General features: G+C 39.0%; 4 protein-coding genes and 1 long non-coding RNA gene across 8 annotated transcripts in view; 3 read left to right on the top strand and 2 right to left on the bottom strand.

The window, feature by feature from the left end:
- The window catches only part of ARSB (arylsulfatase B), a 68,999-nt gene extending 13,252 nt beyond the window's left edge, over positions 1-55,747 (bottom strand). Inside the window, exons 1-7 of one of the 4 annotated variants that reach the window (XM_021379671.1) lie at positions 54,337-55,747; positions 50,852-51,038; positions 48,152-48,342; positions 46,997-47,204; positions 20,652-20,895; positions 8,571-8,641; positions 4,996-6,005 (exon numbers count right to left, since the gene is read on the bottom strand). In XM_021379671.1, the coding sequence (XP_021235346.1) occupies positions 5,770-6,005; positions 8,571-8,641; positions 20,652-20,895; positions 46,997-47,204; positions 48,152-48,342; positions 50,852-51,038; positions 54,337-54,840 (1,641 nt within the window). In that variant the 5' untranslated portion in view covers positions 54,841-55,747 and the 3' untranslated portion in view covers positions 4,996-5,769. Of the gene's footprint in view, positions 1-4,995; positions 6,006-8,452; positions 8,482-8,570; positions 8,642-20,651; positions 20,896-46,996; positions 47,205-48,151; positions 48,343-50,851; positions 51,039-54,336 lie in introns of those variants that run through there. The other 3 variants (XM_021379673.1, XM_021379672.1, XM_021379670.1) reach the window with 3 other exon arrangements.
- Positions 54,377-59,157, top strand: LOC110389383. The gene is made up of 3 exons (XR_002433184.1): positions 54,377-54,510; positions 55,761-56,109; positions 57,013-59,157. It is a non-coding gene; the product is annotated as an uncharacterized LOC110389383 (long non-coding RNA).
- Positions 61,152-109,754, bottom strand: DMGDH (dimethylglycine dehydrogenase; the record flags this gene model as incomplete). Its single annotated transcript, XM_021379669.1, has 15 exons — positions 61,152-61,921; positions 63,148-63,282; positions 80,728-80,787; positions 81,866-82,023; positions 82,885-83,102; positions 85,655-85,785; positions 87,929-88,094; positions 88,531-88,684; positions 88,819-88,988; positions 93,436-93,634; positions 94,814-95,062; positions 101,276-101,480; positions 101,882-102,046; positions 103,265-103,363; positions 109,569-109,754. Coding segments are annotated over 15 exons (2,511 nt in total), but the record flags the coding sequence as incomplete, so codon positions are not given.
- Positions 110,064-113,220, top strand: LOC110389737 (translation initiation factor IF-2-like). The gene is made up of 2 exons (XM_021380609.1): positions 110,064-110,174; positions 112,480-113,220. Exons 1-2 carry the CDS (start codon positions 110,064-110,066, stop codon positions 113,218-113,220), a joined length of 852 nt encoding a protein of 283 aa, XP_021236284.1.
- LOC110389382 (betaine--homocysteine S-methyltransferase 1) lies at positions 113,061-129,363 on the top strand. Its single transcript, XM_021379674.1, has 8 exons — positions 113,061-113,333; positions 116,249-116,381; positions 119,681-119,799; positions 122,319-122,510; positions 123,068-123,215; positions 124,073-124,255; positions 128,304-128,532; positions 129,005-129,363. Exons 1-8 carry the CDS (start codon positions 113,295-113,297, stop codon positions 129,177-129,179), a joined length of 1,218 nt encoding a protein of 405 aa, XP_021235349.1. The 5' UTR covers positions 113,061-113,294; the 3' UTR covers positions 129,180-129,363.

Below are 144,179 nucleotides of genomic sequence, written 5' to 3'. Positions count from 1 at the left end.
ATTTCAGTTCTCATGGCAATTTTTTATTCCAAAAAAAGATTTATATGAGAATACCAAGTTCAGACTCTTAGCTTGTAAACTGTACACCCTTCTAAAATTAATTTCAACAATAGTAAGCATATTAAAATACTGTTGTTCTTGTTTCAAAGTACTCTTCACCTCTATTTTTACAACAGGTTAAGACAGTATCTTAAAAAAACATACAACACAAACAACTGAGTAAAATCCAGATCTAGTAACAGCAGTAAAAAAATTGCCAAGAAAATCAACAGTGTGAAGCACTTATCTACATTATTACATTCTTACACAATTAGAGAATAAAAACATGAAAGTTATTCTAAATAAGAGCAAACTGATTAATAGAGCCCACAGGATCATACATCAAAAAGTGAGAGAGAGCAAAATGAAGTGCTTGACTTTCACTTTTCCTGAAAAAAAATATGAAAAAGATACTATTTTTTGAAAATGTGTATTTTTTTTTCTCCAGGAAACAGTTTGAAACTCAATGGAATAGTATTATGAAGTATGGAAGACATCTTGCTGAGACAGCCTTCTCTGTGAAATACACAAATCCCACTTGTGTTACTGTAAGACAGCACTTCTAATAACAAAAAACTGAACAGTCCATAATCTGATGTTAATATTGTGTGCACAATTAAACTTCAGATTTCCAGCTCAGAGATATTTCATTTGAAAAATGTAACCTACTTATGTCAAGAGCAACATAAATATAAAAAGTTAGTGTTACGCTCAAGAAGATATTGGATATAATGAAGCATAAAAAAGCAGCAGTAACAAATTTCTGAATCCCAGCCATGATATTGACATTGGACACTTTATCAAATGACCCACCAATTCTAAATTCTAAAAGTGATTACCTACATCCCAGAGGAAACGTGGGAATATACTTAGGCATGCTTAGTATAGAATACTATAACGATGGATGGTTTACATTCAGATGCAGTAATGTTAAGAGCCAAGGCAATGTACAACCAAAGGCCAAACTTCCCAAGCTACACCTCCGCAAGAGCTACACCACAGAAACTACATATAAACAGCAGACAAAGAGGAAACACACTACACGTCTCTGATCTGAAGAGCAGTGAGCTGGCTGGAACTATGGCCTCCCATCAGCAAGTGGAGTTGACTTCTACCCAAAATGGCCAGATCAACATGAAAGCACCAAGTGAAGTTGTTGAATGCCATACACAGCTTCAGGATCACACGCTGGCAACTCCTGCTTCATGCAAACACATGGAATCATTTGAATGTGTGATTTACTTGTAATGAAAAGATGACAGGTTCCAGATGGTCAGCATGTGGACTGTTTAATTTTGCAGAGAGATGGAAATGCAGAGAAGCAGTGTATCTTTTCCCCATTCTGGATCACCTTCCCATTCCAGCTGTCACAACGTAAGCCCAGTCATCTAAAGATAACAGTTGCTTATTCATATCCTGATTCTCCAAGAATGATTTCTGGGTCTTAGCCTAGTACAGACTTGGGAGAACTTTTATCCTATTCAAAGCCAAGTGAGCGTATTCATGCTTGCATACCTACGTCTGTTGTACACTTCTGCTGCTGCTGAATAACTCCATTACCAGGGATTCTTTTTTCTTTTCCCTTCTTTTCATAGTTCTAAGGAAGCTAGATCATCAGTAATAAAATTGGAGAAGAAACCACTTCTGACCAGCGAAGTCTTAGGAATCATCTTTCACTTGGATGCTATATGTAATAAATGGGGCCTAAAGGAGCCTAGAATGTCTACTTCTTAATTGAGATTAATCATTTTGGTATATGTATAGACATAATATATAATGTTGTAGCCATTATAATGCAATTTTAATGCCCATGAATGATATATCAGTCCCAGAAACAAAATGGTTTCTCTATTGTAATATATCATACGTTCATTCTGCACAGAGCAGACTTAGCTCTTTATAAGCAATCATTTATTTTGGCAATTAATAGTGCAATATTTGAGGTAATGCCTTTCTTCAAATGTCAAGGAGAGCAATGTAAAGTTTTATTTGTACTGAGAAAATGAATCAAAGCTTAGAGAAAAGTCACGGAATGTTTTTACAAGTTTTCTGTCTTGGATGTTTGCCCCTATGAATAGATATCTTCAAAATAAATTGTCTACAATTAGTAGCCTACAGTTTTATTATGCCTTTGATGTTCTACTTTATTGTTAGGTCTGGAATTTTAAAGGAAGGTAGAACTTTTTTCAGCCTGAAACAGCCCCACCCAACAACATATTTATTTTGAATACATCATCGTGATTTAAAGATATAAATTATTTTTTTTGAAGAGAAAGTGATTCTACATAAATAGTCCAAGATTTTGTAAAATCCACTAAGTTCATTAATAAGTTTAGCAAGTCAGATTAAAAAATAGTGCAGTATGTACTGACAGATTCTTATTAACAACTCTGAAATAAAGGGTGCATTTTGTTTCACCAGGTCATTTAGTTCTGATTCTCAAAATAAAATTGCTTTCTGTGGGACATGAAGTTTCAAAACTGCTTCAAGATAGACCTACCAGCAATGATGGCACAGTCAGAAATATGTTTGGTTTAGCAGTTAGGGGAATTTAGATTTAAATCCAGTTGGTTTTTAATTCAGCTGAATCACCAGAACTTGAAATGCCATAATACTATCTAAAAGAAAGCATATATGTCACAATGGAAGAGCTCACGTCATCCTTACAGCTGCCAAATCAAGTTGGCTTTTTTTTTTTTTAAAAGATAACATTACAAAAATGTGGCAAAACAATTTTCTTTCTTCCAACAAATGTAAATTTTGATTTATGAAACTTTTCAGTTACTTACATATTTTATTTGAGATCTCTTAACCTATTTATTACAGAGAAAGTGATACTGTTTGAACATAATTCTAGCTTTCTGGTTTTAATTTTCTTAATTTCCTACCAAAGTCTTAACAGAAAATGTGACTGTTTCAGACAGAAACCTGGAACATTATAAGTCTTTCATACCTATGGCCTACTTTTATGGAATTGCAAACTCTAATAAATTATCAAGTGATTTATGTATTCATTTATAATTTTTTTTAATAAAATGAACTGAATGATGAAGAAGGAAAAAAAAATTATGGCTTTTAGCAAGGAGTGAAAGGAGCAACTGCTCCAAGAAGACAGGGTCATCTCTGTATGCAGAGTTCAGACGACTGGTTTAACACAGCAACGTCCAACAAAAGGGTGCAGCCCACACAGTTTTCCCTGAGGCTCTGGTGCCAGGAACAGCCAGCTGGCGCTAGGAGCATTGGCTCTAGCTCTCCACTTTGAACTGCACAGCTCTCCTCACCCCACCTTCCTCTGGCACCTGTCAGGCCCTTCAACAAACCAGCCAGTTCAACCCAAGTGAAGAGGAAAACAATGTGTTTCCCACTCTAGGTACACAGATCGAATCAGCCTGTGGAAGCACTTTACTAGTACTAGAACAGATGCAAAACAAGCATCACGACCAAATGGCTGTGAATGGGGAAGAGCCCAAGTGAAGGATTTTCCAACAGAAACCTGCTGAATCACTTTTCCCCCATATTATGAAATAGAAACCTCAAGGTTTAGCTTCAGAGCTATCAACAGAATCAGTCTCATCTGTCCTTAGAAATTTTTCTCTCTCCCTTCCTTTGTGCCAAAATGAGCACTAGGTTAAATATCCAAAGTGTAAGCCAAGAAAAAAATAGCTATTAAAATTTGAATCAATATCTGATTTTATTCACAGCCTGGCTATATGAGTGATACTGGTGACTCTAAATAGAGAGGGTGACTTGAGCTGATCTAGTGGCCATGTTCTGTGGCCATTCCCTCTGCCTGCTACCAACCACACAATCCCATCTGCTCCCAGTCATATAGCTACTGAGTAAGTAAGCGATGCAGACAGCTGCTTTAGTGGAAAACTCCTCCTCTTCCACCCCATCCATGCCTCAGGTTAAACGTCAATCCAGCAGAAGACTCATCCTGCCGCCATGTGATTTCCAGATTCAGCTCAGGGGAAGAGGAAGAATGGGAGAAAAAGAAAGACAGGCTGACCATTTTGTCAATACATCACCACCACGCTGGCCTCACTACGAAGACCTCAAAACCCCCATACCCTATTCAACACTAGTTTTTGGGGATTTCACTCCCAGCTGTTCACTCTGTTAAAACATCACAATTTTTGTGATCTGCAAACCAGATCAGTTCGGAGAGAAAAGATTACTTTTAACCTGATGATTCCACTGGGCTGCCACAGGTAAGACATACCCTGAGAGAAAATGTGCAGCCAAGAATAGGAACTCCTTTTTAACACTGAAAGACAAAGGAGAAATTACAGTTTAAAACACTGCAATATGTTTTAGACCACTCCGAGGTTTTACATTTAAATGAAGAAAGTCTGCTCTCAGAGACAGAAGGTAATAACTTGAAACAGACAGTAATATAAGACCTACCAGCACTGTACTGTAAAATGAAACTGCAGATGAACTAGTTTACAGTGTTTTGCCTGTTATATTGCTTAGTATTAATAGGAGCGAAGTACAGTACTTTGATACAAGAGTACCATAGGGCTATTGTATTTGCCACTGGATACAAGTTCCAGAACACAGACAAGTGGCTGCTGATCATTAGATTCACCAGACCTGTTACAGTAGTGATGGCTGATGCCCAGATGTTGGGTAACAGTGCCCAGCCTAAGAATTTGAGAAGCTGTACAACGTTACTCCACAAGTGGTAAACTCACAGGTCAAGGTTAGTTCTAACAGACCACAACAGCAAAGATGTAGCTACCTCTGTAATCAAGATAGTAGACCCAGCCTTAAATTTAATATTCTGTTGAAAACCCTGTTGTAACTATTCACACTAAATTAATTGTCTTTTGCACAAATTCTTCCCTGAAAAAATATCTGTCATTAAAAATCTGAATAGTCAAAATTCAGTTCCTATTTCAGTCAAAAAATCTATGAATTACTTGGGACATCCCCTGAGTCATTCTACTAAAATACATATACTATCAGTTTATTTAGAGATGAAGAGAGATGCACTCATTAAGTAACATATATAGAAAATGCATACACTGTATACAAAATCACTCAAGAGTTCAGACTTAAGAATGACATGCATTTTATCACCTTGATGGTAAGAAGACTATGTACAGGCATTTTAAAATGCTTTTTTAAAACATGAAGAGTCATATTGCCAAAACTATGAAAGGGCTATACGTTCCAAACTGTGTCCCCTTAATTTATCCCTAATACAAATGCCAATATCATTACCATGGATCTTGATTCTAAACTTGTTATTCAATTATAAATAAAAACTAAACACTTGAAGAAGAAATTGGCTGTTAATTACATTTTGTTACTCCTAGTAACACAGATTTCTAAACAGAAATTTTAAATCTTGTATACCAAAGCAAATTTTCACTATACTCGTGAAAAAAACAGAATCACAAATAGCATGACTCATCCTACAAAACATAAAACTATTTCAACTTCCAGTTAAGAAACTGTCTACATTCTAACAGTTCAAGTACAAGGAAAGAAGGATTCTTGTCCCCAGCACCAGACTACTAATTCATAAGTTCTGTTGCAACAGAAACAGTATGTTAATAAAAAGAAAATGGTGACTTGAAAAAGTACAGTTTTATGTATGTTCTATCATGTATAACAGGGAAATACCTTATAAAACCTAACAGTAACACAATTACTTACAGGCAAATCTTTTAGGAATGGTATCATAAAATCAGAATTAGAAAAAATGTAATACATTCTAATTTAGAGGTCACTCTGCCTCTTCTTGACCAAAAGTGCTATTAAGGGAGAAAGCAAAATGAGTGGCACAAAGCAACTTGCCAAAGTTATAGGCCTTGGCTCAGAAGAGACAGGGAAACCATACACCAGGCATGTCCAACCTGCAGCCAGCCCCTTGCCCCATGCTATAGAGGATGTGAAGAATACACAGCCATGCTTTCTGTTTTGATAAAGGAGTTTGAAAATATGCTTCAAGATTGCTAAAAAAAAAAAAAAAAGAATCATGAACTTACATTTGCAAGACCATTTTCAGTTGATATAATACATTACCTGCAAATTTTCAAATGAACTGAAAATGAAATGAATAGAACTGCAGTCAGATATTCAACTCAAAAATCTGATCATGTCTCCTTACCAAACTTTCATAAGACCTCTCTTACCAGAGAAAAACACCCTTTGCTTCACAGTCACACCTTACTCATGGCATTGCTTTTTGGTAGCACACACATTTGTGAACAGTTGTCAAAGATAAAGTACAGGACAAGTAAAATTTCATCAAAAATCTAATGAATACCTTGAGAGTTCAATAAGAATTGCAATCACTGCCATTGAACCAGAGTGATGCATTAGTTTCACAAAAACAAGGCCAAATATCCCACTGGTTTTATGTTTTTTGTTGCTCTCTTTTTTAAGAAAAATATTAAAAATTAAAATCTTTTGTTACTTATATATTAATAGTACTGCATATTTTATGAGGGTTGCTCTGAAATTACTTTCTCCTATGTTACTATGTTGGCCCATGACGTCAGGGGCAGATTTTGGCAGTATGGCAGTAAAGGTTGAATCTTCCCACCAACATTCCATTACATGTTGTTGCCGTGTGACAGCTGGCAGCAGAGGGGCAGTCTGACAGAATGGTGTCTGGTATGGAAGCACATATGAAGCAACGGTCTGTACTGAACTCCTCCATGCACAAAAGATGGCATCCACTGACTTTCATCAACGCTTGCTTAATGTTATGGAGACCAAACAGCGCACTGAGGCAGTGAGTGGTGCATTTCAGCAGCGGCAAGAGCAACAGCAGGTCACGAGCGCTGGTGCAGATTTTTACGGTGCACCATGCAGGCTCTTGTTCATTGTTGATGAAAGCGCACACGTAATGGTGGTAACAACACTGAAAAACAGTGTTTTGCAGCTGAAAATTTGCTCTATCAAACAACTTTATTGTGCTCTTCGTATTGGTTGTGTTTTCCATAGAAATAAATAGGAGGCATTACTTCCAGAGCAACCCGTGTATATGCAGGCTAAGACAATTCCTCTTTACTCAGTGAGGCCCAGGCAAGCCAAAAGATTGGACACCCATACCATACAGGATGCATAAGGACTTGCAGGTGAAGATTTACATCTTGTTCCTCATTACTCCAGTTTTTAAACAGTATATAAAATATTATGAATGTACAGGTACATACTCCCCTCCCTCCATCCATGACAGTTCAAAGTCACATCTTATTCAGAATAAAGTTCAACTTACTACACCTTCTGCCCAGCTGCCTTGTTCCTCTGCCCAAATCTCACACAACAAACACACACATAAAGTAAAGGTACGCTGGATGTTGTGTACAGTAAAGAATCATCAGAGTACAGCCTCATGGAAACAGTCTGTGGGAGTATTTCCTGAGCTCAGGCTTCTGAAAACTTCCTCTTCTCATCCCCTTTATATTTAAACCAGGAAGCTGGCTATTTAAACACCTCAGCTGTGCTCAATAACAGCAGCTCCCACATGGAAATGACTGTCTCTGAAGTATACCTCAGAACACCACATCATGGCATAGCACTTTACAGGAATGCTACAACTCACTGAGGATTCTTTGAAGGGAAATTGGAGTAGCTATGCCTTAATTCCATCAGTATGTAGGAATTATCTGCAGGCAATATCATGCAGCCAACATTAGATGTGCACAATGTTTCTCCTTCTCAGAAAAGCATCATAGAACCAGATGTGCATTGCAGGCCACCTTGCCGCTTTCCTTCCTGTTACCACAGCAAAACTTGTATCTATCATGCAAGTAACAGATCACAGTTCCCACTGTACTACTATTTCTACGCCTGGATTTACTTCTTCATTTAATGAAATACAGAAATACTATAAAAACAGTGGGAAGGACCTGTTCCAGTGTTATGTATGAAAAAAAAATCTCTGCTTGAAAAGTTTGTAGTCTTCAGTAAACCAACAGTGTTAAATCATAAAACAACGTTCAAAGAGCTATGGAATTGGCAAAGTTGAGTTCCAATTCATGTGACTATAGCATTAAATATTCAACTCATGTGATTATGGAACAAAAGCAATTACAAAGCTTGGAACCTAAGCTTCTTGCAAACTCAAGTTTTCCATTTGCAAGGTCAACAATACAATCACATTAAATAAACACATCATGAGATGCCTGGCTGAGCGTTTCAATGGGAGCTACCTGCCAGATTGTAGCACTGAGGACAGGATTTGGTGGTTTGTTTTGGCTGTCTGCCTTGCTGTGCACCTCACGCACATGGCTGCTCCTGAAGAACTCCACATCACAAAGTACTTTATTTGTTATTCAGCAGTGCTTCAGAGCTCTGCGAAACAGGAAGTGTGTACTGGTCATGGTTCAGCAAGGATTTACCTAGGGTATGATGTTTCTGTACTTTAAAACTAAATTCTTTACCAAAAAGCAGATGGCATCCTCCATTATATTATTTCACCTAGAAAAAAATACTTTACTTAAGGAAAACAGGGAGTGTTATGGAGATAATCTGTATGTTTTATGAGACTTTACCAGTAGCATACTCACATGGGTAATTATCCACAAACATGGGATCTATGTTATGAAGCAGTTCCACTCTGGGGGAAGGTCTTCCTTCACTAGAAGAGAAAGAAAATATTAACTTCCTCCTACAGCTCATTAGGATTCTGCAATGTTCTATTTCAGTGCCCTTTGTCATCCTAACACAGAATTAATTCATACTGATGAACTGATTAATGTGAATGTTCTCTTCCAGACCAGTAGCAGTAGCTTTTGCCCCTATTTTCCTTGACTTCAGTGGTCTGGGATTATCCACAAGATTTAAAAGTATAGAACTAGCCTTACCAAAGGAGGATTTTCACTATTACCAACTTTAAAAATTAAATTTAGCAGCATAAACTGGTATCCTAGACTTCCTCTACTCCCTGTGTACCTGAACACGAATCACCACCCTAGAGTGCTGAAAGCATTTTGGCCATCTGCTTCAAAAAACACCAGAGGCATTGGTTAACCCTTAAAAAAAAAAAAAACCACCAAAAAAACAGCCTCTTTCTTTTGTAGAGAGTTCACAAAGATTAGTTAGATAATCTGAACCTTACTCTGCATTAAAAAAAAAAAAAAAGAATCTTTCTCCAGCTATTAGCTACTTCGTATGAAAAGCTAAATTATCAAGAAACTCTCTGAATTAAAGAAAACCCAGTGCTGAAAGAAACTCAATAAATGAAATTCATTCCTTATAAGGGGCAACATGGGCAGGAATTAATAATTAGAAAGAACCTCATCTACATCATGATAAAACATTATTGTATTATCTGACTGAGAATGTAAACATAAGTTTTTAGAAACTTCCAAATAACTTAAACTGCTCTCATTTATTGTAAGTCTCAAAAAAGTCAGCGTAGGCCGCTAAAGCTCTTGATATTAAAATAAAAAATGAAGTAATAAACTTAGTGGAAATCTAGTAGAAACCAAAAATGGCTGTTAGTTTAACATATATTTCTGTAAGAAGCATTTTATAATTGAATAATATTTACACAATTTAAAACTTTCAATATCAACTCATTAAAATTAATATTCTTCCACTTCACTTCTAAAATCATTTCTGGATGCTACACATTTTGAGTAAATAAAAAATTAAGGAGGATCAGATGAAAGACTGAAGTTATTCAGATGATACAACCTCGCAATTAATACAGAGGAAATACAACAATTAACCTACAGGCTAATTGGTGGTCACACTACTGAGTGATCTGGAAGTCACTACCGAGTGCCTGTCCATACTTAACAAAACTTGATCTTACATTTAAGAAAACTTTATTGCCTCTAGATGCTCCATTTACAGCTATTGATAACTGTGCCTTTTCCCAGTTGTTAATAAGTTAATACTACCATGCAGTAATTAGTGCAAGTTAAATTAGGATGTGAATTTGGAGTTTGCAAGTGATTTTATAGAAGCTGCTTGGGAGATACTGTCATTTTCATATGTGAATCTTCAGTATTCTTTCAAAAATGGTGGTTTATAACCACTATATATTACTCATAAAACCACAGCCAGAGAAAAGAAGGCAGCACTGAAAGTTAAAGGTGTCTGGCTGACAGAGGAGGACATCAGGAAGGAAGAAACAACGTCCTTGTGAAAATAAGTACAGAACTCAAACTCACAGCAAAGTTCCCTTTCCCTCTGCCTAAACTCATTCCTCTTTCCACTTTGCAGAGGGCCGCAGCTGACCTTAGTCCCTCCAGATGCCCTGCATTAGGAATGTATACAGCTAAAGAAGAGAGCTGTAAAATTCTCTATGATATCTTACTTTTGCAATTTTTCAGGATTCATTGTAACCACATCTTAAAATTCTCTTCTTTCAGAACATTTATTTTTAGAGTATAGTCTAATACATTGCTTCCTCACCCTAAAAATAAGGAAGATTTTCCTTTGTCTGGAAGTTATTTTACCATGTCAACTGAGAATTCAATTAAGCAGTTAAAAGGAATTTTTTTTTTCCAAAAATAAAAAAAAGCTCTAAGAACACCTGGACTGAAACATATTCAACAAACTTCAGAGTTAGTAGAAGAATTTGCAAGTTTACGCTGAGAATATCAGTCTATCTTCTCCTTTTTAAAAACATATAGAGGATGTATTGGTCTCTAGTGAATTTTAACAAACATCAACATGTGATCATTCACTTTAATTGCTGTAAAACAGGCAGAAGGTGTCCTTGGGAGGAAATCAAGGTTTTTCAGAGTAAACATGTTCATCTTTCATGAAAACATCCTGAGTATCACTTGCAAAAGCACTTGCATTATCTTGCATTTCTCTGGGTCATAACCATATACACTTTTCTAAAATAATTTTATTCCACATGTTCTGGAAATAAACATTACTCTCAGCTTTCAATTACTGTGGTTGTAAGCAGTTATTTATACCACAAATAGCTATGAATGAACATTTTCCATCATCACTATGTAGTACAAATGAATTTAAGTTGATTTTGCTTCCTATTTCACCCACTCAATTCTGATCTTTCTAGCATCACAAAAATACAAAACTGCAACATGCCAGGCAAAAGTCTGCTTTTGCTCCCCAAAATCTGCTAAGAAGCTTCAGAGAAATAGTAATTATTCTAACCACATTTTATTCTGAATCTTTTCGTGTCTATCACAATGCTTCATGCACTTGACAACAATCAGTACTACCGTTTTCCTTTAAGGAATGTAAAACAAAATCCTTCTGAGCACAGACACAGTAGATATTCAGTACTGAAAAACAAAATATATCAAAACAATGCATCAACCACAGCAGAGTTCTACATCATTATTTTGCCTCACCTCTCTATTTCAATAAATTAGAAAGCATCTGGAAAACAGATGTTTCTTAGAAATGCAAGTGTCTTTTGAGAAACACGCAGTACAGTTCAGATTCCTTGACTAGCTGCATTTTAGTATTGTTTTCCATTAACTGTTTTTGTTATTCTCAACTACTATTTTTGTAAAACAGAAAGTGATGTTTCTACTGGATTTTAGATATAATTTCTAATATGTACATGATTTTAAAGGTTCCAGCTACAATGCAGTGTTACTTGTGATGATATAAGGTACTAGATAAGTGGAATATGCTGGGATTTACACAGATTTATGCTCGAGATCTGAATTTTACAGTAGCGAGTTAAAACAAAAGGATACTGCCCATGCTACAGCACCCTATGCTATAGTGAGAGTAGGAATGGGAGGGCACCAGGGGCTGAGTGGGAGAAAAGCTGAGAACAGTGGTAGACACTGAAGTGACATGAAGAATCACTCTCTGCTGCTCTCTGGGAATTTCAGAATGATCTGATGGATATCCAAAAACGGGTGGTTACAGTGATGCCATTCTAAAATCATTTTCAAAAAGCAGCTGGAGACATTAAAAGGAAATTTAAACTTATTTCCAAAGAAACTTGGAGGAAATCAAGTTTAGGAATTACTGGTCCAAACATATGTTTGAACAGTTTTGCATGGAAAAGCTTCTTTGATGTCCCATCGTCTTTTACTGTGGAGAACTGTAAAGGCCATAGTATGAATGGAAAGACTCAGAATATCTGTGTGGGGGGACAATAGCAGCAACACACATCAGGGAAAGGTGTCTCACAATGGCTTGCATTGATGATACACAGTTTAGAAGGTGAACAAGACTGCAACATGCAGGTCACTTTGACAGGATGTAGATACCTGGAGATAAAGAACAGTGAAGACTTGTGATGCCTCAACAGAAGCAGAACAGGAAAAACAGCATCAGTAAAGGTACAAAAAGGCAAGCAAAAAACTGAGCATAGCCACCAGTGTAAGAAGAACACAGATATGTCCCTTGAGCTATGCACCACCGCAGCTGAGCCTGGTCACAAGTGCTGTGGGGCTCAGCTGCCAATGGGTTGCCACAGAACACCTGCCCTGGTGCCTGGATGCTGGGCGGAGTTCTTAAGATACCCACCTTTTGGTGACTGCGTGTCAGACTGTGACTGCGGATGAAACCTGTTTTACTTCAGTTTCTGTTTAAATAAAATTATATTTTACTGCCATTACATCTCCTACTGATACAGTCTGAAATACTATTTCCTACAGTACTAGGTCAGTAGATGAATTTGGAAAGAGCAAACAAGGTTTAAGTTCAAAGGCTCTGTCAAACAGCTTCTAAGTAGCATACAAATTTTAATCAAAGAAAAGAAGTTCAAACAAGGAGAACAAAAATACTGTATTTCTGCAGTTTCACACATTGTATGAAAGGAACTTTAACTTGGTAAAAAGCAAGGCAGAAGAGGATATATTCTTTTTGTCTACAAGAATCATGTGTTTATGAACTTAAGGTTTTCATGTCCCATTTGCTCCCAGCCATTTACACTTCTTCTGGTTCTTCAATCAAAATTCAGCAGAGGAAGTGGAAAATGAACAGCTGTGGACACATGTGGTTTTCAGCTCTATTTACCACAAGAACTTAATATTAATCAATGTCATGTTAATACAGTTCCTAATTTGGACTGCCAATCAACCTAAAATAAAGTTTGTTTTAGAATTTCAGAATTTATATTTATTCTCCGTATTTTTATATCATTATCTAAACATGCCATATATTGTTGAATAATTGTTTTCTTAATTGTATTTACTCATAAATACCATGTTAAGAAAAGGTCCTTTAAAAACTATCAATTATCTATAGACAAAGATCAAACAGATTTGGGAATGGATCCAATACTTTTGTGACTTCTGAGATTACCTGGGTTGTTTTATACATCCCTTTAAAAGGATGCTAAATCAATATTTCAAATTTGAAAACTTCCCCTTTGATTACACATACATTAACTAGCAGACTTAGGAACAAAGATCAACAAAAAAATCCTCAAACAAAACAAGAACTCACAGAATCATATGCAGCTACTCACGTTGCATCAGGTAAGAAAAAAATACAGATGTAATGTTGTGATAGGCTATTAATTTCCGTTTTTCAAATGAGGCAGAATCTCAGCAAATTTCGCTCATTATGAACTACCTGGTCCTAGAAAAGCAACATATTTGAACTTTCCATCAGATGTCACCAAAAGGGCATTATTCCTTCATTGTTTGCTACCCAATTGTCAAGCGACCTTTTGAGTTATGAATATGAAATTTAATATACTCATTTCTCCTGATTACATGGGAAAATCATGTGAAATCTGACATTTATGCTGCAAGTCAGACAAACAGCAGCCTGACAATCCACAAAAAATGGCTTTTCCCCCCTTTGGACAAAGGCTCTCCAGCTGGCACAACTGCAAACATATGAGGTCAACTATTTCCTGGCAGTACTAGTAAACATAATACTCAGTAAGAGATGAGATTCAAGTGACATGCGCATGCAGGGGATGCAGAGCTGTACCTATTATTCCCAACATACAGTTTTAATAATGAAGTAAACTGATCTAAGAAGAACAGTCCATAACAAAGAACGCTTGGTTGAAAGGGAATCCAGAGTAAACAGGAATTCTGCTGGTAGTTGGAAGAAAGGTTAGCCCATGATTTATCAGTACCCCAGGATCTTGCTGATGCTGTTTTCTCACAGTAATGTCAGCATGTGAAATATTTTGCTGTGTCTGGCTCAACAAAAGTTTCAGTTTCTGCCTGGAAGTTAATGGCCCCCTGCCCTCAGGTATACACATCCTTATCCGCTTGGAAGAGAGCCATGCAGTGTACCCATGCACAGCATCACACACTCTCTGCAAAATCCAGCTGGGGTAGAACACTACCACAGAGCTCCTCAGAAAAAGAGACACCACTAAGAAAGAAATCAAGCTAGGTATATTCAAAACAGATAATCCTGCTATTAAACAAAATAAATCTGAAGATGTACTTTAACTCCTGTGATTTGAAGTTCATAACGCTAAGATATGTAAAATCCATGTTAATTTATGTTAATGAACTATATAGGTTACTATAAAAGTGATGCCTCCTATTTATTTCCATGGATAATACAACAGATAAAGAGCACAATAACACTCCTTGATAGAGCAAATTCTCAGCTATAGAAGATCTTCTTACAACATAGTCACCACCACTAGCTGTGCATTTTCACCAGTAATGAGCAAGAGCCTTCACACCACACTCAAAAGTCTGCACCAGTGGAGACAACCCACTGTCTCACAGGTGCTATGATGGCATCATCAGCCCAAACAGTTGGAAGTCAAAAGGCACCAAATCTGATCTATATGGGGAGTGTCCGTAAGACAGTCCAAGACTGGCAATGTGTTCCATGCTCTTCAAAGTGCAATGGGGCCTGGCATTACTGTGCTGCAAGAGAAAGGCTGTCTTCTTCTCAGACGTTATTCCAGAAGCTCGAGCCTTTAGCTAGGTCAGCATAGTGGATTAATGGTCAGAGTTGATAGTTTTTCCAGGTTTCCAGAAATCCAGAAGAATCATTCTTTTCCTATCCCAAATGGCAGTACCCATCACCTTACCTACTGAGAGCTGAGACTTTAACTTTTTTTTTTTTTAATTTTTTTTTAAATGGTGAATTCACATGTTGCCACTCCATGAACTGCTGTTTTGACTCTAGCTAGTACAGCATGTCTTGTCACCACAAGACACAACCCAGGAAAAATGTCACCTTCATCCTTGTATTTGTTCAATAGAATCCGACAAACTTGCCTATGATGTCACTTCTGTTCCTTTGAGAGCATTCGTGAGACCCACCTGGTGTAAATTTTGAGATGTTCCAATGCTGCCACCACCATTTCCGGTGCATTGAAGTCAATATTCAGCTCCATACACAGTTCCATGGTTGCAGTCTGCTGATTCACATGGATGACCTAATTGAGGCACTCTTCATTTTGTGGTGCGACAGCTGTGATGGCTGTCCAGAACATGGTTTGTCTTTCATCTCAGTGTTACCACTGCTGAAATGCACCACTCACCACCTCACTCTGTTCACAGCCACTATTTGGTCTCCAGAAGCATCCATGAATGTCAGCGGGTGCCATTTCTTCTGCATGAAGTAATTCAATGACACACACTTGATTCATACATACTTCCATGTCAGATGCCATTTTGCCAGGCTGCCACTCTGCTGCCATCTGTCACACAGCAGCAAAATGCAATGGAATATTGTCAGGAAAGTTCAACCTCTACTACCGTAACACCAGCATCCGCCTCTGATTTCATGGGCCAACATCATAAAATAGGATGTATTAATTTCAGAGCAGCCCTCATATAGTATTATATATACACTACATTTGTGGATATACACACACAAAACAAGTGATGCACAATGCAACTGCTCACCCTCCACTGACTAATGCCTAGCCGGTCATCCAGCAGCAGCCATTCCCCTGGCACACCCCACCTAGTTTTATTGGTGAGCATAAAGCCACAGGGCATGGAATATTCCTCTAGCCAGACTGGGTCACCCACCCTGGCTGTGCCCCCTCCCAGCTTTTTGTGCATCCCCAGATTCCTTGCTGACAGGGTAGCACATAAAGCCGAAAAGTCTACGGATCCATGTAAGCACTGCTCTGCCTGCAGGCCAGCCTATGATCTCTTCCAAGATTCCTGTGTTTACGCCATATAGCCTCAGATACACCACGTGTGGAGGGGACCCTCCCTTTGAATGTGCAGCCCAGCACAGGCCTTTGGAGTACCAAGAGCTGTTCTTCAGAACTAATTGCTTTCAAAGCAGCTCAAACCCCCTCATAGGCTGCCAAAAGCTTTTTCATTTGGAACATAGCAGATACTCTGTATCACCTGACTCCAAAATGCTAGGGGTCAGCCTCAAGTCTCCTGTGGTATTTTCTGCCACAGGCTCCAGGTGAGGCCATTCACCCCAGCTGCAGTATAAAGCACTTTTTTTTTTTTTTTTAAACATCTTGTCCTGTCCAGACTGGCCCAAAGGCTACTGCATGAAATCTTGTTCAATTTGTTCAAAGGCTTGTTGTTGCTCAGGACCCTATGTGAAATTGTTCTTCCAGGTCACTTGATAGAGAGGGTTTATCATCAGACTGTAATCCAGAATATTCATTTTCCATAAACCCACAACACCTAAGAAAACTTGTTTCTTATTTGCTAGTTGGTAGAGACACCGCAGCTATTTTATCCATCACATCCCCCGGGATCTGACATTGTCCATCTTCCCATTTTAGTCCTAAGGACCAGATCTCCTGTGCAAGTCCCTTGAACTTACTCTGCTTTCTGGCAAAACTGGCTTTCAGAAGGACTTAAGAGTACAGTCTCTCTAAAATTTCCTCTGCTGTGTCGTCCCACACAACGATGTTATCAATGTACTGCAAGTGTTCAGGAGCTTCCCCCTGTTCCAGTGCAAACTGGATCAGCCCATGGAAAACAGTAGGGTCCAGGTGCACCTTCCAAGTGAAAGCAAACTGTGGTGTAGCCCACCCTCTACTGCCAGAACAACTGAGAAAAACACACTGGTGATATCAATTGTGGTACACGACTTTGCTGTCTTTGATTCCAGTTTGTATTGAAATTCTAGTACGTCTGTCACAACAGCACTCAGCAGTTGTATGACTTCATTCAGGCCCATGATAGTCCACTGTTAGCTTCCACCCTCCACTGGACTTCCACACTGGCCATATAGGACTATTAAAAAGTGAGTGAGTCTTGCTGATCGCTCCTTGGCTCTCCAGTCAGCGAACCAGCCTTGTCTGGTGTGATGTTGCCAGTGGTATTCCATTCTGGTAGGAATCAGCACCTGTTGTTCTCCTCTTAGCAACCCCACAATATAAGGTTCATCTGAGAGACTGCACAAGGTAGACAGCTGTTTAATTTCTTCCGTCTCCAAGGCAGCCAGAGCTGGCTAGTCAATTCATCCAAATGGCATTTGGCTGTACCCTTCTAAGTCCTTGAAGTACCCTCTATTGAGGTAGTCTATAACAAGGATCTACAAAGTATTCAAGACAGACACAACAGGATGTTTCTCCACTCATTTCCAGTGAGGCTCACTTCAGCCTCCAGTTAGCCTACAGTTAGCTCTTGGGATCACCCTTTCACTCCAGAAATACAAATAGGTTCTGTTTCTTTACAGTTTGATGGCATTAGGGTACACTGAAAACACACACACACGTTCCCGGGTTTCGGCACCACTTGAAAACACACACACACGTTCCCGGGTTTCGGCACCACTTGAAAGCACACTCACACACACACACAGACACACACACAATAGCAGCAAGAAAAGCTTTTTTTTATTCAAAGGTATAGCACTACTTTTATAATACTTGTTATCCACTATTGCCATCTAAAGCTTACTCCCTTAATGCTGATTGGATATTTTTGCTGAGGCATGTAGCAGTGAAGCATGAAGCAGTATTTTCCATTTACTGACATATCAAAAGGTAGCTTATCGGATCATCTTAGTTTGCCATTTTCCCTGCGTCACGGGTACATTCTTTGCTCAACTTGTCCCTATTCCTTCGGGGAGGGGGCCTTTCTCGTTACACCTCGTATCCTCGCAACCGCCTATTACAACAGTACACTGTGCATTTGTGTCCAATAGGGCTTTATAATCCTGTGGTTCTGACATGCCAGGCCATTGGATCCACACAGTCCAATAAACTTAGCTGTCCCTTTCTTCTACCTGCATGGTCTAATATTGGTCACAGTATTCACTAATTACTTCTTGTAAATGCAGATCAGGAGTCCCTTCATTGTGATTAGAAGTAACAGACAAGTCTGTCTTTCTGTCTGGAGAACTGTCACTGGAAACTGAAGCAACCTTTTACCTGAAGACCTCCCTTTAACATACCCATGCCTCTAGGGTCAAAGTACATTTTTCACCCCACTTCCTCACATCCTCTCCACAGTCATACAGGAAAGAACAGGAGTAGAACGTGGTGTGTACCCACTAGGTCCCCTCTTGAGCACAAGAGCGCTTACTCCTAAAAGTTGAGATATTGGTCTATGCAGGTGAGGGAGAAAACTCATTCCCTCTGTTTAAACTGCTTAACCAGTTTCTCCATACTGGAGATTCAGGCCCATAGGGAGGGAGAGACTTTCTTCATATTGCTGGAGTTGGCCAGCAAATTTATCAACCATTTTTCCCTTTCCATCTTTCCAAGTCAATACTGCCAGTGACTTAGCACACACTTCTGCAACATGGATCATATGCCCTTGACTTCATTTGGATCTTCGGACAACCGATCATTGGCCAGGTCAAGATAAATTCCCTTAAGCATGGCTAATTCTCTCAAATATTAGATGCTTCTTCTCTATGGTGATTCACTTGCAGGGATTACATACATCTTCCTTGAAGAGATACCTTTCCTTCACACACAACAGAGGTTACCTCCAGAGGGAGAGGGGTTGTCCTCCTTTTCCAATTGCTTTGTCAACACACCTTTCCCTGAAGAGGGATCCCAGCTGCTTGACTTCTCCGCCCTGGTTTGACTTTCTGGTTCAACTGCAGGGCCTGACATAAGGTTGGAGCAAATCCAGAGGCATTTTCTTCCTCTTAAGGGTTCTGAATAGCGTTGACTACTGCTTGATAGGCACAGGAGAAAATCCAGCACAGTGAAGTGAGCTGTAATCTCTGACATCAGAATCAGGGCACACCTTTTAAAAATGTATCAGTTAGTGTTCCACACTTGTTTAGGGATGATGTCTGAAACTATCAGAGGTGACAATCATGACAGATACCTGACTATATCCTCCCACACGCTTTGCCACCACTAACAACCCTGCCTCAGGCCAGATCTTTGTTTGATATTTTCAGGTAGTAGTTGAATCTTAGAAAAAACTGGAGACATAGCAATAGGATCATCCTAGCTTGAACATCTCAAGAATATTCAGAATTTTAAAACTATTTTAACTCAGATGCGGTGAAGAGCACACTTATTAATAGTTTTCATGGTAAGATTCCTGAAATTCAAGAATGATGGCAGTTCTGAGTATGAATACCAGATTAAGTTCATGATCCATGTAATTTGAGCAACCAGCAAAACCATAAACAAACTTAAGCCAGCCCCTAGAGACAATAAACAATAAGAAAGGAATTAAGAAAGACAACCTTGAAAGCAAATAAAGCAACATTATGAATGAATAAATCAACATTGTGACCAGCAACTATCAATCTAATATAATGGTTATAAGAAGTTCATGTGTTATCTCAGCCCTTTGAGCCCCATGTTGGGTGCCAAAATGACTTTTGTGGTTTAACCCAGATGACTATTCAGTAATTCAGTCACCCCCATCCATCTTTATTGGGACAGGGGAGAGAAAAGGAAAAAGATAAAGCTTGCGGGCTGAGATAAATACAGTTTAATGGGACAGAAAAAAAAAACCATAATAAATCAGATAAAAATGTACAAGCAAGTGATGCACAGCAGTTCCTAACTGACGCTCAGCTAGTCACCAAGCAGTGGCAGCACCCAAGGCCAACTCCCACCATTTTTTTTGTTCATTATACGGCATGAAATAGCCCTTTGGTTAATTTAAGTCAGTGCCCTGGTCCCCTCCCAGCTCCTTATGTGTCTCCAGCCCCCTCAGTGGCAGGGCAGTGTGAGAAGTTGAGAATTCCTTGGTCTACTGTAATCACTTGTTCAACAACAACTCAAACATTGGTGTACTATCAACATTTTTCTTTTCCTAAATTCAAAACACAGCACCATACCAATCACTATGAAGAAAATCATCTCTGTTTCAGTTGAAACCAGGACAGGGCTCTATAATCCATTTCAGTAGGATAAAACACAATGTTACAACACAAGAACAGCTTTGAAAGACAAAGGACTAATTGAATCTAAGTTTTAACTGAATATACCACAGAGGAACAACACTAGAGTTCCTTTTGATAGTTTGTTCCAGTGACTAATCATCTTTATCAGTTAATGACCTTTTCATTTATTCTTTTACATTCAACTTACTCTGCTGAGCCCGCTGCACCAGTAACAAGCACATATTCAGATGTACCCAGAGCCCCAAGTCCAATATCCAATATTTGTGATACCATTTTTATTATGCTTCTCCTGAGGAATAATTTTCTTATGTACAAGCATCCACATCTTACCATCAACTAGGGAAACAAATAAGTAACATTTTTAATTCGATTCAGCTCTGTTCTGTAGGTTAAATAAATTCTTCCCATACCAGAATTCTGACTCAGTGATTTGACATGCAGGTTACCTGATAGTTTTCCAAACATCAAAGCCATCCAAAGGCTTAGTGCCATTGGTATGTCCTCCAGCAAGGTGCACCAGTGTCGGTAGCCAGTCAGAGATATGGATAAGTTCGTGACTTTCTACACCTTTTTGCTTCAGTAAGGGACTTGCAACAAAGCCTACTCCTCTAACTCCTCCTTCCCAGAGGGTCCATTTTCTTCCCCTCAGCGGCCAGTTATTTCCACCTGCCATAGTTTGTCCTCCATTATCTGAAAAAAGTAATCAAATAGAATCAGTGGTAAGAAAGAAACAGAACAATCCTCCCTACAACATTCATTCATCCATTTGAAAAATATTTACATATTTATTACAATCTAGGCATGACATGGAAGTTCATACAATGTACTGAATATATTCAGAGTGTATTAAAAATTAAGTTAATTCTTGCAGAAGTCTTAGAAATTACTACAATATAAAATTATCACTGGCCAAAAACAATACCATATTGCAAGGTGATGATTTAGAAAGTAATGTTTAAAAATGTCCTCTGATCAATAAACAGCTAAAGCTTCTGGGATCAAGAACTTAATTTTAATTCCAACTACATTCAAGACCACAGGAAGAGTTGCTATCAAAACCATCACCAGTACTCTAATTACACTATCATTCAATTTTCCAAAGCAGTTATATTTTAAATTGAAAACTGTTACTCCGGTGTCAGGACACCATACTGCTCATTCACAAATTTTTTTTTTTTTTCCAGTTTTTTGTAAGCCGCCAAAGTCAGTGATTTGTGATATCAAACAAAACAATTGGCTTCTCAATCAAAAGCAGAAAGCTTGAGTTGAAACTACTTGAAGTAGTCGAACAACCTGGAAATACGCTGAATCAATTTTGGTTGATAAGATCAGGCAAGATGGTTACAGGAAAAGCTGAACTTTGACTACAGTAACACAGAAATACCTACATGAATCAAAGATAGCTCATGTAACTTTTTAACCAATCTTCTACATTTAGAAAAACACTTGGATTTCTAGAAGTGGCAGAATTAATGATCTGAGGTGACTTTAGTTACTATTGTACATTTGTTCTTGTTTATACCTGTTTTAATGATTTCTGAACAGTAACTGATGACAATCCTTCTCAGCATGATTTTTTCTGTATTTTAGTATGCTTAAAATTACTTTCAAAGTAGTCATTGAACTAACCTTCAGTAAAATTTGTCAAGTTTCTATTTTCTGATTAAAAAGCTGAAATTTGAGGTAAGAAACAGGAAATTCATGTTCAGTCCATTACAGAGGGACTCCACTGTAACTGCCAAATAATCTCCCTTCTGTTTCATTAATTAAGGATCAGTGTAAAATGCTACTATGAATACCTTTCTACTGAAAGACTCTTTTTGTTCTACTAAGGGATATTCTAATATAAGATTTTCAAAGGTGTAAGCCTTAACTAAACACTCAAAAAAAAAACCTCAGAATGATCTGAAAAGTACAAAGTGTTCTGTGGCCCAATTAGCTTCCAGGAAGGCTGCTTGCACATACAGCACACTTGGGTTAAAGAAAAAGAATAACATATCAAGAGCTTTACAGTTTTCACTACAAAATACAAGCAACCAAATACTAGTTACCAATATTTCTCACATAAAGATCTTGAGTACTGAGACATAAGAACTTAAGCAGTTGTCTGTGACAAAATAAGAAGACATTGGTTCAACAGTTCCTTCTGATGTGTGAACAGGAATTCCTGACAGGAATAATAATTGGACATTGTTCTCAGTAGCTTTTAACCTTTGGAGAACTACAGTGTAGATGAGATGCCCTTTACTACGTTAGAACTTGTTAAGATTTGATTCTACAATTTGTCCTAACTATGCTAAGTATTTTATTCATGACAAGCTACTTACCTTCCGCATCAGTTTAACACTAGTATTCAGAAACTAACATACCAGCAAACAGCAAGAAATTAGAGAAGTAGAGTGAGCTACAGAAGAATGAAGTGTACATTTATTGGGCCACAGTCAGATCTTTACTATAGTTTTTTTTCCTGAGACTTCACTATCTGTAGCTTAGTTAAGACACTCAACGCTGTGCCAGTTTCATTATGCAATAAACTCCCTGAGACAAGGATTCTATCCAGCATAAATCTGCAAGTAAGGACTTGTGCGTGATGTCATATGTAGTACATGATTAAAAGAAATGGGAGGAGAACAACAACATTTTCTTGTTTTGCTAACTTATCTGATATGCAAATGAAAAAAAAACATATAAAAAAAGCTTAATCCCACTCACTTTCAGGTTGCAAACTTACTATTTCCTTCTCCCTACGGAATTTGTATACAAGGATTACTTTCTGCTTCAGTTCTTTACTGAGCAACCAAGAAAGTTTTGAAGTAGGGAAAATGGTGGTTTCTGTTTTGATTCTTGAAGTTTTCACTCTAGTGAATCAGAACAGAGTTGATGATGCCAGTATAAACTGGCAGTTTATACCATTTTTAAAAGTTATATTCATGTATTTTTGAATATTTACAGTATTATCTGAGATTTCAAATATCAAGAAAAAAAATTAAAGAGGAGAAAGTTTCATAACATTAAAAGATCATAATGGTGTCTAGATTGATGAAATATTAAGGAATGAACAAGTCACAGACTGTATGAGATGTAGACTTCGGAGAAAGAAAAGCATGGAAAACCACTAGAGAACTGCAACTGATTTCTAGGTGGTCTAGTGTATGTCTAGACAATAGGACATAACACAGACAGCTTCTGTATATGCACACCTTTCCCCTAAGATAATACCTGTGGAAGTTCTCTTACTGAAATTTAATCTATTTATGCTAAAAGTCTGCATGGATTCAGAAAGCCATTGAAGAAGTTAGAAGTTAAACTATCATTGATAGCTCTTAAGTGAAAAGATAATTACTCTGTCTCAGGAATTTCTTCAGCTACGTCTGCTGAAGATTTGAAATTTTTCACAAAATTTCAAGTGAAAGGCACCAATGATGAGTTCTAACACTTTCTCAATCACATGCTGCCAGATACCACTATGGAGAGAGGATACATACTCAGGTGGATCCCTTGTCCATAGAAGTACAGGCATACTCACACTCTCCTAAACAAGCTACGTCTTCATGCTATTTCTCACTAAAAATTCATGTCATTTTAGCAAAGTATTTTGAATGTGGAACACACTCCACAGTACATATGGAAAATTCCAGTAGTTTAAAACACACACTTAACATCCACTTAGGTAAGAGATAAATAGGATCATTGTTGCTTCATGTTCAATGCCAACTTCATATCCAATTCCAAATCCACTTCAAAACAATATTTCCTCAATGATTTATCATCCATTTTTGCAACTATTTCTCTCCATGACTCATCCTAATACATTATCTCAGTAAACAGTCTCCAGAGCAAAGCTTTTGTAATCAAGGTACCTACGGCTAGAGGCTCTGATTTATAACACTTCTTACGAAAGCCTCAGCCCTGCTACTTCAGCTGAAAGCACAAGTCATCCCCCCCCAAGCATGATATTTCAATTGTCTCTTTGCTGGAGACAAACATCAAGTATGATTTTCATTAAAAATAAGAGCAGAATAGTCTGGAAAACTAAGTGAGTATGTTTTTCCTATCAGTAAGAATAATTTTTGCAATTACTTCAGTACAATTTAGACTTCAATAATACCCACAACATATTATATGCATTAGAAAAATTATAAAACAAATCAGCTCTTGTTCATAAAGAAAGGATGAAAATGAGGCTATAATTAGAAATGATACTTGGCATAAATATAACCTAGCTAATTTATTCAGAACTGTTTGTTTTCTTAAATGGAAGAATCATGCATTTATAATGAGCTTTGTTGTTGCCTCAGTTTGCTCTGTTAGATGTTTAGCTATCTCTATGTTCCTTTGGTATTCCTATCAAATCCATCATTTTGTGCTATTTTAAGATCGGAGCACCTGAAATGTTCTTTATCATTCCAACAGGATTTTCTTCTAATGATATTTGATGCATGTGTAGAGTAAACATGGCAAAACATGGACAGAAGAAACAAGAGGCAGAAAAACAGAAGCATCCTGACAACTTTAGAAGTTTGGTTTGAGCAAAGTAGTACACCTTCAAATTAACATAAGCTTTGTTGACTACACAGAAACCTATATAATATAGCAATTATAAAAAAACACAAATTATATGTGCATTGATTTGGGAAAGAGTGTCATTCCTGCTATGTAAGTGAAAGCAACAACCCTAACAAGAAAATTAAACATATTGGCAGTTCTAAGTACCGTGGAAAGATTCTACAACTGTTAGATTTGAGGGAAGCAAGCAGTCACAGGTAGAATAGTATTTAAAGGACAGTAGATATTTCTGAGAATCGGGAATTGGACAAAAATCGCTGGGTATAAAAGTCAAATTCATCTCTAATATTATCATCCCCTGCCAAATCATGTCTATTTTAAGTAGTATAATTGTCTTTTAATTTTGTGATGGCCCTCAGTATCCAAAACATAGGAATCCTCTTCGAAAAGAATTGCCACACTGAGTAACTTCTATGGAACCGACACTAACAAAATTAGCAGATCTGAAATCCCTAAACCAATATAATGCCTCCATACTGTAAACAACAATGCAGTTTATGTCAGATTTTCCATATAAATGTATTTGTGGGAAACACATTCTTGATAAAACAGATTGATATAAAGCTTTCCAGATGAAATATTCTTTGCTTTAGTAATAACAATACACGATACCCTAGTCCTCTGAAGACATCTAATGTACTGGAGAAATTTTGCCATTGTCATGGTTTTGTGATTTTCGGTTATTGGTATTCCACATCATAACATCATGTAGTGGACATACCTAGTTCTCAGAAGAGAAGGACTACTACAGTCCCCACGGTACTTTGCTCCTTTGTTACCATTTTCCAGCCGGAGGGAAAAGATAGAAGCTCGCAGTATAAAAACTTGCAGATCACGAGACCTTGTCCCTTTTTCCGCCGTCTCTNTCCAGCCGTCTTATCGTCGGTAGTAGAGTAAGGCCTACCTTGATTTTGGGACATTCTCTCTCTCTGTATTGGATTTATCAGCTTAAATTGTAACTATATTGTATTATAGCGTGTTGTTTTGCATTCCGATATCTTATTTAGTAAATTAGTTTGTCTCTCCTCAGATTGTTGCCGCTGTTCTTTGCTCTCAGGGCCATCTCCTTACCCTTTTCCCCTTTTCCCTTTTCCCGGAGCGTGGACCCGTGGATCCCCTGTCCCCTTCGTCACGGAACCGGGCCTAACGCCCATAAACCGTTGACAGCCATACATTTTGATGATAACTTCTGCCAGTAAACAAACAAACATATACATATATATAATTCTCTTAACCATAGCAACTATTCAATATGCCTTCAAGAGCAGAATCTTTTCACATAGGACAATTTTTATATCCTTTCAGTCATTAACCTATTTACATTCAATCACTTTCTCCCCCCAATCTCAGTACAATGCTGTTCATATTAAGACACTTTAATGGTCTAAATTGAAACAAGAAAAATAGCACTTTCCTACCAAAAGATTCTGGATGAAAATCAGATAATATAAACCTTATTCCAAAAAAACTTTGTATAACAGGATGTTTGTCTTTCAAAATATTGTGGGTTTTGGTAAAGGTAATGAATTTTTATTATTTTTTTTTTAATAAAAACCTTTCAACATAAGCAAAATAAAAGCACAGTAAGCATCTTATCTGTACCTTTAAAAATTAAGGACAAAGTTTTTTTCCTCATATACTTTTTTTTTTTAATTAATATTCACCATCGTATACACAAGAAAGAATTTAATTTGCTACATCTGTAATCTGTAAACTGTCAAAGATGTTTTACAAGAGTTTTTAAAGAACTCAGTAAACAAAACTAAACAGATAGACCATTCTGTTTCTCCCAAACTCTTCTCTGAAGTCTTGCCAGCTGCCTAACGTTTTGATGAGTGCACTATATATATGCAGTGGTGTGGGACATATGCAAGTAGTAAACAGTTTAATGAATATAACTTCTTTAACAGTCTGATAATAAAGAACAGGAATAAAGCAATTCTGAGAGCAATAACTAATTAAGTATGTATAAATTCCAGCTCGACAAACTTTTTAATTGAATGACACTGCAACAGAAGCAAGTCTACTTCATAATACAAACCACACAGGCAATAGATAGTAAAAATTATGGGAAAAGCTTCATTTGGCATTTATACCTCTCTAGACAACAGAAAAATCAAATACGGTGTAAGTAAAGGCCTCTGAATGAACTGACTAATGATATTCCCAAGATCATGAATTTAAGTCTCCTGTGCACATTCCTTGTGAAGATAATTTACAGGTAGTTACCGAATTCAGAGGCAATATTAGTTGCATTAATAGATTTATCAAAATTCCGCATCAATGGGTTCAAAAGTTATCGCTGAGAAAGCACGTCAAACGAAAACAGTACTATAACAATATATAAAGCCAGTTTAAATGTTCTGTTTTGTTTCAAGAAAATAAACCTCCCCCAGTCAAGTGCACAAAAATCCTTATTGTCAATATAGTGAAATTATAAACTATATAAAAATGATAAAAAGACCTTTATGTCTTACTTTTGGATTGTAGGAAAACATTATAAGAGTATCTAAAGTACACTTAAGCATAGTATGATCAACACAGTAACTTTCCTCACCATGTGGCCCAATAGCCCAAGCAACCGCTTATCTGTGACTTCTACTATCAGCAAACATCATCTTACCAGCTTCTGCAAATGGCATGCCTCAAATTAATGCTCTAGAATAGAGGTACTGTTGTGCAAATAGGGTAGGAAACTGTCTTCACTTTAAAGATTTACAGTTCTTATTCTGTGGGACTTAAATGGCTATTAAAAGATTTCTAAATAACACCCTCCACACTTTGTTTTCTTCCATGCATTATTTAAAAGCAACAACATAACTTGTTGTATAGTAACTGCGCAGCAAAAGAAGATGATAGAACCTTCTATTGGGATACAAATACTATAGAGCAATAGCAGAAAACAAAAAAAGAAAAAAAATCTGCTCACCCCTTTCAACAACCAGCAACAGCTCAAGAGGAGTGCAATCTTTATCCAGAAGGATACTGGTCCCTTAGCTGCTAACCCTTAAATGAGGGTAAGGAAGGGTGGATCTAGGCTCCACTCCTTCTGGTTGCTCAGATGGATTACTTGCACCTGAGCTCCCTGGGTTAGCCATGCCTTCTCAGCTGGTGCTCAACCATTGGCTCAGGCTGTGACCTGGCAATTCCACTGTAGCAATCTATTTAATCTACTTTTTCTCCAATATGCTAGACCTTGTTTCTACTACTGAAAAGTAACTTACTATTTTTCCTGTTTCTTCTCTCTCTCTCTCTCTTTTTTTTTTTTAAATATAGCACCCTTTTCTGTCTCGTGATTGTATTCTTCTCATGACCACAACTGAGCTAAACCTCACCCCACCATGCTGTTGACATGACTGGCAAATTGCTCTGGATGAGCTCATTGCAGAAGATTTCCTGAGAATTCCCCACAGATCCATCCAGGATTGTATTAGATGCTGTTATTAAGCAGTTTTAATTCCAGTATTTCTTTTCAAGATTTGCTCTCTTCTTACTCCAAGTAAGGAGCTACTCACAAGCCTCCTTACAGAAACCGTCTTTAACTTGTACATGTTCTAAACCTTCCACTCTCTTAAAATGATAAAATCAGAGGCTTTAAATTTGTAATATATATTATACAACCTTGCAATAGCAGAACTGTAATGCTAAGTTTGTATGTTAGTAATCCTAATTATCATAACAAGTTTAACAACTGGTTTTGGCATTTGCAGAATAAAAAATGCTCCAACAATGTGGAAAATTTAATTTAATTCTTAAAAAAAAAAAAAACAGCATATAATGAATTATTTCCTTTAAGAAAAGTAACAGTCTTAAACAGACTCCTCTCCTCTTCCCCGCCAAAAACCACCCAAAACAAACAAGCAAAAAAACAATTTAAAAAAACAACAAAAAACAAACAACCTTCAGTACAACAGTCCACTAGGACAAACTATTCGGGACCATTCAGATGTCTCTGTGGAACAAAGCCTGCTTAAATAAATTTTAGGAATAAGTAACAAAAGTATAAAACAGTTTATATCTAAAAGCATCAACATGCATCATATTTCATCATAAAAATGTTAAATTTAAATTGACACTTAGACACCTACATTCACTTTCTAAAGTAGCCATCCAAAAGCTTAACACATCTGTATGCATATATGTTCATATATACACAGAGCAAGAAATAACCAACTAATATTTAAATGAAGTATTCAATAAGGAGTTGATAAAAAAAAAAAGTGATGTCTGTGAATAACTTTTTTGACTATGTAACCACTTTATTATCCTATTCAGATCCCACCAAAAAAAAAAAAACAAAAACATTTTAAGTAATATATATATAAGCACAAAGCAAGGGAAAGTTTAAGCACAGAGGGTATTATACATGCAATTAGGTATCACATATCTATTCACCTCCAATTGCTTATCATGTACAGGTGCCATTACAGATTGTAAAGAGCAGATTCATTCTAACAATCCTAGCTCTCTGCAAAAGATACCTTATTTCCTAAATGCTGTTACAAAATATCTGCCAAATACTCTAGCTGTACAGACAGTACTTTTCAAAGCCAGCATTTACAGGCTGCAGCTTTTTTTCAGTTTTTCACCTGTGCCTTACCTACAACATTTTTCAACTGCTGAATTTTTCTGAAGCTGTAAAAGAAAACTCCCATACTCCAAAAGTTCTCCTTGTGGGCCCCTGCAGTAAGTTGATCTAGCAAACATCTGTCTGATACATAAACCATGCTAAGTTCTGTTTGAAAGGTTTGTGTAAAGCCATGCAGTATTTTAAAAGTGAGGACAAGGGAAAAAAAAACCTAAACCATAATTGTTTAATTTTATAATGCAGATCTGGACATTTCAATATATTTAATCAAATTGAAGTATCTTCAAAGTAAAAGGAAAAAGGAATATTTCAAGCTCCTGATACTCCTGCAGCTAAAGGCTACATCACCTGCATATAATCTAGCATGAAACATTCACAAAATGTTTGAAGGGCAAATATGGTCAATAATAATTTATAGTACTCATTCCAGTTTCTTATTTTTGAGTAACTGATTAAATCCTTTGTCAAGATGAGAGGAGAAGGAAAGCTATTTCTTTGCTAAAGGGAACAATGGAGTACCTCCCATATGCTCCCTCTTTTCATTTAAAATCAGGGCTGCACATTAAATTTAGAAGACTGTTTAAATTCACAATTCATTTTCAAGTACACTCACTGTCCTCCTACCAAGCAGGAGAGAGAGGTTTATGTGGTAGACAGAGACTCCTCCATAAGCAGAGGAGTGGATAGGACTGATAAATGACTGAGTATGGTAGGAAGCACCAAACTTCAAGCATAAAGCTTGTAAGAGCCAGAAACTGTCCAACAGTTGGCAGCATCTAGGTGTATTCATTCAGTAAGAACATCATAAGTTTATTTTGAATATATTTGGGTTGCTTCCTCTGCTTCTGGAAGCAGTGTGAACTCACTTAGGACAAGTGTAGTGCTGTTATCCAAAAAAAATGTAATGGATCTAATTAGGCCACATTTATAGCAGCTTTTTGAGGAAAAAAGCAGGAAGTCAGGGAACTGTTACCGTACTACAGGCACTCTGTATAAGCACCAATTAGCCAAAACTAACGTACCTATACTTCCAAACATATGGAAAAAGCCTGACTCAAGGCCTGCTGGTTTTGTGTTCAAGTTGCAGCTGGAAGGTAAGAGAAGATGAACAAATTCTAACATGTGAGAACAGGATCCAGCCTAAAACTAGCTTTGTATCTATTGCTGATTGCAGTCCAGTACAGAGATTTCCCTGAATTCAGATGCAGCAAAAGTTTTAAGGTGTGCACGGACTGCAGAGAAGGCTGCAAACATTAGAGGATCATTGTTTCAGGAAGAGTATTTTGACCTAACACTTTTTTTTTCCTTTAAAGGGGGGGGGGGGGGGAACAAACAAACAAACAAAAAAACAAAAACCAAACAAAAAAAACTGACAGGCTTGTGAAGCTGCCAAAATTTAGAATTACATGCAAACAGCTGAGACAAATGATCCAATTTACATGCATTAAAGCCTCCTGCTTATGTCTAGAATCTGCATCTTCCATCATAATATCCTGTACCCCCTCTTCCTCTGTGTTTATTTGAGGAGGACTGTTAGGATTGCACTCTGTCACTTATCTTACCCAAAATAAACAGCGCAATCTGCAGCTAATTTAAGTGGTTTAGCATATTAGGATACAGCTGGGAAAGATTTTAAGAGAAAGGCTCCAGATGAACAATAGCAGTGTGCAGCCGAGCAGCAGTGAGCACAGGAAGGCTGTGCAGACAGGCTGGCAGACAGCTGTCAGCCATTCCAACAACAATTCCTGCAGCCAGTGTTAACTAATCAGCATTGAAACTCTCCAGCCAGCTCAGGAACAGCCACAAACAAAACAGAGACTTAAAAAGTTCACTTGAAATGACGAGAGTGTCAGGGCCACAATTTAGTGTCATGAGCATTTCAGTTGTTAGTTGCTCATCTAGCAACAGCATAACTCCTGTGTGACTGTGATTTTTATAGTTCATCTGCAGGGTCCAGATGTCTTTCTTTTCCCCTTGTTAATATTAAGTGGGCATATGTACTGCCTTAACACTATGACTTGATTCAGGCAATTGGACAAATTTATACATCTGTTTTTCACATCACTTTTCCCTGACAGGAGTTTCTTGAGCTCTTACCCACGTGGGGCCCTACCTATACCCAGGAAATCCTGGCACAATTCATAACCAGAAAGAAACACACATCTGCTGGCATAAAAACATTAAAATAAAACAGATCTCTTTCATTATTACTTGCCATACTGGACATTTGAAAAAAAGGGCAGCAAGTACCTTAACAAATGTATCTTTCCTAAGGCAATTCTCAAAAAAAGCATATACACCACAGAAATGGAAGTTGCACTTGACAATTCTCCCAAACAAATAAAAGAAGAAAATTTAAAGAGAACAAAAATCTTTGTCATACTAGTCCTAAACTTCAAGGGGGAAAAAAAAAAGAAAAAAGAAAAGAGGTTAATTACTTTGCAATCTGTTGTAATCATTCTGCCTACTGTAGTCTATTTCTTTTTCCTCAAGACGACAATGAAATGAAACAGATATGTTTATTCAATATACCCTGACAAGATGGAAAATGCATCAGTCTTGTATTTGTACATTCAGCATTGTTCAAGCCTATGGTAGCCCTAAAACTACTCTGGCTTTGGCTAAATGCAAACAAGCTTATAGAGGAGGAAGGGTATTATATGATAAGATAATATGGTGACAAGCAAACACAGATAATGAAGAGAAAATGAAGTTTATATAAAGAATGTTCTTTCCCTTCAATGATCCAAGTAACACTTTTAATCAGTTTCCATAAATTTAAGATTTTCTGCACTGGATTATGTCTTTAGGACAGGGAAATGGCAGAGAACATTCTTGCTGAATTAATATTTCAAAGTCATTTTCTACTTGATACTTACTTCTTTAACATCTTTGATGATGAGAGGGCTGGAGCACCTCCCCTACGAAGATAGGCTGAGGGAGTTGGGCTTGTTCAGCCTGGAGAAGTGAAGGCTGTGACGAGACCTCACTGCAGCCTTCCAGTATTTAAAAGGGGATTATAAACAGGAGGGGACTCAACTTTTTACAAGGGTAGACAGTGACAGCACAAGAGGGAATGGTTTTAAGCTCAAGGAGGTAAAGTTTAGGTTATATGTCAGGGGGAAGTTCTTCACAGAGAGAGTGGGGAGGTACTGGAATAGGCTGCCCAGAGAGGTTGTGGATGCTCTATCCCTGGAGGTGTTCAAGACCAGGTTGGATGGGGCCCTGGGAAACCTGGTCGAGTACCAGATCTGGCAGCTGGTGGCCCTGCCTGTGGTAAAAGGGGTTGGAACTTGATGATCCTTGGTTGATTCCAACCCAAGCCATTCTATGATTCCATGGTGACAGTAACAATGGCTGAGTAATGTATTGTCAAATCTAAGAAAAAAGACATAAGCTGGCTATAACTGAACACATTTCCTTGAAATAATAATAAAAGAATACTAGGGTGTTTTTCAGAAGTACTTGTAATATTCTTCTCCTTCTTAATGTTGCCCCATTAATGTAACATTCAAGAGGGTAACAAGAAGAAGCACTTAAAATTTGTTGTGTAATAGAAATTATTTTATTCAAAATTTATGACATCTTTTCCCAACCACATGCCAAAATAAGCCCTTTTCTAACTGATCTCATTATCTTAATCACTGCAATATACCTTTGAGACACCATGGCAGTTCAGTAAGATTGCCAGCAATTTCCTCTTGGAAAGATTCAACCTTTCTCCAACACCATCATCCTTATCCTTGAACTTTCTGATACTTTTGATTATATTTCCTGAATCGTGAAGTCATGAAATCTCTCCTCTTGCAACGCTCTGCCATTACTGACCACATTCAGTCCCCAAATGCATATTCTCAGTTCTTTCAATAGGTAGCTGCCCACATTCACAGCATAAAAAACTTAAGACTTAAAGGGAACAGTCAAATTGCATATCTTGCTCTTGGTGGGCATTTTAGTCTAATGTTTTCATGCCTATATGTAAGTAACAGTCATTTCTTAGAAAGTTTATCCTACAAAATGTATCCTTTTCATGTTAACTGGTTTCCTATTCCATTCCTGATAGTGGTAAAGAAGAAAAATTCATAAAGATCTGACAGATTCCTTGGCTCAAATTCAGTATTTCACCATAAACAGAGCTTTAGCCTTGGATTGCCCACTGTTTCCCAGTATAGGCATACCTAAGAGGGGATGATAGGATCTTGTGACATGAGCTCCCCAAGCACCACACATAAAACTGTAGTTTTATCTTCCTCATAAATACTTCTGCTCTTCTGAGCAACTACTACATGACCCACATATGTGAGTTGAGAACTCCCATCTTTTCTTTACCTCCAGTTTCACAAGGGAGTTAGTAATTCTTCAAAAATTCAACTTCAAGTCTTTCTCAGCATTATGGAACCACTAAATTATTGAAGCTCTTCAGGTCCTAGTTCAGCCAATGGCTGCCATCTCATTTGCTGTAAGTTGCAGTAAGATGCCCTCTTTTGGTTCTGACCAAATTAATTTAAAGAGTTAAGATAATTAAAAGCTCTCAGATTGTGCAAGATGCCGAAAGTCTTTCAACAAAGGCTGGTACAATTGCATCTGAGCTTACTCTCAACATAATTCTGTCAAAATCATCTTGATTAATAAACCAAACTCACTGTAGCTACTAAGAATGTTCAAGCTACTCAAGGTCACTTGAAGAGAATCACAGGAAACCACATGTAGTCCCTGTATGCAGCTGAGAGACCCCAGGGGCAATCACCTGTGAAGAGAGGTACAGAGGGCAGAAAAAAACACTGGTGGAAAGAAGCCCCTAACTTCACAGTTCCACTCATCAGCATCACTGTCCACACAGACATTTCTGAGACATGCATTTTCTTTTTCTTTCTTCCCTTTCGACGTGTTGCTCTTTCTGTTGTCTCTGACTTCCTGTAACTGTAGCTGTTGACTGGCAGTAGTTTACATGTCCTAGTTAATGTGAATCACTTGTGGTCAGTAATCTGTAATTATTAAACTTTCTTAAACATAGGCTTCACTTCCTCAGTCAATCAGAAGCACTAACATAAAGCCTGAAGGCAGATTTATGCAGCATAACATGTAGTAAGTTCAAGAAGAAAGATATGATTTTGTATATTTGAAGCCTCAGCTTTCTACGTACAGCTTTCATGAGAACAATAATGGAAGCCACATTTTTTTTTCCATGTGAACAGTAATAAAAGAATACTACTGTAAGAATTTGGATTTGACAGAAAAGCAAGCATAGGATGTCATTCTTAAGATCCACTTATAACAAAGGCTTATTTGATTTCAAAATGTGTTACAGTGCTGTAGTGCAAACAAAAGCAGACTGAACAATTATTAAAACTATCATTAAATTTTGCAGATGTCAAGATATTTAAATTCTTTCACTGCTTATTTGTTAAAATATTCCCTTGCAACTTATTAGCAGCAGTGCAGTGCTCTGGTACATGCAGCACTCTGCATGTGATCAGTAATAATCTTTTCAGTAGCTTAAATATGTAGATTGCATTTAATGTAAGAGGTTTATAAGTAAAAGCACATACTGCAGTTGCTGCATTATTACTTTTGCTTGAAGTCATTTGCTTTAAAACACAAGTGAAATTTCTGCTGCTGCTGCTTCTCAGCTAAGTTCAAGCAACTCTGGAATCTCAGTGAGAATTCAGGGTCAGTTCATTTCAATGTACACAAAGAACTGGCTATATTTTAACACAATTAGATATCAAATCTTAGAACAGGCACAGGCAACATTCTACATGGCTGCAGTGCTGAAAGTTCAGATAGTAAGTGTGGGTGTTTCTTCCTGCTTAAAGAGAGATTTGAAGATGAAGACATACTATGTAGTAGGAGACATATTTCAGTCATATGAGACATTTGAAGATATGTAGAGATGCAAAAAATTGCAAATGGTATGAAGAACATTAGTAGGATTAAGACTGAGCTGAAGAAACTGAAATACAAAGAAAAGTCCTTGTGAAAGGAGGGAAAGATGAGCTTATTAGTTCAAACTTTAGCGTGACTAGCTAAGAACCTGCAACAGACATTGCAGTAAGCAGTCTCCAAGCCAGTTTTACATCAGATGCATCCATGGCCTAATCTTAACATCCAGGACTAATGTTCAGAGCTACTTCAAAACTCTCCCTTTGTTCAACTTTATTAGCAATGAAGGACAGACAGTTTCCATGTGCTAGCCTTCACTATCTTAGAGATTTTTTTTCCCAATATTAAACATGTCCCTTACGTTCCCAACACTGTTTCATTAAAAACAAGCAAACAATCAAACAGCAAAAAAACCTTCCCTTCTGCATGCACAGGAGACGAACAACACTATGATCTACCTATACAACATCTTCTTGTGATAATCTGTTTTTATCTGTCTAAACCCTACAGGTTGCCAGGAGATGCTGGAAGCACTGTTTTTCATTCAGCACTGCAGCTGTTTAATTCAGCTACTTTTCCTTACCCTTTTCCATGAAAATAGACACTACAAGTTTCCCTTAGTGTTTATAGGTGGTTTTTTTTTCTGCATAACCTCAGACAGAGTCCACTTAGTCTTCAACTCTATCCAACAGTTGTGAGGGTTAATGTTCTGCTTTTGACACTGATCTCCCATCATTTCGCAGTCACAAAGATTTTGTCTCCTTATATCAGATTATTTCACCATGGTCCAAGATGACTCCATCATCTGTGCCACAACATCCTCTCTGCCCCTGCTCATCACTGCTGCTATATTCAGTGCCATTCTGTCAATAATCTAGATCAGTATCTTGGGTGATGTCTTTAGTCTCTGCTACTTCTGCTTGAGCATCCAGGTACGTTCTAAGGCTTGCTTCCCCCAGCGTTTTGAAGAGGTGATAGAGAGTGAGTCAGTGAGTGAGTGTGGAGTGTATGTTTCCTGCCTTATTTTTTCTTTTTTCCTTTTTTAATCATCCTTAGAAACTCCTACTATTACCTAGCTTCTTTTATTGTTCTTCACCTCAGGGTGCATTCACTAGATCACATTTTCATAAATACATCCATGATCTCTTTTACAGCTCTTAAAACTAAAGCTCATCTTCTGCACATTAATGTTTTCTGCTATCTATACAACCTGATTTCTTTCATTAGTTTCAAGACAGACGACGTCAAAGTACCAGCTTTTCTTCCATAGCCTACTGTGCATTTTACCTATGTGACCATTCTTAAGCTTGCAACAGTGTTCCCAGATTGCAGAAGCCAGTCTCGAATTATTGAATTACTTACTCAAGGCAATCAAAGACACAAAACAGAGTAGAGATTTGCACACTCAAAAAATTCTTATCCTATCCTGCTAGATAAACACAATAATTTATTTTTGTTATTTCACAATACAACCTACATTTTTTGGCAGGACAGAAGTCATAGTTTCACTGTATTTTGCATATCACATATTGATAATCAGTGACCAGAATCAAACCTTCTCTTCCATCCAATTGAGTAATCAGTCTGAAATGTAATTGAGATGAAACCACTTAGCCCAGAAAAAAAAATTTCCAAGGGGAGAGTCTTTACAAAGTCCCCTAAGAAAACAATTTGTATTTCACCGTATGAAAAGCTTAAATTCCTTCTAAACATCTATTAGAGAAATGGATGACGAAAAAAATCAAAAGGAAAGAGCACAAAACTAGGACACTAAACTTTTTCTCCATTTTTGAAGTCAAACAATTTCAACTGATACAATGTCTGATTATAGAGCAGGTGTGATTTGGAGAAACTACTATTTATGCCCTTTATTTTTTTCAACTTGAAATCTGTAAAATGTACAAATTCCTCTACATTCAAATGTTGAAAGTAAATTCTGCTGGTTATACTTACTTCTGAATTAAAGCAGAGAGGACAAATCTTACTGCTTTAACACATGCTAAAGTGAAATCTTCCCCAAATATAGATCTATTATGTTAGATGCACAGGAATAACATAGAATCATAGAATCCTTAGAGTTGGAAGGGACCTTTAAAGGTCATCTAGTCCAAATCCCCTGCAGTGAACAGGGACAACAAAGAATAATGGAAAGTGAAAGCAAGAAAAGAATACAAAAGACAGTTGCGCTGAGCTTTTATATGGAAGGTCTAATTTTTTCTATAGAGTTTAGCCTTCACACATTTCTTTGGAGTATACTTCAATTCTGAAATATTCGGAAGTATAAAAAACAGATGTACTAGCCAAGCCATAGCACGCTTGTGAGCATAAAGGTACAAAAAAAAAAAAAAAAAAAGAAAATGCAAAGAAAGAACACAGATTCAGAACAACTCAGCATAGATTCAAGAAATTTTTTTCTAGTACTTGACTAGGGCCAGCTTATAACATCTGCAGCTTCTTCCAAATGCTTAACCCAGACTAGACAATATTATATGCTGCTTTCGTAAATCAGTGATAGATTTTCCTTATGTTCCTGTATTAGTCTAGAAAAGCAAGAGCTTGCTATGGTCCATCACAATAAAATAGGCGGCAGTACTCTCAAAGCAGCCCTCATAAATAAGAGGCATTACATTCGGAATGATCTACATAGTTAAGAGACTAGGTTGATTTGAAAATGGCATACATTTGGCTATATTTTATATTTAGTATCTTTAATAGTATCTGATTTCATAGTACCTAATGCATTTGTAAATTCATAGCCATAGTATAAAACAACTTAGAGGACAAGGAAGAAATACATAAGATTATGATAGGAAAAGTCATGAGGAAAAACAGAGAAAGCTTACTTACCTAAATTTTTTCTAGGATATAGTCACTACACAAAGTGAAAGACCTTTCACCACTTGCTTACCCAAGACAGGCAGAGCAATCAGAGACTGCCATATTCACCAGATCTTAGCAAAATAAGTACAGAGTAAATTCCTTCCCTCTCAAATTTCTGATGCATTCCCACTGCACAAAAAACAAGCTCAGAATGAGGAAAGCTTGAAAAGGAATACAAACTGGCACATTTTGGAAGCCTTTTTTCCTTTTCTTGTTGCAATTCTGCCTTAGCAGACTTAACAAGGAATCACAAACAGCAAAAACCGACATCTCTTCTAATCCTGCATCACACAGCATCTAGTATGATCCTATCACTTTGCTGTCACCAGCCAGGCAGCAAAATCATCTTAACAGAGCACAAACTACATAGGAAAATGGTCTGGGGACATCATTAACTATCAAAACATTAACAGAACATATCAGAACATATCAGAACATTAACATCACCATTAACTATCCAAAACAACCACCAAATTGGATTACTGAAGATGTTGCTTCGTCTTCTCCTTTGTGTAATTCTATACTGTTTTGCAATACTGAGTTGCTGATCTTTCTATCTGATAGTATTGCATTCTAAAAGTCAGACGCAATTCAACCTTGAATACTAGAGACTATATAGGTTCTTTTAATCCACAACAATTAGATATTAATGGAAGTAACAAGTACAGAAAAAGATGGCAGGAATAATATGGCATATCTCATTCATCCACAGTTTAGTTCTGTATGCATTTGTTACAAGCTATATATCTTGTGCTCCTTTGTAGGACTGGGGCTCTATGAGCAATCATGCTCTTATACTTAATCACTACCATATGCAGGCCAGTGTAAGGGTCCATCCACAATGAAGTAGAACTGGAAAGTCTATTAAAAGTTAACTGTGAAGTTATTTTATACGTAACTTACAAAGTTTAAGAAGCCAGTCTAACCATGTTTGTCTCAATACTGTTGAAAACAGTGTCTGTCAAGGGAGTGCCCCACACTACACACAGTATTTCTACAAAGCTACTTTCTGAAGTTCGCAATTAAAAACAAGTAAAATGAGAAACATACAACATGCACACAAGCTTAGACAAAAATAAACAAAACACAGACATTGGGATAAAAACAGAGGATGGGAAGAAGTCAGCTTTCCCGTAACTTTCTTGCTTTTGTCCATTTGTGTACAGAATTCTTGTACACAAATTTTGGATGAAACACTTCCATCAACAACACAAGCAGACACTTAGTTGTTGTTGTAGGGTTTTGGTCTGTTTTTTTTTTTCTTCTCAATTCTGATAGTGAATTTGGTATAGACAAAAGGGAATTAAATAGCGTTTACTAGTGCCAGAGACAGTATGAGCAAGCACAAGACAGCTTCAATGCACAGCTCTGTAAATGCATCTTATTTTTGACCTCCAACATTCTTACTGAAGGTCTAGGTCACAGAACAGGACTTCAGAGCCTTTCCTTTGTATGACTGAAGCTTGTGATTGTGACTCAGAGTTAAACAGAGAAGACTGTCAATAGCAGTGGTAAAAGATCACATTTGGAGAAAATTTCTCCCCTCTGATCTTCACAGCATGAATGCTGCTTATTCTGTACATGTTCCAAGTATGGAACTCCCATTGAGGCTTTGTTTAAAAAAAAAAAAAAAAAAGGGGGAGAGACAGTACAGCATACAGAGCAGAGATCTACACTGTGGATAAGCTACTCACAGCATGAATTAGAGAATAACTTTGCCCTTAATTTGAACTCAAGTTCTTTCTTATTTCTCCATTGCATTTGAAAGATCCATTCGTTACTGCATTTTTGAGTTGTGCTAAAAGTGTGACAAAAATGTAAACACTCCTCTGATGGCTAGCACAAAACATGTATTTTCAATGAAGCAAACAACTCATTTAGTTAAGGTTTGCTGATGAAAATACACCCCTTGTATACTTCATTAGGATGCTGTATACACTCAATGGAAAGAGTAGCCTTAAAGGTTCAATACAAGCAGGATAAAAGCAATTCAAAAAAGAGTCTTCCGACAGCTGGTCCAATACTATACTTGTAGTATTTAATACAGATTTTTGTGTATCATAGAACTACTGAAAGCCTTTCTGTTAGAGGCACAGAGGAAACAGAAAACCACACCTTCTCCTATAAAATTTTGCTCATGTAATTTTCATCAAGATTTAAATGCACCCATAGGGCTTTCATTTTCCATCAAGAGAACATAATACTTCTGCTGCATCAGAGTACCATGTTTTCACAGAGTGCTGTTCAGATAAATCAACACTTCTGGGTTTTTTTTTTTTGCAGCTTAACAGAATTGTTTGTTTATTCTCCTGACTGTTCTAACACACAGAAAGAAAAAAAAAAAGGGAAATTGATCTCATGGAAAAAATCAATTTTATACAAAGATTCCAAAAGTTACAAACACAGCTTTCCAACAACAGCTTTTCCAACAGCTGCATATACAATGTCCTTTTTCATTCTATTTTTTTTTTTTTTTTAAATTCTCCCCTCCTCCCCAGTACAGTTTTAGCAATAGGAATAATCCGAGTGCAGATAATTTCAGGCCATCACTTTACTGCAAGCAGCTTCAGTAACTAAATAGGTCTCAGAGTTACAGACCCTGCTCTGTCAGGTCAACATTAGTGTACACCATCATTAAACACAACAGAAATACAAAGGCACATTTTAACCTAAAGCCAATGTGAATAATCTGAAAAACTTCTCACATGTCTGCAATAAGCAACTTAAATGAAACATAATTAAGAAAAAAATTGACTTCTCCCACTGACAGAGCACTGAATCAGGCCACTGAATTGAGTATAGAAGATTCTGATACACAATATAATGAATTTTTTTTAACACTATTGTGGAGAGCAAACCAGTATAGTTGTACAGGAATTATACTTTAACACAAACTTTTAACAGTGGCGTGAAATTCTTAAATGTTATTAACAAGCAAAATTAGCTGTTTTCAGCATTCATCCTTACCCTCAGCCTCAGAAAAAAAATTCTAGGATAACTATTAGCATGCTTAAATTAAAGCCTTAACCAAAAATGGACAGCTATCAACACTGGGCAAAGTAAATTTCTGAGTTTTATTTACAAGTGAACTTCACTTTAAGTACTGGCATTTCATTAAAGCAAGAAGAAAAGTACCAGATTCTCACTGTATAGGAATTTTAAATATAGCCTAATAAGAAGTGAGTATCTCTGCCACAAGGCTACCCTCTGTTCTGGAATTCAATTTCAGAATGCTAAGTTTTGCAAGAGAAAATGTAGGGAAGGGTGATGGGATTTAATGCTACAGGAAAGCAAAAACAAATAAACATTTCCTAGAAAACATTTCAGGTTTTCACAGAATTTTGCAACAGGAAAAAAGAAAGGCAGTATACTTCTTGAGTATCAATATTTTTTCAGCTTTCATTTTTAAATTAATTTCCTTCATGAGATAACATTTCTACTTTTCTTAACGTTCTTACAAGATAGTCCAGATGTTTCATTACAACTATCTGCATCTTGTGGCATTAGTTTAGATGTCACCCATAGTTTATTGTGGAAAACTGAAAAAAAAAATAGAATGAAAGCCAATACTAGAATATGAAACACCAAACGTATGCCAGAAACAAGCACTTGCAGCCCAGAAGGCCAACCGTATCCTGGACTGCATTAAGAGAAGCATGACTAGCAGGTCAAGGCAGGTGATTCTGACCCTCTACTCTGCTCTTGTGAGATCCCACCTGGAGAACTGCGTCCAGTCCTAAGGCCCTCAACACAAAAAGAACATGGAGTTGTTGGAGCAGGTCCAGAGGAGAGCCGTGAAGATGATCAGAGGGCTGGAGCACCTCCCCTAAGAGGACAGGCTGAGAGAACAGGGGCTCTTCAGCCCAGAGAAGAGAAGGCTCTGGGGGGACCATAAGGTGCTATAAGGACCTGCTATAAAGCAGCCTTCCAGTACCTGAAGGGGGCCTACAGGAAAGCTGGGGAGGGACTTTTTAGAAGGATATGTAGTGATAGGACAAGGAGAAATGGCTTTAAACTGGAAGAGGGTAGATTTAGACTAGATATTAGGAAGAAATTCTTTACTGTGAGGGTGGTGAGACACTGGAACAGGTTGCCCAGAGAGGTTGTGGATGGCCCCTCCCTGGAAGCATTTAAGGCCAGGCTGGATGGGGCTTTGAGCAACCTGGTCTAGAAGAGGTGTCCTGGCCTATAGCAGGGGGGTTGGAATGACGATCTTAAAGGTCCCTTCCAACGAAAAACATGCTATGATTCTATGATTATATGCACCTTCCATTATTTTTCACTCACAGGTAATACCTGTGACCAGTGCAAGTGCAGTGGTAAGGTACATCTTTTGCTTGTAGAATAACAAGCTCAAACAGTCAAGACATAAAGGTAGTAATTTCAAATATACAAACACAAATGTCTTCATTGAAAGTGCTTGCAACTTAGATATTTACTTAAATAATGCTCTGGCACTTTCTTTGATGACAGTGCACTGAGCCTTACAGAATTTCCTGGCAGGACTGATTCATTAAACCAGTTCTTCAGTAGACCTACTATAATTGAGGAAATACACTAAAAATTCTGTCTGATAGCACATCTAACAACACAGTCAGATAATAACTTTTCCAATCAATCTGTCCTCCAGCTGCTTTAGACAATCTAGAATTAAAAGTCTCCCTGAAGACCCTTATGAGAATGAACAGAAGTTCACTCAAGACCAAAGACATAACAAAGATATAAAAAAAATATTTTAAAAGTCCAGTAAAAGTCAGATCCCTGTTTTCTAACAAAGCAGAAGCTCAACAGAAGGAAAATACACAAAATTTTATCAGCCAAAAGCCACAATATGCTTATAACAAAATAAAATGAAATGATTTGCTTAAGATAAAATAAAACAAAAAAGACTAAGACAAATTCTTTACTAGAGAAATATAATATACGTTTCTAGGGAAAAATATATGAGTGTGTAAGAGAGGATGTATAAACATCAGTAAGAATGTTCAAGACAATTTGTGCTTCTATTAATCATAATTCTAATATGATACAAAAATATTCTGGAGTGAAAACAGTCTTTACTGTCACATCCTTCATCATGAGGAGGATTTATGTAGTTTTCACTTAGCAATATAAAGCCTGGATTGAAGAGAAATATTTTATTGTTCAAAGCCCCGAAATGGCAACTAAGAGAGACTACAGTGTTAATCCTCTCTTAAGAATTGTCAGGCATACTGGAAGAGCAAGTGTTATGAGGTGTTCCTTCAGAATAGTTTAGAATACTAGGAAGTTGAAAGTTAAATAAGACAAAGGATATCACCTCTAATACAGAACTGAAAACAGAAGTCAGATTTCTGTTTTCTAATGTTGGCAAGTTTCCACTCAAATAACCTGTCGTATTTTGCAAAAACTTTAAATACATTCTATACACAGCAAATCTCCACCTCTTACCTCAAATATAGGTCTACATTTGAAGCAAAACTTGGGCTTCTAAACCACTGTTAATAGTGCTGAGCTAAATTTATATGACTAGAGTGCTTATTATGACCTTTGGGTATTTGAAATCAAAGTCCTCCTCAGGAAAGCTGTAGTTACAGTCTCCTACATCTTCTAAAAAGAAAAATAAACTGTATGTCATTATTTTGTATTTCAAATGGATAAAAGGCCATGGACACCCAAGACATTGCTGCATCCATTTCTATCCCCTTTGCTTAAACAGATCAGGACTTTATTTTCACCACTGATTTTATCAGTCTAAAGCATTTGTATCGGCAGTATAAAATGTGCAAAGCAAATTCTATTTTACATTGAACCAGTCAAGAAGTTGCTTGTCTCTACTACTTGATACGTAAATGTAATACCACCTACTATCTTTTTTTTTTTTTCCTTATTTACCTGCAGAAATAGCTGGTGCATCTGTTGAAAAAGACCTGCAATGTTGATGTACCTGATATATTGAGGAGTGGTGAGACTTTACTGATCATCAGATGACTTCATTCTTGGCCCAGTACTTCCATCAGACCTTTTATTTCCTTTAAAGAGAAACTGGAGTTCTATACAATTTGCAAAGCCCTTGTAAAATGTGCACTAGCTCCATTTGCCAGCTGGCATGTTTTCAAGTGAATCTTGATTGAGCCATTACATTATACAAATAGGAAGAAACACTAAAGACTTTAACAAAAAGAAAGCCACTATGAGAGCAAAGATCATACCATCTTCTAGATTATTTGAGTATTCACTAAAAAGGGATCTTTTGGTTTGGGTTTGATAGTGAACAGTGAAGGAATCAACAGGAAGACACATTTGTTTCAATGCTAAGTGGTGTAGCAAACAGCAGCAAACGATCACTGTAGTTTCTACATTGTTAGTGTGAATTTCAAAATAGTGAGGCACAAACGTCAAAATGTCAAATTTGGCCATAACCAAGGAGAGGAACAGTAAATAATAAAGTAAAACCAACCTACTGCAAAACTAGAGGCTTTACTTCTTTTTTCTCTACTCTTTTCCAAGACTACACTTACCAAACTACATGGGTTTTTAAGAAAACTGAGGGTGTCTTTATGGTCTTGTGTCTTTAACTACTATCCTGAGAAGAAATGCAGCCACAGTCCAATAAAATTATGGATACTATTTACCATTCCCTAGACTCCTCCTTGCAGTCTTCATTTAAACTCCAGAATTAACCTTACTGATTCTTAAGCTCACAACACAGGAAGAATTATCTTGAAGATAACTCCTAGTCATATGTGAAAATGTGTCTCTCTAGTCATATGGAACAAGAGGAAGGACTACGGGTTCAGAGCATTGAGCTGGCCCTTGAGGGCTGAAGAAAATGTTTAATTATGCTAGAAAAAAACTAGGTAGGGTGAAGAGGAACCTAAACATAGCATGAAGAAAGCAGCAGAAGGCAGAGAGTAAAACAAATGAGACATGTGAGGGAAGGTATACATTCAATACAAGGAAAGTACCAAACAAGTCTAGAAAGACCTAAAACCAGAACATACAAGACCACTGATTTTACAATAAAAAACATAAATCATCTTAAGCCACACTGCAGACCAAACTTGCATGCTCATTATATACGTATACACCATTTAGTTGTATACCTATAACTACCAGTGCACAGTAACATAATAGAGAGCAAGAAGGTTGTGAAAATAACTTGCAATGAGATCTACTTAACACAGTTCTCTGCATAAGACACCCAACTGTAGACCCTCTTATGTTTCATTTCAACCACTTTCTAATGCCCATTTTAAAAGACGCCATCTGCAAAAGCGATAGATAGAATACAGAAAAGTTAAATAGATTTCTCACTTTTTTAAAAAAGTACTTAATGGTTTCAACATTTGATTTTTTGGAAACTGGGTCTTTAATGTATGCAATGGTTTATGCCTGTAAGGAAAAGTTGTGTGGACTGAAGAGAGAACACTGGAAAAACTGAATCACTGCCCTGTGATCTGCTTGATCTAGGCCCAATTTCCTTGCATTTTCTATCGTTAAATTCCACTCCTGGCACTTTAAAACTTCAGTTAAGTCAAGACAAGTCCCATTAGATAAGATACACTAGATTCCCCTGTCTGAGTTTTGTTGAAAAGCACATGCAACTGATTGTAAAATAACTACTGTTAAAAGCAGGGTATACTGTGATTATTTGGAAAAAAAAAACATAAAGGGACAAATTTATTTTTTGTTTGATTCCGCCATACTCTGGACTTCCAGCTCAGATGTCTTTAGCTTTATTCCACAATGTACTGAAAAAACATTACTGCAAAAACTCTACCAGGACCCCATGAACAAAGACTGGATTTTTTCCACATGGAATAAGTATTGGGATCATTTTCCATACGACTTTGCATACTTTCAGTTCTAAATATGAAAACATTGTAAATGGAAACAAGCAAAGAAAAGTTATCAAATCTTGTTAGAGACAAAACCTGGACACAAATGCAAGGGAGAAGGGCCTGGACTTAAATTGAAATTCCAAAGCAGCTGATAAACTCAAAATAAATCATTGCATTTTTATCAAAATTTGAGTTCTGCTCTTCAGGTTTGCTTTTGGGGGGCTGTTGTTTGATTGTTCTGTTATTTTTTTTTTCCTCAGCAGTGTCCACATAAAATGCATTTGCTATTTTGACAGCCCTAATGTGTAAAGTATAGGCAAATGAGCAATTTTTAACAGGCGGCTTCCCACTGCCAACCAAACAAGAACATCTATTTTCCTGAAATCCAGCCAAGCAGCTGTATTTCAAAAAGTTTCCATTTTATTCCTAGTTTGGAAGCAAAGGAAACTGCTTTATAATCTACTATTTGCATTCTCCTACATTAACAGACCTCTGCTTCTCAGGTGCAATGTGCCAGTGAAATATTTTAAGCTAGAATTATGCAAAAATCATGTTACACAAAAATAAGAGGAAAAATTAGTTTTGGTTTCAAAGTGCTTGCCAACTGACAGTTTGTGCCTTCTGCAACCTAAGGCAATTTATAGACTGACCCAAAAGCCACCTATTGCTCAGGACACATGAATTTGGTAGATCACTCACAGTAAGGATTCAATTCTGATAGATACTCAGTGACTTAAGTGGCAAGTAAAATGTCTCCAATTTCACTGCATTCCTCTGTTGAATTTACAACACTGTTGTTACTCCAATAGGAGCATCCTCCATTTCCATAGATACTTCCTGAGAACTGTTTTAGTCATAGATAAAAAAAAGCCATAAGATGGTGGAGAGCTTTCCTTACAGTTTGAGTTTTCTCCTTTATTCATCTTCTGTAATTACAAATTACATTAAGGAACAACACAAAGGCCAGATGTCTCTGCACTCAGCTTGTTAGACATTGTACCAACACTGTATCAAAGATGTTATTGAAACCTCAGCAATTGAATGAACTTACCAGTAGAGAAAATAAAAACAGTGTTATCCCAAAGGCCATACTTTTTCAGAGCATCAGTAAGATTTCCTACAGCTTCATCCATAAGAGATACCATTCCTGCATAATGGCGCCTTTTTTCATCTTTAATGGAGGAATACGGTTTCATGTACTCTTCAGAGACCTCAAGAGGTTCATGGACAGACTGAAAAGCGAGGTAGAGAAAGAGGGGCTGGGGTGGAAGGGAGAGAATGTAAATTAGTTTAACACAAAGTACTACATGCAAAAAAATAATTCATTAACTGGTACAGGAATTTATTCTAGACTTCTAATTTTAGTGTTCGGTAAAATCACAGAGAAGACTATTCTAGGAGCTACTGAAATACACTTGAAAGACAATACGGCCATTAGTTATAGCCAGCATAGGTTCACAAGAAGAAGGTCCTGCTTAATTGATTTAATTTCCTTTTATGACAAGATTACCGATCTTGTTGACCAATGGAAGTCAGTAGACCCAGTCACTCTGGATTCCAGCAAAGCTTTCAATACTGTTTCTCAAGGTACCCTTATGGATAAAATGTCCTGCATGCAGCTAGGCAAAAATAGAATATGATGAACGAACAACTGGCTGATGGGTCACACTCAGAGGATTACAGTAAATGAGGTTACATCAGGCTAGCTGCAAGTCAGTATGGGGATACTGCAGGGTTCCATTTTGGGGCCAGTTCTCTTTACTGTTTTTATAAGTGCTGTGAATGCAGGATTTGAATTCACACTAAGTAAATAAAGAGTATGTTTGATAAAAGACTTATCTAAAAGTGTGAGAAAACATCAACTATATCTTCTCTTCATAATACAGTTAAGAGTTTTTTCTCTGAAAATTCTCCCACTAAGCTTTCTGCTCTCTTTTTAGGAGAGCAACTAAAATATGCTAAAACATTTTTATAAATTCACTGCTCCTATTATTAAAAATGAAACGGAGAAGGGTAGTAGGCCAGGGTTGTGCAAACCAAATCCATTTGGACAGGGAGAAAAGATGAGTTTTATCAGTGCTACTTCTCACATTTAGCTGTTCTCTGTGTAACCTGCTGAAAACCCCAGATACAACCTCCGAATTAATATTTCATTAATTTTCTTTTATAAATATTCTTTAGTGTAAGTAAAAACTGCTGACTCTACCTTCTCAGTTCTATGATTGGCTATAAGGTCTATAGCTCTTTCTGTAAATAAATTTGTTGAGTACATGTTTTTAAACCCAGCTGCAACTTCTTCTCCATCTCGGAAGTCCAGAGCACAGCGTGTTACATTCTTTGCTTTGATGATCACGCAGTGATCATGAGAATAATAATCCTCACTCCCCAGCAGATAACCTAGAAAAGATGACAAGTAAAGAGGCCCATATAACATCACAGAAGCAGATTCAGGGGGAAAAGAGCCAAGTAACAAATGTCAAAACTTTAGAGCTTTTGAGATGAGAAACTGATCAAACTTTTGATCATCTGTAGTGACAGCCCATGATAGGACTAAACAGCTCAACATTTAACACGCAGACTTTTCAGACAGTCTGAAAGCAGTTCAGTGACATTTATGTTCAAGTCTTTGATAAAAGTTATAAACTAAAACACTGTTAGAGAAAGAACTGACCTATCCCAGTAATACTATGAATTTATATCTGGCAGGATTTTGTATACTTGCTTTTTCATACAAGACTTTTCTCTCTATTGGGAAGTTTGGACTACTTTTTCCTAGTTCTTGGTTTTTGGGGGGTTTTTGTCGCTTGTTTTGTTGGTTCTTTTTTGGTGATTGTTTTCTTTTTTCTTATGCTTATTTTAAAACACCCAAAAATGAAACTTTTTTGCCTGCTATAAAGAAATTTCTGATCCACTGCTGACCTCAACTGGTGAAAAGAAGATATTACAATTCAAAGACAACTAAAAGATATAAAAAAAAAATATCTAAAGGTATTGATTTGCTCCCACCACGAAGTATACTGTTAAGCACTGAGTGCCTTTACTTTTTATTGACCAGGAACAAAACTCTTTAAAATCATTCAAATCTCATAATTATTGCTTCTAAAATTAGATTTCAGATATATATTTCAATACCCCAGAAAGGAAAAAAAAAAAAAAAAAACAAACCTAAATCTGCAAAATTACATTCTGAAGTTCTGCACAACAAAACTAAAGCTGAGGATAAAACTTTAAAATGGAAGAACTCTATCTGAATTTTATTCAGCAGCTTCAAGTATCATTAGTCATGCAAAAATATGTACAGAAAGAATGAAGAGATATTACAACACAAAACACTCCCTAGATTTTCAGGTCAAAAAAAGGCTTTCCTTTCAAAGCACAAATAGTGATTTTGGGTGCAGACTAGCTCCTTCAGTCTATTCAAACTAAAAACCTCATTTTTCTATTTTGAGTGTCCACTGTGGAAGACACTATCAAGCTTGCTAAATAATGAAAAGCCTCTATCTGCAATCAACACCTACTAGAATTAGATGAGCCTAATAGGGTTCCATTTAAACCACGACATCCTCTGAAAAACAATTCCCTCAGTGCCATGCTGGGCACCAGATGAGCATGCCTAGAAGCCACATTGGCCCAGTACTAAATCCTGCTCGTTCCTAGGGTGAGATTTCACAATGAGCGTAAGCCTGTACCCACATCTGTGCTGTCAAAAAGAGCACAAGCTCATGGAAGAGATCAGAGCAGACAGCCAACATGGGAAGAGCCATAAACATTCAAGCAATGACCCATCATGTTATGATCCCTATTTATTTGCTTCATTGAATTGCGAAGCCATAGTCTCAAGCTCCCTGAAGAATCAAGAGACAAACAACCTAAAGGAACTGCTCTTCCCACCATTTTCAACTTACATCATCAGTATCTACAAGGGAATGTAGCACAACCAGGCTTTTAATTTGGATACCTAGCATTAGAAGAGTGTGGGCATCAGAAAGAATAGACGAAGTTTCTGTATTTTAATTTTCCAGCTGCAAAACTGGGCAATGTCAATTAACAGTGACAAAGTTATTTTCAAGATGATGTGTTTTGAAATTTTCCATTCAATGAAAGTTTTTTAAAACCAAACAAGTGGAAATTAATAACTCTGTATTCAGAATCAGGTGATATGAGCTGTATAAGTGATAACCCCATTCAAACACCTGGGATATTTGTGCAAAGCTATTAAACATCTAATTAAGACATCAAAAGAGACTTTGTGACAGGAAAGATATGTAATATGTAGTTACAAATTGCTTTGTAACATAAACATAGTTGGACAATCTCATTCTGGCTCTTTTTTTTTTTTTTATCTCAGTGACTGACTTCCTATCTTTTAAATTCCTGTAACATTTTCAATGTTGCTTCATAAAGGCTCTCACACTACATTCCTTTCCAGAGGAAGTAGAAAATCAGTGATATTCTATTCACAAAGAATGAAGATAGTACGGTGTGATGTCTCTTTATCTCCCTTTTAAATATATCAGCTTACTATAAATTTAGTGTTATTTGCAGAGCAAACTACGTCTACAGTTTGATCTAACCCAAAATGTTCAGTTTTGAGATACTTCTAAAAAATGAAATCAATCGCTAAACCTTAAATCTTCTAACCATCATGGAACACACTTAAATGCAGTTCTTTAAAGATACTTTCTTTGGCTGGACTCTATAATTATGGCAATTTCTTCAATAAATTGTAAGGCCTGGACATACATTTAAGGCACTAACTTGTTTTAAACAGTCACACTTCACATATAAGCATACAAAAGCATTCATTTACTTATGCTCTAACAGTAAATCTGTCCTTAGAAGAATCAAGCACTTTCCCATCATTTTTAACAACACATTTACTGCACAGATTAGATCTACCCATTACCAAAGTAAGTATCAAATCCTCTGCGGGTTGGAAGGCATTCTTTCCTGTACATCCCTAAATGCCACTTCCCCACCATGTGAGTAACATATCCTGCATCTTTAAGAAGCTCTGGGAGGAGTTTCTCATCAAGTGGTAGACAGCTGGGCTGGCACGGCCAAATTATTTGGTGTTGTAAACCCGTGTGGATCTAGCAAGGAAAAGAAGGAAGAGTGATTACTTACAATGCAATGACATGTGTATGTAGGCTATATATTAGGCACAAAAATAAAAAATACTATACAGCAGGCTAGCATCAGTTTTAGGGCCTGTTTTCACTGATGTAGCAGTGAGGAAGTTCAGGAATCCAAAGATGGAGAGAAAGAGGATATGGAGGAAGACAATGAAATAGCACTGCTGGTGTTAAGAGGAAGATCTTTTCCGGTGGAAATCAGGTACAAAAGTGCAATTTAAAAAAAAAAAAAAGCCATTTGGGCTTCCATTGAAAAACCTAACAATTAACAGCTAACAAACTACCAAAACAGTCTTTCTGATAAGACTTCCATCTATGTTTCTACACTTAACTAGTGGTGAATTTTGTATCTCTTCACAAAAGTATGACCAATAATGATAGTCCGATTAGTACACTGTGTTCAGTGCAAGAAACCTCTTCCATGACTACCATAAGCTGAATTTTGTTAATTCCCTTATCTTCAACAACAGACAGTGGGATCAAGTTTACCCACAGCAAGTTTGCTGATGACACCAAACCGAGTGTTGCAGTTGATATAAGGAAGGGAAGCCATCCAGATTGACCTGGACAGGCTTGAATAGCGGGCCCATGAGAATCTGATGAGGTTCAACAACATCAAGTGCAAGGCGTTGCACTTGAGTTGGGGCAATCCTAGATATGTATATAGACTGGGAGAAAAACTCACTGGCAGTAGCACTGCAGAGAAGGACTTGGGGGTTCTGCTGGACAAAAAGCTGGATGTGACCCAGCAGTGTGCGTTTGCAGCCCAAATGTCCAACAGCCTGATCTAGTGGGTTTCATCTCTATCCACAGCGAATGAGTTGGAACTGGGTGGGCTTCAAGGTTCCTTCTGAATGAAGCTATTCTATGATCTCCCACCAAAAATAAAAACCAAAAAAATAAACCTAAACCTAGCATAGAAAACACACTGTACACGTTTCTTTCTGGCTCAGAGTCTGTGACACCATACAGATCTGTAACACTGTGAGTTCTTGCTATCTTTGTGATTGGTTAAGACAGGACTTGCAGCAAACTGGTAGCTAGTCAAACAACTGTAACAATCTTGAGAAGGCCTCACAACAAAAACCGAACTGTAACACTCCTCGGAAAAGTTGCACAACAAACATATGTTGTGTGCAAGCACAATGGAGAAATCAAGAGTTAGTTGCCTTGCTGAAGGAGGTCTGGGGTTCCCCTCTCCAACCACAGCCCTCCATGACCATCATGCAAAGGGAGAAGCACAGCTGGTACAGCATGTGCAAGGCACATGACACCAGTCACTCTCCACCTGGCAGCAACTCCTGGCCCAACTGGAAGGGGCCATCATATGGCATAAAAGCATTGCCAACCTCACAGCCAGTGGCATATGCCCCACCACATCCTCAACAACTCCAGAAGGAGGACAGACACTTAGGACATTGTGGAATTTGCAGTGGTGACTTGCTTTTCTTTCCTTCCGTTTTTTTTTTTTTCCTCTCTCCTTTTCCTCTCCTTTCTTTTTCCTCTCTTGCTTGCCTGTCTTTTACTAAATTAAGGCACACTCTTGCTTGATCAACACTCTGTTCTGAGTCTTAATTTGGACAGATTCGGATCAATATAATGAACCATAAGCCTCATCAGCTTGCAACACGGACACATACAAGTTTAAATCTCTTATTTCCAAATATTTCTAGTAATCTGCCACTGTCAAAGCACAAAATCAAGACTGAACTCCTAGCATTTCCAATTTCTGCTTTTAAGATCAGACACAGTGATGTCCCATTGACACTGACTCAAATCTAGATAAGCGTATTAAGTATAAAATGTGTTCTAGAAATGGTCAGTAGGAAGAAATGGGAAGTTTACATTAAAAAAAATAGGTGGCAAAAAAAGAATAAATTACATCCTCCTTATTATTCACTCTTGATGTTTGGGAATACACCAAATGTTGCCTGCAAAGGGTAAGTCCCATTTGGCGCAGTTGCTCTGAGACAACAAGAGACAACATCCACAAAGACAGGGAGACATTTATTTTCTTTCCAAGCAGTTTCTCTGGCAAATCACTATGATTAGCATACACATACATGACTTCTTTAGAGAAGGAAGACGTTTTGGAAATGCACTTAACCTTGTCATTTCCTACATTTTGACCTTGCTAAATTCTTCTTTTTCCCGTCTTTGCCATAGTTGCAATAAAAAATAAGAGGAAAACGGGAAAAAAAAGTACAGCAGAGTATGAAGTCCAGCTCTTATACATCTGCAACTCTTACACTTGTGTGACAGAAAAAGTAAAAATAGATCATGAGCATACTACAAAGAATTGAGACAGCAAGGTTAAGGCTCAGTTAAGGGGCACACAAATATCTGTGCCAAGGGTATCACACGAAGGAGAATGTGCAGGTAAGGATGCAGTGAAACACTGCATTAGAAAAATAATTTACATGCACAATCACAGAATTGCAGGGGTTGGAAGTGACCTCTGGAGATCATGGAGTCCAGCCCCCTGCTAACGCAGGTTCCCTACGGTAGGTAGGGCAGGAAAGAGTCCAGGTGGGTTTTGATCACCTCCGGAGAAGGAGACTGCACAACCTCTCTGGGCACTTTGTTCCAATGCTCTGCCACCTCCACAGTACGTGAATTTTTCCTCATGTTCGTATGGAACTTCCTGTGTTCCAGTTTGCGCCCTTTGCCCCCTGTCCTGTCTGTGGGAAAGACAGAAAAAAAGAGCCTGGCCCCATCCTCTTGACTGTCACACTTTAGATATTTATAAGCATTGATAAGATCCCTTCTCAGTCTCTCTTCCACGGAACAGAAGGCAGAACAGTCCCAGGTCTCTCCCCCTTTCCTCACACAGGAGATGCTCCAGGCCCTTCATCATCTTTGCAGCCCTCTGCTGGACTCTCTCTAAATGTTCCCTGTCTGCCTTCATCTGGGGAGACTAGAGCTGGGCACAGACTGTACGGAGAAAGCACGTCACGCTGATAAAGGCTCCATCTCGAATAGCGCGCCCACCCAGCTCTCAACTGCGTCACAAGACAGGACTGTGCCAGGGATGCTTGTCACCGCACGCTGCCATGCCTTTTAATCCACACAAAGCAGAGCGCACCTCGCACTAAATTCCGTTTCGTTCTACCCTAACAAACAAAAAGTGAAGCACTGACGGGTTTGTTTCCATCGAGCGGCATGAAGCAGCCCCGCTCCAGGCGTGCCCCGCAGTGAGACAAGGCGCCAGACTGCTCGCGTTACGAACACCGGAGCACCAGCCACCGCCCCCTACCTGGTAGCGGCCGCTGAGGAGCTGGCTGCGCGAGGGCGTGCACAGCGGTTGCGTGTAGTAGCGCTCCAGCCGCACGCCGCCCGCCCCCAGCGCGTCCAGCCGCGGCGTCCGGATGGCCGAGCCATGCCAGCCCACGTCACCCCAGCCCAGGTCGTCGGCCAGCACCAGCACCAGGTGCGGGGGGGGCTGCGCCGCCGCCAGCCTCAGCAGGCACCACAGCAGGCACAGCCTCTCCATCCCCAGACAGCAACCAGGAAATGGGCCGCGGGCAAGCCGCCCCGTTCGGACCCGGGGCCCGCCCCGGGGATGGGCCATGGCGGGGGGCGGGAGCGCCTGCTGCGGGGAGTGCTGTGCGGGCTGAGGGTGGGGGTTGAGTTGCAGTACTTCTGCCTGCGTGCGCGAGGCCGTGGTAGGTCGCCCAGTCTTCTCGCGCAGTGTGCTCTGTGCCTTAAAAAGGCTGGGCCCTGCCGACCCGTGCGGCAGCCCTGGAGAGTTAATGTGCATGTGCCGCCGGGGAGAGACTGGGTGTGTGCGATGGAAAACGCGCTAGGAGAAGGCGCGCGGCCTCCCTGCTGCCCTGGTCCGCTGCTGCTCGGCTCCCTTCCCCTGCCTATTCCTGCTGCGAAGCCGTGAGTGACCAGTGTGTTTGCTCCAGATTCTGTTCACGTGGCTGAGAGGCCTAGTTCTGGCTCTGCTTCTGAAATTTCCCGTGTGGCAGTTGCAGTGTAGGAAGGAAGTGAAGCAACCCAGAAGCAGAACTAACAGCTGTGTTAGTAGAGCTGTTTCTTCAAACCGTTTTATCTATTAAGGCGATATTGTAAATGACCAGTAACCTACATACAAATCTTGGTGTAAAAGCTCAGACTGAAAGAACAGAAGTAGCTGTCAGCTCTGATGAATTTTGTACATCCACAGACCACAAAAATATTTCTTTATTGAGTTAAAAAGCAAATAACCATGTATTCCACGTTTACCTAGAATGGTACATACATACATTCCCAAATAGATGTAGCCATTTGGTAACAGCTGGAAACAGGTTTTTATCAGTTAAAAAAAGGCAAATATTGAGTACACCGAACTCCTGCCTACTTTCTTTTTGGTTCATAAATCTCTGTAGAAAGTAGGTTCCTGCTCTTCTGAATGAAGACTAGTGCATAAGCCTATGAAGTTACTAGATACCATATAAATCCCAAAGGATTCCCTGCTGGTTTGAAAACAACAGCATTGACAAGTGATGACACGTTTTTCTACAACGATCAATAATAAATTGATTTATATTACAGTGAGAAGGTTCATTTAACCTTAAATTTTCAACTCTGAAACGTACACGGTAACATCTGAATGATTCCCAAAATGTGTTTTTCTAACCATTAGTAGTTCTGATACCTGTCTAGACAGATGATTGACAGTTGCTCTCTTCCCAGCTTCCAAGTATTTCTCCAGACCTTCTGATGGAAGAAGTGGAATGTGTCACAGAAGCATTCCAAAGAAAATGATAGGAGGAGAGATTGGACCTGCACTCAGTGCTCAAGAGATGAAAATCCATAATGAAAGAAAGCAGAGAAGCAGATGAGAACACCACTGATAAGAAGATGGTGTATATGACAGGTAATGCAAAGTGCCAAGAAAATCCAAGCAAAAAGGAATCTGATAGGAAGAATGGGAAAGAAAGCAGAATATGAGATGGAAGAGATGCATTGAAAGAAAAATATGATTCTGTTGATAATTTTTTCTCTCATAAAAGACAATGAAGAGTGAACGAATATTATTAAAGTAAGTTGACTCTGGTTCTGTTATATCTAGATCTGTAAGTTCTATTTCTTTACAGTTATTATTGCTGTCTTTGTATAATTTTATTCTGCATATCATACCATGTTTATTTTTTCCCTGAGTGAATTTCTGGGACTGAACTCTGATGTGCAGAAGGTTCTGGAAGAGGGCTGTTCCTACATGCTTTTGTTCACCTCAGCTTTAGGACTTGGGTGAAAATTAAGGAAATTACACAGTTAAGATAACCATTTTTTGTTGTTGTTGTTGGAAAGAGACTTACCAGCCCTGAGTCAAAATAGGACACTGATACTGGAACAAGAAGCAGTGAGACTTTCCTAGAGTCACTTTTCCCTGAAATAAATTCCAGGATTCCTGACAAGCTGATATGTGACTAAGAGTTATATTTCCTTTGTTCAGATTTGATTCATGCTTTTTCTAAGTCTGGAATATTCTAACTTGCCTTGTTTTTAGTCCAGATCCTATCAGCAGTCACAGTTGTCTCAAAAAAATTGTGTATTTTGCTAATTTATATGCCTTCATTCTAGGTAAAATCCCATTCAAATGTTGTCACATTCTTATGGAAATTCTTGTTGCTCATTCACAATAATTTTGAAAATCTACACAGTGCTGGTGAAGACAGAAGTACTGAATACAAAGTTTGCATTAAGATTCATAACACTTGTTTACCTCATATGTTTTCAAAGGTAAAATGGTGTTCAAGTTGAATTCATATCCCCTTGTGGAGAGGTCTCAAGATTCTTTTCTGTTTGTCATGCTAAACCAGAGTGATGTGTAAACTGATTGCCTGATCTGCCAGAGCTGAAGTATTTTAAACTACCTAAAACACACAGAGCAGGTCACAATCCGGATGTTTGCTGCTATCTTTTTTTTTTCTGTTTTTCTTAGTGCTAAGCTTATTACTATCTTGGGAAGTGGGCCCATGTGAACCTAATGAACTTCAGCAAGACAAAGTGCAAGATGTGTACAGACTGCGAGAACTCACTGAGGGAAGCCCTGCTGAGAAGGACTTGGGGGTCCTGGTTGATAAAAAGCTTAACATGGGCCAGCAGGGCACCGTTGCAGCCTGGAAGGCTGGCAGTATCCTGGGCTGCATCAAAAGTGGGTGGCGAGCAGGGAGAGGGAGGGGATTGCCCCTCTCTCCTCTGTCCTTGTGAGACTCCACCTGCAGTACTGCATCCAGGCCTGGGCCCCCAGCATAAGAAAGACGTGGCACTGTAGGAGCAGATGCAGAGGAGGGGCATAGGAGATGATTGTAGAGCTGGAGCACCTCTCCTATGAACAAAGGCTGAAGGAGCTGGGCTTGTTCAGTCAGGAGAGGAGAAGGCTTTAGGGAGACTTCCCTGCAGCCTTCCAGTATTTAAAGGAAGTTTATAAGGGGGAGAGGAACAAACCTTTTACATGGAGATTTAGAATAGATATTAGGAGGAAATTCTTTACTCAGAGGGTGGTGAGGCACTGGCACAGGCTGCACATCCATAGAGGTGTTTAAAGCCAAGGTCGGATGGGGCCCTGGGCAGCCTGATCTAGTGGCAGCCCTCCCCATGGCAGGGGATTGGAATTGATTCTTCCAACACAAGCCATTCTATGATTGTATGATTGTTACTCTTTTAAGGATTTGGATTCCCAAACAGAAAATATAATTTACATCAAAGAGTATTCTCTTGAATCAAAGAAAAAATTCCAGAAATTATCTGTGTTCAGTCCCCTTGGTTTTAATCAATCTTTTTTGAATTTGGGTTTGAAAAATTTCAGTGCTGTTTGAGTTCTGTAATTAATGAAATAATTAAAGTGACAGAGAGGATTATGGCATCTGTGTTCACTTGTCATTCTACACAAAGCAGGATTGTGGTACAGTGTGGAAACTTGGACCAAAAATTCAAGCAGCAGTAGTAACATCCACTCTTGGACACTAAAACTCTCTGGAGCTGGGAGGAGAATAAAGGAGAATGAGATAGAATGTGTCTGAGAAACCTGCCTTTTGAGATGTCCTAATCTCTCCACATACACAAATTTGAGTATTTCAGAAAATGTCCTTGATGACCAACAATTACAGACTTCTCTGCTAATTAATGTGGCTGCAGAAGACTTGAAAGATGTTTCTGGCAGCCTTCCTACCCCAATATATCAGTTTTATTGGTTGGAAGTCTTTTTAAAACATTGATGTACTACTTAAATATTCTTGCTCTTATTCACTTCTTGCTGTGTTTCAACACCACAAATTTGTGCAACGCCAGATCACAATGTACAATGGAAAGAAGCAGTAGCAAGAAACTGCTGAGCACTCCCATGCGTTTCTTCTGTTGTTTTTTTTTTCCATTTCATAACTATGAAAGATTGGCTTATACATGTGAATGTCCCTGTGAACATAGTTTGTAAAGCATATTCCGCTTCCAGTCTCTCTGTGCTGCAGTGTGCTGCAATGGTGAGCTGTCCTAATAAGTATTCAGTAAACTGATTTGAGTATCAGAGCAGTAAAAAAGCAGCTAGGCAACCTAGGAAGCCCTGTCAGAGATACAACACTTAGACATGTTTGCTTAAAACTACTTGAGATATCTCTACACAGGGCAACACTGTTAAATAGAAAGCACAGCCATTCTTTAGACAGAAAGGAGTGCAGCAGTCTCTCAGATACATTGCTTGTCCTGTTTGTGGTCAGCGATGATCATGGTCTCACAAGCTGATTTTGGTCTTACAAGTCGGCGGCAGTAAAGAAACTTCATTTTGTTTTGCCTTGTCTCATATACAGCATTCTGCAGTTTTTGTCTGGTTCCCTATATCTTGAAGCTAAATTAATTGTAACTGGCCAAGGCTCAAGCTTGGTAAGACCCCAAAACAATAGCTGTTCACGAGCAGCCCACATCAGTATTTGGGTTTCCTCTCTAAATATTATATTCTCATAGTTTAAGTATAGTCTTGCTTGAGAGTCAAGTTTTGAAATTGAAAATTAGTGCCTGCAATTTACATGATGGTTAATCTAAATTAAAGCATCTTCTTGAATGCCTTACTGAATAAAGGTAAAATTTTTCACCAGTCCAGTGTTAACGATTATCTGTAAAATGAGATAGGTACTGTCTATGTAAAGAGAAATCCATTGTTGGGAGGCTACAGCTGGAAATGTGCTATAAGTCCATGGAGAGTACAGTTTCTGAGCTCACTTTGGAATTGTAGGAACTATATCTGTGATTCATTATCTTTTGCTCAGGCTGCAGAAAGTCTGCACCTTCTGCAGTCAGACTGATGTGGTTGCCCTGTTAACGAGCAGCACATTTTTTTTCTTCCAAACTGGAAAGAGTTACAAACCTGATTTTAAATTCCAGTTTGAGATGTGGATGGCATAAGTGAAACAGCATTTTGTATAGCAAAGCTACTTAGGAGAATACACATGACAGCCTGCCTCAGAATAACTGTTATTGTCCAATCCTAGACACCAAGTCTAGCAAATATGCATATTCACTGTTTGCATATTAAAATTCAAAACTGTGTTCCTAAGAATTGCTCTCCTCCTCCATATTTTAAATAAAATCACATTGTGTTGTATTTCAGGTTTCTTAAATTTTCACAGAAACTTTGTGGCTAACTGCCTCATTAGAAATAATGTCACCTTTACAGAAAGTAACACCTCTGATTGGGTTGGCAAAGCAGAACCACTTATAAAAGCAAAATAGAAGATTCTTTCAGAATGAATTTTTCACCCAAGATAGTACTACATGCAAACTTACAAATCTTTGATAGTACTACATGCAAACTTACAAATCTTTTCTATCTTTTATTTTGACCTTCTTTGTAAAAGATACAGAACAGCACAACGTGGAATAAATCTTTAACAAGCATAAATGTTCACTACTCAAAATTGTGTTCCTCCCAGTATATTCTATTTATATATTTCCTTCTTTGATAAAGATTTAGATGCAGTACTTGGAAAAAAATTGATTTTGAATATAATTTATATTCCTATGAATTTCAGAAATGTTTGTCTATAGCCTGAAGGTGAGTGTTGGAAATTGTATGTGTTATGGTTTTGTGATTTTTTTGTTGTCGGTATTCCACATCATTACATCATGTAAGGTACGGGCAGTTAAAGGGTTAATTCCCCGGTTACTGTAAACTGCCTTTTTTGGTGTGGCCCTCTGAGGGGGAGGGGAGAAGGTGCACGCCCCAGGGGTCTTTGCGGGAGAGGGGGGTGGTGAAGCCACGTGGGAGACGCGGGGTCTGCTCCTCCCAGCCTGGCGGAGAAAGCACATGGTCCTCCTGCATTTTACTGTGTAAGATTTTCAGCCTGTAAACCCTCTATCATAATTCTACTAGCCTCATTTTGATATATTTAGTAAAATTAGTTGTTCCTCCTCAGATCGGTGCCGCTGTTTTTTTTGTGTTAGATCCGTCTACGGGTCCCCCTCTTCCCAGGTTGCGGCTCCGCGGCTTCTCTGCCGCTTTAGCCGCCGGACCGCCCGGGGGCTGGCTCTTATCGCCGGCGATTTTTTTTCTTTCCTTCCTCTTTTCTCGTTTTTTTTCTTTTGGGCCTGTCCCCCCCCTTGTCACGGACGCAGACCCTTAGACAATACCGTGACAGTATGACATTATGATTCAAAAGAACTGATGAGCATATTATGGAATTCAGAAGCGTGTTTTAATAATTCAGTGTGTTCCCATTGTTTACATTATCCCAATCCTACTTATTTTGCTTATCAAATGTAAAAACCTCCTCTCCTGTGGATTAAATTTTTTTCATTGTTAATATTTCTGTCTTACAATATTCGGTTCTAACTGTTGATCAGTCTATAATTAACAGGAAAAGGAGGAACAGAAGATCTTCAGTGGCACTCTCGACTTTTCATATTTAGACCAGTAAATCCACGAGACAGTACTTCAGGTTTCTTTCAGAGACTGAGCAATAACACGTACATGTTATCTACCAGCTCGTCTGTATAAAATAATGAAGAATGTGTTTCCTGTAACTGTTGCATTAAGAAGAACAAGATTTTTTGATCATTTCTGCCAGGGTGATACACTGAGAAAAAAAATTAGCAATTCATTTTGCCTTTAATATTCTCTTTATTACATTTTAATGATTTATGGAATAGATTTCAATTCTTTAGAGAGCATTTCTGTGCAGAACAGTGATATTAGTTTGATGACATGTTTATGAAGTCATAACCAGCTGTAAGAATAAGCTACTTTACCCCAACGTCAGATGGAGGAACTGTGAGTCTCCATGTGAAGGAAGAATTTGCTATTAGTCAATACTGAGAGCAGCTTTGTCCTCTACCTGAATTCAGATCTGCCAGCCAGTGTCTGAGCAAGCTGAATCTAGGATCTGCACATTCCCAGCCACTTTCTGCTCCCAGCTGTTACTGAGAAGAGTGAACACATACTGGTCCATGAGCTGTGCTCAGATATCTGATATGAACAACCCATACAAGGAAGCAAGGGGGGAATGCCATCAAATTTGTCAGTGAAGAATGGCAATGAGGTTCTTAAGTTCAGTAATTAAGGAACCTGAGTAGTTTAATTCTCTTAATTGCATGCATATAAAAGGAACTATTTCATACTGCACAATTTCCTGTATTCTCATCTGTGTTTATACTTTGGGACTTTGACCCTTTCTCTGAAGGCGTGTTCTTGTTGGTTCAGTCAGCACCAGTGGCTCTTGTATAACAGTTGCTGAATAATTTTTTCCTAAAAGTTCAACTTCCAACTTCTGTCCAACTTTGCTGAGCTCTGTGGGAACATATGCAAAAGCCAGACTCTGCTGAGCACTATAGCTGAAACTTCCAGATGTGGTGTTGCCAATTACCTGAAAACAACAACAACAACAAATCCTTAATGCATATATACAATATATGTTGAGTTTGTTCATTGGTTGTCTTTTTTGTTTGTTTGTTTTCAGTTTTACACCTCAGATACTAATTTTGGATTGTATACTTTATATGTGAAGTAAATTTCAAGTGCTTCATGCAGTTCATAACATTCTCTGTGAATGGCATCACCTTAAACTGGTAAGCTTTTGCTCCCTGAAAAAAAGTTTACTTCCTGTTGTGTTCAGTTCAGTTTTCACCAGGAACAAACACTACACACATGTATATATACAATTTATATATATAGTGGATACGCAATGATTTAATTGCTGATAAGTGCTTCAGTGCATAATCTGAACTGAAGTGTGAATGCCTAAGCTTCACTGTTGATTTTTTTTTTTTTCAAGCAGATAACAGAAATTATCTTAGAACAGTGATGAACTTCCAGAACGACTTAGTGGATAATTCAGTGAATGGATGACCACACTTCAGTCTCCTCTATTCCTGTTTCTGTGACAGTATTCTATACATAAACAATGCTGCTTCTTACCTGAGATTATAAAATGGTATCATAGCTTTAAATTCTTCTGTGCTAGTAAAACAAAAACGTTACATTCACAGTTGAAATATGAAGTTAGATTCTGTTCATGAATGTCATGGTTTTGTGATTTTTGGTTATTGGTATTCCAGATCATAACATCATGTAGTGGACATACCTAGTTCTCAGAAGAGAAGGACTACTACAGTCCCCACGGTACTTTGCTCCTTTGTTACCATTTTCCAGCCGGAGGGAAAAGATAGAAGCTCGCAGTATAAAAACTTGCAGATCACGAGACCTTGTCCCTTTTTCCGCCGTCTCTCGTCTTGGCAGCACCTCGCTCTCCAGCCGTCTTATTGTCGGTAGTAGAGTAAGGCCTACCTTGACTTTGGGACATTCTCTCTCTCTGTGTTGGATTTATCAGCTTAAATTGTAATTATATTGTATTATAGTGTGTTGTTTTGCATTCCGATACTTTATTTAGTAAATTAGTTTGTTTCTCCTCAGATTGTTGCCGCTGTTCTTTGCTCTCAGGGCCATCTCCCTACCCTTTTCCCCTTTCCCCTTTTCCCGGGACGTGGGCCCTTGGGTCCCCCGTCCCCTTTGTCACGGAATCGGGCCTAACGCCCGTAAACCGTTGACAATGAATTAACTTCAGTTTCTTGTAACATGATCTATAGTCATTACCTTGCCATTATGCCACACACTTTCATTTCCCTCTGGATCAACATCATCTGTTTCCAGGGTGAGATAAACTAGTCGTCGTTTGAGTCCCTTTTCTTTAATCTGCTTCAATGTTTTCTTTCCTGTAAAGTCTGCTGGCTGAGAAAATATAAGATAATGATGGTATTCAGGTTACTCAGGTTCTGCAAATAGGTCAGAGATAAAAAACATTTATATTTGTCTTCATTCATTTTCCTGGCACTTAAGCATTCTGTATGAAATACAGATTACATCAATTTTTTGACAGACATTATCTCTTGTATCTTGATGTTTTTATATTGATACATTACATCTTGGTAATTTTATTCAATATATTAATTCTACTACATCCCAGTCTTTCAGTGTAATTCCAACATATCTGTAGGAATGCATGTAGCAAGATGGATGTTACAAGACCATACGCCCAGTTAAAATTGTGAGTCAGATGGTTAAGTTTTATTTCAGCTTCAATTTAAAAAAATGGGAATACCAAACCGTAAACTGTTGGCATCCCTCTGTGGACACACATCCTTTTTGATGGTATCAGCAACCACTGCTATTACTTGTTACAATTTCATTTTGGTACCTCTGTGCCAGGGTGCAAATCTGGCAGTTTACTCCATATTCTTGTTTTAACCTATGTATGGGGAAAAAACCCGTAACTGACATTTTAAGAGACAATAAAGCATGTTAGCTACAGAATAATACTGCCATTTGGAGTTCCTTTTTTTAGCTTGCCTAGTAAAATACATGTAGATCTTCACCTTTTTAGAAGCAGACTGCATAAATGTGTGACAAGTACTGGGAGAGCTATCTGTAAATCTCTGAAAAATAAAAGATATATAAGATAGTGTTTATTGTATGCAGTGGTGTTGAGCTGGCTGAGCTAGCTTGATTCCATGGCCAGGATCGGTGATATGAGCTTATTTTGCCTACCAGTGGCTGTAAGCCTGACTTTTCTCACACTACTATTTAAGTCTTAGATGTAAATCAGACAACTCCCTTGCTTGATTAGCTGGGAATAAATTGGAAAAACAAGCCATAGGAAGAGTTCTTAGAGACTTTGTGGTGCTGGACAGAATGTCTCAAGTGCCACGAGGAAGTCCTTTTCAACACTGCCAATAGCCTGACTGAAATGTGTCTATACCAATGCACATAGCATGGGAAACAAGCAGGAAGAGTTGGAAGTCGCAGCATAATTAGAAAACTATGACCTAATTGCAATCACAGAAACATGGTGGGATGATTCACATGACTGGAGCATGATGATCGAGGGCTACAAATTTTTCAGAAGAAATAGTCAGGGAAGGAGAGACAGGGAAATCTCCCTCTACATGAAGAGGAGGATAGAGTGCAAAGAGCTGCATCAGAGAAACTGCCATAATCAGGTTGAGAGCTTCTGGGTGAAAATCAGGGACTGAACCAATAAAGGATATCTGATGTCAGGGTCTGCTACAGGCTACCTGACCAAGGGGAGCATATTAATGAGGCCCTTCTTGCTTCTACTACAAGAAGCATTGCACTCATAGGCTCTCATCTTGATGGGGGATTTTAAACCACTCGGATGACTGCTTGGAAAGCAACATGGGCAAGCTGTGCTGAGGATAACATCCTGGTCCAGGCACTGGACAGATCTGCCAGGAGTGAAGCATTACTGGACCAGGTGCTCACCAACTCGGAGAAGCTTATTAAAGAGATTAAGATTGGAGGTACTCTGGGCTGCATGCCCTGGTAGAGTTTGTGATCATGAGGAAGATGGCCCTGGCAAAAAGCAAAGTCAGGATCCTGAGCTTCAGGAGAGCAAATCTCAGGCTATTTAAGGAATTACTAGATGAGATCCCCTGGGAAGCTATCCTTAGGGACAAACAACTGGAGCAGAGCTGGCCACTCTTTAAGGATGCCTTTCTGAGAGCACAAGAGTCTCTGTCCCTGAGTATAGCAAAACAAGCAGAGGAGGTAGGAAACCAGCAGGGCTGAGCAAGGACCTGCTGTTGAAGCTGAGGGATTAGGACACGTGCAGGCAGCAGAAACAGGGATGGGTGGCCAGGGAAGGATACAAGGATGCTGTCCGGACATGCAGAGATGGGATTAGAAAAGCCAAGGCACAGATGTAACTGCACTTGGTGAGGGATGTGAAAAATAATAAGAAGTGATTCTACAGGTACACTGAACAAGCAAAGAAGAGTGTACTTCCTCTGATAAATGAGAAGGGAAAACTAGCTTCAACAGACAAGAAGGCTGAGGTACTCAAAGAGTTCTTTGTCTCAGTCTTCACTGGCAGTCAGGCTTCTTGTGCCTCTCTGTGCCATCTCTTGTGCCATCCCTGAACCTCTAATCCCTGAACCTCTAGATGAGTGTTGAGGGAGCAAAATCCTTCCCACTGTAAGAGAAGAGCAACTCTTGAGACTGCCTCATGAGACGGAACATATGTAAGTCTAGGGGGCCTGATGACTTGCATCCTAGGGTCCTGAATGAATTGGCTGATGTGGTTGCCAAACTGCTCTCCATCATATTTGAAAAGTCACGGCTGTCAGGTGAAGTCCCCAGTGACTGGAAAAAGGGAAACATCACTCCTGTTTTTAAGAAAGGGGGAAAGGAAGACCCAGGGAACTACAGACTGGTAAGTCTTACCTCTGTGCCTTGGAAGATCATGGAGTGGGTCCTTCTGGAAGCTATTCTAAGGCACATGTGAGATCAGGAGGTGATCCAAGAGAGCTGGCACAGCTTCACCAAGAGCCAATCATGTCCAACCAGTTTAGTGACCTTCTACAACGTAGTGCCAGCATCAGTGGACAAAGGAAGGGCAACTGATGTCATCTACCACGATTAGTGCAAGACCTCTGATGCAGTCCCACACCACATCCTTACCTTTGAATTGGAGAGACAGGTGTTCAAAGAATGGACTATTTTGTGGATAAATAACTAGGAGGAAGGCCACAGCCAGAGTATTGATCCAGTCAATTATTCTATGTCCATGTGGAGGCCAATAATGAGTGATTTTCACCACAGGCTTGTCTTGGGATGGGCGCTCTTTAGCATCTTTATCAGTGACACAGACGATGGGATTGGACGCACCCTCTGCAAGTTTGCGGATGACACCAAGCTGACTGGTGCATTTGATATGACAGAAGGAAGGGATACCATCTAAAGGGAATTGGACAAGCTTGAGAAGTTGGCCCACGTGAACCAGATGAGGTTCAAAAAGACCAAATGCAATGTTTTGCACTTGAGTCAGGGCAGTCCCAGACATGTATAAAGACTGGGAGAAACTGAGAGTAAGACTTGGGAATTCCAATGGATGAAAAGCTTGGCATGACCCAGCAGTGGTGCTTGTGGCCCAGAAGGCGAACAGTATCCTGGGCTGCATCAAAAGAGGGGTGGCCAGCAGGGAAAGCTGCTGCTTCCAGTATTTAAAGGGAGCTTATAAAGAGGAGGGAAGTCGATTTTTTAAACAGGTAGACAGTGACAAAACAAGGGGGAATGGCTTTAAACTAAGAAAGAGGAGACTTAGATTAGATGTCAGGAAAAAAATTCACTTAGAGTGTGGTGAGACACTGGAACAGGTTGTCCAGAGGAGCTGTAGATACCCCATCTCTGGAGGTGTTCAAGGCCAGGTTGGATGGGACCCTGGGCAGCCTAACCTAGGGCCTGATTTAGTGGCTGGCAACCCTGCCATGGCAGTGGGGTTGGAACTTGATCATCTTTGAGGTACATTTCAACCTAAGCCATTCTAAGATTTGCTATTCTTTTTTTTTTTTTCTTTTTCTCTAAAGGCATAGGTCAGACAGAACAAAAAATTTGCAGTCAACTAATTTGCCAGATGCAGGATGATTATCCTGCCCTGTGGGCAAGAAACATAATAGCAATTAAAAGTTCACCTAGCTTTTCAGCCTTTGCTGAGATGAGCAGCAGTGAAAGCCATTTTAAGACACATGGTCCTAGGTCACTGTGACAATTCTTGTACTTCTGAAGCAGAATTTCTAGTCATTAATGAGTACTAATGAGAAAATGAAAGAAATAATGTTGAAAATGCCAAGATACCATTTCTGGTATTGTTCTTCAATTTCTGAAAAGAATTACAGCACATAGATCCTAGCAGTTATTTGAAATACACTTGTAATGAGTGCTCTGCTTAAAGACTGCTGATATTCAAAATACCAGGTTCTAAAGTTCTGTACACTGGAAGCTGCTCCTTGTGCGTCAGCACTGAATCATTATTTTACAGTAATAGCAGTCAGAATTACAAGCAAAATGTATTGTACTTGTCCTTGGAATACATTACTGCACAGTTAGAATGTGTTCTTATTTCTGTACATTCACAGAAGTCTATTTGTAGGCTCAGAAGAAACTACTAAAGCACTGAAGACTTTTGAAAGATTGGACTGTACAAGCAATGGTGGAATACAGCAGATGTCATGACCTAGCTAAGGGTCAGTTAGTCTGAAAATCAGTGTGGACCTACTGAAAATAAAGGCGGATGTTACATGTAAGTATCATGAACGCTCCATTTTGAAGGGCAGCATGAAATATAGCCGGGATCAGACAAAGACTGATTTTAGAACTCTCAGGATGCTGCTAGAAAAATATAACGCAGTGATCTCCAATAAGACAGTAGCTAGCAAATGGGTGGTTCCCTGTCACTTTTCACAGAATTGCTTTTGTGTTACACAGGAATATTTATAAAAGGAATCACCTACAACTAGAAACACAAATAAGATGGTATACCACAGCACATCACACAGAGTAAAACACTCTGCATGAGACAGATATCTAGGCAGCAAATATTCTACAAGTGAGCTTAGCACTGAATCAAGCTCCCTCCCAGCCCCCAGCATGCCAATGTAGTGTATGGTATTTAGTCCCAAGGAATGTAACTGTGGAAGTAAACACAAGAACTCAAATAAAATGGCATGTGCCCTAGGGCCCCCCGACCAAGAAGTTAGGTTTCCCTTCTGTCTTGTGTCATATTTACCAGCACAGTCTGGATATTTCTGACTAAGACATCTGAAATGACACTAAGAATATCTTTAAATTCCCATATGTAGGTCTCTTAGTAAAATCTGAGTGGTGACAGGATTCACTCAGAAGTAGATTCCAGCAGTATTCTTTTACTGTGCTCTATTGAGGCACCCTCACGTTTTCCAGAAAAAAAGAATTGTAACATATGACTTGGGGAATGCAGTATCACACCACACTGACACAGATAGTGCTGTACTGACAGAATAGCTTTTTTTTTTTTCCTGTAGTATTCAGGTACTTCTGAGTGCATAAATATAGAGAGAGTTGAAAGCCCTTAAAACACGTATCATTTTCATCTGTGTGTGTGTGTATTGTTTTTTTTTTTTTTTGAATTCAAGATTTCCAGTTTGTTGATACCTCTGTAAGTTTTTCATTTACAAACAGATGAACTGTTCCATAAAAGTGAATGCATCAATCATAATGAGAGCCTTGAGTATGACCTGGTAGCATATAAATACTGCTCTAAGGGCTCTCTTCAAGAATAGCTGTATAGATGATAGTTAGCTCCTGTTAATCTACTAATCACTGGAACCTTAAGGTTGACAGCAAAAGACTCTTTGACTTCCAGGGAAACCATTATGGAAAACTCCAAGCAGCTTGCAGGTTTTATTATCTATGTATTTCTGGATTGTTCTTTGCCTGTTCTTTATGGACACAAAATGAAATTCTTGCCAAATTAATTTCAACTGGGCCAGACCTTCAGCCTGGAATACATCATTATATTTTGTATGCTAACCGGAGACGGATTTGATAGCTTTTATGTAATGGGCTTGTTGTTTGCTGATTTATATTCCTTGAAGGTTAACATTTTTCTTATTATTAGAATTCTGCCTTGGAAAAATAACCTAAAGGTAACCTAGAATTCAAACTCTGCAAAACACACACACACACACACACACACACACACACACACACACACACACACACACACACACACACAGTCTTCAAGAATGAATATTCGTATCACAGAATTGCAGGGGTTGGAAGAGACCTCCCAAGATCATAGAGTTCAACCCCTTGCTAAAGCAGGTTCCCTAGAGTAGGCTGCACAGGAAAATGTCCAGGTGGATCTGAAGTATCTCCAGAGAAGGAGACTCCACAACCTGGGCAGCTTGTTCCAGTGCTCTGTCACCCTCACAGTAAAGGGAGTTTTTCCTCATGTTCATATGGAACTTTTTGTGTTCCAGTTTGTGCCCATTGCCCCTTGTCTTGGGCTGGGCACTGTTGAAAATAGCCTAGCTCCATCCACTCGACTCCCACACTTTAGATATCTATAAGCATTGATGCAATAGAAAGTGATTAATTCAAATTAACATTGTCTATTCTTCGTAACTTCTTCCTCTTTTTTGGAGAAAATCAGTATGTTGAGTTTCTATTTCTTTTAGGTTGTTGCATTAAATATAATGCAAGATGAAATCCCATTCAAACTAGCACAAATCATTAACAGAATATTCTGCAAAATAAAAAAGAAAGGAAAATAAAGAAGGAACAAAGGGAAATCTTAAATAAATACAATCTCAAACTAATGTCAAATTTGTATTTGTTCCTATGGTCTCTTCAATTAAAAAAAAAAAAACATGAAATGGAGTAACAATATAGTACTTTCATTACTTAATGATTCTCATTAGATTACACCTAAAATACAGAAGACTTTCCATTAACTTGGCACATGCTCCCAAAACATTAAGCTGGGGCAGAAGTAATATTTTTCACAGTAAGTAAAAAGAATCATGATTAGGACAATAGTTAGTGTTTAGCTTCATGTTCTTTAGTTTAAGTGCATTGCACCAGATAGAAGCAAAAAAAGAAGTGTTTAGCTCTTTATATACTGTTTGTACAGGAAAATTGTATCACAATAACAAATCAGTTAAGATTTTCAAATAGCATACAGTTTAAGGGAGGCCATAGGTTATCTAATCTATTAATATATCATAGATACATTTTGTCTTGCCATTCTCCCCATCAGGCTTTCATCTTGTGTCAGTTACTGTGTGTTAGCACAAAATAAGAGCACTTTCAAAAAAAAAAAAAAAAAAGAGTTTTTTTAAAAAAAAAAAAAAAAAAAAGAGTTTTTTTAAAAAAAAACATTAACCAATAAGGTGATTTTAAGCTCTGTGATGTATCCTGAAAAGTTTAACTCACATTTCAAACGTGCTTGGTGTTCGCTCTAAGGCTTACAAATCCTAATTCCAGTTCTTCAGTAAGTTGCTTAAGGAAAGCCAAGAAATACAAATTGCGTATAAAACCTTAAATTTTCTTTTTTAAATTGTGCTGCTTAGTGGAATGAAATCTGGGTTTCTTGGAAGAAAATCATCATATCCCTTAAAAAATAATTGGCAGCAAAGATATGCAAATCTCTTTTAATAATGAAACGTAATTTATTTGGAATCATACTTATGCATGTGGGTGTACAGCCAAATTATGTACACAAAGGCACCCAACTGAGTAAGGCAGCACCAACAGATGCTGCAACCTGCTATAACCATGGCACTACAACACACTGGAGACAGCATCAATGCAGTATTTTGAAAATAATTATTTTTACTTGAATGCTCTTGAATAATTTCAGAGTAACGCTCCAAATAGTATCAGAGGGTGATAGCTGAAGATCATTTTCCTCCACAGTTGGCAAATATTTGATAAATTTATTTTTCAGCAACAAACCAAAGCTGCAGTTTATACTGCATGAAACAATTTTCTAAAGGAGATATGGCCAGTCAGTATGTATGGCACCTGCATCACCTCATCTTTCATTCAGTCTGCCTGAGCCCTTCTGGTATGCAAACAACCAGCTCTAAGAAACTGATATGAAATGAACTGCTGATGAATTATTTTGGCTCAAAATTCCTAGCTTGGTGGGTGGCTACAGCTTTATGTGACTCAATGAACATGGTGGGAGTGACCCAAGCGTGCGTTTTGTACAGACAACAAAATCCCTGCAGATATTTTCATACCCTGTGTAAACTGATGGGATAAATCCTTTGTTTTCATGACCTCTCTGGACATCAAATGTAACAACTACAGTGTATGATTTCTCTCCTAAATTTCCACTCCTATCTTCTTTTCTTGCTTGAAGAAGAAGTGGCACAAAAGTGAACCTTATTCTGGATTGTAGAGTGGAGTCAGTAATTACTACTATGTTCATTCTTCTCTGAACATATGGGATGCAAGTCGGTGAAAGGCAGTGCAGAACAGACATTGGCAAAAGGGGGAATTACAGAAAGTCTTGCAAGTTCACCAACATCAAAGAGCTGGAGCTGTGCCTCCAGCACACCTGGTCAGCAATTGCCAGGCATTCCATTGATTAAGCCTGCCCTATACACATTATACTGCATTTTAGAAACAAGAAAATAACAATTTATCACTTGCTATGGTCCTGCAAACACAGGATCATTTTGAAGTCAATAATTGTTTAAGTAAAACAAAAATTCAATTAAGAAAACATACACAAAGGGCTAAAAGTCGTTATTTTATTGGCTACCAGTTTTCATCCAGCTTGTCACCTAGCATCAGTGGTGTTTGTGGCCAGAGACACAGAGGACCATGGCAGAACTAATAACTCTGCTAGTGCTCCCTTTTGGAGAGAAGGCCTCTGTGGCTGGGCCAGTTCAACCTTTTGTTGGTGTTCTTTACCAATACTGCATCTGTAAAATGATGCAAAAAAAACCTTTTTCCTAAACGAATATTTTTTTTTGTGCTTTAATTACTCAGGACATATCACTTTAAACCATGATTTCGGGTGGTGAGGCACTGGCACAGGCTGCCCAGAGAAGCTGTGGATACTCCATCCCTGGTGTTCAAGGCCAGGTTGGATGGGGCCCTGGGCAGCCTGAGCTGATGGGGGGCGGCCCTGTGCATGGTAAAGGGTTGGAAGTAAATAATCTTTAAGGTCCTTTCCAATCCAAGATATTCTTCGATGCTATGATACGGTAACACAATGAGTTCAGCTGATACAGCTGAGGGGTATTCTAGAAGAGTGGAAAGGAAGGAGACAAACAATTGGGAAGACCATGAATGTGTAAGACTAAGCTTGCTACAGAAGGAATAAAATATGTCCAGTAGGTGAAATAGCAACAGCCACCATAGAATTCCAGTGCCAAGTAAGAAGTGGTAGGACTTGCAGTTTAAGAAGCATTGTTTGGCATTTAAATGCAATATTGGTGGAGATAAGACAAACAGTGAGAAGCTGACAGGGAAGGAAGAAGGAAATAAATCAGAAGGTTAAAAAAACACCTGCAGGTATCAGAGACCTAAGAAAACGCAAAGGTATAGAGATTGTGGGTAATGTATAATCTGGGAAGGAAAAAAAAAGAAATCTGAATAGAGAAATAGCCTTAATAAACAGGACTGCAACAAAGAAACACTGTCTCTGATAAAGTTATTTCCTACTAGAGGAACAAAATGCTAAATACTGGATAACCTCTTAGATCCAGGCCTGGATGAGTGTATTAGAACAGAATCCCCGAGGATTTCTGTCATCTGCTGCCTTCCCCCCGCGAAACTGCGGTGAGCTGATACTGCCCAGCAGATGGCAGCCTTGTATATACAAGATAGCACGTTAAATACCGACAGTTAAATAAGAAATTTTGTAGCACAACTAAAACATAGTTTGGATACGATGCAAAAACAGTTGCAACTTTTTCTTCTTTAAAGACGTCCTGAGAATTTCCTGCCACAACGTTGATTAGGACCTTCTGAATAACTAGTAATTATTAGAGTGTTTATTCATGAGTAGAAAGTACAGTGTCTAACAAAGAACATTCAGTAAAAATAGTTGAATACAGAGACAACATATTTAAAAAATTCAACTCCTGAAACAGGAAGATTTTCTTGTAAATTTATAAAAATGATGTGCACACTAAATTAGAAATTCTATTATCATCCCTCCACTTTGATTTAATCAACCTGTTCATCTCCACACTGAACAAACACCATCAACAAAATAATAAACAAGAAGAAGAAGCCAGACAAAAACATCTAGAACAATGCTACCTCTCCAGCTTTTGATAAAATGAAATCTACCATAGGAATCTTGAGGAAACAGGTTTGCTTACTGCTGTGCTATAATAGATTCTGAAAGAAACACCAACTTAAGCTTATAAGATTTTTTCATGTTTGTCATGGTTTTATGATTTTCGGTTATTGGTACTCCATAACATCATGTAGTGAATGTACCTGGTTCTACTACATCCCCCACGGCACTTTGCTCCTCTGTTACCATTTTCCAGCCGGAGGGAAAAGATAAAAGCTCGCAGTATAAAAACTTGTGGATCATGAGACCTCGTCCCTTTTCCGCCGTCTCTCGTCTTGGCAGCACCTCGCTCTCCAGCCGTCTGTTCTTTGCTCTGAGGGCCATCTCCCTACCCTTTTCCCCTTTCCCCTTTTCCCGGGACGTGGGCCCGTGGGTCCCCTGTCCTCCTTTGTCACGGAATCGGGCTAACGCCCGTAAACCACTGACATTTTTCGGTGGAGAATGCGGGCAAAATTAAGGCAAAATTAAGGGCAAAAATTCTGCTTTTTTAGCTTTTAGAACGAAGCTAATATTGCTTTTCAGCTCTTAGGACGAATCTTTGCTTCTGAGAGCTTCGTTATCAAAACTGCAGGTGCTGTAACTGCAAACGTGACCTTGAAAAGTCCAGGCGGACTGCCAATACTCTGGGATATTTTGTAAACTTTTGTGCACTTTTTGTAAACTTTTTTTTCTGGCTGCTGCTAGCTTGTCTTTGTGAAGAGAAAAAAAAAAAAAAGATGTTGATTTCTCTTTTAAAACTGCCCTTTAAGGCAGTGCATTCCATCATTATTTCTTTTTTAATGCTCAGAACATACTGGGCCTTTATTAAGCTTGCCACGCTGCTCTATGGAGTTTTTTGTATATGTAAGCAATTGAAAACATTGATGGAAATGCCTTGGTATCTGTATACACTGTATACAATGTGGCATACAGCTCCAGAGGAAGCTGCTAATATTACAGAACTTGTGATTCTAAAACCGTCTCCCAGTCTCTCCTTTGAATCCTTGATGCATTTTTTGAATGCTCATTTGATCATGTTGCTAATCTCCTTGAACGCACTACTCATCATTCTAGTCATTTCACTCAGTATCTATATTTTGAGGAAGCCTTCTCCAAAGCCAGAGGATACTGAGTGGCAGGGACTGTGGAGAAAATTGGGAGAGACCTTAGAGAGATGGGCATCTCTGGTGTCATGGAACTTTACTCCTGAACACCTGGATGATCCTGAGATCCTAAGCGAATATTTGAGACAGGGATGTGATAGCTCTGGCGAATCTGAGGAGGCACAAATCATTTGGGGCCTAGCTCATGCTTATTGGGCCTTATTCAGTACTATCCCAGAGAGGGAGAGACACTTTGAAACCAAAATACAGGGTCTCCAAGCCGAAATACAGGGTCTCCAAACCAAAATAGATTGTTTCCAAGCTGAGAGAGAGAGTTTCCAAAAGGAAAGGGAGAATTTTCAAAGTGAAAGGGAGAGTTTCCATCAGAAAGTACTGAATGAGCAAAAGTGTCTCCAAGCTGAGAAAGAAATTCTCCAAGCTGAAAAGGAAGATCTCCGAGCTGAAAGAAATAATCTCCAATCTCAGGAAAACATCTTCCAATCGGAACGGTACACCTTCCAAAATGAGTGGGACACTCTGCAATCCAAGCTCGACTGTCTCCAATCCGAGCGAGACACCTTCCAAAATGAGAGGGACACTCTACAATCCCAGCTTAACAGTCTCCAAACAGAACTACACGCCCTCCAATCCAATTTTCATGCCGTAACAGAAAAGTTGGTCCAAGCTGAGCTTGAGAGACAGAACATGAAAAACAACCAGCCTGATCAACCACAGGAGGTACCATAACTGATTTCAGTTGCCCCTGTAAGAGGATGGAAGGTGAAACGAATATTGCTTCCTTCAGAACAGGAGACAGCAAAGCCAGAAGGTCCAGGGGAGCCACCCCAAAGTCCAGGGGAAGGGCCCTCAATGAGATCCCGGTCACCAACGCCCACCAGGGCAACAACAGCTGAAAGAGACGTTGAAACCCTTACTACTTGTCCTCTGAAAATGACTGAACTTCGAGTCTTGAGAAAAGACTTTACAAGGCACCCAGGTGAACACATTGTCACCTGGTTACTTCGATGCTGGGACAGTGGGGCCAACAGTGCACTGCTAGACAGTACAGAAGCCCGCCAGCTGGGAAGCATTGCCAGAGACTCAGCAATTGACAGAGATATCAGTAGATGCCAGGATGAGTCCTTCACCCTTTGGAAGCGGATGCTATTAGCTGTGAAGGAAAAATACCCCTTCAAAAACGATCTGATGCCTGAGGCAAAGAAATGGACTACTATGGAAAAAGGCATCCATTATTTGAGAGAATGTACTGTGGTGGAAATGTTACATGACCCTGGGTTCATTCCTGATGATCCAAACCAGGAGCATGATCCTGAGAGAATCAGGTGTACACCAGACATGTGGCGTACATTCACAAGAACTGCACCAGAAAAGTACGCTGGTACATTAGCAGACATGTATGGCAGATGGGAAAGAAGACCCCCTATGGGTGAACTGATTTTCAGGCTCCATGACTTTGAGCTACATTTAACCCCTCTGCAAGTTGCCACTGTAAAGGTAACTGAAAGGCTGGATAGACTTGAGAGTGATCACGATGATATAATAGAGGAACTGACTTCTTTGCCTCATGACGATAAACCTGATGACAATCAGGATTATCGAGACACCCTACAGGAGGGGCTGAGCAATTTGTTTTCCTCCCAATTTGCATCATCCAACGTCTCAGCTATTAGAAGAAGAAAACATTCTCCAGCTCGAGCAAGTGACAACAGCAAGACTATGTCGCGTGTTGTCTTGTGGCGTTTCCTATGTGACCATGGAGAAGACATGAAGAAGTGGCACAAAAAACCCACTCCTGCACTACAAGCATGGGTAGAAGAACTGCTAGCCAAATCAATCACCAAGGCGAAATCCTCCGCTCCTGTCGCTGCAGGATGTGGTAAAAGCCGTAAGGGCCCTGATCAGAAGAACAAGGGAGGTAACAAGGAGAGGGGCCCTGCCCCCAGTCAGGGGGGGGAAAGGGATAATAGAGTTTATTGGACTGTGTGGATTCGATGGCCTGGCACATCAGAACCACAGCAATATGAGGCACTGGTGGACACTGGTGCACAGTGCACTCTAATGCCCTCAAGTCACCAAGGGACAGACTCAGTTTACATTTCTGCAGTGACTGGGGGTTCCCAAGAGTTGACCGTGTTAGAGGCCGAAATAAGCCTCACTGGTAAAGACTGGCAAAAACATCCTATTGTGACTGGTCCAGGGGCTCCAAGTATACTCGGTATTGATTACCTCAGGAGGGGACATTTCAAGGATCCCAAAGGGTATCGATGGGCCTTTGGAATAGCTGCTGTAGACTCAGACAACTCAGCAGCTGTCGATTTTGCCTGGCCTGTCAGAAGATCCCTCTGTGGTGGGGTTGCTACAAGTAAAAGAGCAACAGGTACCGATTGCCACAAAAATGGTGCACAGACGGCAGTACCGCACCAACAGGGATTCCCTGCTCCCCATTCAAAAGTTGATTCGTCAACTAGAGAGCCAGGGAGTGATCAGCAAAACTCACTCACCTTTTAACAGCCCCATATGGCTAGTGTGTAAAGCCAGTGGAGAATGGAGGCTGACGGTAGACTACCGTGGCCTTACTGAAGTCACACCCCCACTGTGTGCTGCTGTGCCGGACATGCTAGAACTCCAGTATGAACTGGAGTCAAAAGCAGCCAAGCGGTACGCCACCACTGACATTGCTAATGCCTTCTTTTCCATTCCGTTGGCCACAGAATGCAGACCACAGTTTGCTTTCACCTGGAGGGGCGTTCAGTATACCTGGAACCGTTTGCCCCAGTGGTGGAAACACAGCCCAACCATTTGCCATGGGCTGATCCAAACTGCACTGGAACAGGGCGGTGCTCCTGAGCACCTACAGTACATTGATGACATTGTTGTGTGGGGTGATACAGCAAAGGAAGTTTTCGAGAAAGGAGAGCAAATAATCCAGGTCCTCCTGCGAGCTGGTTTCGCTATTAAGCGAAGTAAAGTGAAAGGGCCTGCACAGGAAATTCAGTTCCTAGGTATTAAGTGGCAAGATGGACGTCGCCACATCCCAACGAATGTGGTCGACAAAATCACTGCCATGTCTCCGCCCACTAATAAGAAAGAGACGCAATCTTTTCTGGGCGTAGTGGGCTTTTGGAGAATGCACGTTCCAAACTATAGCCTCATTGTGAGCCCCCTTTATCAGGTGACGCGGAAGAAGAATCACTTTACGTGGGGTCCTGAGCAGCAGCAGGCTTTTGAGCAGATTAAACAGGAGATAGCCCGTGCCGTGGCCCTGGGGCCAGTACGGATGGGACAGGATGTTAAGAACATCCTCTACACTGCTGCTGGAGAGAAAGGTCCCACTTGGAGTTTGTGGCAAAGAGCCTCAGGAGAGACCCGAGGTCGACCCCGGGATTCTGGAGTCGAGCCTACAAGGGGTCTGAAGAGGGCTACACTCCAACTGAGAAGGAGATCTTAGCCGCGTATGAGGGGGTTCGAGCTGCTTCCAAAGTAATCGGAACTGAGACGCAGCTCCTCCTAGCACCTCGACTGCCGGTGCTCAACTGGATGTTTAAGGGAAAGGTTCCCTCCACCCATCATGCTACTGATGCCACTTGGAGTAAGTGGGTTGCGCTGATTACGCAACGAGCCCGGATGGGGAACCTCAATCGTCCAGGAATTTTAGAGGTGATCATGGACTGGCCTGAAGGTAAAAAGTTTGGAACATCACCAGCAGAGTGATGTGCCCTGTTCACAGATGGATCATGTCGTATTGTAGAAGAATGGGGATGTTCAGTGTATACCACAAGGGAATTTGATGCTGGGGGAGTGCAGTCAGTAAGTCTATGTATATATAGGTATACATTTCTGTGTGTGTAATGCATGTTAATTATTGTTTGTTTGCATACATATATTGACATGATGTAGTGATATGGAATAAGGGGTGGAAAAACCATGACAATGTTACTTACCACAAATAAAATGAATAGCCTCTACATGCCTGAAGATGATGCATACACTAAGCTTTGTAAACACAAAGACATATCAAGATTTTATTGAGAATTTGCATCTCTTTATATTTATTCCATAGGTTTTTGAATGTCCTCATGTGGAAATTAAAATAATTTTGACTGTGTTACTTTCACTGGCATTTGGTTCTTCATTCACTATAATCTACTTATAAGCTGTTTATATTTCCATGACTTACCAGAAAAGATTCACTTACACTGAAGTGAGCTATTTTAGCTATTTGTTGTGCATTAAGAAGCACTATCCAATAATCAGCTGAGTTGATTATTTTTGTTTAAATCTACACAGAAATAAGCACTTTCTGCAATTGGGGGTGCATGGTTAAAGTTACAAACCCATCAGACATTTCCTGCAGACCAAGATGCTGAACAAGAATCTGTTGCTTCTGTGTTGCTTATGGCCTTTTTTTTTTTCTTAGAAGAAAAAAAAGCTTATTTGACAATAGGACAATAGTTTTCTATTCAGTCATGGTGTCCTGTAGGAAATGCTGATGTCTATCCAATGCCAAACGGACATCAAAACCTGAGGCAGGAAATCGTAACTAGAAATGGGATTAACCATTCCAAGCTGCCAAAAAGAAAAGTAAATAATCTCACATGGTGTTTCATGCTACACTGTTTAGTCTGCTTCCAGTATCTGAGTTAATTCAGGTACCTCTGCAGTGTCAACATACAGACACAACTGCCCTCTTCTCTAAGCCAATAAATAAACACTGATTATTTCCTTCTACACATTTGTTCGACAAAACTAGCAAATGTTTTCAGGCTGACACCCTGCATCTATGACAGAGGTTCTCTTCACACCTACTTGTCTACAATATGAGTAACCATGAAGAAAAGCGTGCAGAACAGTAAAAAAACTAAGTGCTTTGTGCACATTAGTGTCTTCACATATTCTTCTCAGACCACTGAGAAGAGGTTGGCCATGTCCCTTTGACTCCCACACTTAAGATATTAATCATATTATTAATCAGATCCCCTCTGAGTCTTCTTTTTTCAAGACTGAACAGACCCAGGTCGCTCAGCCTTTCCTCACAGGGGAGATGCTCCAGGCCCTTTATCATCTTTGTGGCCCTCTGCTGGACTCTCTCCAGGAGATCCCTGTCTTTTTTGTACTGGGGAGCCCAGAACTGGACACAATACTCCAGGTGAGGCCTGACCCGGGCAGAGTAGAGGCGAAGGATCATCTCCCTTGACCTGCTGACCATGCTCCTTTTAATGCACCCCAGGATCCCACTGGCCTTCTTGGCCACCAGGGCACACATGCTGGCTCATGGCCAACCTGTCGTCCACCAGGACTGCCAGGTCCTTCTCTGCAGAGCTCCTCTCCAGCAGGTCATGTCCCAACCTGTACTGATACTTGCAGTTAATCCTTCCCAGGTGCAAGACTCTACACTTGCTTTTGTTAAATCTCACCTGGTTTCTTACTGCCCAGCTCTCCAGCCTGCCCATGTCTTGCTGAATGGCAGCACAGCCTTCTGGTGTGTCAGCCACTCCTCCCAGCTTTGTATCATCAGCAAACTTGCTGAGGGTGGACACTATCCCCTCATCAAGGTAATCGATGAAGATACTGAACAAGACTGGACCCAGCACCGACGCCTGGGCAACACCACTAGTCACAAGTCTCCAGCCAGACTCTGCACAGCCAATCACCACCCTCTGAGCTCTGCCAGTCAGCCAGTTCTCAATCCATGTCAACGTCCACTCATCTATCCCACACTTTCTCAGCTTTGTTATCAGGATGTCATGGGAGACAGCAAAAGCCTTGCTGAAGTCAAGGTAGATGACATCAACTGCTCTCCCCTGATCTACCCAGGTGGTGATGACATCATAGAAGGCTATCAGGTTGGTCAAGAATGATTTTCCCTTGGTGAGTCCATGCTGACTATTCCTATTAATCTCATATTTGACTCATATCTGAATTGTCAATCAGCATTTCTTCTAAAAAATCTATTTTTTTTTCAGTGATTCCTATACCAAAGCAGTAGGCAGAGATACTGATACTACAGATAATTCCTTTAACAAGACTAAGCAGGTAAAACATTTTCACAATATGAACAGGTTTGTTCAGCTTCTACATACATAACATATGCTTTCAAAAGCACACAATAAATTTATCTAGAAAAATAAATTCGGATAGATATATTTTATATAGACAACATCAAATGCAGTACTTCCAAGTTCCTGATCTAGTATATACTTTTGTTATTTAGAATCATGGAAATATATATATATATATATATTTAAATCTGTACTTAATACTATATACTGTAAAAAATGTTGTTCAGCTCAGTTTCTAATGCCTGTTTTAATTTACAGATAATGACAGATAATTTACAGATAATAATCTTTTCAAATATTTAAAAGGATAACTTTGCACATAATGGAACATTTTGAAAACAGTAGGACATACCTTGTTTAGCTTTATAAAATATTCCAGTCCGGCTTCCAAGGGATTAGTGTCACAGTTCATCTGTTCAAAAGAAAAAAACAAAAGCCAGCTCTACACGGTGGACTATAGCAGGTTTTAACTTTAAAAAAAAAAAGAAAAAAAGTCCTATGCATCATTCTATTTACTCCTGGGTCGATGTCATCCACATTGCTTATGTACAACTTCCATCTGAATATACTGTAAGCTTCCTAATACGTGATTTCAAGCAGAATATCGTATTATCCTTAACATAAAGTGCAGATACGTAAATCATACATTTAAGTTCCAATGTGCAAAGTAAATACACATTTGAATCAGAAATGACTTTTTTTTTTTCAAAGTAGAGTGGAACCTGCAGCAGCCTGAATAACTGGGTTATAAAAATTAACTGTAACACACCAGAATGCCCTAGCTAGAGACAAAAATAAAATACAATGCTAGGTTTTCTTACTGCCTTCCTACTGAGGGAAGAGGGGATAATGGTTTGTTGGGCAGCATTACAAGCAAGAATAAAAATAATTATCAGTGAACAAAGGAAAAGTATTCCCAAATGCCCAGCATTTTATCTTCCTCATTCCTTTCCTTTCCAAAGGAATTAGGAAAAAAATTCAGATAAGCAGAATTCCTCTGTTTTTCCCCAAGTTCTCTACCTCTCCTGAGTATTTCTTTACTGCGGGTAAGTAAATTCACTAGAAAGAAACAAATGGTAAATGAGTACGTTCCAAATACATTATGAAGCAAGAATAATTGGCCTCTCATGACATAATTATTACAGAAATAAAACATTTTCAGAACCCATCCACCAAGTCCTTGATTTGAACAGACTAGAACTCAGTGAAGCCCTCATAATTTTGCTATACACAAGAGGCAAAAGTATCAATGAATCAACACAAGTGTCTCTTTGCCAGCAGTGCAATGGAGTACAGTAGATATTTTTTCATTTAGAAAAGACATTGTTAAGAATTACAGTACTTCCAGCTCAAAATAAATTTATTTTCACGCTAAACTTAGAAACTGGAACAAAAAACAAATACTATCTTTGTTAAGTCAGACTAAAAGCTGTATAGTCATAGTGAAATAAAGAAACAGAAAGAATAATAAAAAAGTTTTACTTCCTGACCTCTGCCCCCCAGGCTCGGAAACCCTTTTCTAGCCTTAAAGCATTCAGAGCATATGTTCCAAAGTTGTCAATTCCCTCTTTTTGGCCAGCATCCATGATTGCATTGTAAAGAGCTACTGAGTCTTCTTTTCTATGATACAGTTCCCATCCCAATTCACCTGTTTGACAAACAAGATTAGCAGTTTGATCAACTCAGCATTGAAACAATCCTGGTAAATGCAGTCTGTTCTTTGGTAAAAAGTGGGGATCAACACTGTGTTAACTCATGGGTCAATTCTGCTATCATACAGAAAGTCAAATTCCCTGCAAGAACCACAAGAGGATTTATGCTCTAGATCTTAAGCAGTGGTATTATTATTCTAATTTAAACTGTTAAGTGGTATCTAAGTGGGGGAAAAAAAGACAAAAAAAAAAGGGCAAGAAAAGATCATGTAATGTAACAAAGTCACAATGAGGGGTGAAGCTTAAGACATTATAAACAGATGATGAATCAGCAAGTGAACAGCGAATGTATCGGTGTAAATAAGCAAAAAAGTGATCATACTTCACACTAGAAGGAGAATATGAATTTCAGTTGCTTCAGAATGCTCTGAATTCATTCTGTTGCAATAGAGATTAACATATAAAAGAAATAAAAAGTAACCCAGAAAAGCAAATATTCCAAAATAACAGTGTTAAGTTTTCAAAGCACTTGATGAAAAATATACGGTAATCCAAAACCAATTCCTGTCGTTGTTTTTGCAGCAAATACCTCAGAGGTTATCAGAACTGCCCTTTTGTTCTGTAAAATAAATATTTACACCGTACGGTATTCCAGAGACGAGGATCTTGGAAAATTTGGAACCGACTATGACCAGATCACGTCTGAAAAATCAATGGACTGGGTTTCCTCACACATAAAAAAGGTGTGGTGAACCTACTTAAGAACATACAGTGAGATTTATTGTTCAATACACTTTCGATTATACTGATTATATTATTTTTTGCCTCTTTAAGAGTCTTTCTTCTCTATCACTTACCTGTGTATGATATCCTTATGGCAGTAACAGCAATATCAGAGAGTTTCAAATGTCTGGACTGGAGAAATTTAAATGAGCTATCACTCAGATCCTCAGCTGTCAATTTCTGGAGGACCTGCCGTGCATATGGACCCGCAACACCAAGTACTCCCATTTCATCTGTCATGTTTTCTATTTCAACTTTGTATCCACCTCTCACTACCTCCTCTTCTATCCACCTGCATGTAAAACACAACAACGATATTAACTTTATGTATCAAAATATAACTGATCCATAGCAAGATTAAAAACGAAGGGTTTTTTTCTTACTGCTCAACTTCTGGTGAGACAACTGATAAAAGAACACAAGTGTCTGAGGTACAGTGAGGAACGTGAGAGAATTTACAGAGGTCGAATGCTATTTCACAGAATATTTCACAGAATCCCAGAATGGTTGAGGTTGGCAGTGATATCTGGGTCTACCTACTGCAACCCCTGCCCAAGCAGAGACGCCCAGAGCAGGGTACCCAGGACCATGTTACAGGTGGCTTCTGAAGACCTCCAAGGAGAAGACTCTATGGGCAGCCTGTTCTATTGTTCTGTCACCAGCACAGTAAAAGAACTGTTCCGTGATGTTCAGACAGAACCTCCTGTCCTGACACTGCACCACTAAAAAGAGCGTGGCTCTGTGCTCTTTGCATCTTCCCTTCAGGTGTTTATATACACATTGCTAAGTTTCCCTTTAAGCCTTCTCATATCCAGGCTGAACAGTCCCATCTCACTCAGCCTTTCCCCCTAGGAGAGAAGCTTCAAGTCCCTTCATCAACTTAATGGCCCTTTGTTGGATTCTCTCCAGTATGTCTATGTCTCTCTTCTACTGGAGACCCCGGAACTTGTCACACTACTCCATGTGTGGCCTCACCAGTGGTGAAGGGAAGGATTACCTCCTTCAACCTGCCAACGATACTTTGCCTCCTGCAGCTCAGGATACCCTCAGCTTTCTTTGCTGCAAGGCACATTACTGGCTCATGTTCAACCTGGTGCCCACCAGGATCCTGAGATCCTTTTCTGCCAAGCTGCTTTCCAGCTGGGTGGCCTCCAGCATTTATTGTTATATTTTTTGCTCCTCTCCATGTGCAGAAGTTGGAACTTCCTGTTGAAATTCATGGGATTGCTCTCAGCCCATTTGCTTAGCCTGTTGAGGTCTCCCTGAATGGCAGCACAATCCTCTGGCAAATCAGTTACTCCTACCCAGTTTTGTATCATCTGCAAACCTGCTGAGGGTGCACTCTGCCCTTTCATTCAGATCATTATAAAGAAGATGTTTTATATGGGACTGGACCCAGCGCTGACCCCTGGGATACACCACTAGTTACTCGCCTCCAGACAGACTTTGCACCACCGAACACCACTCTCAGGGCTCAGCCATTCAACCCGTTTTCAATGCACCCTGCTGTCTGTCCATGTAGCTCATACATCAACAGCTTGTCTACAAAGATCTTACAGGGGACTCTGTCAAAGTTCGTACTGAAGCTGAGGTGGATAATACCCACTGCCCTACCCTCATCTACAAAGAAATCATAGAAACATATCAAGTTGATCAAGCATGACTTCTTGGCAAATCCATGCTGACTACTTTTCTAATATCAAGATAAGAGAAAGAAGCAATATCATAAGACTGAACACAGACCTGCTTTTGGATTCAGATGTGTTAATAAAATGTCAACATACAAAAAGAGTAAGCATCAAACAATATGAACATAAGGAACCTCAACATAAACTTCTGTGCTAACAGAAATGTACATGGGCTTGTTTCTTCCTGAATACAGTATTTAAAGTATTGACAGACGGTTTAGTTTGGTGTCTTGCTCTAATTGAAAACTACAGCTGGGTACATTTTTCAGGAAGTTCACAAAGTAAATGAAAGGGGTATATTTAAAATCTTATAAACTACTGTTTTGTTAAACAGTGTTTAAAGATCTCAGGGAGTACCAAAAAGCATTGCAGAAATTCTTTAGAAGTAAATATGCTAGGCCTGCCCTTTTTTACAAGCATGGGGCTGTTATGAAAGTGCACTATGCATCATGTGTAAGGGCAGTAAATTTCAGCTTTCATGTACTGATTCACTTTGAAGAACTGATTTGTAAGAAATTACAGGTAAGAAAAATTCTTTTTTTTTTTTTGTATTGCGTGTGTAGAGCCGCTAATAACACTATAAATATGAATCTTACTGAAAAAAAAAATCCAATGCATCTTACTGACAAAAATGAAATGTAGTCAACCTGCAACCTGCAACCTCCTTTCTTCCACTTCACTTCGTGGCCCTAGAGCCCAAAGCAGAAGACATTATCACAGTATCAGAAAGACTGCTCCCCATCTCTATTAGCAAGGTCAGTGCCTCTGGGGTCATCCGCGTTAAAAGTCAATTCTCTTTTTTACGTAAGAGAAAACACTGGAAAGGAACAACCATGCTGTACTCCATTTTACAATGCCAAATACAAATAGGTTCAATAACAAAATGAGAACTACTTAGATTAAAGTATATTACATAACTGTTAGTAAATTATCTACCTTTTACACCAACATTAAACCCAAAATTCAACTGCTTATATTTCAGGATTCAGTTAAACCAAGTTTCTAAGAAACCAAGATCAATGAATAAGCAGAATTATCTTGAAACTAGTGAGATGAATGTTGAATAATTACTAAGAATTTGGCACTTATTAAAAAGATTTCTGTATTAATGTGACTGTATAGCATTATGCACTTACTGTATAAAAAATAAATTTACCTCAGATCGTGAAGTTCTGATCCTGAGCCAGTTACAAGCATAAATTCTCCTGGATACAGTTGCGACACTGTTAGCTCAGCATAAACTTTTCCTCTGGGTGTCAACATATGACTTATATTTGTGGAACCAACCTATAGAGTACAATTTCTAGTTAGTAAGGATGCAGAGTAAAACCTCGGAATTCTTAATCATTATTAAATACGTGGAAATACGTATTTACTTGAAAGAATAACTTTTTGGTATTTTATACAGTTACTGACTACATCTCTGTACACTTGGATCAGATTCTGTGTATAAATGTTTTCCCTTAAGGCAAAACTTCAACAGGTACTTCACTATGACTATAACATGTATGCATGTTCCTACAGATATCATCTATACAAACAGAAATGTATATGTGCCAGAGCTGTTGCTCTTGTCTGATTCCAGAGAAAGAATTTTATCTTCCTTATTTAATTCTGCTTTCATGAGAACCTTAACAATCACCCAGACAGTGCCCAGATTCCAGTCTTCTGAACAGAAAAGTAAAAATATTGCAGGTACTGGCATTCTTTTACAACGTCATACTACATGAATATAGTCACCAGTATAGCACAGGTATGCAGTTGAACTTTCACAGTCTGATGCTAGTCACATTCAATCTAGTTGTGGTACAAATGTTGCATCTGGTAACTTCACTGCATTACTTCATTATGCAGACAAGTATGAATGATACCAGCAATCAGACAGCTTAAATAATCAACTTTTGTGAAAGCTAGATTTCTAAGTGTTCTCATAAGCTGTTTGCTTTGTTTTGCTATCTTTTTTTTCCCCTCAGTGACTATTCTAAATTCTATAGTAACTATTCACTTTGTCTTCATAATTTCCTGTTTAACGTTGCTTTAACTTCAAAACATAAATATATTCAGCAAGTGTTATCAATGCCAGCTAATGATAGTCACACTACATCTACGCAAAGCTGGAGAGAAGACATTTAATCTATTTAATACAGTAAAATATATGACCATATGGCAGTTTAGGATCTTTTTTTCTGTCAAACTTATGGGACATCTTTCTTGTGTACAGGCTTCACATCCAGCTGGCTCTGAGCTCTGAGAAGACATCTACCCTCATGACTATAGTCTCAGTGTACTTTATGTTTTCCCCATGTTTCCTTCCTCCGCTGTCTGAAGTAGATAAAACCATAATATACAGCAAAAAATAAAATAGTGAAATTCCATCCTAGAATAACAGAACCTCACAGCTGTTAGCACTTAGGAAAAGAACAAGATGTACCTTTTGACAAAAATCATTGAGTCATAGAGTTGTTAACATTGGAAGGGATCTCATATACCACTGACTGGTAGTACATCTCTGAAGTTAGACACTAGATGAGAATGGCTGACAAAGCAGGAAGGCAAAAGGAACTCATGGAGCGCTACAAGGAACTGAGGACCAATAATAAGAAACCTGGGTTAATTTGCCAGTGTGCCATTTTTCGGAGGAGTATCATATTCTGAGGATCTATGAGCAAATTCAGAATTCAGGAGAAAGGACAGGTATGAGTTTGAAATCTGAACATCTTGAATATTTGCAACCCTGCCTGCTCTAGGCAGCCAGATATAAAACACAGTCAGTATAAGGTGTGTGGAAAACAAGGATGAGACACATTTGAAAACAAAACAAAACAAATTGTTCATTTGGAGACTCAGAAAAAAATACAAAATCCAGCTATGGTCTGGCAAGAGCACATCCCATTGCTATCCTCAGCTACTTGAAGCTGCATCTTAGGCAAGCAGCTTCCAAGTTATTCTAGTATTATTGTAAAAGAATTCCAGGTGAGATTCCTTTGGTCTTCTTTAGATCAGGATTTGAAACACAGAATGCTCTGTCTGAATGTAAGGAAATACTTTTTTAATGTGAGAGTGACAAAGCACTGGAACGGATTGCCCAGAAAGGTTTTGGAGTCTCCATCCTCAGAGATATTCAAAACCCACCTGGACACAGTCCTGGGCGATCAGCCCTAGGTAACCTCCTTTAGTAGAGGTTTGGACAAGATGACATGAATGAGGTCCCTTATGAGATCAACAACTCTATGACTCAGTGATTTGTGTCAAAAGGTACATCTTGGAGCTACTACAGTACAAACTCCACTGTTCGTGGAGTTCTTCTCCAAAAGACCTGAGTGCATAGTATCTGAATGATATTATGATAATACTATGCCATATTTTCAATTTCTGAAACATCTTGTTTGTCTAAATCTGACATTATAACAGTTATCACCATCCCATTTACCTTTGGAACAACATTTGCAAATAGATGATCCAGCAACTTAACAGAATCAGTGCCTTTTACTTTAAACTTGCCAAATGGTGACAGGTCAATCACACCAACTTTTTCCATAACCTGTTTATACTCACGACCCACTGGGTCAAACCAATTTGTGCGCCGAAAACTGGGTCTGAAACAGAGCGTTTATACACATAAAACACAATTTGGCCATTTTGTATTCTTTTCAGCAAAATGTAGTTAGTCGTCAGTTTCTTCAGTTTAATAAGAGATAGACATTCCTAACTGTAGTAAGCTTACCTAACATTTTCCTTGGTCTAACATAGCTTAATTATTAAATCCTCTAACAACAGAGAAAGATATGGGTTGATATTTTATCAACCACTCTGTAGAATAAACTGTGAACTGATCAAATGTTGAAAGAAAGTAGTAGTCTGTCATGTGTGAATTTACAGAAAAAACAACAATGGAAGATCTACCTAGTAGACATCTTCTAGCTGAAACAAATGATAAGTGTACACTCTCCTCTTAATCTAAGTCATCTGGCCCTTGCTGACAATTTATCAGACAAAAAAAAAAAAAACCAAACCAGAAAATCTTTCATTTACTTGTATCCAGTCTCATCTCCAGGTTTGTAGAACCAATGAGGTTGTTCCCATCCCGCGTGAAAGCCCATTGAACATTTTGATTTCAGCAAATCATACAGCCCATTGGTCCTCTCTGTTGGTCTCCCAGCAAATCTTTCTTCTTTAGGGTAAATAACTACAGAAGAAAGAAAAAAAACTCTACGTCACAGGATAGAACGTATAAAAATGTGTATGTAAACAGAAATCTAGAGGCAGGCTTTACTGGAATTAATTTTCAGAATACAAGTGCAATTAAAAATATTTTCTTACTAATGTTATTAAAACCATAAGATTCTCTTGCTTTGGCTGCTGTGTATTCTGTAGTGGTCCACTTTCCGTAGCGATTAGGATCTAATTCTATCAGATCAAATGGAGGTTCGCCTTCAAGGATCCAGTCACTCAGGTACTTTCCTATGCCACCAGCATGTATAATTCCATACCTTCAAAAAAAAAACAAACACAAAAAGCCCTGCAGTGCCAAAACTTTTTTTTTCCAGTCAATACTAACACAGACTACTAGTGCATCCCCTCATTTTTCCTTTTGTTTGTTCATTCAAGTTTGCCACGTTTTCCAAGATTACATTCTTTACTGACAGTTACTTCTACTGCACCATCAGTAGCAAAACTCCACTAATACATGGCAGTTGTCCTGCTTAAAACTACAGAAAGCTCTTTTTTTCTCTGAAGTTCAGAATTTAATAATCTTTTCCAGGAATATTAACAGTTAATAATTAATAAAGTTCTCTATTAAATAATACCCATTAAAAACACTTTCTAGCTATAAAATACATCTTTTTCAATCAGATTTGATTAAACCAGACTCAGAATTGAAAACCAGACGAAGACATTCTAGCAGCTATTGTGAATATTTACATTAGAGACAAGAACAGCAGCAAAAGTTAGGAGACAATATTATCAAGACAGCCTTAAATAAATTGAAATAATAGCAATACTTTTTACATTGCTGCACAGAAAATCAGAGAATTTTGAGAAACTGGGGATAAAGCTAGGAGACTTCTTCGCAATGGTGCCGCAACTGAGAGCTGTCTTTTCTCATCTGATTTGCCTTCTCCATACTCCAGTACTACAAAGAGAAATGGTTCCAGAAAATTTAAGCTAACCAAATACACGTGTAGGAATTTTGTTCTACCAGTGTGTAGCAAAAGCCTGTCCTGTTTATATCTAGTAAGTGTGTGAAACATCAGGACATGGAGTTCTTTTGTTAGAAACTTGTATTAAAGGAACAATAGAAGACATCAAAGTTAAAAACTCAAAAAAGTTTCATAACTCTAAAGTTAAGAAATTTTAGATCTAAGGTTTTCTTATTTAAGCATTTTGTACATAATCTGATCTTTCAAAATGCTCAGCATTTTAATGCCCTTGAGAAAAAGGCTGTGTATGAAACGTGTTTCTGCCCCATAGCTAACCTGGACAACTGAGAGACAAGGATCTTTGGTGTACTGCAGTATGTGTATATCGCCATTCAGTTTGCATGCAGCCAAACAGTAACGTGTAGTGCTAAATTACAGGCACCTAGGATTGGATACTGAAATGATTAATGACAAATAATTATTAATAACAAATGATTTTAATCCTTTTATATTAATATATCTGTGAATTAGTTTCCCATGTCTCAGAAGGTGTCCAACTATCCTTCTGTATAGACAGCCTATGAAAACTAGTTCTTAAGATATTTATGGAATGCTCCAATGAGTAGAACAGAAAAATCTTGAAGAAATAGTAAACTTGTGCAAAACCAAGATTAAATTAGCATGCAACAATTCAATTACAGACAGTCACACTGAATAGTGAAGCTAAAAGAAACCTGAACTGCTGTTCATCAATTTTGCATTCTGAATTCTATGCTCTGAATTAAAAAGATAAAGATCTTCTGAAAACAAAAAAATATTGATCCTACTTCATATGCATAAGGGGAAGACTTAGTACTATCACTTAGTCCTGGAGCTTTCTACCTGTAGAATGCCTGACTTCTTAGTCATCATGAGATAACTTTGATAGAGTTCTGTTGTTGTTATAGGGATGTACTTTCACTGTAGTTTGTTTTTGTTGCTTTTTTTTTTTTTTAATAAAACTAATATCAAGCAGTTAAGTACATGAACCAGTTCTGCCAAACATACTCCTTTAGGATGTTCACCAGAAATCTTCAGATTCTCAACACAAGTTTATATCACACAGCTCATATAGCAATGAGGACAGCTTGTAAACAGCCACTCTCTAAGTACTACTGAATAGCTAGCCAGTTCTGGTGTTGATTTAGTTAGCCAGCTCCTAGGTATTCATGTGTTTTGGTTTTGTAAACATAGCTCCAGAAGAAGTTATAGCCACCTCAAGTTTCCCTGCACCATTCAGTGCAGCCAGAAGCAGGGGGAATGCAGCACAGCGACCTCTATGGATGGCAACAGCCCAAATTCAGTGAAACTTTCTATCTTCAGCTCATAACTGCTGAGACAATGGCACAGTACCTCCAAGGGCAAGACAGACCAGGTGGCAGCCCTGCAATGTGGAGTTGCTATGACGGGTACAAAGCTGCACTTGGGCTGACTGGTCTCTGCATTCTTCAGAGCTTTCCAGCATTGACTCAGCACATCTAGCTTACTATCTATGGTGCTCCCAACAGTGTCTGCATCACCAGAGATGTTAAATTACCCAGGGTGTCCAAATCCCTCATCAACTCAGATAGGGAGAGCTGATACTAATCTTTGTTCTCCTATAGTTTGCCGTGATGGCATGGTATAGCTGTAAAGACTAGTACAGTTCAGTCTTCGTATGGGGATTTAGAGAAAACTGCCTTAGAGAAAGCAACAAGCCATTCTGTCTCCTTTCCTTCCAGTTCCTGCCAGGCGTACTCTGCTCCATGCAATCTTCTCCACCAACTCTGTCCTGTTGCTGTGTCATACTTGCTCGTGATCCCTTCTCATTGATTTTTGAAGTTTTTCATTCCAGTCCCTTTTCCTAGGATATCCAAGTCCCTAAACACAGTGGTTCTTTTTCTAGTTACTTCATCCCAGGTTCAATCATTTTTCTATCCTATTTCTGCAGGAAAACTCCTATTCAGTCTCTGGCTGTAGAATATAACTGTGGATAGAATTAATGAAGATCTAGTGAGTCTTCGTTAAGTGTTTATTAGCTGTAAATTTTATAAAGGCTTGTGAATGGGCCTCATGTGTAGACTTTGTGAAGAATGGCAGAAAGGTACATCTTCTAGCAGAAAGGTCACTTCTGCCAAAATGAATGTGAAGTTCATTCTCAGCAAATGGGGACATTAGAGTTCTTTGAAAGAAGGACTTCCACCAAAGAAAGCTTAACATGGCAAACAACATCCCTTACAATAATCTCATTCTTTTGAGTAGTTATACTGCCTTGGTGCCAACTTCCCTGAATAGAATTCTATCCTCTTGTTAAAAATTTCAAAGCTATAAATAACTGAAAACAGTCTTAAATGGGAAGCATTGAGCAGCCTTAATAATAAACAGTGCTACAAGCCCTGCTAACTATACTTATTAACCTCTTTGCACATTAAAATGCCTAGCATGCTGCTAATTTTAGATAATAAAAATCCTCTAAACTAACAGCACTAAGTCCTCTGTCACAATGTCCATGCTAGCTGACTGTGAGATAAGGATTTGCTAACGCACACGAAAGATTACAACACTAGCAGAAAACCACAGTGACCCAAAAGTGCAGAACAGAGTCAAAAGTCCCTGAAAAGCAGACAAAGTAATCCAACGACAGCATTATAATTGCAACTTGTGTCTATACGTTTAGAGATTAATTAAATTCCTGAAATAAGTTTTTTTAAGAAACTTAAGCATATAAACTGGTCTAACCCTAATTCCTATACAGAACTTTGATTCTGCTCCCATTGATGCCAATGAAGGAAAACTGGCTCCAGAGTCTGGTAGCACAGTAATGAACTTAAATAGGTGAATTAGGACTAGGCAAATCACTTTTGTAACTGTAAGTTCTGCAAATGTTACTGAAAGATAACAGTTTTGTTGGTTCTTTTTTTTTTTAATCCAAGCAGCAAAGGTGAACACCTTTCACAATGAATCATTGCAAAATTACCAAACCCTTTTATTTTGAGGGCCTCAGAAAGCAAGTTAGTGATACTGCCTTATCTTATGATCTAAGGGTTTGTTTGATTTGGACAGAAAGAACACTAGAAAAAGCTTAGCTGGATTTTGAACAGCAAATTAGGCAATTGGAAAAGCAATGTAAACAGAACGTGTTCAATAACATGCACCTGGAATTGCATTCAGTTCATTCTATCAATCTTGAGACAACAGGCAAACTAAGACAATTAAAGATAAGTCAGTAAGAATTTCACCACTGACTTCAGCGCAGCCAGACTATATAAAATGCAAATCACACTCAAAGAAAATATCATAGTGGGCAAAAGAGAATAAATACCAGTAAAACACCCACTTTTGTTGTCATATTAACCTCATCAAAATAACCTCAATTTTAGTGATATACCATTTTCTGCACATACCAAACAATTTATGAACACAGAGTAGTAATTCAAAGTGATGCATAAAATGAACTGGAAAACCCAGCACTTTCACGGCTTTAGCTCACTGAGCAGACAGTACCAAGTACTACTCACTTCCTGCAGCTTCATGAAGCATCACAGATATTAGACAGATTCAGAATTAAAGGAGGAAACAAACTGAAAAAAATGTTAGCATTACAAGACGAAAGAGAGAAGGATAAGTTCCTAATAACGAGTAGAGGCTATTTCCAATTATATTTTACATAGGTACAAAAAAAAAAAAAAAAACCAAAACCATGAAATTTTACAAAGTTCAAGCTAGCTATTATTTTAATAATACCACAGGCGAAAGTTGTCACAACAAATTTACTCACCCAAAACCAATAGCTACCCAGTAATTTCTGGCACCTTGATGTGGTCCTACCATAGGAAGAATGTCCGGAGAATAAGTGATAGGACCTGAAACTGTGTTTATGATGTTTGCTTGTTTCAGAACAGGAACCATTTCCATAGCAGCCTCAATATATTCCATTATCCTGTCTAAATCAGACTCAAAAAGTTCTTTTCCAAAACCTGCAGAAATATCATTATATACTTGTTACTTACACTGAGAATACTTAAATTTTAATTATAGTTATGCAATCTAGGCATGTAAAATTTATACAGAATTTATCAGTATGTTCAAACTTTTACCACATTACATGAGAAAAATGGTGTGTATAAGCGCCCAGTTAATTGCAGGATCAAGTTTACTGTCACTGCAGCTACACTGTCTTTTATATATATTTGTTTAACCCTAAGGTCATGCAAATTCAACAAAGAAGTAGAAAAGAAGTGGAGGAAGACAGAAACCTCCTTCTGTATTAATAAGAGCCATTTATTTTTCTCATTATGGCAGCAACTTGAGGAGAGAAAAAAAGATACTACTTGCATCAGCTTATGACTTCCATGGCATTTACTGAATTCCTTGATATATTTCAGTCTTTGGTCTGTGCTCTAAGAATTACTGAACATCACTCTGTAGAAGGAGTTGTCACTAGTGGAGGCAATAAGTTTGGGAAGCTGTGACAGTGTCATTCAAAGCCCAACAATTTTAACTGTTCTTCGTTAGGAAATACCTTCTGTGGGTTTTTTTTTTCAAACATCAATACACTGACTTAAGATAAATTTCTGAGAAGAACTGAATGGAAACCTGGAGCATAAATGTAACACAGTAATTTTTTTTTAATAATCAGCAATATGGCAAGTTTGTGATAACTTTGTACAAATATTCAATATAAATCTGCAGCTCTCCTACACTTACATCTGAAAGCAGTATTTTGTTTAACACATTTCTTTGCTGCATCTCTGTTCCTGTTTGGAAACCACATTATTTCTGAGAGAACAGTCAAAAATTCAAAGCTCTTGTCAGTATGCTGGAAAGAGCTGTAGCTTAAAAAAAAAAATTTCTATTCAGATGCAAAAGGGTGTATAAAATAGATTTAGTAAATGGATTTAACCACAACAAACAGACACCTATTCAGAGACTAAGCAAGAATATGTTGCAGTTTTGTATTTTTTATTACACGTTTTTATTTCTGTTTTCTTTTTACAGCTATTCTTCAAAAAAATAGTATATACGCTGCAATCAGTCATGTACTGTGAATATTTTCTGTTTTCCAACACATTCAGCAGTTTGACATGGTGGGATTTATACAGACTAAAACATATGCTAGTGCGTATCAAGTCTGAAGGTTTAGTCTTTTTAGTTACCTGGTGGGACTCCATTTGTGACCCAAGAGTCCTGCAGCTTCATCTTCTCCTGACTTTCATATGGACCAAATAAAAGACCATCTCTTTCTTGCCTTAAATAATATGATCCTTCTAAGTCACGAATCACAGGCAATTCTGTTTTCAGGGCTTTCACTTCAGGGACAGTTGATGTCACAACATACTGATGATGGACAGGTATGAGAGGGTGCTGTAGGCCAATCATTTTCCCTATTTCACGGGCCCAGAAGCCTACAGAAGATAACAAACAAAATACTAACATTCAAACAATTTCCACACAGTTAATGGAAAATAACAGTAAAACATTATCTAGAAGCATTCCGCTTTGTGGAACGTGAAGAATTTTTTTCCACAATTTCATTTTTAAAATTACTTTTTGTACTATCCAGCATTACTTTCACTCCATGATTTCACGTTTTTGTTCCTAACTTTAGTACCAAACATTACTTGAGTACATAGGTATTCAAAAATATCACTGAAAAATACGCTTCCAAAATTTCAGAAGGTAATCCAGTTATCAGTTCTACAACCTCATGGTTTGAACAGTAGGTCTGCCGTGCACAAAAATCAAAAACACAAGCAGATAACTTAGCTCATACCATAGGTGTTGTCCTAGCCTCTTACTCTCAAATGAAAGAGGTAGCATGCTTTTCCACGAGAGTAGTCAAGTCCTAACACAGCAAGACAGTTCTTTCATCTGGCTAATCTTTCCCTCCTCTTTTATATGTACCATGTAAATTCTATTAATTATGACTTCCATGTAATAATGAATTATCATTTTCCTATTGGCAAGCAGTTAGTGTGTTCTCTTGCAGCTGTCTAATTAAATGTTCAGATACAAACCATGATCAGAAAAAGCGAGTAACAGTTTCCCAGTCCTTGAAGCCTGCTCAAGGTCCTTCATATGCCTATGCATAAATCAAAGGCCTACTTCTTCTCTGCTAGGGTCCTTCCAGACCAGTTATTTCTATCTTGTAAGACACATTCACTTAATGATGAACCGGTGTCTTCCTAGTTTGAGCTTTGCAGCATGGCTCATGTCTGCTGTGAGGCTGGAATGTATAGATGAGAGAATCTAACAGATACAAAAGACTGAGATGGCAGCTGCTCTTAGAAGCTTGGTATGTCATTCAACATCACTCTCCTGACTATTCGGATGAAAGAATGGAGATCTCGCAAATGGGAATGAAAGCAGAAAATCTGACAAAGCCGGAATTTCAGAGGAGTCTGTGGTGGCAAGTGTTAAGGCTGAGAGATGGCAGAATGGAAGAAGAGGATGAGGTAACAGCGCCTTTCAAATAAAAGGCAACGTGCTTTACGTACCCCTTAGAAGGAGGCTGCACAGATTGGTTCCTGTATAATGGGCTAACTCTAACCTCTAAGAAAAGCTAGCAGCAAGGTTTACTACCTAACAGCCCTTCTCCTAGGACTACACTCATGGTGATCAGCATAATATGCAGCTTTTCTTTCTTTTTGCAGTTTTTTGCAGCTTACTTGGCTTCAGAGCCAGACTTTTCAATTCCACATTTTCCAAGAACTGGTCAAATTTTAGCTCACAGGACCCTGCGAGCACTAACGTGCCTCAATGATCTCACCTGTGGCATTCACCTACATCCCTGCCCATGGGGCCCGTAGCCCTACTTCTGCTCCGCTCAGTACCAGTCTGATCTGGTTTGATTGGAGGTGTGCCTGTTTACAGCTCTGTCACAACCATGCCTGTGCCTGGCCATGGACCTCATTGATCCAGACCCTGATCTGTGGACTACTTCCTAGCTTGGCCTCAACCCAGTCTCATCACCACGGACCAGCTTGTTGATAACTGAGCAGTCTCTGACCCTGGTTACTATTGACTTCCGGTCTTGTCTGTGGCCTTGGACTGTCACTAAGGATCTGCCTGTGCATCTTCCACACAAATTTGCCTGGAAATGTGAGAAGTGCCAGTCTGCAGCCTGCCCCACTCTCTCCCTTGCACCATTTCCATGCTTCCACAGACAGCAACCTTCCCATGCTGCCTGCTGACACTAACTTGGACATACATCCTCTCATCTCTGGCATGGCCTAAAGTCAGGGCAATTAGAAAAGCTGAGTCGGGCTGTGCTGGCTTGGAGCCATTCCTTCATGCCAGGAGGGCTGTTAATCTCCTATTTAATATTCCAAGCCAGCCTCAGGGTCTAACGCCCAGAGTTCTTAAAAATACAGTTTCCAAGAGGAAGGTTTTCTGTGGTAACTCACTTGACAGCTGCTAACAGCCAGGTGAAGCAAGGGACAATGAAATCCAGGATGATGACTGAGAAATTCAAACAATTAAAAGCCTCTGTTCAGTAAATAGTGAAAAAAATAGTGTCTCCTGTTCTGCATTTATCATATGTAAGGCATTTGCTTCTGAACTGCATCCTCTTTACCTGGGGAGACTCACAGACAGAAGAGTTGTTAAGTTGGTCAAATTAGCTCAGGCAAGATTGTGCCACAGTTATACACAGATTCAAAACATCTTTTTAAGGCTTCTGAAACCTTATTTATGCTTCTTAATGAAAAGGACAACCAAAAAAAACCTAATCAAGTTGAATTTCCAGCACATCTTCAAGGGCTTCCTCCATTATTACGTGGCAAATACAAATGTGAATTTAAGCGCAGGCTAAGGGGACCTAAAACTGACAAATAAAATCATTTAAAAAATTTAAAAAAAGAATGTACTCACTCATTTACTAGGCATTCTGCACATTGCCCCTTCCTATCAAGTCCAGGCCATTGACTAGTCAACAACAATCACTGTTTATACAGGTATTACAGTAATTTAACAGTGCTTTAGATTTCTCTGAATCCTTAATTTATTTAAATCATATAAAAGAGAACTCTTCCCCATAAATCAGTCAAAGATCTGGTCTTTAATAATTCTCTTGCTGTTTTCAGAAATCTAGTCAAGGTCATACAACCATTACCCAATAATTAGCAGAAGTAGTAATTCCATGCTTTGATTTTTTTAAAGCATTTTGTGTGTTTTTCTATATTAAATCTTTGTGCAGGAAAAGCATTTACTAATCATTTAGGAATCTCGCAGATTTGAAAGCAAGGCTCTCATTTTTGCAGTTCTCATATAGGAACACTGCAGATGTGTTAACAAGACTGCATATATACGTATATACAATATGATGGAATGGCACATCAAGACCTGAAGGGGATTTATTTTGATTTGGGCATTTCCAGGCCACCTCCAAGAAAACAGTTTTCAAGTAAGGTCAGTTAATGATCCATATAAGAGTAAAGAAAGTGAAATAGCACATTTGGCATCACACACTCTTTTCTTGTCAAAAATTGTTTAGACTTAAAAGAGATATTTGCAAAATCAATAATACTGCAGGTGTGATATTCAAAGAAGTTCAATATTCTGCTAACTTGTTAAAACATAATTAGTGGAAAAATATAGAAAGCAAACATATTCAAGATCCCCAGAGAAAGTAAAAAGGGTAGACTTAGTTTTAGATCTTTGGAACTTAACTTTGTTTCTTTCAAAATTATTACTTTTTTTTTTTTAACTAGAATAACATTAAGTTTCCAAAAATCCATGGCAAACAATTGATTTTAAACTGCCAATGAATGAAAAGCAAGTACTTTAGGCGTGCTCAAAATAAAATCTTACATATTGTAAAAAAAAATCATACTTAAGCTAAATGCTTATTTAATTGTTTAAAACTACAACAGCTGGCATTTACTAAATGAAATATATCATACTTTCTTTGTTTAAAGTTTTTGAACCATGTGCAAAAGCCGTTATAAACACAAAAATGACAACAGAGAGAATATGTTCTCTAAAACAAAATTATAATTGGAAGCAGATGTCAAGTCCCATCACAGATAGAAGAGATAAATGAAGGCATAAATTACATCTCAAGGACATTTATAAAGATTAAATTGTACGGACTGCAAACATCTGATGCAGAAATATTTACTGGTGATATTACCGAGCATATCTGTTCAACTATGTAATCTATCTCTTGTAGTTAAAGAAGAGAAAATCTTCCATCACTACATATGTATAAATGGTAGTATAAAGATTGTGCACAGGCCCAAACACGTGTGCTTATGTATGCGTATGTATATTGTACAAACAAACTAAATCCAGCTATTTTTGCAGATTTTAATCAACTTTCTGTTATAAATAGGCTGAAAATCACTCTAGAAGGCTTGACACCAGTTAGTTCATGTCAGAGATTATTTATTAGACATCTGCTTTCTTCCAAAATGGAAATCTCATATAAAGAACAGCTAAAGATTGGTTGAAACTAGTTTGTTCCAATTCCACAGCAGATGCCAGTTGGGGGGATGAGGGAGGAAGAGAGAATGTGGAGAGCCTTCTGATATATTCTTCTCTGCTCATATTGTAACATGAGCCTAAAATATATGATTACTGAATTACTCTTGTCAGGATCTGTAGTGTAATGAGATAAGGCTGAGAATAAGTGTTAGCTGAAGGAACATTTATAAAAGATACGGGTTATACAATCTTAAGTTCACACTCTTAGCTACAATGTTAAGCAGTGTGTGCTTCCAACGTTAATTCTGGCTGAACAGTTAGCAGTATATTTTTGGTTTAATCAGTTATTTTAGCAGTATATTTTTGGTTTAATCAGCTATTAAGTCAGAAAAAGACTATGAAAAATTTGTAAGGGCTCACTTTGATTTGAACAAACTTTGAAAAGCAATTACTAGAGAATTCTGCCTACTGTCAACTTGATGTATAAGCCAAGGAAAGACATGTGTACTACAAAAATTTTAGGAAATTACTACATCTGTGGTACTCATACTGGATCCATAGAAACAATATTTTGGAATTATAAATATCTACAAGTTTGGTGCCTAAATAAGAAGTCTGATTGCCAAAAGAGCTGCTCATTCCATAATTTTGGAATGTTTCCAGACTCATACATCCATCCTGTCTAAGAAATTACACTAGGATCCTAGTAAGAAAAGTTGTGATTTTGTAACTGAATGCTGTCATGAAGCATGTCATAGGAATCCAAAGGCAATCTAAACATTGATGCCTTTCATCTTCTAAGTGCTTGGCTTTGCAGTCTACATAAAATGACTTTAATTTGGTTTCCCTGTCTCCGTGGTTACCTGCTTTCAAACAGGCACACTGAACTCCTCTAGACCTCTTCAAAATGTCATTATGGCACACTGCATTGACATCATGACAGTTCACGCATAGAAACTCGAAGTGGGCTATTTTCTCAAGGCTGATAGCAACAGCAGGTGAGCAACTACATATGGAAAGTACATACAACGAGAAAGCACACTTTTCAATGGGTTTCACAGTCTTCACTGAAAACCTAGAATGGTCTAATACTGGGTAATCTGCATTCCTGACATGAAAAGGTCACCTAATACATGCCATTTTTTCTGTCCAGAGTACAACCCTTTTAACTCATTCCCTCCAAATGTCTCACTGTTTCAGTCTTCTCAAAATCCTTTCTTGTCTTCTCACAATCCTTTCTCAGCTAGTTTGTTTTTTTCCAGATGCAAGTCAGTTTCCCTCCTTTGTCATGTCCTCTCCCACTTGCATTGTCTTCCTTCCAGCCCACTCACATCCACCTTTCTCTTGCTTCTCTTACTTCTTGCTTCTTCTGCTTCTTTCACCCTGAGACAGCTCAGGCAGCCTCAATTTTCCAGTTCCATTTTCACCCAAACCCAGTTCTCAAATATCCTTCCTCATCTTTTTTCCAAAGAAGATCCTCTACTTTCTGTAATGAAACCTATTGGATCTCTTCAAACTATCTCTTTCCTTCGTGTCTTCCCCACTGTTGCCTTCACCACAGTCCCTCACAGTCTGGCCCTCCTTATTCAACACCTCTCAGTTCCTCTAGCACCAAAGTTGCCAGGGCTCCAGACCACATTCCAGCACCTTTCGCAAACATTTCACTCTCTCATATTACTCCCTTTCCAATCCAACCCACTCATATTTTTAACTACTAGCCATAGTTATTCTACTCGCCAATAAGAAAGGTACCTGTCTCACTCAACTCACTTAGGAAAATAAAAACAAACCCTGAAGATATTTCCACTTCATTCGTACCTCCCATCTCCCAAAGTAGCTTTCATAAGATTTTACAGGACAACACTCGCAGACTGTTCTACACAACTTACTGCATAATAGAAGGGGTCTCTCCTGTTTTAAAAGCAAACAAGACAGTGACAGCCTAACTAGTAACTTCTGGAGACAAACCAGAAGGAAGTATTGTTAATGCCTAGTCAAGGGCAACAAACTGAAGAGCTAAATTTTCACAATAATGTTAAATAATACACACAGAGTATATTTTACCACAAACCAAATGAATACCCAAAATCATATATTAGTCATTTCTGTAAATCACACAATTCAGTACAGATCCTCAATGTTACCTGGTTTGTAAACTGGAAGAGAATAAAAATGATTATGTTAAATCCTACCTGCAGTATTCACAATTCTCTTTGCTTTAATTACTCCAAGTGGAGTTTCAACCTCCCATGTCCCGTCTGATTGAGAGTTTAGATCAGTCACTTGGACTGGGTAATTTAATTGGGCACCATATTTTCTGGCTCCCGCAGCCAAAGCCATTGTCAGAGAATAGGGATCTATATGACCATCTCCAGGGTTATACAGGCCTGCTAAAACCTAAGTGAAGGAAAAATCACACAAAATGAAAGGAAATAAAAATCAAAATAAACGAATTTTGTTTCAAAAATGTTTTATTTTCTAAATGTGATCTACTTTAATTTCTTGAGTAAAACTTGAGTCAAATCAAAACAAATTTTAAAAACATAGAGTATTATAAGGCTGACTTAACAGCGGCCCTAATGAAGTAGAATTCCTCAGTTCTCCCATGTAATTAAAGGCTCCAATGTTTTAGAATTATAGCATAGAGTTCACTAAAACATGAATGATTTTTGTTCATATATTTTTCACTGAAAAACAAGAGTTTCTCATGCCATTTGTATATATAGGCTCTAGAATTAAATATCTGGTCGATATTTAAATGCAATAGAAGTTATTTTTCTCAAAACTAGGTTCTTTACCTTATCCATGTTCAACAAGGGGAATAGCTCTTGCACTTTCTCAGGTGTAATGAGGTACTGCTCTGTTGGATGCCAACCAGCACGAGTCATTTGGTATTTGAATTCATCCACTCTAGCAGGGGTTGATGCAATTCTGATGCTGCCAGGCTGATGAAACCCCACAGCCTAAATGAAAAAGCAAAAGTGAAACACTGTAAGAACCTTTACTTACCCCCACAAGTGCATGTTCCTATGCTATGGAAAGTCCACAGGAATTCTGTCACTAACACGACTGAAAATACTCTCATGTAAGTCAAGCGTTCTTGAAGGAACAGGATTTAAACTCTTAGAGAATTCTTTTTTAAATGTTATCAAGTTAGCTTCCCAAATAAATACATACTATCATCAAAAAAGTTCTAAAAAGCTTTTATTGAATTAAGATTTGATTAATATTTGAATTTATGGATTCACTTTCAAAACTGACAATCAGATACATCTGAAAACAAATACGTAGTAGTTTATATTAAAATTTATGACCTACATGATTTTCTACTGAGATACAGCAGAATAAAACTAGCTGACCAAGCACTTTTATTAACACAATGAATAATCCCCCTCCCTTTTTGTCTTTCTAATAACGTAGACATCCTTATATATTTAGACACTGAATGCTCACTTTTGGGTATATATTATGTACTTCATCTTTTCTCTGTTACTTCACAGTTTACTAATATGGCTTTTAGTAGAACTTCCAATTACACTTTGCTGTGGTATCTTACCTAGCTATAGAAAATGGCAACAGAAAGAAGAAAAAAGCTTTTTATGACAAGTTAGTAGTACTATGAGTATCATGCAGTTTCTGCTGAAGTACAAAGCAAGCATGAGTGTAGTAAATGAATGGCTGGATGATGCCAGATAAGGAATACAACCCCCTCTCTGCATACCCATTCCTTAAGTCACTAAATAAAAGCATGACTCTTAAAGGGATGGGAAGAATTGCAGCAATCTTCTCAAGTACTGACTATCATATCATATGAAATTAAAAGTGGACATGTTTAAAGCAGGAATGTATCATAATCAATCCATTCATTCCAGATCCTTGATGCTATTTTAGTTCCTATAGCAAGCTAAAGTTGCAGACACTCTATCTGCTGAACTTCTGAGATGTTTGATGAAAACCATCTTCTTAAACTTTATAAAGATCTGGGAAGCAATCTAAAATATTTACTGATTAAGCACCAGTCTTTAGCATTGATACTCAGGCAGAAGAATATATTTAAATAAAAGGAAAGCCTTATGACAGTCTTAAACAATTACACGCAGTCTGTCCATTCCAAACACTTTTGTAAGACTATGAATAAGATTTATACTTATTTGAATTAATACTTAAAAAGTCAAGATTACCTGTCCAGTCTCTTCTTCCAACTTTTCATAGAGTTTGATGCTGTAAGCATGGATTTTCTTCAGGTTTATTCCAGGGTGAAAATAAGTAGTTAAGCCAGCCTCGAGAAAAGAAATAGGAACAACAACATAGCGATATGATTAGAAATGCAGTGTTTTCTTTTCCTCCTTTCAACTGTCATTCAAAAAGGAACTGTCAGGATACTGTAAAGAAAAGCAACACATGGATAGAGACAAGTGCCCTGAAAATAAAACCAAAATCCTTTCCCTACTTCAGGCATTCTTCTCTGCACACATGTTTTTCCACCTGTCCTTTCTCATCAAATTTGGCAGCTCCTGACACTCTTGCAGTTGTCCTCTCCTATGGTTTCCTTTCTTCCTTAAATTATACATAGAGTTGTTTCAAATCGTTTGGAAGTGACACACAACCCTCATCAACTTCAGTCTCTGCAGTTGCTGTGCTTCAGAAGTAACTTAAGAAACCGGTATCTGTATTTTGCATGCTGTTTTTCTAGGTTTGACTTTAGAAAGCTGATGAGCCCTTTTGGGCCCGTGCAGATGTGAAAGCAAGAAGTTACTACAGCCTTTTCAGCATTTAAGGAAACTATTCACTTGCCTCCTCTAGAGGCAGCTGTATCAATCTAACGACATTTGTAACTGCAGATACTGAGCAATCAAAAAAAGCAGGGTTTAGGACTTACAATAGTTAAGCACGTTTCATTGTATCTCCAGAATTCAGCATCTCACTAAAATCCTTCTTCCAAGTCAGACAACAGCAATGAAAAATCACATTACACTTTCAAGCTAAGTAACTAAATTGTTTTAAATATTTTCATAGGGTACCCTCATTTGCTAACTAAAATAGATCTTATTCATGGATAATGGCTGCTTTACTTATTAACTCAAATTATATATAAAAGATCAATTTACTTAAACTAATATATTAAAGTACAGTATAAGGTTTTATAATACAGTTAAAGGAGACAGACACAAGAGTTCACCTTTGAGTTCACAGCCATTTTGAGGTAAAAACAGCAGGGAATCCAAAGGTAAAAATTATCACACACAGTAGAGTTTTAGGCTTTCCACGGCGTAAAAAGTATTTCCTACTTTTCTTCATGTGGATTTTATCTTTCTTATATCTTAATGTTTATAAACAACACCATAGTGTACCAAATGAGTGAAATTAGATATTTTTCAGTTGTGAGTGTATTTTATGCATAACTTTGGCTGCAGTTCCCTAAGTATGTTTGATATTGTTTGTTACCCAAACAATCTGAGCTTAAAATGATCATATAAATCTGTAGGAGCAAAAAATATCCACCAAGGGCCACATTAAATGCAAAGCAAGTACCTTGGATTCAGGAAGTCCCTAAGACATGTAAATACTCTAGAAAAATATTGCTTGCCCTTTTCTTGTTAGGATATCGCATCATCTATACCATAATGGACACAGAGACTGGGTATTTGACTATGTTTGCTTTTGATCCCACTTGATACATGTGGTTCTATGTCATTGTGAGCACATTATTTAACTTCCCCAGGCAACTAAGACCCATGGCTGCTTCAGTGCAAAATCTGTAATTAAAACTTGCTTGCTTCCTAAAAAATAAGCCTTAAGGGCCTTTTTTTTCTGTGTATAGAGAATAAACCAATAAATTAGGCATTGAAGCGTTTACATTTCTTCAGCCATTTACAATAATCAAAGAGTAATTCATTCATTTTACCCAGAAATTGTGCCATCTCATTTTTACTCTTTTCTATTGTTTATGAAAACATTTTTGTTTGATCTTTTATTATTTTTCTAAATTTAGCAATATCTTTTCCAAAGTTAAGGAAATTCCAATTTAGTGGCCACTGTTAGTAAAGTCATTTTAACCAATGAACCACAAATTACATACAAGTTAGCTATAAAACCACATAAAGTGCATTTAATTTCAAGAATCTATGACATTTTTAAGTGAAGAAAAGAATTCTAAACACATTTAGTGCCTTTGGCTTCTCATGAAAAATGTTTCTGATTTCAGAAATGTAATGAGGAGACAAATATAACTTGTCTGGACAACAACAAAATTAAGATACTATAATTACAGAATAATTTATGCTGAATAGGACCTCAGAAATTCTGTAACCTCATGCTTTATGCAGGGTCAGCTGTGAGATCAAATTAGTTTGCCCAGTTTTCTCCAGTCTGGAAAATCTCTAAGGACAGAAACTGCTGTATGTCCACGGACAGTTATTTTTATACTTTGCATTTGTACTTGATAAATTTCATGAAGTTTTTGTCATTCCATCCCTCCAGTCTACCCAGGACACTCAACAAGGTCCCTCAAAAGGCCTTGCCCTTTATTGTATTGGCTGGTTCCCACAGTTTGGTGTTAACTGCAAACTTGACAAGCGTGCACTTTTGTCACCGCTCCAGATCACTGATAAACAAGATGGGTCCACGGACAAACCCATGTGGCAACTCACTTGTTGCCAACTTTTGGGTAGAGTATGATCCATTAACTACAACCCTCTGAGCCCAAGCATCCAGTCTTTTACCTATCTAGTTGTCCTTGCCATACAGCCCATAAAATCTTAAACTGAATACATAAATATTATGGGACACATCAGCTGCTCTCCTCTTGTACCCAGTTTTAGTCATTTTAACACAGAAGGTACTGGATTTGGTCAGGTATGTTAACAAATCCATGCTGGCTGTTCCCGCTTATGTCCTTCTTTATTGGCCAGACATATATCTGAAACTTGCTCTATGATTTCCCAAGAACCAAAGTAAGGCTAGTTGCTGGCCTTCAGTTCCCCAGTAATCTCTTTGGCTTCTTATAAAGTTGGACACTTTTGCCCTTTTCCAGGTGTTGGGTCCTTCCTTCAACTCCACAGCCTTTCAAAAATGATACAACAGCAATCTTGCAATACGATCAACACATCCTTGGATTCGGACCATGTGAGCCAATGTATCTGCGTAAGTCAAGTTCTAGCAATCCCTGACTTGATACTTATTCAATGCTGGTAGTTCCTCTGCTCCCCAAACCCTGTTTGTAATCACAGAGGCACAAGAAACTTTGCCAGTGAAAACTGGTAGTGGAGGCACTGAGTACTTCAGACTTATCAGTGTGCAGCATGGCTGAATCAACCACCTCCTATGGCAGGAGTCCTATGTTTCCCTTGTTCAGCATTTTACTGCTAACGTAGCAGTGGAAGATGTTGCTGGCCTTAATGTACCTTGCAAGTCTTGACTCTAGCTGAGCACCGGCTTTCCTAACATCCCCTTTGCATGCCTATACAATTTTTTTTTAAATTACCTCTTTGTAGCCTTTTTCTGCTTCCATTCCCTGTATACTATGTTTTTGCACTGAAATTCTGTCATGATTTCCCTCTTTAGCTTAGCTGGCCTCCTGGAATGTTGCCCTGAATTTCAAGGTGAACCATTCTTATGTTTGAAGACTTGCTTTAGGTTTTGCTCTATTTTTGTGAGACAGATTTTGTTCTTGCAGGTGAAGGTGAGCAATGAAAATAATCTTCTTTAGAATGGACATTATGCTATAAAAATTGACACAGGGATTGCAAAGCATATTTATAGATTCAATGTTTGTATTTCGATGTATTCTTCTCATTTTATTCCAATCTGTTCAGCATTCTGGAGTGAAATGGCATTAACAGTTACCACCTACATCCTCTCTTCTTGCAAGTTTGACCAAATCTTGACAAGTTTTTATTTGTCTTGCGCTGTGATTTATTAACTATCAGCAGCAAAATCAATTGAATGTTGCAAGAATAAGTATTACATAACAGAATGATACAGTACACATTTTCTTAGAAAACATCTTTTCAAAAAATAACTACATAAAAACTACTTGCTGAGTTATATATGCATAGTTCTTAGAGCTTCAGCAGTAATATTGCCAACAATCTGACCTGCAGTGTACTACAGCTTCAAGAACTGCTTAGGTCCTTGAAGCCTCAGTCCTGATCTACTTTACATTCATATAATAATCATTACTTTGTTATGGTTAGGTAGCAACAAAAATGCACATGCCCCATTATTTGTATCTACTCATTACTTCTCATTGTTCTTATTGTTAACAAAAGAGTGTGCATACTTTCCATCCTGTTTTCATTTCATAATGAAAGTCAGACAAATTTATCTCAGACCTGAGACACGGAATAGTTTTGGCAGCAACACTGGCAGGAGTATGATCTATATGAAGCATGATCCTGAGCTCTGGCAAGACTCACTGGCCTGTGAAAGACAGAAAATCTGGTACACTATAGCAATATCTGAACCAGGCTTTCTCAGATTTTGTGGCTGCAAACAGTATGCTATGTGCCATTCAGCATGCTAACTACATGTCTAATTTTCATTTAAATCTAGTATTGTATCACTTTGAGGAGGCCACTGATAAATATACAGTACCTACTGCAGTGAAGAACTGACAATCACAATTTTGATCTCTTTGATCTTGTGAAACAACTTTTTCATCATCAGATACAGCACTGCAATACTGAATTCAATGAAGAGCAATACTATGCGATGTATTTTACTTCATAGTTATCCATTTTTGACCTGTCTCCTACTAGGTGTCTTACTGTGTTAATCACCACATTCTGTTGCATTGGGGACTACAAAGCAGCCCCTCTGAATTGCCTCATCTTCTCTGCTGTTGTCCCCTCCCTATCTTTACAGCAGAGTTCCTCACCCAGTGTTCCATCATTACATTCACTAAGATGTGAGAGCAAAAACAAAGGATTGGTTTACTTCGTCATAAGCAGCAATCTAGGGGGAGAGTATAAAAACAAAACACTTAGAAACAAATTCCCCCTTCAAGATTTTGGTTTCTCATTCAATGAGGGGATTTTTATTACTTTTTTTTACATACACATCATTCTGTATATGCACTGGGTAAACAGAATTCAGTCTGTGACTCTCATATGCTTAAAACAAATTATTTATTTGAACATTTCTCAATCATCATTCCATTTCAGGATGCATCATCTGACACCATGTTGTTCTGTTCTCTTTACTGCATCAGCTATGCTATGATTGTCTAAAACAAATGTAATTACCGAATTTTGCTTTCCTAACTCCACACAGTGTGTTCTTCTGTTTGTTGAAAACCAAGTAAAACAAAATATAAATATACCTAAACATCTCAGGCAGTGTTTTTTCTAAATATAATTTTCTACTATTATTTTCCTGTAAGGCTCCAAACACACAAAGCGTCTGCACTATAATGAAGTATTTCAAACTTCAGTCCTCCTCCTCTGGAAAAGTATGAGAATACAAATCAAGCACGATCCATTTGAGTCATCCTCCACTCAGATATTAGTTATAAATATTGCATAAATGCTCTGTTGTATTAACAGAGTAAATCCAGAGACAGCAAACTGTTGCTTTTATATCCACTTTTATTACCACACACAGGAATAGCTTTCTCCTAACTTCATCTGAGTGTAACTTGAAATGAATGTAAAAAGCATCTATTATTGTGGCAAGCTTTATTTTATTTCATTACACTACCTACTCCAGACACTGACATACAAAATATGTAGTTACATACATGCATGCTGTACATTGCTGTGTCCAAGTGACTGGCATTATAAGAGGAGGTGTCTCCACCTGTCACTATTACACATATGTTTTTTGTTCTTTTCCTAAGAGTACAGACAATTGGCCTTACAAAACCACAGTGTATAGTTGTTATTTTTGCTCCTCCACAATTTTGTGCGATGTCAGAGATGGCAGGAGAGAAAGCTGTAGTCTCTAACAAGAATCACTTCCTGGGACAGTGATATTCCCTGAGAACTGGGCACTTCTGCTGCTCTATCACCTCTCTTTCAGGATACCATGTATATAAAAAATGATTAAGCATAAAATAATGCTGAATTTCACATGCCTGGTTTATGCATGGCACTGTAACTACTTCCAGTGTTAAACTGTGCAGTATAAGCTAAATTTCTTATGAAATAAAAATTTAAGTTTAAAAAGTCCAAGTTAAACTAAAGTTTAGTCTAAGTCCACTTAATTACCAAAAATGTATAATAATACTAACAGTTACCTTTCAGCAATTCCAAAATACAGTCAGTATTTGCCCAAACTTTCACAAATGAGGAAAATGTACTGTGAATAGTTAAATTAACTTTCAAAACTCACACAGGAAGTCTATACAAAACCCGGTGCTAAAGTTCATATGTATGAAATAAAACAGCATCTTGAAAGCCAGGGAATGAAAGGGAAATGAAATTTCCACCACCGTTAGATAAACAAACTGTTGTTAATCTCAGAGATTAACAAAATATGCCTTACTGCATGCCAAGTAGATCCTGCAGTGAGCTCAGATTTTTCCAGTAGAATGACATCCTGTAAGCCAGCCTTAGCCAAGTGGTACGCTAGACTCACACCAACACAGCCACCTCCAATGATCACTGTGTCTGCTCTATCTTTCCCCAAGGAAGGAGACTGGTTTTCTTTCCTGGGGGAAACAAAACAGTACAGTTACAAAAAGACACTTGAACGTTTGTCCATTTTCACTGCTTAGAGTTCCAAATATAATACAATTTGGTCCCTGCTTTGGAATCCAAGTGCCTTAGAACTTAACCTATTCACACTTATCTTCTTTTAAAATAAATGCTCTTAAAAGGTCTTAATACATATATATTACTAATAAATCCACAAAGCAAATGTGCCTCCAATCTCAGCTTTCAATCTTTCTTATTCATCCCATTTACTCTTGTATCTGGATCTCATTTCTTAATGACAACCTGTACCCCTCAAAAAAGATAAAAATCTGGCATTCCGAAGATGCTATGGTGTATGCAACAGTGTCTTCTAAAAATTGTGATCAGCGTGGTTGTAGTCAGTGGTACAGAGTCTAGTCTGAGGCCCATAGCTAGCAGTGTTGACCAGGGGTTGGTACTAGGTCACTCTTACTCAACATCTTTGTCAGTGGCCTGGATGAACAGACAGTGCGCACCCACAGCAAGTTTGCTGATGATACAAAGGTGGGAAGAGTGGCTGATGCACTAGAAGGCTGTGCTGCCATTCGACAAGACCTGGACAGGTTGGAAAGTTAGGCAGAGAGAAATCTTAGGATGTTCAACACAGGTAAGCGTATATTTCTAAATCTGGGGAGGAATAACTGCACGCATCAGTATAGGTAAGGGGCTGACCTGCTGGAAAAGAGCTCTGCAGAGAAGGGCCTGGGCATCCTCGGAGGCAACAGGTTGGCTGTGAGCCAGCAGTATGCCCTTCTGGCCAAGAAGTACGAGGGTATCCTGAGATGCATGGTCAGCAGGTTGAGGGAGGTGATCCTTCCCCTCTACTCTGCCCTGGTGAGGCCACATTTAGAGTACTGTGTCCGGTTCTGGGCTCCTCAGTTCAAGAGGGACAGGGAACTACTGGATACAGTCCAGCAGAGGTCTACAGAGATAGTAAGGGGCCTGGAGCATCCTCTTCCTGAGGAAAGGCTGAGAGACTTGGGGCTGCTCAGCCTGGAGGAGACTGAGAGGGGATCTTATTAATGCTTATAAATATCTAAAGGGTGGATGTCAAGAGGATGGGACCTGGGTTTTTTTGGTGTTGCTGGGTTACAGAACAAGGGGCAATGGGCACAAAACTGGAGCACAGGAAGTACCATACAAACATGAGGAAAAACTTACACACTTTGATGGCACCAGAACACTGGAACAGGTTGCCCAGAGAGGTTCTGGAGTCTCCTTCTCCGGAGGTATTCAAAACCCACCTGGATGCTTTCCTGTGCAACCTACTGTAGGGAACAAGTCTTAAAAAGAGTAGCTGAGGGAACTGGGATTATTTAGTCTGGAGGAGGCCCAGGGGAGACCTTGTCACTCTCTACAACTGCCTGACAGGAGGCTGTGTCGAGGTGGGGTCGGCCTCTTCTCCCAGAGAAGGACTAGGATAGTGAGGAAATGGCCTCAAGTTGCACCAGGGGAGATGCAGGTTGGATGTTAGGAAAAACTTCCCCAAAAGAGCAGTCAGGCACTGGTACGGGCTGCCCAGGGTGGTGGCGGAGTAACCAACCCTGGAGGTGTTAAAGAAACGTTTAGATGTTGTACTGAGGGACATGGTTTGGTGGGATCTATTGGTGACAGGTGAACGGTTGGACTGGATGATCTTGGAGGTCTTTTCCAACCTTGGTGATTCTATGATTCTATGAACCTGCTTTGGCAGGAGGTTGGACTAGATGATCGTCAGAGGTCCCTTCCAACCCCTACAATTCTCTGATTCTGTGAAAATGCCTACTTAAAATAAGCTCTTTAATACGTCAGCAGACTACATCAGTGTTCACGAACAACAAAACTTAGTTTTTTAAGTTCTGCCTATTTTGACATGCTTTACTTTGCTGAATTCTGAGCATTATGAAAGTAGGTTTTTCTCAATTGCTTGCATATAGCCACTAAGCTGCACTGCAGTTTCAGTCACTTTAAGCCAGCATAAACCAGAACTGATACCACAGGCAGCCCCATCCTTCTCTATCTCATGCGATCCTCCCCTCTGCTCTATCTTCCACGGACTGTGAAGCAGCAAGCAGATCAGGAAATTTATCCAAATAAAAACCAGCCATTTTTTGGATGAGTAAGACAAGGTCAGATCTCTGTGCAGGAGATGTTCCAGACAGCTGTGAAACCACAGCATCTGTTGCTCCAGGACAGTTAATCAATACTCATTTAATTTTATCTCCGCACTCCTTCTACACAGCTTTTTGCTCTTAACTTTTGCATCTTCTCTGACATAAGGCTCTCTGATGTGTAACTGTTCTTTCACCCACCCGCACTCAGAAATCTAAGCTGCCAGTTGTGTGCTTTATTAACAATCTTACAAAATGATATCTTAGATACTTACCAGGTGGCAGCAAAAAAAAACAGAGGGAAGCAGTGGACATCATGAGTTCACTGTGTTTGACCTATACACACTTACATGTGTTCTTTTTTGAGATTACATATTAATCTTTTTCCAAGTTATCAGTAAGCTGTTTAACGGTTTGATGTGAAAAGCAACAGCTCCTGTACTGAATACTGTACTGAGGTACACATTAATCGGGGTCGAGCTTCTTTTATAGTTTGAATTTCGGACTTCATCCCCTGGCCGCCTATTCTTTTCAAGGCAGGCCAGAATCCACTAAGCCCCTTCTCCTGCAAACTCCACCACTCGCCTTGATGCGACAGAATGTCAGTGTGTGTGTGCCTGCATCACCCAGGACACAACGGGGAGCACCTCGGCACATAGACCTCCACCCCCTCCCCGGCAGGTCCGCTCTCCGGCAGGCGAGGCCCTGCCAGGCGCACCTCCTGTCCCACGGAGGGGCTCGCACGGCACCCGCCACGTGGCTTCGCCTTTCTGGGGCGGCTCCCGTACCTTCGCAGCTAAAGTCACCCCCGGAGGAACCACCGTTATCGGGCCGGGAGCCGGCGCCTCCCGCACCTCCCGCGCCTCACCACACCCAGCCCCGCACCCGCAGCCCCTCGCAGCCCAGGGCCCGCACTCACCCGGCCCGGGCGCCCGCGGCGCCGCCGAGGGCCCGCGAGGCAGCGGAGGGGCCGGGACACCAGGCGCGGCGCGGGAGCGGCAGCCGCCGCAGGGCAGCGCGCAACACCGCGCTCATCCCGCACGGCTCAGGGATGCGGAGCGCTGGCGCCGCGCCTCTCCCCGCGGCGGGCGGACTGCTGCCCCGCCGCGAACAGCCCTCGCGGGGAGGGCGCAGGCCCGCCCCTTGGCTGGAGCCGCCGCGCGGGTCAGCCCGGGAGCCCGGCCGGCCGCCCACCCCGAGCCTCAGCCGGGATGGGCGGGGCCGAGGGGGCGCGGAGCTGACTCGGTCCGGGCCGGGCGCGTGGTCTCCTGGCGGGGTCAGGGGGTCAGGGGGCGAGCCCGGCCGGGGGCGTCACCTGCAGCGCTGCCCCCGCGGCCCGCCTCCCACCCGGGCTATAAGAGAGCTGTCTGAGCACCGGCCTGCCTCTCGCTTCTTTCCGAGCCGTCTGGTCGCGCTAGAGGAGCCGGTGTCCCCGGGCGAGGAAGATGCTGCCGATCGCGAAGACCCTGAAACAGGGCAAAAGGGTAACGCTCCCCCTCCCCGGCCCGGCCCCGCTGGGAGACGTAGCCCCGGCGCTCCGGCGGCACCGCGCTGGGGTGCCCCGCGAGCCGAGCGACCGCGCCAGGGGCCGCACCACGGCTGCTCGGCGGGGCTCTGCTCGGGGCCGGCGGCAGTGCTGCCCCGCCGCGCTTCCAGGGCGCGCTCCCGCCGGCAGCGCTGTGTACCCCCGGGAGGGACCCGCGGCTCCTGCGAGTGGGGCACGGGGTGAAGGGCTGCCGTAAGGGCGGGTGGTAACGGTGCCTGCTGGGTGCGGAGCCTCTCAAAGCGGTCCGACGCTGTTGTGGGATAGTCAGGTGCAATTAAACCGAACTTAGTGCTGCCCATGGCCCTAGAATTTTGGTTTCCTCTAAACGCACAGACTGCAGCCACCAAAACCATTTTGTTCTACAGTATTTGATAAGAAAATTAAACAGGTTTTGCAACGCATTAAAACTCTAGATATTTTAAGCATAAACCTTCTTTAGGTGAGATTTCTGTTTCCAGCCAACTCTATTTAAAAGCCCTAAACTACTCTTCTCTTGATTGATAGGACTGAATGCCAGCAGTGTAACATGAGTATCACCCCCAGTGTGTGCATGCCCTTTGCACTCTCATTCAGCTGAAGAAATAAGTCAGTATGAAGTTATTCTGGCATCAGCCATGCTGGCTATTAAGACAAACCTTTGAGCAATGTCTGAATCAAACTCTGACATATAGCGCTGCTGCTGCTTGGCACGGGTGCAGAGCAATGCATTCTGCCTTCTTGCCAGGACAGTGCTGATACTAGTAGTTCACCTCTTACAGTTTTCATTCATTTTTCTGTCTATGAACTCCAGCCCTTTCATGTAAACTGGTTATGAATGAAGGACTCAAGTTAAGATCTGAATTTTCAGATGCTTTCGTTCTCTTCACCTGTGGAAAGGTAGGGCACAGGTAGAATGAGCAGGCTTTTGGCTGACGTGGTTCAGTTACACTCCTAAAGCAGGCTGGGGATAGCTTCATACAGTCATTTGTACTCTCTTGGTGGATAGACTTTGTCTATTTTGGTGAATGCACTGAGTGGTGCAATGTCATTCATGGTAGCAAAAGTGAAAAGATGGCTAGAAAGCCATAGTTAGATTTTACATAACTTTTTCCTTGTTATTTTATACCAGCTTTGTGTACTACTGGATCAGCACATAGTATAACTGATCTAGATTGGACATGAGCGCACAGCTGTAGTTCAGCTGTACAGGACAAAACAGAGCTGGTTGTGAACTTACGACGCCTAAATGCTGGTTGAACCAATGGTATTTCATTCAGCGAAGATAAGTAAAAATGTTGTGGTGAGATAATATCCAACTATAATAAACTGCAAAAAAGTGATTTCCACTTTGAGCTAATCTGAACTAATGATACAGATTAAGTGCTGTCTTAGCTTAAGTTGCTTCTGTGCATCAGAAGTGAAGACTTTTTGAAGTGCAGTTTGAAAAAGCTATAACTGAGGGGAAACTGCCATTAAATCCAAGAAGTGACTTGTTAAAAGAAAAAAGTCAGTGTTGTAGTGCATTTAAATATCATGTCTCTCTATGATATCAACATTTACCTATTCCTTCATCTTCAGTCCACCAGCAGTGCCTGAAGTTGTTTGTACATTCAGGGTTTCTCCCTCTGTGCTGTTCCCTGCACATTAAACTTCCAAAGCAGGCTTTGTCTGCTCAACCTTCCTTGGCAAGCAGAAGAGGGAAGGACTCAGTCACTGATCCCTTGGCTGCTTTTCTTTAGTCCCATTTGAGGCATTCAGACTAAAAACCACTTAACTGCAAACAATTTTCATGAAGCCTCCCAACATTTACGTGTACAACAGAGCTCCTGTCTGTTGAGGTATGACTGGTGCGCTGGCTGGAAGTTACTCAGGTTTGCAGATTCAGTATTACAGACCGAGTTTTGCCCAGATCCTGCTGAAATAAGGAGCTTGCGTACTCTCTTGAATCAGGTCACTGTTTTGGCAAATCCACAGTGTGCAGAAGAATGTGATGCAAGATCTGCATGCCAACACTTGGCTAGACTCACATATCTGCACAGCAGTCCCATAACCTTGCTGCCATGTCAGCCCCTGAGCCAAAAATGCTGACCCTCTTGGCAGGGCTTTGTACCTTGGGTTACACTGGAGAGCCTTGTAGTGAGCCTGGCTGAGGTGCACAGTGCTCCTTGCTGGGAGGACGTACTCTCATCCCTCCTAAAGGGCGGCTATGAGAAGTTGTAGATGTGTGTCTTTCTGACGCATGTGCTAGGATAAAGGAATTTACAGAGAAATTATCAAGATAATCTATTAGAGGTTGGGGGCTGATTTCTAAACATAAAACCATTACCTGAGTACGCGAACAACACTCATCTCTGTCCATAAGGCTTCTCCTTTCCTTGCTTCCTCAGATTTCATTTACCCAACCATTAAGTGTGCCATCAGGAAAATATAGCCATGATTTTTTTTCTACCTCTTACCTTTGCTAATGTAATGTTTGCATTCATCCGTTTTTTGAAATACTGTGGAATTATGGCAGTAATCTTTTTGCAGCATGTAGTACTGTTTAGTGTAATAGCACAGAGCATTTTGGAGAATTTTAACAAGACAGTGAAACAATGAATGGAATACCAAAACTAGTATCTAACAGGTGCAATCAATATATATTGTTTTCATGTATTTCTCTTAAAAAAAAAAAGGCTTTTAAAACAGACTATCTAATATTCTTTCAACAGAATTTCAAGAAGGAAACAGATAAATGTTTATTACTGTGGTAAAGGTGTTCCTGTAGCCCACAGATATTTGTCTTCTTGTAAAATACAGGGAATGATAACAAATCACATGCGCCCATGAAACTGAAGAACTCTAATTACTAACCTTTCCTTTGGCTTTCTTCAGGGTATTCTAGAGCGCTTGGATGCTGGAGAGATTGTGATTGGAGATGGGGGATTTGTCTTTGCCCTAGAAAAGAGGGGATATGTGAAGGCTGGGCCTTGGACTCCTGAAGCAACAGTAGAACACCCAGAAGCAGGTCAGTTTTACTGGAAAATGGTAATCCTGTCATGAAAGTTAAAAATGGCTGGAAAATTAATTAGCGTACAGAACTTGTAGCAGGTTTTTTTTAAATAGAAACGTTGCTGTAGAATTAGATGCTGTTAAGAACAGCATAAGGATCTGTAGACCAAAAGCTCATCTTACCCCATATTCTTTCTGTAACAGCGGCTAAAAGCAGCTGGCTGGGGAAGAATGAGGAGTACCTCATTATATTTAATATAGTGATACCTCTCCAGAATGCTTCTTGTCTTCAGTAATTTTTGAACCAGACATGCTATCTTTGTGCTCAGTAATATTCTCTCTCATGGACTTGTCCTGTCTGTCCTCGAGCCAATATCAAATTTATCATTGACAGCGTCTTGTGACAAAGAATTCTACAGACGACTATCTGTTTTGTTGGGTTTGACTGTTCTAGGATTTTTATATTGCTGTAAAGAAATATTGTTTGTGTATTTTTTTTCATGAAAATAGTGGCTCTAAATAAACAATTGAATGGGAATGGAGTTGTGCCTCCACTATGAAAAGGGGAATGAGAATCCAACTGTTCCAGTAAAACGGCATCATTTGCTGTGCCTCTCTTGTTTAATGGAGTAACTGCCAGCAGTGGAGGGTTACAAAATGAGCAATTACATCTCGTACAGCATAAAGATTGTAGTGCGTAATGACTGTTTAGCATAAATAATGCTAAAATAGATTTTATTAGTTGTTAATGTGCATTTTGTTTACCTTTTTGTTGGCTACATTTAATTCTAATTATCACATCTGAGAAATAGTACATATATTAAGTGATTCAATCTGGGAAGGGTCTGTTGGTTATACACTAATGTCAGCTGGCGTAACCCAGACAGTGCTAATCGTTGCCTTGCTGAGATTCTGCTTTATGCTGAGTTCTTGTTCTCAGACAATGCTTTAAGGGATTAGATATTCTTTCAGTGAAATTTTGTTGTTTGCATTCTTGGACACATTTTATGTAGAAAAAAAACTCTCATGGGTGTGTTAGATGGGCTAAATGAGCACACAGACCTGCTTTAAGTAACTACTTGGTTGTCATTGGTTAGAGCTCAGCCATCTAAGAACTACTGCTAATTTGCTGGTAGCTATCTATAGAACATACTGCTTATGTCTTTAACATAGTTACAACATTTTAATAAACCCTTTATAGGCTATTTTTATACATACACTTAATGGGGAATGTGTTCGTTTCTTGTGGTGCAGTGTGCGTGTCCCCTCCATTTGTGATTTTTTCCTCCTGCATGTTTAAGAGTCATGTTACTTGGAAAGCAGGTGTGAAGAGCACAAGGAGCAACTGGCTGGGCCAGCTGGTACAAAATCCATGCAACTAACAGCCCCTCTCCTATTTGTAAGGGAAGAGGGGAAAGGAGAGAGGTTCTTAGAATGCTGCAAGGCATGTGAAAAAAAGAAAAAAAAAAAAAAACTGAGTTGGAAGCCATTCTCTCTGTTACAAGAGAGAAGTTCTATGAGACTGACAATTGTTTTGAGCCAGATCGGGTATCTGAGCTACTGCCCTGCATCGGCAGTGTACCTATGCACTTTTCCAGCTTATGTTAGCTTAAGTCTTCTGTTAAATGTCCCACTCATGGGGAGTTGAAATGAAAACTCATTATTACATGTCTAACACCTAAAATGCAACAAATAATTATTAATCATTATCTGGCCTTACTTGTAGCTCTTAACCTTGTTCTCACATGATGGAGGAAACCATAGTTTGAGTTATATACTAGAAGTCGCACAGTAACTTATCCAGTAGTGCGTTTTCTGTTATTGTCATGGAGGCTCTTGTAGGCTTTAAAACAGCAATGGAATATTGTGGCTATAATAATATCTGCTTGGGACTGAATGAGATTCAGGCTGATACTTACTTATTATGCTGTTTTTCTCTCTCCAAATGTGGACAGGAGACTCCAGAGTGTGTCTGTGTAACTAAGAGTTTGAAATAATGTATGTCTCCAGCTGATTCATTTGTTTATCTGTATTGCTGTCCTTATTCACCCAAAGCCCAAGACTTTTTCCAGAGTTGCAGCAGTCTTAAATAAAGACCAAACTAACACTGTGGGTAAATAAAGGTGGTTTATTATGGAAGTCATAAAGCATTTGTGAAAATATTTGTGGAATTTTTTCAGTTTTTCTCATTTGCTGGCTAGTTTTCATCAATGTTTTCTATTTTCCCTCCTGGAAAAAAAAAACTACAGTCCACTAGAAACATGTAGAAACAGCTCTTTTATCTGTGATTAATATCCTATTTTAATGCTGTAGGAAAAGGAATTCTCCCTGAAATAGTAAAGTTTTGAATTAATGCAGAAGTTGTAAAACTGAAATCTGATCCTGATAGTTTAGACAGATTCCAGGGACTTCTTGCTCTGCAGCCCTGCTACAATCTCTGTTCCTGAAAAGGTCTTTTTGACTGCTGGGAAAACAAGCACTGTATTAAGTCACACTGTGGTTGGCCAAGGCTGTAACTGAAAATTAAATACGGCACCAGCAGAGAAAAGCAAGCAATGCAACATTGTTCCTTCACTGAAAGCAGACGTGTTCATGTGATTGATGCTAGTAACTACTGTTAGAGCTGTCCTCATGTAGAATGCTGTATCTGTTGTAGCTGAAGGCAATAACTTAATTATGACACAGTCACACATTTTGCTAATGATGCAGATTATCTGTGGACAAAGAGGTATGATAAACTGGGACATCAGGAAAACTTTTCCAAACCTTTGCCATAAAAACTTCAGTGTTCTTTTGTTTGTTTACAATATCAAGAGAATAAATGATTTCTTGTACGTGCTATAAACCGTTGAACTGTTGAGTCATGGTCTAGAAGCTGAGAAACCGGCTTTTTCTTTCATTTGATGTTCTTTTTGCGTGTTATTCCTTGTTATTCTTTCACATGCTTTTGCTATTCTTTTTTTTTTTACTTTACCTTCCTAAACCATAATGCATTTCTATTAAGTGGAACTGGGAGATCTGGAGGACTTCAAAAAGCAGGACTTAGGCGTAGTGTAAGACAAAACTGGATCTACTGATCGAAAACTGAATAGAAATCCTCACTCATTTGTAGCAGGGAATAACTAAGTTTTCTACCTAATGTTATAAGATTGAGGGGGGAAAAAAAGAAATTCTGCTTATACTACTACTACTCTCTCAGTGGCTCTGCTGGTAAATGCTATATCATTTATGTCACAGTAACATTACTTAAATAAGCATTTAATTTTAGGATACCAATAGTAATAACTGTAACAAGCATCTCTTGTCTTTTTTTAGTTCGTCAGCTTCACAGGGAATTCCTCAGAGCTGGATCCAATGTTCTGCAAACGTTCACCTTTTATGCCAGTGAGGACAAACTAGAGAACAGAGGCAACTACGTAGCTGAGAAAATAACTGTGAGTAGAATACTATTTTGATGGAGATATGAAGTAAGTGGATTCAAATTCAGAAGGTTCCTTAGAGATTCTTGGTTATACTTTTGGATCAAAAATGAGATGATGCAATTTCAGAGCTTGGGACAGTAAGATGGTCATGGTTAAAGGAGAAGAAAATTACAAAATGGGACTAGAGGATACCCACATCTTATTTTTCTTGTCTGAAGAGATTAGCTTACTGGAATTTTGATAGGAAGAGTACAGGGAGAAATCATTTGCGCAGAGAGCAAAATGATTTGGAAGTGGAAAGGGGAAGATATGCTTTAACAGCCAGTGAAACAAATCAACTGCTAAAATGGTGAAGAATCCTAGAAATTAATGACTGTCTAAAAAGTATTGAATTTTTTTCTTTTTAAGATCATTTCTTCAGTAAAGTAATAACTAAAAATCCAAGATGTGCTCTGTGGCCAGTATTCCCATCTTTATGTGTAAGGGTAATCTAGAACAGCAACAGAAGTATGATGGTAGTGTTTTCTCTCTGTGCACCAAGAACATGTAGGATGCTGAGTGGCTTTACTAGCTTCAGGCTGCAGCTCGTCTGGGACTTTGGTCATAAACATTTCTAGATAGTTCCTTTGAAGCTAGAAGATTTGCCAGTGTGTTTTGCCTGATTCTTTCTCCCTTGGTGATGTTGTCTGCTTCAGCCTCTGGAAAATAGAAGAGATGCTGTGGGGGGAAGAAGATGTAGCAGGGCAGAAACTGGACATTAGTGAAACACTTGTGGCTTAAAATTAAGAGGCTGCTTTTACCCTAAAACTGTTGTACCTGTCAGGCTGAGCTATTACAGCACTATTTTCAAATCACAGTGTTTGACATCAGCTCTCATCCGTGTGGACAGCCTGTTAAATAAACAGAAACATCTGTTATGAGAGCCTAGGTTTTGTACGGCTTTCCAGTTAATAAGAAAGTTGGAGCCACTTCCTGCGTAAGTAATTCTGAGTAGAGTTAATCAGAGTTTTTCATATTCTAAAGGGGGGAGGGGAGATACTGATTATAAATACTGAGGTACTGTGCACAGCTTAGGAGATACTGGTGTGAGAATGATTCAGAAGATGCTGGTTCTGCTTAATCATGTGGAGTCAAAACAAACATTTTAATGAATATTTTTCTCATTTTTCTTATACCTATTCAGAATGTGGCCACATCTACTCTACATTTTTATTAACTCTTTCAGGATAGCTGAGTTCCCATATATTACGGATGTCCCTAAATAGTCAATAGTATATGAATGAATGCTTTATTGCTGCTTGTGGCTTTGCATTTACAGTTCAGAAATGTTTCTGTCACTACAGCTGAAACTCTGAGTCATGGGTATAAAAAAAAAAAAACAAACATTCTCCCTTCTCCCGAGAAGCTGTTCAGCGTGTGAAACACCAGTCATAATGTTGTATGACCAAATGAACTTGGAATGCAATATCTTTACATTCAGCACATGCAACATTAAAATGCCTGTTCTAGAAACACAGTGCCTGTGGAACAAGCCATGCTGCAACTCCTGCTGCCATGCAAAATGATAAAAGGGGTTGGAAAAGCACATGGAAACAAATGCATTGTAGCAAAGCAAAGACTTGCTTGCTTATTTTGGAAGCAGGTTCTCCAGGCTCTGTCTAGTGTATGGCGTCAGATCCTGGAGTTCCCAAACATGTACCTGAGTGCCAGTGCAATTGGAAGTTGCTCTGTCAGGAATAATGTTAAAAAACAGCTTTTATCTTTTGGGGCATCCATGAAACACTTCAGCTGTGAGAAGCCTATGTAGTTCCTAAGTAACCCATGGGCTGCAAATAGACCTGCTCTAACCAGAGCTTGCTCTCTATCTCAAATGATTCCTTTCCAGAAATCTTGTTCCTCAGCTTAGTGTCTTTTTCACAAGCTGTTCTAGTCATCTCTGAGTATAGCAAGAATGTATTTCAGTCTAGGTAATTAATTATATACAGTGCTGAGTTTTGCCTTAATGTTCTTAAATTGGCCGTTCTAATATGTGATGATTATCTTTTTTAAAATGCCCTAAATAGATCTATATACATATCTTATATTTTGATAATTTTCAAAATACTACGATAAATAAAAAATAGAATGAAAAATCAACTGAGATAACTACATATTTTTCTTCCACCCACAAAAATGTACACTTAAAGCCTTACTGACTCATTTTCTGAAAGACAAAGAGAACTGTATTTTGTACCAAGTATTTATTTGCTTTTTATAGCTTTAATTGTTTAAGTTGTGTTAAAGGTAGTATGCTTTTTATTAGTATTTGATAATATGATATGATAATTTAGAGGTGACAAGAAATTTGTTTCCTCACATTTGTTACATTCGTTACTTTTTTGAAAGTTTGCTGATCAATATTATTTAAGAGTACATTAAACTTAATTTCTTCATGTTCATTTATATGGGTTTGGACTCTTGTCTGTGTTGTGCTCTAAAGCTTTGTGCATATCTCTGACGAGGTAAAACTAATGCAATCTATATTCATGCAGTGCCAGAAAGTGAATGAAGCTGCTTGTGACATTGCCAGAGAAGTGGCCAGTGAAGGTGATGCTTTAGTAGCTGGAGGAGTTAGTCAAACACCATCATACTTAAGCTGCAAGGATAAAGCAGAGGTTAAAGCAGTCTTTCGAAAGCAACTAGATATCTTCATGAAGAAGAACGTAGACTTCCTCATTGCAGAGGTAAATCTGTAGTTAAAAATAAATAAATGCATTCAACTGATGCAGCATGTTAACTTCCAGCCTCCTTTTGGGAATGAAGTTATATACTGCTTCCTCCTTTAAAATTTTTGGTTATGCTTGTAGTCTGGTAGCATCAGGAGATTTTTGTCAATGCATAACAGCATCTGCAAATGTTCTTAATAGGCCCTTGAATCATAAATTTCTTTCTCAAGTCAGATTCTATACTGGCACAAAGATTATAGTTGAATACTATCTGGACTAGTTCCTGTTTCCTTATGTACTCTGCAAACAACAAACTATGATGACCTTCTATATAAAACTAGTTCTTTGAGGATGAATCCCTCATTAACCCTCTACATAAGACATTCTTACTTAAACAAGAGTACTTGTCTGTTTATTTACTGACTTCTTAAAATTCTTTTTTAACGGTATGGTCAGTGAACTCAACAGAGTTCTTTTAGAGCACGTCACTGTGTTGCTCATGAATTTGGGATCTGAATTAATGTTTATGCTTCATCTCTGAGAAATGAAACTAGTCCTGTTTTAATGTCTTTCAGTATTTTGAACATGTTGAAGAAGCTGTCTGGGCAGTTGAAGTCCTAAAAGAATCTGGCAAGCCAGTTGCAGCTACGATGTGCATAGGTCCGGAAGGAGACATGCATGGTGTGCCCCCTGGACAATGTGCTGTCCAGCTGGTGAAGGCTGGTAAGGAACTGTTTTAATCTGCCCTTTAAAAGTATGGAACAAAACAATTCCTTACGCATTCAGATACATGAATGGATATCTGAAGGAGATGATAACTTCCTGATTATGTCTTTCAAAAGAGGTTTTGTGTTTACTTCACTAGAGCAATCTTGTAGAAAACACAGAATAATGCAGCTGAGAAATCATATCAACCGAGATGGTACTGGGATCAGTAGCCACAGGTAGCTAATGCTGAGTAGGGTAAAACTCTAAACAGATTCTTTTTTAGTTACAGAAACAGCCCCAAGTTCCGAGCTCAAAATCATGAAACATCAGTAGAATCCAAAGCAACATTTGATTCTATATTTTAAGAACTTTCTGGAGTACAGTTCAAATCCAGGATGAGAAACAATGGAAAAAAAATCGTCTTTTTGTCTAACAAATGCTGAATTTTCTGCAGGACAAGTGGAATCATAGAATCATAGAATGGTTTGGCATGGAAGGACAGAAGGAGTTAGTCAGTGGCACAGTGGATGATACAGGGGCTTCATTGTATCTGTCCTGAACTGCTCTTTTCCTTTGGAGTTAGAGTTAAAATTCCAGGGCAGAGCATGTGTTAGAAAGCTGCTAGCTAATTGCATATGTGGCTGTGGATGTTTTTCATCTTGGTACTTCATCTGGAAAGTAAAGAGGAGTGCAGCTGAAATGCAGATGGAATGATCTACCTCATGAGAGCTGAGACCGGCTCCAGCCCAGATGCCTTTTCATAGGGCTGGTGTACAGATGGACTGTTTAGCTTCTGGAGTGCTGTGGCTAAGAACATTCACTACCTACTTCTTGGGAATATGTGACTTAAACAGTAATTTTCCTCCTCATAGGTGCTTCTATTGTTGGAGTCAACTGCCATTTTGACCCAGATACTGTACTGGAAACCGTGAAACTGATGAAAGAGGGCTTGCAAGCTGCTAAGCTGAAAGCCCACCTGATGTCTCAACCACTCGCTTTCCATACACCTGATTGTGGGAAGCAGGGATTTATTGATCTTCCTGAATTTCCCTTTGGTAAGACAGCCTTTTTATTGCATGCTTTCTTTTTTCCTGTTTTTAACAAAACTGAAACTATAAGATGTCCTTTAATATGATAGGATATTCATCCACATAGCAAGAGTATTTCAGTAGTACTATAGCCTAGGACTGAAAATGAAATTGTAATGGAAATTGTTAAAATGCCATGACCTGAACTCAATTAAAAGTACAGTCCTTCCTCATGCTGAAGAACCTTGTTTGAGACCGCTGTAGAACAGCTCAAAGAAATGAGTAAGTGCTAATAGACTGAAAAAAAAAAAAAAAGCAGACTTTAAATACCTTTGAACTAGAGCTCACCAATATTCTGGGTTGTGATGTCTATTGCACAAGACATACAATATTTATCTTCATAAGAATTTTATGTTCAACACATGCAGAAATTGATCAGTGTAGGTATGTGATTATTGCAACTCATGAATCATAGGATCACCAAGGTTGGAAAGACCTCCAAGATCATCTAGTCCAAGCATCCACCTATTACCAGTATTTCCCACTAAACCATTTCCCTCAGTACAACATCTAAACATTTCTTGAATGACTCCACCATGTCCTTGGGCAGCCCGTACCAGTGCCTGACCACTCTTTTGGAGAAGTTTCTCCTAACATCCAACCTAAATCACCCCTGGCGCAACTTGAGGGCATTCCCTCTAGTTCTGTCATTAGTTACATTGGAGAAGAGGCCGACCCCTATCTCACCACAACCTCCCTTCAGGCAGTTGCAGAGAGTGATAAGGCCTCCCATGAGCCTCTTCTTCTCCAGACTAAATAATCCCAGTTCTCTCAGCTGCTCCTCAGAAGGTTTGTGCTCCAGACCCCTCACCAGCTTCACTGCCCTTCTCTGGACATGCTCCAGGGCCTCCATTTCTTTCTTGCAGTGAGGGGCCCAAAACTGAACAGAGTGTCCGAGATGTGGCCTCACCAGTGCTGAGTACAGAGGGACAGTCACTTCCGTGTTCCTGCTGGCTGCAGTATTTCTGATACAAGCCAGAATGCCACTGGTCTTCTTGGCCACCCAAGCACACTGCTGGCTCATGCTCAGCCAGGTGTTGACCAATACCCCCAGGTCTGTTTCCTATGTGCAGCTTTCCAGCCACTCTGCCCCAAGCCTGTAGCAATGAGTGGTATTGCTGTGGCCAAAGTGTAGGACCCTGTAGTTGGTCTTGTGAACCTCATCCCATTGGCCTCAGCCCTGTGATCCAGCCTGTCCAGATCCCTCTGTAGGGCCTTCCTACTCCCAGGCAGATCATCACTTCCTGCCAGGTTGGTGTCATTCTCAAACTTACTGAGGGTGCACTCAATGCCCTCATGCAGGTCATCAATAAAGATATTGAACAGGACAGGCCCTGATACCGACCCCTGTGGAGTACCAGTCGAGACTCGTCACCAGCTGGATTTACCTTCATTCACCACCAATGTTCTGTCTCTTAGGTGTAACTGTGTAATGTAAGATTAGAGAGAAACCAGAAGTAGTATGTTCTTTGTTGTTTCATCACCCATGTGCTCTGGAGAAATTTCATGAAATCTGAAAGACTTGGCCACTTTATGTATGCAAGATTTTTGTATTTTGGGGCTTATTTGCACCTGAGATGTAAAAGATGATATTCTCCTAAGATGAGAGGGCTAAATGAGCCAAAATATTCTTAAATTGATTAGAAAAATGTCTCTGTTTTCGGGTATCATACACTCTTCTTTTCAAGATCAGTAGGGTATGTAGGGTATTAAAACAATTGAAGTTGTAGAAAGTTATAAGATAGATGTGATTTTCAGGAAGTTTTTTTTTCCAAATTCCTCTCTTAAAATAAAGAAAGTTTGAAGCATGAGCCTGAGGCATTCATTAGATGATAAAAGCATGATGATGATCTGAAAATATTTTGGGATATTGAAGTGCCAGGATCTCATCTTTGCTATTCATTCCTTCATACAACTCCTCTGATTGCAAGCAAAAAGATAGAACAGATGCAGAAAGTGATCAAGTGAGTTGAAGGATTCACTGTTTGGTTTCTTGTGGTTCTTGGCTTGAACACTACAAGGAGTCTGTATGAAACCTTAGTTTTTGGAAATATCATGAGTCACTTGCAGAAGCCTGGTTCTGTGGGTATTTTTCAATACCCAGAAGGAGCAACTGATCACTTGATGGTTATTAAAATGACTTAGTTAACTTTTTAATGTGAAAGATAGTGTGCAGAAGAGGCACTTACGTACATTTCAAATATTTAACTTCTGCAAAGGCCAACAAGACCTTGTACTGGCAAACTCCAGCATCAGCTGTCAAAAATGTTTGTCAACCATTAGAACTTTTTCCAGTTTTGTCTTCCCTTCTATGTAACCACAGTTACCCTCAAATGCCACCAGTTAGGCAAGGACAATGTTTTAGAAAGAAACATGTTGATCAGTCAAAGCAGTTATTTCAACAGTAAATGCATGGAAGGGCTAAATCTAGGAGCCAATTACAATCTTCTAATCAAAAGTTGATGAAAATATCAACCTTTTATACTATAAATGACCAAACAGTTAAGCTACAGATAATTCTGAGTAAAGATAAGAAAATAAATGCTGTAAAATGTCATGCATTGAAAATAGAATATTAGATAACTTTGAGGAGGGGAAATAAGGAACAAAAAAAGACATCAAAGGAAATATATGATTTATGTGGAAACTTTTTCATTGAAGATGTTTGTTTTTAATCATCATGTTCCCCCATGTATGGCCAGTTGATCCAGTGAGGTCTGTCCTTGATTCTTTACAGAGGTTTGGCTGGTGCTGTCCTTATGCTTCAGGAGCATAAGGACTGATTGTGACAGAGTTGGTGATGGAGAGAACGGGGAAACAACCTGTACTGTTCCCCTGAAGTTTAGTTGTTTATACAGGCATCAGCTGCGTGAAAGATGCTGTGTTCTTACAATTCATCATTTTGTATTGATTTTGTATTTGTTTTTTAATAATATATGAGAGATGAGGAAATCATGGAGTGGTGCTTCTGATGCTTTCTCCAACATGTACAGGACTGTACACAAACTTACTAGTATTTGAACAGCTTTCTAAGATAGCGTTGTTTTTCCTCTGATATGAAAGCACTTTATTTTCTTTCGTCCAGTCTCACTGAGACCAATTATTTTCTTTTAAAGAACGTTTCTGCTTTTTGTTTAAGCCTGTCTCTTTAACTACTCATTGGACTTTAAGTTCTCCTCATGCTGGTTAATCTTTTGCAGATGTGTTTAAAGGAGCAGGAGGATGTTCTGTATTTTAATTTCTCCAAGTTTCTTTTGCAATCCTTGGTCCTTTCTTTCCAGTTTTGCCACTTCTTGTGCTTCTTTCTCCCGAGGTGTGCTTTTTCTTGTTTCTCACAGTCTCTATTGCTTTCCTTCCACAAGTTTTTCCTCCCAACTCTGTTGTCCATCCAGTCTGCTCACTACAATCTGCAGCAGGGAGAATGACTCAGCACAGCCAAGAGAACACGCTTCTTTTGAGCCATCTACACTCAGAACTTTCTGGAAGGGACATGAGGCAGTGGATGGGAGTATAACTAAGTAAGGGATGAGCTAAGAAACAACTGGCTGCCAATAGCTAGTCTTGGAAAAAAGTTTAGTAAGCACTCTTGAGGAATAATAAGCAGGCTTATTGCAGTTGCAGGAAAGCCAGTAGTGTCTCCTTTAACAGATTATAACCAGATTTCCCAGCTATTTGCTGCTCACTGTGAATGTAACGTGGAAAGTGGTCCAGTTTTCCAGCTAAGAATTCTAGCAGAATGGCAAGCATGTGGGTAAGGGCTTGGTCACTCTCACTGGATATTGGTTGCTGTTTAGCTAGATGAAAGAAGCTTAAGACAAGCATAGTTCAGCAATGCATAACAGAATCTAAAAGCTAGGCTTGGGAAATTTTGCATCATTATTTCTAGCTCAGACAGTTCAAACATCTGCATTTACCATCAGTTTTGGTAACAGTGTGCAAGTATCTCAATAGCATGATTCCTGACTAAAAATCTGCTGAAAGAGAGTGGAAGCCCAAGATATGAATGTCTTTGCAGGTCTGGAACCAAGAATCATCACTAGATGGGATGTCCAAAAATACGCAAGAAAGGCTTATGATTTGGGAATCCGCTATATTGGAGGCTGCTGTGGATTTGAGCCATACCACATCCGAGCAATAGCTGAAGAGCTGGCTCCTGAAAGAGGATTTTTGCCAGAAGCTTCTGAGAAACATGGTAGCTGGGGCAATAGCCTGAGCATGCATACTAAACCCTGGGTCAGAGCAAGGTATGTATATCTGAAGTGGAAGCCACAACAAAGTAATCCTTGCAAAGGCTCATATTGGCCCATGAAGCAAACTGAATTCAGAGATCTAAGTATCACCTTAAGTGTTCTACATGTTAATAATTTTGAGGAATTAAATCTGATCTGGAAACAGTGAAAGGGATGCAGAGGCAGTAGGAGAGCTCCAAAAGTTCTTGCTTCCCTTTATAATGAAGAGTTGATCAGAACTGATGTGAAAGTAATTCATGAAAGCTAGAATGGAATCATGACAGACTACTATAAAACAGCTTACAGTGTTCTTTTTGAGGATGGGAAGATACTTTTTAAAAGCGTAGCATTTCTTTGCATACTTTTGTTCATTTTTCTGTATCTAAACACAAAGTCGGATTTTCCAAGTCAGAAGACCCTTTGTAATAGCCGGTTTCTTTAGTATTGTGAGGTGCTGAATCAGTGTATTTTCTTTTCTTTGTTTTAGAGCAAGGAAAGAATACTGGGAGAATCTGAAGCCTGCTTCAGGCAGGCCATATTGTCCTTCAATGTCAAAGCCTGATGGCTGGGGAGTGACCAAAGGAGCCAGGGAGCTGATGCAGCAGAAAGAAGCAACAACTGAACAGCAGCTGAAGGAGCTCTTCCAGAAACAGAAATTCTAATCTGCTGCAATTGTCTGAATGCTAGGATGTTAGAACATCTCATCCTCTGAGAGAAAACTTGTGAAGATTAATACCCTGTTAACTGGTCAATTAACATGTAATGAAAGAGGCAAAATGCAAGGAAAATGTGATTACAAATTAAATATGAGAAGCTTTGATAATAAAATCTTTCTCTGGACAAATAGTTTGGGAGCAGGTTTGGATTCTTATAATTGATCTTCTGTTAGTTAGCTAGATGCCATTTGTTGGGTAGACACAGAATACATGGAAGGTAGTATTAGGCTCAACTGACCTGTGCATAGACCAAAAAGCATCTATGAACACTACATTAATACTCTTGAGTCTATCAGTGCTCTTGATTCTGTTTGAGTTTAGAATTCTGTGGGAGCACCTCAGACCTCAGGATTTGTTGAGGGCCACTTCAGGCATGCACAATCTGCCAGTGCTTCAGGCAGAGTTAAATATAGTAAATTCATGTACTTCAGGAGAATACAAGTAAACTGGAAATTCCATCTTATAAATGTGACACCAGTCACGTACACATCATTTACTCCTTTGAAGACTGAGAGGCTTAGAGATGATTCTGATATTTTGAAAATATTGAATAAATTAAAAATAATATCATGGAATAGTATTATATTACCTTCAAACTTTAAATCATATGAACTATCAACAGAGTAGCATACCTCAGGTAAACTACTATAATTTTCCAAATGATCGAGCTGATTCTTGTATATCTCACTTCAAAAATGTGGTTATCTCAAAAAAAGGTCTTAAAAACTGAAGCGTCCTAAATACAGCTTATGTATATATGAATAGTAAAACATTCTGTGATTAATTCACCTAGTTCAAAAAAAATCAAGGAAATTTCAGCACTGGAGGGTTTTCTTAGGAAGGGTATCACTGTACTTGGAAAACAGAACACATAATGGACAAGTTTCCACAGCTTATTTTTGTGAAATATCATGAATTTAGATTTTGCTCTTTAATCTCATTCTCACCCATTCTGCATTAAAGCCAATACCTCTGTAAAAATATGCTTGAAGTTGAAATGTTGAAAGCCTTAGTTGGGCTATTTTTTAAGTGTGTTATTTTACATTATTTCTGTGTCAATGCTGATATTCTGCAGTTCAAGAAATATTTAAACATACAACACTTCAATGGGAAACTTGAGGTATACTCTTCAGCCTGTTACTGGCATACAGGTTTTAGAGAAAGCCACCTGCCCTCACCATGTCTATAACAGACTAAAATAATTTCTACTTGGAAATTCTGTCTGAGAGCTAACAGTAGACAAATCAAGGAAGTAAGTATCTCTAAACGTAGATTATTTGAAAGGCATCTGTTTAGATATAAACACATTACGTTAAACTTCTTTCCTTTCTAAATCCGTCTGGCAGTTCTTCCTGCAAAAAGTGGAATAATACAAAATCTGTGAAACAACAGTCTACACTGATTATCACCAAAATGCTCTCCGCATTAAAGATATATTCATCTGAAGTGGATTAAAATACAATTGCTAAAAGTGTTTTGAGCAATCATTACCAGTTTAGGGACTCCGTGTAGCAAAGGATGCAGCTTGAACATCATGCCATATATAGAAGCTGCTGATTTTTTTAAAACTGTCCTAAGGTGCAAAAATTCCTACTGAAGTGGATGACTTCACTATGCAGATATTTAAGAAACACGGTATTTAATCAAATATAATTTTAAAGACATACTTTTAGAAAGCCAGTTGAAAAAGAACAAAATTTAACAGTGAAGGGAAGCACTGAGGAGATTTAAAACCACCCAAAAAGAAACCAGGCCCAAGGGGGAGGATGCACAATCGCTGTTTGATGGTTGCTGGGCTTAGAAAAGAATTGACAGTGGAATGAAAATGAATTGATAGGGTGCTTTACTGATCACTGCAGAACCCCAAACTCTCCAGAAAAAAAAAAACAACAAACAAGATAGCATAAATTAAAATCAGCCAACAAAGCCTGATTTCCCACCTCTTTCTCACAGTCTATTAAGTGACTTGTTAAGGCAACAAGGGACAGACTAATAGCACAATCCTAGGAAATATGTTTCCTCAGAAAGTCTATTTGAAAATGTAGATAACTAAAAGTGAAAGGGTCTTCAGAAGGTTCTGGCCTCTAGTTAGTACCCTGAAGCAGGATCAGCTCTTCATAGGAGACATTTGTTTACACTGATTGTAAGCACACCTAATGATGGAGACTCTATGCCATACCCACCAATCCATTTACTTCCTTTATCTTAAAATCTGTTCCTAATTTGAATACTCCTTGATGCAGTTTGAATGCATTTTGATGGAATTTGAATCTATTATTTCTTTCCAGCTCATTACAAATGATTTATTCCCTTTGTCTTTGCTGGTGTCTTTTGTACATTCAAACATTAACACACATTCCTTGTTTCTCTTCCCTGACCGAACAGACTCTTTGTTCACTCTTTCTTTGTGGCCTGCATGATTATTCATCATAAATCTAGAGATCACTACTTCATCCAGTCTTTTCCCACAGCATAGAATCAGAGAATCTGATAATACTAGAATAGCTTGAGTTGGAAGGGACCTTGAAGATCACGCAGTTCTAACTCAACTGCTCAGAGCAGCCTGTGCCAGTGCCTCACCACTCTCAGAGTAAAGAATTTCATCATAACATCTAACCTAAATCCCTCCTCTTTAAGTTTAAAACCATTCCCCCTTGTCTTATCACTATCTACCCGTGTACAAAGTTTATTTTCCTCCTGTTTATAGTCTCCCTTTAAATGCTGGAAGGCCGCAATGAGATCTCCTCACAGCATTCTCTTATCTGGGCTGAACAAGCTCGGCTTCCTCAGCCTGTCTTCATAGGACAGGTGCTCCGGCCCTCTGATCATCCTCATGGCCCTCCTTTGGACCCACTCAGCAGCTCCACATCTTTCTTGTGCTGAGCACCCCACGCCTGGACACAGTACTCCCGAAGGGGCCTCACAAAGGCAGAGTAGATAGAGAGTCACCTCCTTCTCCCTGCTTACCGCCCTTCTGCTGGAGCCCCCCTTCTGATGCAGCCCAGGATACCATTGGCCTTCTGGGCTGCAAGCACACACTGCTGGCTCATGTTAAGTTTTTCATCAACCAAGACCCCTATGTCTTTCTTAGCAGGACTGCTCTCAATGGGTTTTTCTCCTAGTCTGTACATATATCTGGGATTGCCCTGACCTAAATGCAACACCTTGCTCTTGGCCTTGTTGAAGCTCATTGGGTTCACATGGCCTAACCTTTTGAATTTGTCCAGGAATGCCTCTGGACGGCATCCTTTCCTTCTGTTACATTAATTGCACCACTCAGCTTGATGTCATCAGTAAACTTTCTGAGGTTGCACTCAATTTCATCTATGTCATTGATATTGATGTTAAAAAGCACCGATCCCAAGATGGACCCCTGGAGGACACCACTTGTGACCAGTCTCCACTTGGACATAGAATCATTGATCACAATGCTCTGGCTGTGGCTTTCCAGCCAATTCTTTATCCACCAAATAATCCACCCTTTGAACCGCCATCTTTCCAATTAAGAGATAAGGATGTAGTGCGAGACCATGTCAAAGGCCTTGTGTAAGTCCAGGTAGACAACATCATTTGCCATTCCTTTGCCCGCTGATTCTGTCACTTTTCTGTAGAAGGCCACTGCACTGGTCAGGCACAATCTGCCCTTGGTGAAGCCATCCTGGATCTCTCGAATCACATCCTCATCTCACAGGTGCCTTAACATTTCTTGAAGGAGGATCTGTTCCACAGTCTTCCCAGGCACAGAGGTGAATCCTGGAGCTTCCTCACTCTAAGTTGATTTTACCTTGAAGCAGAAGTGAAGTGACCTGCACCTTAGTAGTTTGGATCCAGAAAAGAAAATCCAAAGTCTTTGCTACCTAAAGAATAAGCCTCTACTCACTAGTCTGAAAATAGATCCAACAGGGATCTGAACAAACAATAATGTTTGGATAGGAAAAAAGGAAAAAAGAGAAGCAATTCTGTGTAACAAAACTTGAGCTAGCCAGAGTGGAGAGCAGTAGCTAAGAAATGAATTTCAAAGCAGATTCGAAAAATGTATAAGGGCTGCTCTGAAAGTAATGCCTCTTGTTTTATGATGTTGGCCCACAACATCAGAGGTGAATGTTGGTGGTATGGCAGTAGAGGCTGAACCTTATCACCAGTATCCCGTTACATTTTGTTGCTGTGTTATGGATGGCAGCAGAGGGGCACTCTGACAAAATATCACATGACATGGAAGTGAGTATGAAGGAAAGGTTTGTCACTGAGTTCCTCCATGTGAAAAAAAAAATGGCACCCACCAAATTTCATTGACACTGGCTGAACATTTATAGAGATCAAACAGTGGGTTTGAGCACAGTGAGGCGGTGAGTGGTGAGTTTCAGCAGGGGTGACAGCAATGTGAAAAAACTTTCCAGACAGCCATGCACAGATGTCACACCACAAAATGAAGAACATCTCGATCATATCATCTGTGCTAATCAGCTAGTGGTGGTGACTCTGATGAAAAATAGTGTTTCATAGCTGACAATAATTGCTCTATCACATAGTGTCATTGTGCTCTTTGTTTCTGTTGTTGTTTCCATGGAAATAAATAGGAAGCATTACTTTTGGAACAACCTATGTATATTTGGAGTAGGAAGGAGAAGCATGACTCCATCTCATGACTAAGAGCAAATATGCACTTGGCAAAAGATGCTTTACAAGCATTTCCAGTTATCAATGAGTGGTTCAAAAGCGTTTCGCAAACGTAATTTGCAAAAGTTTACATGTCATCATTTCAATGCAATGGAAGAAAGAGACCAATTGGCAACTGAAACAAAAGAGAAAAATGGTGAAACATGAATAAACACTGCTTTGCAATTTATCTGCTTGCAAATCAAGACACCAGACTTGCTCAGCCGAGTAGGCTAGTCATTGCCTTTTAGCAGCCCAAGTATCAAGCTTTAGAGCTGGTATTAAGCAAAATATTATCATTTTTTATCTTCAGTCAAACAAAGAAGGGCAGAGTAATTCCACACAAGAAAGATCAAGAATAAAAACAGTACTATTCTTTGGGTCAAGCAGCAGTGCTTTTCTTTCACACTGGGAATGAAGTCTTTACCTAAAAAAGGGGTGCCATGAAGGTCATAAGGAAGAACATATCTACTTCCTGACTTGCCAGATTATCCCAACCCCCTAAATCCCAAATATCTAGTCCATCGTTCTCTATCTATTGTATTGTGGGAATCAGTTCCATAGGCTGATTCCTCACAGCTCTACAAGCCCATAGCTATACCAGCCCTGCTTCCAAGACTTCATGGTCCCACCTAGCTGTAGGGACCCTAATGTGTTGGAATCTCAGGCTGTGACAGCTGGCTAGTGTGCTGTTATTTTGAATGTGGTGCAGTTTGGGGACATTTTTAAAGACCTGACACATGCTACTGCTGTGAAGATGTTAACAGCAAACAGTAAAAGGCTACATGCAGAGTAATCTAAAGTTACATCTCTGATAAGCAAAAGCTAAAACCATATGCATTTGCTGATGCATATTGTGAAAGTTGCTGAATCTCCAGTCCTGCAAAGGACTGAAAGTATAGACTGTGGTATCGTTTTCTAATTTCATGAAACTGGACATCATTATTTTCATCGGGATTACTAAATTTACCAGTGTAATTCCTTGCTCAGTGATTGCTACATTAGTAAAATGTAATAATTTTCACAAAAAAGTTTTATGTTTCCATACTCTGTGTATTATATATATATTGTTGCACAATGTAAGAAAAAAACTTGAAGAAAGGCTTGTATGCAGGGAATTTTTAAATGTGAGTTTACCTGCTGGAGCACACTACATTTTCCTCCAAACCTTTTTGTAAAAAGCATTTCTTAGTAGTGTCACAGTACTACAACTTCATACAAAATTGAAGATATGTCCTATTAAGACAAAAGTGGTTTTTTTGTGAACCTTGTTTCTTATCCTTTATTTTCTGCTTCAACTGTTTCTCTGTGCAATATGTCATCAAATTGCAATTTAAATACACAGCCTTGTAGAAAAAATGTGTAAATGCTGCCTCCTGGTGAGCCAATGTAAGGCTACAGGACAGGGGAAGGTGGAATCTCAAGTGGCTTCTCAGGTTTATACACAGGCAAAAAGCAGAAGAGCAATTTATTTTTATCTAACTTCAGAAAATACTTAATCACACCTGTATTTGTCACTTAAGAAGGAATTGTTCTCAAAAATTGTCACAGATACTTAAGCATCCAATTGTGCAACATTTATTTCTTATTTTGCTGCCTGCATAAAAGAGTGGGATTGAAGTTTTTTTCTTTGGACATGGTCAGGTCAGCTCTTATTCTGAAAAGATAGACTGTAATGTAGCATACAATATAGACAAGCATTTTAAATTATATGAAACAGGATAGAGGAGAGAAGATGAAGATAGAAGGTAGTTAAGAAGCATTAAAAAATATCTAAACACCACCTTCCTGTTTAGCACTACTTCCAAGTCCTAATATTACTATAACGCAGAATTTCCATGGCTTGATTCGCAGTAGTTACGAAATTTAACCATATGTCCTTAAATCTACCTATGTGGGTGCTCATTCTATCCAGTGAGTAATACCCAGACAAAGTGACACTGTGTGCAGTGTTAAATGCTGTACAACAATGTATCTGGCAAACAATAGGGCAGAATTTAGCTGACTTGACAGGCACACAGCACTGCATCCACTGTAGTCACAACTCTCTACAAGGCCAGAACTTGCTGGGTTTATGTTTGCTGCCCCGGAGAGGCTGCCCTGCAAATGAGCTGCAAGTTGAGACCATATTATTTAAAACTTCTTATGGGCTTTCTCAATGCTTTTATTCATCTAAGAATTATTTTCACAGACAAATCTTTGTTATTCCATCCTACTTTCGTACTGTTACACCTACATTTAGTTTGACTGGTTCTGCTGGTCATGCTAGGCAGACAGGTCTTAAAGATAATTAGTATTTGCACCATTGACCTGAAAGATGATTTGCATTCATTTTTTCAGACCTGAAGGTCCTGAAGCTCCATTCTGTTCATATTGATATGATAACAGAAATGAGTAGAGGCTGGATTAGCTGTGTTTGCCTTGAAATGAAACAATCCTTGAATAGCATAAGGGTGACAGAGACTCTTACCACTGGCTTCTTCCCACTTGTGGGAAATAGAACATTCCAAAGGTGTGTCGGCATGGCCAGAACAGCTCACACTCCATCTACCTTTGACTAGAAAACTAAAATAGTTAATCAGATTTGTCACTGAAGCCTATAGGAATATAAGTAAAGAATTACGATCTGTTTATGTTTTATGTTCACACTGGATAGAGTTGTTACCAACTGCCCAAGGTTTAACAGCATAGCAACTTAGGCCTTTGATTTTTAATTTCCACTAAACTATTTACCTTGTTTATACCCTGAGATGTTAATGAAAAGCTGTGCCAGAATGTTGTCTTCACCTGAGAATAGAAAGGAGATAGGAGGATGTCCAAATGGCAATTGCCAGCACTTTTCAGACTGCATGCAGAACATTGTCTGGCCAAACAGAATTTGTTTCCAGGTTCAAACCTTCATAAAGGAGCCACAGAGAAATCTGATTAGCTATTCTGTACTCACAACTAGAAGCAGAAAGTCATGGGCCTAAGTCACTGTTCCTTTAGGTTATTAATAGCAGCACACATCACACGAGTGAGCGTTAAATGCTGGCAGACCAAAATGATCCGCTCCAGATCCAGACCTTTGTGCTGGTTGCTTCTTTGTGGCGTAACTGAGTAGCTGGGATTGAGGTAATACACAGAGCACATACTGTAGTTCACTGCTGCAGAAGTACTAGAAGCAGCGTTCACTGTTAGGTGTATCTTTACTGTTCATGGCTTGGTTTAACAGTCTGACTGGAATAGAATCAGTTCTAATAGTGTGTTTGGCTAACAAGCACTTATTTATCCAAAGCACAAAGAGATTTCTAAGTAATGTAGGCTATTCCATTACTCACCTCCCTAGTTGCAGCTAATAAATCAAAGCTCTTCTCATTCTTTTATCCTAATATCCTGGCCTCATTTCTAAAAGTAGTGCCTCAATGTTTGTTGTGCATGTGATAGATTCACTGACAAATCCAAGCCTGCGGGCACCCTGCAGCTTTGCAGACATGTCTGGTAGGACACTCTTCAATTTTCTTCTCGTTATAGAGAACACGTAAATCAAGTTTCTATAAAACAGCTAAAAAATCACATTAGTCTACAGGAACGTATAGTGACATATTTGTTATAATCTTCAATGAGCTGATGCATGGAATTCATTAAAATAATACAATGTGTGATACTCATAGCTCAGTATATCCTTAGAAGTGAAAGACAGTCATATTTTCCATGTGAAAACCTGCTGCCCCTCAGTGGTTTCTAAAAGAAGCAATGGAACAATGTCATCAATCACTCAGATAAGAATCTACTGTTCTGGGTTAATAATGAAATCAAGTCTTCCTTGACATCAATAGTATGGAGTTAAGGAATACGTTCTAAACAAAGACCTAATTACAACTCCGAGTTGGTCTACTTACTCCCTGAGCCTGGCCCATGTACTTCCTTCTCTCTGAGCAGTGTTTGTTGTCATTTCCAAAACAATGACAATGAAAGCTGAGGTACATTATATTTCGAGGTCTTAGCTGATCCTGGAAATGGCAAAGAGGGAAACTCAGAAGTAAAGAAATTCTGAAATTCTTAAGGAAACTGGCCCCAGTGTTTAGAAACACTTAGTGTTTGCAGCTACAGAAAGAGTCAATGTGACCTGCGAGCAGTTTGTATGATCAAAACAAAATTCTCCTCCAAGCAAAAAAAAATAAGACTGGGATTCCTCATCTGAAATAACATCTAGTCTATGCAACCACTAATAACATGAATAAACAACAAGGATGTAGCAGCAGGTTATGGTAATGAAAGTGCAATTCATCTGAAGAAGCTTATGTAATTGAATTGCATTTATATAACCTCTCTTTTTGCAATATTTCAGTGCTCCATAGTCTTATACAGTATCTAATTTTACAAGAATCCAGTGGGGCAAATAACTACCAACCACCTATATTACAGGTGGGAAATCAAAGTGAAAGAAAGAATGAGAACTACAATCAGATTGATTCCTGTAAGTTAACTTTGCTATCATAAGTAACTCCTCCACAGTACTATGGGGTCTTCCTGTCATGTAGAAACAGAGCTCTGAATTGATGAGTGCACTTATAAACCCAGATCCCACAGCAGATGCAAAAACAGAGGTTCGTACTGAGACCAAGTGTCCTGAATATGGCCCAAAGAACTTTCCTATGGTCATGTTTTGCTTGAAGTAAAACAGAAAACTGTAGGTAGATGTTTCCCAATTGCTGCAGGTCAGTTAGGAAAAACTGTGGAGAAGAAGAATTTCTGTAAGTAATCCTTTAACATAATGACAATTTCAGGTGTGCCAGAGAAAGTGCAGTCCCCCTACCCAGCTTTCTAAGGTTCTGCAGGAGGTTCTGGCAGATGTTCACACACATGCTTTACTCTGTGATTCTCTTCCCAACAGCCAGTTAGCTCCCTCTTCTCTGAGTCCTTTTTTTCCATTTAAGAGACCAAAAGCCTCATTTTCAATTCAACTGAAGATGATTATAATTGATGTGAATTATGCAAAGCCTCTTGTCACATTTTCCATTCTGGCTGACTCAAAGCCCTGGATCTCAAACCCCACTCTGCAGTGTTGTTCCAGGTCTGAATCTGTAGATCAGGTCCCCTTCTCATTTCAGAGATCTTTGTGTAGTTGATCATATTAGTAATTATGTTTTGTATGAACTTAAGTCACTACATGTAGGTTTGAATTAGTGCACAAATACCATCACATGAAACTGTCCTTTAGTAAGTCCCTTGCAATACATAAATAACTCTGCTGAGAGCAAAACAAAGGCCCTTTGTGTTATTGCACAGCAGAGCCAAAAATGTTCTTGAAGCAAAGTTTGTTTTCAATATAATTACATACAGCTCATACATAAAACAGCTTGCCATTCTGTAGCCAAAAATGTAGTCCTCTAGATTCCATGAACATCTCCATCTATATTAACAATAGAAACAAATCTATAGTAAAACTGCTTATATTTCACTGGTTCTTTTTTTTGTTCTACTTGATATATTACTTGTTGTCTAAGAAGACAGTCCTGTAAGAATCTTACTGCTGGCACAAATGTCTGCCTGTACAAACAGCCTTTCAGCAATGGGAGTTTTGCGAGTGAATTTGGGACTGTTTTGGTATGTTTTGGGATACTGCCTGTTACTGATCATGATTGAGGACTTTAAAATCTACAGTGACAGAACTGAGCAGAAAAAGTACCAAATAGATTTTAAAATACTGCAGGAAAGGATGAAAACAAAGATTTAGGGCATTTTTTTATATTACGTCTGCTAAGAACAAGAATAGACTCAAACTTCCCAGTAAGAGCCATCTCTGTCAGCTGAGACATGCTGTCAGGATGATCTGTTTGGATCACAGATATTAAATAACCCTGCTGCACTTGAAATGACAGAAACAAGTTTGAATCCTTCAGTGCTGGTAGTGGAACCAGGCAATGGCCCCTCCAGCGGATCACTTTAGTTCAGGTGGAAAATTTTGTTTCATAGTCATTTTTCCTCACATACCTGCATCCTTCAGTTCCACAGTGCAGTGATTGTGGAGTCTGATGCCAGTCATATCCAATTCTTTACTGTGTTCTCACTGGTATTTCAGTGAGATTTCATTTTAATTTCTTTCTTTCTGAATGCACTAACAAGAAAGCAATGATGATGATCCACAGTGCAGTTTTGTTACTTAATATTGTAAAGTTTCAATGCTACTACTACAGCATGTCTGTGTTGGTCCATGAAGAATCACCTTTACAGAAATATTTTTTTTTGTATAGAAATCCATAGTCAGTAAAGGGCTGATAGAGGTGGACAGAAAGAACATGATGCTGATGCCACACTGAGGTGTGGAACAGACTGAAGGACAGCTGGTAGCTGAAATACTTCAGGACCACATAAAAGCTGCCTTTCTCTGCTCGGGACAGGCAAATCCCTGCAAGTCTGAGATCAAAGTAGCCAAGATTTGCACAAAGCACAATTTACTTTGCTACAAGAGCATGAATCATGATGCTACCGAAGGGCTCAGGTCTCTGGAAAAATTCTCCCTACTATTTGAAAAGTCCATTTCCATCTCAGCTGACAGAACCTACATGACTGGAACAGCACACAGCTACCATTACCACCAGTAGCTAGGAACTATGTAATCAGAGATCCACAGTCTTCTGATTCTTCTCATCTGCTACTACAACCTGCATCTATCATGCTCCATACACTGCACTGGTAGCAACAACTCGGAACAAGGAAGACATCCTAAACCCTTTAGCATTCACTACGGAAGCAAGCAGGCTAGAGTACAGTCTTATCCTAAATCACCATCTACTATAAACACAGTCTGGAAATACTAATGACACATAAAGCTGGGCAGGAGAGTTGATCTGCATGAAGGTAGGAAGATCTGCAGAAGGATCTGGATAGGCTGCATCAATGGCTGCATGCAGTTGTGTGGCATTCAGCAAGACCAAACATTAGGTGCTGCACTTGGGTCGTAACAACTCCATGCAGTGGTGCACAGTAGGGAAAGAATGGCTGGAAAATTGCCTGGCAAAAAGGGACCTGGTAGTTCTGGTTGACAGCTTGATGAACGTGAGCCAGCAATGTGCCCAGGTGGCCAAGAAGGCCAATAGCATCCTAGTCTGCATTAGAAATCATGTGGCCAGATAGCATAGGGAAGTGATTGTCCCTCTGTACTCAGCACTGGTGACACAGACCCACCTTCAGTCAGCTTTGGGCCCCTTACTGCATGAAAGGTATTGTGTTGCTTTTTATCAAAAGGAAGTAAGATTTGCTCCAAAAATCAATATGCATTTTATCCCTATTGTTAGATGCCTGGAAATAAAATTATTTGAATGATTTCTTGTCTAACCAGTTTAAAGCTAACTGGTAACTTGCACAGACCAAAGTACTTCTTTGGGAGCCAGATGGAGAGGTAAACACAGCCACAAGGAGTATTTTCTCTCTGGGAAGGAAAACTTTCAACACTCTTTTCAATTGTGTGTCACAAATAAAAGCTGGCAGATAAGGGATCCAGCAGAGAAGAACACACAAGATCACAGAATGATGGAATCATTTAAGTTGGAGAATACCTTCAAGATCATTAAGTCCAACCCTCTGCCTGACCTACAGGGTTCCATCACTAAACTATGTCCCCTATAGATTCAGACATCTCTTAAATTCTTCTCTGGACGGGGACTCCACCGCTTCACTAGGCAGCTCACTCCAGTGCTGACCACCCGCTCCATGAAGAAATTCTTCCAAGTAAGACCTCCATGGCACAACTTGTGATCATTTCTTCCAGTCCAAGATATCACTTCTAAATTTAATATTGAAGCAGGAAACAAAGCAGAAAAATTAACAAAGTAATATTGGACTCTTTGGACATTCTGCTTGTATTCCAATAAAAATTTCAGACTTGCATATAATATTTTGCTAGACACCCAATGGAAAACAAAAAACTAGAAAAGCTGCAATTTTTACTAAAAGTGTCATTAAAAGATGTGGAGTTTAGACAATATAGTGCTCACTGAAGAAGACAATTCCAGAAAACGCATATGCAAAAGTAGAAATAAACCCTTCTGTTTACTTGGTCTCCTGTGCACCTCTCTACAGTAGTGTTTCAGCACTCTGCATTTACAAGTATGATGGGTTTCTATGGACGGATCAGTTCAAAGTACACCAATTAACAGTGACTGTGAAGGTATGCAAATAAAAGACAATAGGTATTCTTCAGTAAAAATGCACGCTCTGGTTTTCAGGGACAGATATTGCTCAGTCACAAACAGTGCCATCTCCAGAACGACAGAGCCACATCTATCATTCTCAATCAGCTACATTTCCAGTGAGTCTGTCTTTGGTCTGTAGGCAACTGCACGACTTAGCTGAAGTTTCTGCTCATGATAATTGTCTTCCATTCCACTTATTTCAGGGAACAAGTTATAGAGGGATGTCTTTGTTCAAGGGCAGCTAAAATAGAAGCAAGACAGTCACACGGGGACTCAGCATGCTGAGGGCACAACAGCCACTGAGCTCTGGGGTCCCAAGGGCTCTCCCTGCGTGTGGGAAACAGCGCGGGCGTATGGGATTGATTTGAGTGCAGAACAGTGTGTGTGTGTGTGTGTGTGTGTGTGCAGGCGTGTTTGAGAATGCATGCAAAAATCTGTGTGTAACAGAGCAGTGAAGAGAAACTTTACAGATACAAACAAGTCACAAAAAAACAAAACCCAACCAGAGAAACAGCAGCTGGAATGTGACCATGAACAAATGTAAAGCAAGCAAGAGCTTTTGGGCTGTCTGTACTGAAGAAGGCTTGGAACTGAGAACAGAGAAATTTGAATGCAGATATACTCAGAGAAATACTCTGTTGCTGTAAAGGCACAGGATTGCATTTAAAAATACCTAACTGCATTTTCAGTTTCTTATTTTACAGGAAATATCCCAAGATTCCTCCCAAATTGATTAATTATTCATACCAAAATGAGGAAACAATATTATGGTAGAAAATTAGGGATGCTGTAAAGGTACTAGAACTAAAATCTTAAATTAGAAGGTTATTGCAGATTGTATCTGCAACAAGTTTAATTTCTGGGTGTGGGATATATGCTATTGAAATTGAAATAAGCAATGCCTTCAGCTACTTGGTTTGTAAGAGTTGCACAATGTCACTTCTGTGTTTTTAAGCTTGTATAAAATTGTTGTCAAAAAAAAAAGGGGGGAGGGTTTTGCAATTCAGTTGTGATGAGAGCAATCCTCCATAGTGCCCTCTTTGGCAAAGAATGCAGTTTGCTATCTTTCTCTGCCCAGTAGATGTTTTTATGAAACAACATCCTTGTTAAGAAACTTAGAAAATGTGGGATACATGAGTGGACACTGAGGTGGATTGAGAACTGGGTGACTGGCATGCCTCTGAGGGTTGCCATCAGTGGTGCAGAGTGTGGTTGGAGGACTGTAAATAGCGGTGTTCCCGAGGGGTCAGTGCTGGGTCCAGTCTTGTTCAACATCCTCATCAATAACCTGGATAAAGGGATAGAGTCCACCCTCAGCAAGTTTACTGATGACACAAAGCTGGGAGGAGTGGCTGGAACACCTGAAAGCTGTGTCAACAGCTACAACAAGACCTGGACAGACTGGAGAGTTGTGCAGGGAGGAGCCTGATGAGGTTTAACAAGAGCAAGTGTAGAGTCTTACACCTGGGAAGCAATAACTGCATGCATCAGTACAGGTTAGGAGATGACCTGCTGGAGAGGAGCTCTGTGGAGAAGGACCTGGAGGTCCTGGTGGACAACAGATTGGCTATGAGCCAGCAGTGTGCCCTTGTGGTCAAGAAGGCCAATGGGATCCGGGGTGCATTAAAAGGAGCATGGCCAGCAGGACAAGGGAGGTGATCCTCCCCCTCTACTCTGCCCTGGTGAGGCCACATTTAGAATACTGTGTCCAGTTCTGGGCTCCCTAGTTCAAAAAAGACAGGATCTCCTAGAAGGAGTCCAAGAGAGGGGAATAAAGATGATAAGGGCCTGGAGTATCTCCCATATGAAGAAAGGCTGAGTAACCTGGGTCTGTTCAGCCTAGGGAAAAGAAGACTGGGAGGGGATCTGATGAGTGTTTATCAATATCTAAAGGGAGGTGGGAGGCAAATGGATGAGACCAGGCTCTTCTTGGTTGTGTGTAGTGATATGACAAGGAGTAATGGCCTAAAACATGAACATAGGAAGTTCTGTACTAACATGAGGGAGAATTTATTTACAGTAAGGGTGATAGAGCACTGGAACATGTTGCCCAGGGAGGCTGTGGAGTCTCCTTCTATAGAGATACTCAAGACTCGGATAGATGCCTACTTGT

Source organism: Numida meleagris, chromosome Z (assembly GCF_002078875.1).
Source record: "Numida meleagris isolate 19003 breed g44 Domestic line chromosome Z, NumMel1.0, whole genome shotgun sequence".
Classification (NCBI taxonomy): domain Eukaryota; kingdom Metazoa; phylum Chordata; class Aves; order Galliformes; family Numididae; genus Numida; species Numida meleagris.
The sequence above is the reverse complement of the archived record's forward strand: the minus strand, read 5'-3'. Positions and strand labels throughout refer to the sequence as shown.

Excerpts from the sequence above, each read along its gene's own strand:
- LOC110389382 (XM_021379674.1), top strand. The coding sequence starts at position 113,295 with ATGCTGCCGATCGCGAAGACCCTGAAACAGGGCAAAAGG. Across the intron at positions 123,216-124,072 it reads TGTCCAGCTGGTGAAGGCTG|GTGCTTCTATTGTTGGAGTC; the intron begins GTAAGGAACTGT and ends TCCTCCTCATAG. Across the intron at positions 128,533-129,004 it reads AAACCCTGGGTCAGAGCAAG|AGCAAGGAAAGAATACTGGG; the intron begins GTATGTATATCT and ends TCTTTGTTTTAG.
- LOC110389737 (XM_021380609.1), top strand. The coding sequence starts at position 110,064 with ATGCTATGGTGTATGCAACAGTGTCTTCTAAAAATTGTGATCAGCGTG. Across the intron at positions 110,175-112,479 it reads GCAGTGTTGACCAGGGGTTG|GACACAACGGGGAGCACCTC; the intron begins GTACTAGGTCAC and ends TGCATCACCCAG.